This window comes from Hemitrygon akajei, unplaced genomic scaffold (assembly GCF_048418815.1).
Source record: "Hemitrygon akajei unplaced genomic scaffold, sHemAka1.3 Scf000063, whole genome shotgun sequence".
Lineage (NCBI taxonomy): Eukaryota > Metazoa > Chordata > Chondrichthyes > Myliobatiformes > Dasyatidae > Hemitrygon > Hemitrygon akajei.
In genome coordinates this window covers 1,274,651-1,415,000 of record NW_027331949.1, presented here as the reverse complement: position 1 = coordinate 1,415,000, position 140,350 = coordinate 1,274,651, and the positions used below count along the sequence as shown (strand labels likewise).

Here is a 140,350-nt window from a genome sequence, read left to right as displayed (position 1 = left end):
CTGTTCTAAAAAGCCATCTCTCAGGCATGGAACAAATTCCATCATTTGCAATCCAACACCAACCTGATTTTCCTAATCCCCTTGCACATTGAAGTCCACCATTACAATTGTGTCATTACCCGTATTACATGCCTTTTCCCAGCTCCCTTTGCAATCTCAACCCCACACCTTGGCTACTATTTATGATTTCCCTATGAGACCTATATATGATTTCCCATTATGTTTTTTTTCACCCTTGCAATTTCTTAACTCCACCCACAAAGATTCAACATTCTCTGACCCCTTGACTCCTCTTCCTCAAGATGTAATTCCATCTCTTACTAACAGAGCCACATCACCACCTATGTACTCCTTCCTGCCTGTCCTTTCGATACAATGTACATCCTTTGATGCTAAGCTCCCAACTATGGCCTTCTTTCGGCCACGACTCATTGATGCCCACAAGGTCAAACCGACCAATCTGTAATCGTGCCACGAGTCCGTCCACCTTATTCCAAATGCTACACACATTTGAATACAGCACTCGGCTCCATCGTACTGGTTCCCAACCCCTACCATAGTAGTTTACACACTCCCAACAGCTCTAGCAAACCTGCCCTCAAGAATCTCGGATTCAAGTGCAACCTGTTTCTTTTGTAGAGCTCCCAGCAGAAGAGGTCACAATTATCCAGAAATCTGAATCTCTGCCCCTGCTCTAATTCTTCATCCACGCATTTATCTGCCACCTCAATCTGTTCCTCTCCTCACTGTCAGACGAAAGTGGTGAGAGGTGGGATGAGGGGATGGGGGGGAGAGAGAGAGGAGAGAGGGGCTGTGGGAGAGAATGGGAGGGGGAAATGGCTTTGTGTATTTATAAAACGGGGAGAGGAGACAGGTGGGGAATGAGAGGCAGATTGAGAGAAATAGCTGGGGAATTGGGAAGTGGGACACGGGGGGGGGGGCAGAGCTCGAGAGGATAAACATGGGCTCATTGCAAAGATGGGGTGGTCAATGTTAAGCAAGGGAAGTCACGCTCCAAGTAGGCTGAGACCTGCTCGCTTCTCTTTGCCTCTCCCTCCCACACACACAATGCCAACACTGCGAGCACAGATGCCGAGCAGACCTACCTTTCCTCGCCTGAATCGCGTTTCAGGAGCTGGCCCCTTCACGTGCACCGGAGCATCGGTCCGACAGCAGCTATCTTCTGCCGGAGATCTCTCTCTGTGGAGGGGGGAGGAAGGCCGTAAGGATCTGTAAGCCCATGCATGGTCACACCTCCGACGGCACGGTCGCACACCAATGGCCCGTGATCTCTGGGAGAAGCTGCTTGATCTGGTGCAGAGTTTCGGGAGGATATGACGAGGGCAGTTGTGGATTTGGGTTTCAGTACAAACGCTGATTGGGGCATGCTTGTGAAAGGTAGCAAGCAGCTCTGCTCACCACAAGACAGGAACAGTGCACAAGTGGTTTCAGAGGAAGTCCCACAGACGGTTCAGCATTAAATTCATGCGGAAATCACGAATTGCAGACAGACCAAAGTTTGGTGCACTTGCAGAGTGCCAGGCCCAAAATGCAATATTCTTTTTAATTTGAGTAGGTACATGTTACTCTGGAAATTGCAGGAATTTACAGGAAAGGAGAAAGATCAAGGAGATTCGAGGGGAGAGAAATGAAGCAGACATTTTGCACGTGTTGTGGCATGCAGCTGCAGCTTAGCAATTCGCCAGAGAGGCTGATCTTGTTTGAATCTGCTCAATTGTTAAATTGGAAACAGCGCAGAACAGAAATGTTTCACCAAGATGCTGTCTGCACTCACGCGACAGTGACAAAGAGAGGCTGAACGGGCTCGGAGTGTATCCACTGCAGGAGAATGAGGCGTGATCTCATGAGGGCCTCAGATAGGTGGAAGCACACAGTCTTTGTGGAAGTCAGGAACTTGGACACCTGTTTAATGTGAGAGAGAGAGAGAGAGAGAGAGAGAGATAGAGAGAGAGAGAGAGAGAGAGAGAGAGAGAGAGAGAGAGAGAGAGAGAGAGAGAGAGAGAGAGAGAGAGAGAGAGGAGAGAGAGAGAGAGAGAGAGAGAGAGAGAGAGAAAAAGATGCATCAGGACCTTGTGGGGCGCACACAAAGTACCAGAGGAACTCAAGGGGCCAGGCAGCATCGATGGGAAAGAGTACAGAGGATGTTTTGGGCGGAGACCATTCAGCAGGACTGGGGGAAGGAAAGATGAGAAGTAGATTTAAAAGAGTGTCGGGGGGGTGGGGGGAGAAGTGAGAGAGAAACTCAAGGTGATAGAGGAAACCGGGAGGGGGGAAGGGTGAAGTAAAGAGCTGGGAAGTTGATCGGGGAGAGAGATACAGGGCTGGAGAAAGTGGAACATAATAGGAGCGGACAGAAGGCCATGGAAGACAGAACGGGGGAAGGAGCACCTGAAGAAGGTGATGCACAGGCAAGGAGACAAGGTGAGAGTGGGAAAAGGGGATGGGGAATGTTGAGGCTGAGAGGGGCATTACTGGGAGTTTGAGAAATCAATGCTCATGACATCAGGTTGGAGGCTACCCAGATGGAATGCTAGTCCTCCAGCCTGAGTGTGGCCTCATCGAGGAGGCCATGGAATGAACTGTCAGAACCCGAGGGACTCTCATCTGCACCCAGGGCGATGAGCTGCCAGAGGAAGATCTATCAACAGTATTTAGAAGACACTTGGACAGGACTCGGAGAGCAAAGGCAGAGAGTGGTGTGAGGCACATACAGGCAAACGGGTCTACCTTCGACAGGGCCGGGCCAGGTCTGCCAAAGGGCCTACTCCCACACTGAACCACTCTAGGACCTGTCGGGGATGTCGACTGGGACGATGTTACGCTACGGTCTGCTGGGGCAGCTGAGAAGCTCACGAGGAAGGCTGGTTCCGCTCTGGGGAGGGGATGGAACATGATACCCTGGTGGTTGTGTAGATGCTGCAGATGCTACAGAGCATTATGGAGGACCCCTCGCACTTTTAGTAGCAGACTGATTCCACTGAGGATGACCACTGAACGTCACAGGAGATCCTTTGTCCCTGTGGATGTCGGACTCTGCAACTCCTCTTCCTTCAGTATACAAGTTTCATTGTACCTCTGCATTTTTAACTATTACTTTTTAATACACATTTGGTCTCTTTCATACCTCAATGTTTGCATTTTTGCATTTTAGAGAACATGTATCTGACTGAGCAACCTTGCAACAATAACTTTCTTCAGGATAAATAAAATTTGATCTCATCTTATCTACAAGGAGAGGCTAGAAACGTTTGAACTCTTTCCTTGGCGGCATCAGAGGCTGAAGGGAGACGTCTTGGCCCCGGGCTCAGAAGACTGCATTGCTACGGTCAGAGTCCTGAATCAGATTTAACACATTCGACGGCCTCACACATCATAATAAAGAAAGCTAGAAATCACAATAGTACATCAAATCAGCTCCTCCCGGGCTCCAGGGCCGGGTAGAGAGAATGACTATAACCGGTGTTTCGGCGCCAGACTCTGCCATCTTCACCAGGGATGACGGCTGAGCTTGCCATTGAAATGCCGGCTGTGAATGATACCTGAACCCGGCTGGAAGCCTGACAGGAGTTTATCTATCAGCGTGTCTGATCGGTTATTGGTTTACGATTATATACCTATGGTTACACACACACACACACACACACACACACACACACACACACACACACACACACACACACACACACACACACACACACACACACACACACACACACACACATAAAATCTTTGGCCAATCAGAAACCTGATGGCAGAGGGGAAGCAGTTGTCCCTGAAACACTGAATGTGTGTCTTCAGGCTCCTGTCCCTCCTCTCTGATGGTGGTAATAGGAAGAGGGCATGTCCTGGGTGGTGGGGGTCCTGACTGATGGATACTGTCTTTGTTGAATTCTGTTGCACATTTGTTGCTTGTCAGAGTCTTTGTTTGTGTGTAGTTTTTCATTGATTCTATTGTATTTCTTTGTTCCACTCTGAATGCCGGGAAGAAAATGAATTGCAGGGTGTGATAGAGGGAAGGGGAGTGGGTGAAGTCAGATGGGTTGAAATGGTTAAGAGCTGGAGAAGAAAGAATCTGACAGGAGAGGAGAGTGGACAAATTGGAGAAAGGGAAGGTGTGTGTGTGTGTGTGTGTGTGTGTGTGGGAGGAATTTTGTATTTTATCGTTTTCCTCCGCTGCTCTTTACACATAATTCTGCATTGTCAGTGCTGTACCTCATGCCAGCTCAGACACTCTGATGGTTTGACCTGTACAAACAGTATGCCGGTCAAAGCTTTTCAGCACGTCTTGGAGCATGTGACAAGAATAAGCCAGGAGCAATAACTGACCAACACACGGAAAATGCCGGAGGAACTCAGCAGGCCGGGCAGCATCTGCGGCTCTGACGCCTCCTCCCTTTTCTTCCCCAGGGTCTTGGCCCGGAACGCCGGCTGTTTGCTCTTTTCCAGAGATGCTGCCTGGCCTGCTGGGTCCCTCCTGCATCTCATGTGTGTTGCTCGGATTTCCAGCGTCTGCAGATTTCCTCGTGTTGGTCTATAATTTGTTTTCTTTTGCCAGAGTTGAAAGACTTTTGCAATTTGCCAGCCTTCCGGGACAATGCCAGAATCAACTGATTCCTTAACGATCAAGGCCAATGCATCCATTATCATTCATTATGTAGACCATCTGGCCCAGATGACTTGTCCTTTTTAAGACATTTGAGTTTACCTTGCACTCTGTCCTTTGTTATAGCAATGATGCCCACTCCTGCTCCCTGACACTCACAGACCTCTGCCCCACTGCTAGTGTCTTCCACAGTGAAGACTGATGCAAAGTACCCATTATTTTCATCTGCCATTTCATTGACCGCCATTACTACCTCACCAGCATCATTTTCCAGTGGTCCAATCCCAACTCTCACCTCTCTTTTACTCTTTATAATGGGAAAAAACTTTTAGTTTCCTGCTTTATATTATTGGCTAGTCTGCCATCATATTTCACCTTTTCCCTTCTTACAGCTTTTTTAATGGCCTTTGCTAAATTTTAAAATCTTTCCAATCATCCAACTTCCCACTCGGTTTTGTTAGCTCATATGCCCTTTCCTTGGCTTTTATGCAGTCTTTAACTTAGTCAGCCCCTACGATTTGAGAGCTTCTTCCACTGTGGGACCCACCTATCCTGTGCCTTGTGGACTATTCCCAAAAACTTCAGTCATCTCTGTTCTGCAGTCATCCGTGTCAGTCTCCTCCTCCACCTGGGCAAGCTCCTCTCTAATACCTCTGAAATTCCCTGTATACCATTGTGATACTGATACATGTGACTTGTGCTTCTCCCTGTCAAACTGCAGTATGAATTTAACCATAATATGATTACTGCCTCCTAAGTACTGTACTCCTTACATAAAATGCCATATTAAGATCTGGATTAGTACAGAACACCCAATCTAAGATGCCCTTTCCTCAAGTAGGCTCAAGCACAAGCTGTTCTAAAAAGCCATCTCTCAGGCATGGAACAAATTCCATCATTTGCAATCCAAAACCAACCTGATTTTCCTAATCCCCTTGCATATTGAAGTCCACCATTACAATTGTGTCATTACCCGTATTACATGCCTTTTCCAGCTCCCTTTGCAATCTCAACCCCACACCTTGGCTACTATTTATGATTTCCCATATGAGACCTATATATGATTTCCCATTATGTTTTTTTTCACCCTTGCAATTTCTTAACTCCACCCACAAAGATTCAACATTCTCTGACCCCTTGACTCCTCTTCCTCAAGATGTAATTCCATCTCTTACTAACAGAGCCACATCACCACCTATGTACTCCTTCCTGCCTGTCCTTTCGATACAATGTACATCCTTTGATGCTAAGCTCCCAACTATGGCCTTCTTTCGGCCACGACTCATTGATGCCCACAAGGTCAAACCGACCAATCTGTAATCGTGCCACGAGTCCGTCCACCTTATTCTGAATGCTACACACATTTGAATACAGCACTCGGCTCCATCGTACTGGTTCCCAACCCCTACCATAGTAGTTTACACACTCCCAACAGCTCTAGCAAACCTGCCCTCAAGAATCTCGGATTCAAGTGCAACCTGTTTCTTTTGTAGAGCTCCCAGCAGAAGAGGTCACAATTATCCAGAAATCTGAATCTCTGCCCCTGCTCTAATTCTTCATCCACGCATTTATCTGCCACCTCATTCTGTTCCTCTCCTCACTGTCAGACGAAAGTGGTGAGAGGTGGGATGAGGGGACGGGGGAGAGAGAGGAGAGGGCTGTGGGAGAGAATGGGAGGGGAAATGGCTTTGTGTATTTATAAAATGGGGAGAGGAGACAGGTGGGGAATGAGAGGCAGAGTGAGAGAAATAGGTGGGGAATTGGGAAGTGGGACACGGGGGGGGGGTCAGAGCTCGAGAGGATAAACATGGGCTCATTGCAAGATGGGGTGGTCAATGTTAAGCAAGGAAGTCACGCTCCAAGTAGGCTGAGACCTGCTCGCTTCTCTTTGCCTGTCCCTCCCACACACACGATGCCAACACTGCGAGCACAGATGCCGAGCAGACCTACCTTTCCTCGCCTGGATCGCGTTTCAGGAGCTGGCCGCTTCACGTGCACTGGAGCATCGGTCTGACAGCAGCTATCTTCTGCCGGAGATCTCTCTCTGTGGAGGGGGGAGGAAGGCCGTAAGGATCTGTAAGCCCATGCATGGTCACACCTCCGACGGCACGGTCGCACACCAATGGCCGTGATCTCTGGGAGAAGCTGCTTGATCTGGGTGCAGAGTTTCGGGAGGATATGACGAGGGCAGTTGTGGATTTGGGTTTCAGTACAACGCTGATTGGGGCATGCTTGTGAAAGGTAGCAATGTTCAAGTGGTTCAAGGAACAGTGTTCAAGTGGTTTCAGAGCAAGTCCCACAGACGGTTCAGCATTAAATTCATGCGGAAATCACGAATTGCAGACAGACCAAAGTTTGGTGCACTTGCAGAGTGCCAGACCCAAAGTGCAATATTCTTTTTAATTTGAGTAGGTGCATGTTACTCTGGAAATTGCAGGAATTTACAGGAAAGGAGAAAGATCAAGGAGATTCGAGGGGAGAGAAATGAAGCAGACATTTTGCACGTGTTGTGGCATGCAGCTGCAGCTTAGCAATTCGCCAGAGAGGCTGATCTTGTTTGAATCTGCTCAATCGTTAAATTGGAAACAGCGCAGAACAGAAATGTTTCACCAAGATGCTGTCTGCACTCACGCGACAGTGACAAAGAGAGGCTGAACGGACTCGGAGTGTATCCACTGCAGGAGAATGAGACGTGATCTCATGAGGGCCTCAGATAGGGTGGAAGCACACAGTCTTTGTGGAAGTCAGGAACTTGGACACCTGTTTAACGTGAGAGAGAGAGAGAGAGAGAGAGAGAGAAAGAGAGAGAGAGACAGAGAAAAGATGCATCAGGACCCTGTGGGGCGCACACAAAATACCAGAGGAACTCAGGGGGCCAGGCAGCATCGATGGGAAAGAGTACAGAGGATGTTTTGGGCGGAGACCATTCAGCAGGACTGGGGGAAGGAAAGATGAGAAGTAGATTTAAAAGAGTGTCGGGGGGGGGGGGGGAGAAGTGAGAGAGAAACTCAAGGTGATAGAGGAAACCGGGAGGGGGAAGGGTGAAGTAAAGAGCTGGGAAGTTGATCGGGGAGAGAGATACAGGGCTGGAGAAAGTGGAACATAATAGGAGCGGACAGAAGGCCATGGAAGACAGAACGGGGGAAGGAGCACCTGAAGAAGGTGATGCACAGGCAAGGAGACAAGCTGAGAGTGGGAAAAGGGGATGGGGAATGTTGAGGCTGAGAGGGGCATTACTGGGAGTTTGAGAAATCAATGCTCATGACATCAGGTTGGTGGCTGGCCAGATGGAATGCTAGTCCTGCAGCCTGAGTGTGGCCTCATCGAGGAGACCATGGAATGACCTATCAGAACCCGAGGAACTCTCATCTGCACCCAGGGCGCAGTCCATTCATGCGATGAGCTGCCAGAGGAAGATCTATCAACAGTATTTAGAAGACACTTGGACAGGGACTCGGAGAGCAAAGGCAGAGAGTGGTGTGAGGCACATACAGGCAAACAGGTCTACCTTTGACAGGGCCGGGCCAGTCTGCCAAAGGGCCTACTCCCACACTGAACCACTCTAGGACCTGTCGGGGATGTCGACTGGGACGATGTTACGCTACGGTCTGCTGGGGCAGCTGAGCAGCTCACGAGGAAGGCTGGTTCCGCTCTGGGGAGGGGATGGAACATGATACCCTCGTGGTTGTGTAGATGCTGCAGATGCTACAGAGCATTATGGAGGACCCCTCGCACTTTTAGTAGCAGACTGATTCCACTGAGGATGACCACTGAACGTCACAGGAGATCCTTTGTCCCTGTGATGTCGGACTCTGCAACTCCTCTTCCTTCAGTATACAAGTTTCATTGTACCTCTGCATTTTTAACTATTACTTTTTAATACACATTTGGTCTCTTTCATACCTCAATGTTTGCATTTTGCATTTTAGAGAACATGTATCTGACTGAGCAACCTTGCAACAATAACTTTCTTCAGGATAAATAAAATTTGATCTCATCTTATCTACAAGGAGAGGCTAGAAACGTTTGAACTCTTTCCTTGGCGGCATCAGAGGCTGAAGGGAGACGTCTTGGCCCCGGGCTCAGAAGACTGCATTGCTACGGTCAGAGTCTGAATCAGATTTAACACATTCGACGGCCTCACACATCATAATAAAGAAACCTAGAAATCACAATAGTACATCAAATCAACTCCTCCCAGGCTCCAGGCCGGGTAGAGAGAATGACTATAACCGGTGTTTCGGCGCCAGACTCTGCCATCTTCACCAGGGATGACGGCTGAGCTTGCCATTGAAATGCCGGCTGTGAATGATACCTGAACCCGGCTGGAAGCCTGACAGGAGTTTATCTATCAGCGTGTCTGATCGGTTATTGGTTTACGATTATATACCTGTGGTTACACACACACACACACACACACACACACACACACACACACACACACACACACACACACACACACACACACACACACACACACACACACACACACACACACACACACACACACACACACACACACACAGAAAATCTAAAATCTTTGGCCAATCAGAAACCTGATGTCAGAGGGGAAGCAGTTGTCCCTGAAACACTGAATGTGTGTCTTCAGGCTCCTGTCCCTCCTCTCTGATGGTGGTAATAGGAAGAGGGCATGTCCTGGGTGGTGGGGGTCCTGACTGATGGATACTGTCTTTGTTGAATTCTGTTGCACATTTGTTGCTTGTCAGTCTTTGTTTGTGTGTAGTTTTTCATTGATTCTATTGTATTTCTTTGTTCCACTCTGAATGCCGGGAAGAAAATGAATTGCAGGCTGTGATATAGTAATATGTAGCAAAACACGCACAATGCTGCAGGAACTCGACAGTTCAGGCAGTATTGAGTAAACAGTCCACGATTTGGGCTGAGAACCTTCGTCAGGACTGAGAGGGAAGGGGAGTGGGTGAAGTCAGTTGGGTTGGAATGGTCAAGAGCTGGAGAAGAAAGAATCTGACAGGAGAGGAGAGTGGACAATTGGAGAAAGGGAAGGTGTGTGTGTGTGTGTGTGTGTGTGTGTGTGGGAGGAATTTTGTACTTTATCGTTTCCCTACGCTGCTCTTTTCTCAGTAGTTTTTACACATAATTCTGCATTTTCAGTGCTGTACCTCATGCCAGCTCAGACACTCTGATGGTTTGACCTGTACAAACAGTATGCCGGTCAAAGCTTTTCAGCACGTCTTGGAGCATGTGACAAGAATAAGCCAGGAGCAATAACTGACCAACACACGGAAAATGCCGGAGGAACTCAGCAGGCCGGGCAGCATCTGCGGCTCTGACGCCTCCTCCCTTTTCTTCCCCAGGGTCTTGGCCCGGAACGCCGGCCGTTTGCTCTTTTCCAGAGATGCTGCCTGGCCTGCTGGGTCCCTCCTGCATCTCATGTGTGTTGCTCGGATTTCCAGAATCTGCAGAGTGTCCCTTGTTTGTGCTGGCACTGGAGAAGGATCACAAGGATGATTCCAGGATTGTTTAATGACTTTGGGTCTGTACTCACTGGAATTTAGAAGGATGGTGGGGAAGCGGGAAATCACATTGAAGACTACCAAATGTTGAAAGACCTGGACAGAGTAGATGTGCAAAGGAAGTCTCCCATCGTGGGGCGAGTCTAGGACAAGATGGCACAGCCTCAGGACAGAGGGGCGTCCATTTAAAACAGAGAGTCGGAGAATTTTCATCAGGCAGAGGATGGTGAATGTGTGGAATTTTTTACCACAGTCAGCTGTGGGGGCCAGGTTGTTGGGTGTATTTAAGGCAGAGATCGATAGGTTCTTGATTCGACACAGCACCAAGGGTTATGGGGAGAAGGCCGGGGAGTGTGGCTGAGAAGAGGGTAAGAGAAAAGGGATCAGCCATGACGGAGTAGACTTGATGGGCTGAATGGCCTAATTATGCTCCAGTGTCTTATGGTCCCTCCTTTTACTGCACATTAATAAGTCCACTTAACAGCCTCTTGAACCATGATATTTACCTCCAGCACTGCCACTGGCAGCTCATTACCGGCAGCCATGACACTCTGTGAAAAAGAAACTAGCCGCACTCATCTCCTTTAAACTTCCTCCCCCCACCTGAAAACACAGCCTCTACTATTTGACCTTCCTACCCTGGGGACGGGAAGATTCTGACCGCCAATGTTATCATTTCTACCAGGTCTCCCCTAAGCCTCCAACACTCCAGAGAAAACCACCCAAGTTTTTCCAAACTCTCCTTTCTACTTCACAAACTTTCATGTAGGCCGCACCTGGTGAAAGTCTTCTGCCCCCTCTCCGAGGTCTGTGCATCCTTCCTGTAAACCCTCTGCAATATCTTAGACATATGGAGCCCAGCACTGTTCACAATACTCAATCAGTATGGAGGGGCTACTGCACAGGACCAAAAGAAGCTGCAGGTGGTTATAAATCTAGTCGGCTCCATCTTAGGCACTAGCCTACGAAGTACTCAGGACATTTTCAAGAAGCGGTGTCTCAGAAAGGCAGCGTCCATTATTAAGGACCCCCAGCACCCAGGGCATGCCCTTTTCTCACTGTTACCATCAGGTAGGAGGTACGGAAGTCTGAAAGTCTGAAGGCACACACTCAGCGATTCAGGAACAGCTTCTTCCCCTCTGCCATCCGATTCCTAAATGGACATTGAATCTTTGGACACTACCTCACTTAAAAAAAAATACAGTATTTCTGTTTTCACACATTTTTTAACAAATCTATTCAATATACGTAATTGATTTACTTGCTTATTTATTATTATATTTATTTTATTGATTATAATTTTTTTCCAGCTAGATTATGTACTGCATTGAACTGCTGCTGCTAAGTTAACAAATTTCACGTCACATGCCGGTGACAACAAACCTGATTCTGATTCAGTATTGGGCAGACAGAAGACACCTGATTTCTCTAGTGCCTTCAGTACAATCCAACCGCTTCCTCTGAGCGAGAAGCTGCAAAGACAAACCTCTTGGATTACTGACTACCTGACAGATAGACCCCAGTTTGTATGGCTGGTAGTTCTGTCTGAGATGGTGGCGGGTGGCACTGGAGCACCACAAGGCACTGTCCTGTCTCCATCTCTGTTCGCACTGTACACCTCTGACCTTCTGTACCACTCTGGGTCTTGATATTTGCAAAAGTTCGCCCACACGGTGGTGGGTGTATCAGAGATTGGCAGGAGTCAGAGTACAGAGGACTGGCGGACAGGTTTGTGGAGTGGAGCGGGGGGAATCACCTGCTCCTGAATGAGGCCAAAACCAGGGAGATGCTGATTGATTTTATAGGAAGAGGACTGTGACGAGTCCTGTGCATTCTGGGAGAAGACGTTGCGGTGGTGGAGGAGGACAAATACTTGGGCGTTCACCTCGACAACAAACATAATTGGAAAACCAACACCAAGGCTGTTTGCAAGAAGGGGATGAACATAATCTATTTTCTAAAGAAGCTGAGATCCTTCAGTGAGAGCAGCAGGATGCTGGAGATCTTCTACCAGTCTGTTGTTTGTTGAGTGCAGCCTTCTTTGCTGCTTCATGTTGGGGGAGCAGCATCGGTGCTGGTGATGCAGAAATACTCAATAAACTCATCTAAAAGGCTGGATCTGTCCTTGGCTACAAGCCGGACTCTTGTGAGTGAGTGGTGGAGAGGAACGTCACCAAACAAACTGTTGTACATTCCCCCTCTCCTCCCACTGCCGCTGTCCGACTCTGCTCTCATACCCCCCTCACTTATCCACCCTTCCCTCTCCCGTTCACGCTCACTCGTTCCGCCTCCCACTTCCTCTCTGCATTCTTCTCATCGTTACTCCCTTTCCCCATTGCCCTCGCTCTCTCCACAATCTTCCCACTCTGCTCCCTCACCCCGCACCCCTCTCTCCATTCCCCGCTGCTCACCCTCCATTCGTTTACCACCCTCCCTCCCCATTTACTGCTTACTTCCCAAAACCCCCTTCTCCTCCCACTTTCTGCTCTGTTACCCCCATTCTCACACCCTTTCCCCACTATCCACACCATCATCCCCATCTCCTCTCACCCTCCAAATACCCATGCCCCTCTCCGAACAACCACCCTCAGCCGCACAATGCCCCACTCCTAGTACTCCCGCCCCCTTCTCACTCCCACTCGAAGTTTGACCGCCATTTCATTCATTTCCTAGTACTCTCGACCCTTCCCACCCCTTCTCGAACTCTGACTGCCACTCATCTCTATTCTCTTTCTCCTTGTGTCTCACTCCGCATCTCCCACCACTACCGCTGAACCCGCCACATCTCCTCCCCCTTCATCTCTCTCCCTCTCTGCTTCTATCCCCTGCGGCCTTACTTCCTATTTTAGGCCTCCCCTCGAATTCCCCTTCGCCATCTACTACTCCCTGCATCTTCTCCTTGATGCCCCTCCCACAACGCCCTGCTGCAGATTCCTCTCGACTTCCCTCCCTCTCTCCTTATCCTCCTCTACCCCTTTTCTAAACCTCCCACTCCCCTGTGCACACACTCCCTCCGAACCCTCAAATTCATCGACACCTCTCACTTCAGTGCCCCTCACCTCCCACTTCCCTTCCTGTTCTCTCTCCCGCTACAACCCTTCTCTCCATTTCCTCACCCTAACCCATCCTGCACCATTCCACTCCAATCTGCTTCTCCCCTACTCCTACCCACCTCCTCCCTCCCTCATCTCATCCACGCGACACACCCACAACCCCGCTGCACATCCCCTCACCCCTTCCTACTAACACCTTGCCGAACTCCCCCGATCCAACCTCGCTTCCCCATCTGCCCAGTCTCCCTCTCCACCGGTCCACGCCCTCTCGCTCACACAACCTCCCGCTCCCTTTACCCTCATCCTCCTCTCTCTTCACACATTACACTGCTGCATCGACTTCCCTCCCCATCCCCTATGCTTCCTCTGGCCTCTTGCGTCCCCTACGGATGCCCGGTCCTCACCATACCCCATCGCCCTCCCCGGCCGTTCCCTCCCGCCACCGTTCCATCCCTTTCATCTAGTACCCTAGACCTCCCCCCATATTGTGGCCCTCATTTCACATCACTCCTGTTCTCATTTCCCTCTCTCATTCCAATCTCCGATCCCACTCTCCTCCCTCACCCATCTCGCCATCCTACACCACCCCAAACCTCACACTACCCTGCTATTCCGTACCCTCTACCCTCTCCGCCCTCGATCAGCCTGGCCATTCCCAGGACATGTTCACCAGGACATTTGGTCCCCGAGTGCGGAGTGAGATCTCTTACAGGACTTGCTCCTGGGAATGACTGCCTCGCAGTCCTCCGCCGGAGAAAGTAGATCGTCCGGTCATGCCACCTGGGAGCCAGTGGAGCATTAAGAAAATGCTGCAGCATCCTGAACATCCGGAAGGTGGCGCAGGAGAGCCGCCACTTGTACAGGTAGGCATACCAAACACTGCCTGACCCCGGATGTAAGGACCCAGTTTTTATCCTATTGTCTCGGGTGTCCCCGACTGCCTCCGAATTCTGGTTGCAAAAACAGCGGGTGGGGACAAGATGACTACCAAACACGCTGGAGGAACTCAGCAGGTCGGGCAGCATCCATGGAAACGAACAGTCAACGTTTCGGGCCGAGACCCTTCGTCAGGACGGATGCTGCCCTCCAGCGTGTTGTGCGTGTTGCTTTGACCCCAGCATCTGCAGAGTCTTTTGTGTTTAAGATGACTACCCAGTTACACAAGATGGATGTCACAAGCTGTTTTATATCCACTGCTATCAACCACTCCACCGTTTAAAAAAAAATAAAAATCAGTTTACCTCAGGTGGCTATAACACTACAGTCACCACAAATCACAAAAAACAAATAAGGAACTACAGGACATCAAAATATTCGTATCTCCATTCATAATTTAATTGTATTGTCTGCTGCACCCAGTTGCCCCAGGACACATTCAGAGCGCCGCAGACATATAGTGACAGGCACGAAGGATTGCGAGGCAGTAAGCCCCGGCGGAGATCTCAGCTAGCTGGGTCCATGACTGGGCAGGACATCATTCTCGTTCCCCGTCCCCTCCGGAATTGGTGACCAATAGCGAAGAGAATAGGTGCTGATGTGTAGGCAGAAGGCCAGGAGGATTTACCCCTTCAGATATACCAATGAATTTAATTCAATTGACTTGACTTTATTACTTACGCCCTTCATATACACGAGGAGTAAAAATCTTAACGTTACGTCTCCGTATACGTGTGCAATTTATAGTCATTTATAATAAGTATTATGTACAACAGGACAGTAAGTCTAACATAGAAATACAGTTGCGTCAGCATGAATGAATCAGTCTGATGGCCTGGTGGAGGAAACTGTCCTGGAGCCTGCTGGTATCACCCGATGCGGATATAGCCCACGTGCGGAGAGAGAGGGACACTGAAGCGGATCGATAGTTCACAGACTTTAATGCGAACAGTGTTAAAGGGGGAAAGGAAACAATAAACGCTAGGCCAAACAGGGCCGTTAACTAAAACTCTCAAATGCGAAGCCCACACTGCGGCTGAAAAGAAGAACAAAGAATTAAACGAATAGCCTTCAGAGTCCAACTTCTCAGGTAAGGCGGAATGCAGGCAGCGAAGCGTTGCTGTGCCTAAATCTCGACAGACACTCCGACGGAATGTATGGAGTTACATACCGTCACAATGAGATATTAATCAGCTGTCGCGAGCGCAATTGCCGAATCTGCTGCGCCGGCCAAATCCCTGGGTGTGACTGTCGGTCCTGCTGCGGTACCGCTTCCCGGATGGCAGCAGCTGGGACCGTTTGTGGTTGGGGTGATTCGGGTCCCCAGTGAACCTTCGGGCTCTTTTTACGCACCTGTCTTTGCAAGTGTCCTGAATAGTGCGAAGTTCACATCTACAATGCGCTGCAGGTGGGAGCCATCTACATGCGGTGCCCGCAGCAGCGACGCGCGGTTGGGATATCTGGGCGCATACTTCAAAGACAAACCTGACTGCGGGCGATGCTCTGTGGAGAACACTTCACCCAGGTCCCTAATGGAAAAGGCAAGGACACCAGTATAAAGCGTCCGCCATTGGGTAAGCTCCCACCCCGCCTCCGGGACCGGGGGCAACCATTTTCTGAGCTTTTGGCAGGTTCCAGTACAAGATGAGCATTGCTGGCACGTCCCGTCACGAAGTTAGCAGTGAGTGCTTCGCCAGCACACGCCACCCGCCTGGGAGCTCAGCACAGCCGAATCCTTGCAGGATCCTGTCGTGGGACGGGGAGCCCGCCACCGCAGCACGGAAGCATACGAGCGACTGCAACAGCGCTCTGCGACCGTGCCTCTACAGAGACCAGGTGCTTCCTGCTGCTCCCGAACATCCTCATTTTACCCTGGATTCCCCCGGCAAAGATAACGGTCGGGGTCAAGGTAACCAGCCGATACCCCACAGCCCACCAGTTGGACTATGAACACCACCAGTCCCCTCTCCTTTTTGTTTACAAAAATTGCTATCTTGAAATATTCTACAATAATGCAGCAACACGATAAACTATAAAAATAACTAACAGCAATTAAGTTAAACTATCCTCTTCCTCATCCAGGATGATTCCTTATCCTTCCTTGAGGTGCTGATGGCTCCGTGTCCCGCCGAGAGCGAGTTCGGTCAACTCCATGATCAAATTTACCAGGGCATCCCCCTTCCACTACGCCCCCTTCCGCACGGTGGCCAAATATGGAAAGGCCAGGGGCTGCGTCAGGCATGTACAGAACACGGTCAATTCAGACCCGCAAAACCACAGACCCATAGGCAAGCGCAAGCGCGAAACCCCGTTGCCCACCGCATCAGCTCAAAGACCCATTTTTTTAAAAAAAGCTGCAGGAACCTGAGGCGGAGAGCTGCTGCCACCTCTCAACGTTGATACGCCAGGCGCAATCACCCCCTCCGATCTCCGAGGCCCAGAAGAGGTGCATCAACTTCCCCTGGACTCTCGTGCAAAAGGAAGAGGGTAGGGTCGCAAAGTGGCCGCCGGTACCACAAGATGGAGGCCACCAGTTGGTTTACGACCCGCCCCCAACTGCGCTCGGCCGGATTGGAGGAGGCCCAGTCAGCGTCCCAGCCCGAGCGGCTCAGGTAGACTGCCAGTGTGAGGTGCTGACCTGCACCGACGGGAAGCTGCCACTGATGCACCAGTTCTACTGACTTACAGCGCGGAATCGGACTGCGGGAGGAAACTGGAGCGCCCGGATGGAACCCAGGCGGCCACGGGGAGAAGTTACAGGCAATGGCGACACAGGAGAGCGTTGTGCCAACTGTAAGATTCAAAATTAAGATATGCGTTTCTGAAAGAGGTCTGGGTTAAGGTCAAAGGACAAAGGTGATTTAATTATGTCCGGGGACAAATGTGATTTAATTATGTCTGGGTTAAAGTCTGTAAACAAATGTGATTTAATTATGAATGCAGAAGCCCTGACAAGATTAACTGTTTGTGGAATCATTGAAGTCCTGAAATATGGACTATTGTTTTATAGAAACGTGTAAAAAAACAACTCCAAATATGGAATGGGATAAGACTATGTACCTCCCGAGTCAGGGAGGGGGGTGGTAAGGAAGAAGGATAAAACCTGCTGCCCTGTAAGGTTCAGGGTTCCCTTCTCTGAGGGGGCCCAGCTCTGCAGAACTGTTAATAAACTTTGTTTCCTTGAATTTGTCTTGAAGCCATTATTCGGGAGCGTGGCTCGTTTCTGACACCTACCGCGCCGCCCGGACATTTTGCCCAGTTATTTCTGTCTGTCTGTCACACGATGCAACCGGGAAGACCCGCCGGCACTGGCGCAACATCAACATAAGCCGAGAGGACAGCCTGGTTCTCCGAGGACCAGGCCTACCAACCTCCTGGATATACACTAATACGCTCTACCTAGTTGGTGTACAATTTACCAAACCTGGGAATTCCCTGATGGGATTCCCTCCTGGAAGGAAATGGGGCAATGATAAAGCTCTGCCAGAAAGTAGAAGAGCTTACGACGCTTTGCAAGCGCGGTCACAGACGGAACATCCACAGAAAACAGCGGTTTACGTAGCCGGGCGCTTTCTTGTGATCAAGAGAGAGAAACCCGGCCGAGAGACCTCACCCGGACCAGATGGGGACTGGCCTCGGACGGTGCATGATTTGCGACGGATGATTACCTGCCCTAGAGCAGGGCCACGACGGGCAAAGGCCTTGTTCTCTCTGTACGTTTCTACAACAGACGGTGGTCTCCCTTGCTCGAAAGCAGGACCACGACAGTTACCGCCGCCGGGCTCTCCCGTAGTGCGTGCAGTCCATTCGGCCGGACCCACCCAACTCGACAGTAAGGACATCCAGGCTCGGGGACTCTCCCCTCCAGAGTAAGTGAAGGGACATGCGCAGTTCTGCCAGCGTGAGGGGACCGCCCAGTTCCTCCGCAGCCTCAAAGCAAACACCATCAGGGACCACACAAGGAATACCGGACCCACCCTTAATGGGCGGAGCTGGCGAATCCAAGGCCCGTAAGAGCCCGGGTTCAGTTCCCACGCCGTCTGTAAGGAGTTCGCTTTCTCCCCGGTGAGCGTGTGGATTTCCTTCGGGTGCCTCGGTTTCCTCCAAAGACCTACGGGCTAATAGCTTAATCGGTCACGTGGGTATATTGATCACGAGGCGTGAGCTCGTTGGTCTGGAGAGTTCTATTGCCGCGCTGTATAAAGCAAGCTGGAGATCCCTCAGCGCTCCAATCTCCTGATTATCCCAGCGCAGGAAGGGACAGACCGAGACGGGACTCCCCGACTCTCTCTCTTAAGGTAAAATCAGTGTCAGATTTCCGCCACCCAGTCAAACTTCTAGTATACTCCTGACATGGGAAACAGACTGGGCCTTCTCCGCACCACGGAGACAGAAGTCCTCCCGTTTCTTACGTGAAGCGGAAGAATCACAGGATCGGCCGCCCTCAATCAGTCGAATCCAGGCTGTACAGGGAGTGAAGTGCGGCAAAGCAAAGTGGTGGTCCAAGCACAGCAGAGGGCGCATGGAGATAGCTGACAATGTCTGAGGAACGCAACAAAATATCTGTCTTTGAAGTCCCATGGTATTTAGCTATTTATTGAAATGACTTTTAAAACACTGAAAATTAAATGAATAAAATACAGCTTTTTTAAAATTGTAACAGTTATTATTTTAAAGCACTGAAAATTCTGTTATCCTTCAAGATATTATCATCATCACTCTCCTGACTGTCTTTATTTCAAAAACGGTAGGAGATGCAGGTCTACTTGTCCTGCTCCTTCTTATTCAATTGTCCCCTGTGCCAAAACTCAACAACGACCAGCACAAGGACAGAACAGTGACAGCGCGCCAGTATGCGGAGCGCGTTATTTGATCTGGAGCGCATTTTTTATTTTGAGAACGTACGTGCGCCTGCGGACTACTCATGTCCATCACTTAACAGAAATAACATGTAACGTGTAAGGCTTATTGAAAAAAATATTTTCAAATGCATTTTTTACATAGCACAACGAAGAAACTTATTTTTAATTTCAGTGGGAACAGTGTTGTTGGTCTCCCTTTTTAGCCAGCGCATCAAAGTCTGGATTTAGTTTTGTTGTGGCGATTCTCAGGATGGATCTGAGGTATTGGTCAGTTAACTTGGATCTGTGGCTGGCTTTGTTGATGTTCATGACGCTGAACGCCTGTTCACACAAATAGGTCGAGCTGAACAACGCCAGCATCTTCTGTGCCGTCCTCCGGTGGTTTGGAAACACCTTTTTACCAAGTGAAGCATAAAAGTCATTCAGTTTAAGAGAGTTGAACTTCTCTTTTAAGATGGGGTCAGACTGAAGGTCGATCAGTTCCAGCTGTAGCTCCTCTGGTGCTGTTTCAGGATCTTGTGACAGGGGACAGGCCACCAACTGAAGTGACTTGTCAATTTTTTCCAAAATCAGAAAAGCGACGGCAGAATTCTCTGTGCAGCGCATCCAGTGACTCGCTGTATTTTTTCACATTTGCGCCGGCCTCTTCCAGCGTGGCGAGTGTGGGAAAATGAGTGAATAACTTATTCAAAATTTGCCTGGAGAAAAAAGCCAGCTTGGATTTAAAGGCTTTCACGTTTGTGTACATGTCATGCACAAACTGATCCTTCCCCTGTAGCTTCACGTTCAGTTCATTCATGTGTGAAAATATATCCACAGCAAACGCAAAGTCACAAAGCCAGCTCTTGTTGCTCAGCTCAGGAAATTCGCCGGCCTTCCTCAGTAACTCCAAAAATGCACCGATCTCCTCTTTGAGCTCCCATACTCGTTGAAACACTTTGCCCAAACTTAACCAGCGGACACGGGAGTGATAAAGTAGGTCCTGGTGATCCGCATCAGTTTCCTCCAGGAACGTGATGAACTGACGGTGCTGAAGTCCCCTTGCACGTATAAAGTTGACAAGTTTTATGACAGGATTCACAACATGATTCAGCTGTAATACCGATTTACATAGAGATTCCTGGTGGATGATGCAGTGAAGGAAAATAACATCCTGGTCAGGATTTTCATCTTTCACTTTATTCTGTATTCTCCTCAGCAGGCCGACATTTTTCCCTGTCAAATTAGGAGATCCATCTGTGGTGACGTTGATAAGTTTACTCCAAGGGAGCTTCATATTTTCGATGACAGCAGACACCCGGTCATACAAGTCCTCTCCCCGTGTTTTTCCTTTCAGAGACTCCATTGTCAAAAACTCCTCCGTTATTTCAAAAGTATTGTTAATTCCTCGGATAAAAATGAGGAGCTGAGCAGTGTCTTTTACATCGTTGCTTTCATCCAGTGCTAATGAATATAACGTGAACGACTCTGCCTTTTTATTTAAGTCGCTGGTTATATCTTCATCTATCAGTTCCACACGGCGAGTCACTGTCCTGCGTGATAAACTGATTTTTTCAAATTTGTCTTTGCTCTCCGGACACAATACACCTGCTGTCTCCACCATACATTCTTTTAAAAACTCGCCTTCAGACAGAGGCTTGCTGACCTTTGCTAATTTGAATGACAGCATAAAACTTGCCTTGGTACTTGACTCATGAATGGCAGTTTGACGGTGAAAAAAATTTTGTTGAGCCTGTAAATTAGCTGCCAACCTCTGAGCATTAGCTTCCCGTTCTTTTGTTGACTGGTTGCTAGCATAGTTGGCATGTTTTGTGGCAAAGTGACGGCTGATATTATATTCTTTAAAAACCGCCACAGTCTCTTGGCATATCAGGCATAGAGCAGTTGATCGGTGTTCGGTAAAAAGATATTTAGTTGTCCACTCCTTATTAAACACCCGACATTCTCTATCCACTTTTCTTTTCTTAGCTCCTCTCATCTTTACAGAAGGGGTGAGAGGTCAGAGTAAAGCGCAAATGTGGAATAATACGCTGCACCTCAACAAAGGTCAATGTATATAGAGTGAGTCATCTATTGGGAAAACGCCAGAATTGCGGGGAAAAAACGTTAACAAGGTTTATTAATATAATTTCATCAAGTTCTGCGGGCCAGATTAAAAAGTTTAACGGGCCGCATATGGCCCCCGGGCCGTAGTTTGCCCATGCCTGGCCGAGTCCCACTGACCTGGACCTGGACCATATCCCTCCATAGACCTCTCATCCAAGTTTTTCTTAAATGTTAAAAGTGAGCCCGCATTTACCACTTCATCTGGCCGCTCATTCCACACCCCCACCACTCTCTGTGTGAGGAAGCCCCCCCCATGTTCCCTTTAAACTTTTCCCCCTTCACTCTTAACCCATGCCATGTCCTCTGTTTTTTTTTTCCTCCGCTAGCCTCAGTGGAAAAAGCCTACTTGCATTCACTCTGCCTATACCGATCATAATTTTATACACCTCTATCAAATCACTCCTCATTCTCCTACGCTTCAGGGAATAAAGTCCTAACCTATTCAAACTTTCTCTGTAACTCAGTTTCTCAAGTCCCGGCAACATCCTTGTAAACCTTCTCTGCAATCTTTCAACCTTATTAATATCCTTCCTGTAATTAGGTGACCAAAACTGCACACAGTACTCCAAATTCGGCCTCACCAATGTCTTATACAACCTCACCATAACATTCCAACTCTTATACCCAATACTTTGATTTATAAAGGCCAACGTACCAAAGGGTCTCTTTATGACCCTATCTACTTGTGATGCCACTTTTAGGGAATTATGTAACTGTATTCCCAGATCCCTCTGTTCTACTGCACTCCTCAGTGTCCTACCATTTACCTTGTATGTTCTACCTTGGTTTGTCCTTCCAAACTCCATTACCTTGCATCTGCCATTTTTCAGCCCGTTTTTCCAGCTGGTCCAAATCCCTCTGCAAGCTTTGAAAACCTTCCTCACTGTCCACTACACCTCCAATCTTTGTATCACCAGCAAATTTGCTGATCCAGTTTACCACATTAGATTACAAATAACAATGGACCCAGCACTGATCCCTGTGGCACACCACTAGTCACAGGCCTCCACTCAGAGAAGCAAACCTCCACTACCACTCTCTGGCTTCTCCCACTGAGCCAATGTCTAATCCAATTTACTACCTCACCATGTATACCTAGCTACTGAATCTTCGGAACTAACCTCCCATGCGGGACCTGTCAAAGGCCTTGCTGAAGTCCGTGTAGATAACATCCACTGCCTTCCCTTCATCCACTTTCCTGGTAACCTCCTCGAAACACTCTAATATATTGGTTAAACAAGACCCACCATGCACAAAGCCATGTTGACTCTCCCTAATAAGTCCCCGTCTATCCAAATACTTGTAGATCCTATCTCTTAGTACTTCTTCCAATAATCTACCTACTGCTGATGTCAAATTTACCAGCCTATAATTTCCCAGATTACTTTTGGAGCCTTTTTTAAACAACAGAACAACATGAGATATCCTCCAATCCTCTGGCACCTCACCCGTTGATAATGATACTTCAAATATATCTGCCAGGGCCCCTGCAATTTCAATGCTAGTCTCCAAGGGAATACCATGTCAGGTCCTGGGGATTTATCTACTCTGACTTGCCTCAAGACAGCAAGCACCTCCTCTTCTTCAATCTGTATAGGTTCCATAAGCTCACTATCTGTTTGCCTAATTTCCATTGACTCCATGCCAGTTTCCTTAGTAAATACAGACACAAAAAACCCATTTAAGATCTCCCCCATTTCTTTTGGTTCCATACATAACTGACCACTCTGATCTTCAAGAGTACCAATTTTATCCCTTACTATCCTTTTGCTCTGAATATACCTGTAGAAGCTCATAGGATTATCCTTCACCTTGACTGCCAAAGCAACCTCATGTCTTCTTTTAAATGAACCATAAATGTTTCTTTTGTCTATGTACAATATGAAAACATGTATTTAGATTGAAGACTGAAAAATCACGTACTTTGAATTTATTTACCGATTGAAGAGTATAACCACATAGGAAGAAACTTTAACGTTTTGTAAACTTTCTTTCTCATCTGTCTTTATTCTACTGATCGGCAAGAAAGGCTCTGCGCACGGAATCATTTTAGACACTGCACGGCCACAGCTTAGAGGGAAGAATGCTAGCAAGGTCTGCACCGATGCCTGTTCCTGTTGAAGACTGGGGCAGTTTTCATCCTCGTAGATAAAAATGAGATCTCTCCCCAAAGACGACAGTCACCATAATCCATGGAGCTCAGACGTGCGAGCTTCTGATGTAGCAAGCAGCACATTGGGCCCAGAGGCGTACGTTTCTGGAAAGTGTGCCAGCGTGCCATTCAGGCGCACAGCGAAAGGGAGCAGACAGCCGGGGAGGCGGGGGGGAATACCATCTTGGATTTTTCCAATTTCCGGCTGGGAATATCGTGACTAGCAAAAGAACCAGTGGAGCTGAAGTAACTCATTAGATTGCTCTCTGCCATCCTGTGGCCGAGTGCATTTGTGCCTGGACTGTTATGGGTAGCAGGGTACATCCCCCCCCCATCCCTCACCGTCCTTGTTAATAAACCCGCAGAGAGACCTGTGGTGTTGTTGACGTTAAGACTTGCCTAGTGTGGAATATGTTATCTTCCTTTAGATATTCCTTTAGATAAGTTATCTTACTCAAGCATACCATCGCATCTGAGGATAATGCTGGGACCTTAGGAAAGTGGGCATGCTCGACCAGGTATGCGTCCCGGCTCCGAATTCTCGAAGGTGGCTAAGATGAGAAATCAGAATCAGGTTTAATTCACCGGCATGTGTGAAATTTGTTCCATCTGTCTGTCTGTCTGCCTCAGTGATAAGTGGGGCGGGAGGGGAAGGGGTATGTGGAGGGAAGTGGGAATTGAGTCAGACAGACAGTGGGACAGGCAGAGAGAGAGAGACAGACAGACAGAAAAAGAAAAATGGGGGGGAGAGGGACAGAGATGGACAAAGATAATCGGAGTCCACAGATCGGGGGGCGGGGTGGGGTGGGGAGACACCGATAGGCAGACAGAGCCAGACAAGCAGGGAGACAGACAGCAGGCAGATAGAGAGGGACAGATAGACAGAGATAGACAAACGGAGAGAATGAGAGAGAGAGAGAAAGAGAATTGTGTGTGTGAGTGAGAGAGGGATCATTCTTTCAGCTGATGTTTGATGTCTTGGGTTCCATTCACCTCTTTCAAAAACTGTCACAGAATTGGCTTGGAAAGAGAGAGTTGTGTGAGGCGGGTGAGGGCAGAAAGAGGTTTGACAGAACCTGGTCAATTGTTTTGGTCCTATTCTCTCTTTCACATCCCCACGAGTCTGGCCTCTGCGCCCCGGGAATGCGTTGGCCATTTGCAGCCTTGGCTTCGTCCCCTCCTGGCCAAGATCTGGAGAACTTGAGCCATGCCTTCCTCTGGGCTTCCACTGCATTCAAGGATCTCCTGCCACATCATTTGGCCCTAGTAGTCGGGGCTCTTCTCATAGAAACATAGAAAACCTACAGCACAGTACAGGCCCTTCGACCCACAAAGTTGTGCCGAACATGTCCCCACCATAGAAATTACTAGGCTTTTATCTACATTATTTTTTGTCTTTCCATTCAATCTCTGTGGTGCCTCTACTCAGGTGCCTGAAACCTTCAGATCCTCAGGAGTGGAGTCTCTACTCCTTATGGCTTCCCTGCCCCTAGTTACCCTGAAATTCCCTGTTCACACAGTCCTGGTCCTTGCCCCATGAGGACCCTGCATGCGCTACATTCTTCCATTTGCTATACACTACCTACGATACTCAACCCTACGCTCCTGACCCAAATTATTACTGGGGTCTGGTCCACATGCATCAGCATGTCCTTGGCTCGCCAGAGCCACTCTGCACCCCCGCTCCCCCAATCCAAGCACACACGCACTTAATTGCCCATCAGCCAGTCACCTTCTGGCATAAACTGAGTGTATTCACATTTGCTGGAGCTGCAACACTCGTTTGCACAGGGCTCATCAAAGTGTGGGCAACTCAACCTGTTTCTGGTGACATTTCCCATTGCCATAGTCCCACCTTGCATTCCCAGTGGCACTCCTCACAACCAATGAACCGACCCTTTTCCCCATTGTCAATTCCCATTCCCAGTCCCACCTCCATATTCCCAATGACCCCTGGCCATCCCCATTAACCCCTTATTGTATTCCCATCGACCCACTTTTGCCATTTTTACAATAACCCTGGTTATAACCATATTCAGTGATTATACCCCTTTGCTTACGGCCCTCTCCCACTCCCAAAGACTGCACTCTCATTCCAAGGGAACTCATCCCCAGTTGTCCACAATGAAATTTAGAGCTTTATAGAGGCTCATCTACTAGAATCATATCCACAGCTAGCAATATGGCAACACAAACGACACTACAGAAAATTCCTGACATTTGGTAGAACAAAGGACCCTCTGGAAAATCGGGGCAATTCCAGACAATGTTTCTCACCCTCTGCATGCCACCTCGGCTGAACAGAGGGTGCACTTTTAGTAATAGACTGAGATAACTGTGCTGCTCCAAAGAGCGCTGTATGAGGACAGTCTTACCCTCAGCCATTAGGCTCTATAATGAGTCAACCTCTCGCTGGGGAAGTGATGACCCCCTCCTGTTAGACTGTTTGAGGTAACTTATTTATTTATTGTTTTTTACTGCTATTCTATTATTTGTATATCTGTGCACTTGTAATGTGACTGTGACACTATAATTTCCTTTGGGATCAATAAAGTATCCTTTGGGATCTTTCTGTATTAAAACTACATTAGTAATATTAACTGTTATCTTTATTTATTAATAATGTTTCCTTTGGGATGTATCCATATTAGTACCAACCGCAAGTTAATCAAGAAACAATCACGAGGATTGTGTTGATATTCCAGTGCAGATCATAGCACATCAGATGCTGAGAACAAGCAACAAAAATACACAACTGATAAGTTTTAAACACTGGGGATTCTTGCAGCTGCTGAAAATCCAGAGCAAAGCACAGTAAATGCTGGAGGATCTCAGGTCAGACATCGTCTGTGGAAAGGGATAGCGAGTCGGCATGTTGTGTTGAGACATTTCATCAGGCCTGAAAAAGAAGGTGGGAAAGGCCAGAATAAAGGTGTGGTGGGAGAGGAAACCGTACAAGCTGGAAAGTGATAGGTGAAGCCAATAAATCAGCTAACAATTCATAACATACTACAATAAAAGCGGGAGTACGCTGAAGTGCCCGACTAGCTGCAGTGCTACTATCTCAATGAACGGAATGCAGTTCAGCGCTGTAGTGGCATTAGAAACATAGAAACACAGAAAACCTACAGCATAATACATGCCCTTTGGCCCTCAATGCTGAGCTGAACATGTCCTTACTTTAGAAATTACTTAGTGTTACCCAAAGCCCTCAATTTTTTCTAAGCTCCATGTACCTGTCCAGGAGTCTCTTAAAAGACCGTATTGTATCTGCCCCCACCACTGCCGCCAGCAGCCCATTCCACACACTCACCACTCTCTGCGTATAAAACTTGCCCCTGACATCTCCTCTGTACCTACTTCCAAATACCTTAAAACTGTGCACCCTCGTGCTAGCAATTTCAGCTCTGGGAAAAAGCCTCTGACTATCCACATGATCAATGCCTCTCATCATCTTATACACTCTCATCCTCCATTGCTCCAAGGAGAAAAGGTAAGTTCACTCAACCTGTTCTCTTAAGGCATGCTCCCCAATCCAGGCAACATCCTTATAAATCTCCTCTGCAGCCTTTCCATGGTTTCCACATCCTTCCTCTAGTGAGGTGACCAGAACTGAGCACAGTACTCCAAGTGGGGTCTGACAACCCTCCACACTATCCACAACACCCCAACCATTGTGTCTTCATCAAATTTACTAACCCATCCCTCCACTTCCTCATCCAGGTCATTTATAAAAATCACAAAGAGTAAGGGTACCAGAGCAGATCCGTGAGGCACACCACTGGTGACCGACCTCCATGCAGAATATGACCCATGTACACTTTTCATTCTGTGGGCATCAATTCTGGATCCATAAAGCAATGTCCCCTTGGATCCCATGCCTCCTTACTTTCTCAATAAGGGTACCTTGTAAATGCCTTTCTAAAATCCATCTACTGCTGATGAGTTATTAACTTCAAACTTTCTGCAAAATCACTCAAAGAGTTGACCTGTATTTGCATGTAACGAGAGCTGTGTAACTCATCTCCTTCTACCTTAGGCCACAAGCCTATCAATCACCCCTGCTGTGGATACTTTCTGGAGGTCCAAGATCCATATGCTTCACAACCACTGGACTAAGTGTGTAAATGTAGGATGGGACTATGCAGAAAAATAAATTTGCTAGGTTTTCTAAAATTGACTCCGTCTATCTTAGGCCACAAACTTATAAATCACCCCTCGTATATAACCCCCAGGTTCGGATGGCTGTGTTAGTCTAGGGGAAGACAATCGCCACCCCCGCCAAACAGACGAAACCTTGTTTGTGTGGGTGCTGTATGATGTGTTCCCCTGTTACAACTCTGTACCACGAAAGATAAGATGGTACACCATATTCAATTAAATAACTGAGCTTTATAATTCTTAATTTGACTAGTGTTAGTACAGAAAACAAAAAGAAAAAGGGCCTATTTTAATGAAACAGTTTATTGTGCACATGGGAGCTCATTGTTTTCCATTGATTTCGTCCGAGCACCGTCGACTCCCGGACCCTCACTCCAAGTCCACTCGTCCTGCGGTGTACCAGCTCGCTCCTCTCGTGTCTTCTCTCTTCATCTTCCGCTGACAAAAGACCACAAATTCCTCCTCTCAGGCACACAAGAAAGAAATAACACTCCTCTTATTGGGTGGTGCACATTCCAAAGCCCCTAACCCTAATCATAATCCAAATACTGCTGCTACAGAGAAACCATTACATTAGCACTGAAACCTACAGAGTGTAACATACCTAATGCAAGGCTTACAGCGAGAGTAAGGAGGCATGGGATCCAAGGGGACATTGCTTTGTGGATCCAGAACTGGCTTGCCCACAGAAGGCAATGAGTGGCTGTAGACTGGTCATATTCTGCATGGAGGCTGGTGACCTCAGAGATCTGTTCTGGGACCCTTGCTCTTCGTGATTTGTATAAATGACCTGGATGAGGAAATGGAGGGATAGGTTTGGTAAGCTTGCTGATGACACTAAGGCTGAAGGTGGTATGGATAGTGTGGAGGGCTGTCAGACGTTACAGCGGGATATTGATAGGATGCAAAACTGGGCTGAGAAGTGGCAGATGAAGTTCAACCCAGATGAGTGTGAAGTGGTTCAATTGGTAGGACAAATATGATGGCAGAATATAGCATTAATGGTAAGACTCTGGGCAGCGTGGAGGATCAGAGGGATCTTGGGGTTCGAGTCCATAGGACACTTAAAGCTGCTACGCAGGTTGACACTGTGGTTAGGAAGGCATACGGTGCATTGGTCTTCATCAATTGTGCAATTGAGTTTAAGAGCCGAGAGGTAATGTTGCAGCTATATAGGATGCTGGTCAGACCCCATTTGGAGTACTGTGCTCAGTTCTGGTCGCCTCACTACAGGAGGGATGTGGAAACCATAGAAAGGTTGCAGAGGAGAATTACAAGGATGTTGCCTGGATTGGAGAGCATGCCTTATGAGAATAGGTTGAGTGAACTCGGCCTTCTCTCCTTGGAGCGACGGAGGATGAGAGGTGACTTGATAAAAGTGTACAAGATAATGACAGGCATTGATCGTGTGGCTAGTCAAAGGCTTTTCCCTTGGGCTGAAATGTCTAGCACCAGAGGGCATAGTTTTAAGGTGCTGGGGAGTAGGTACAGAGGAGATGTCAGGGGTAAGTTTTTTTCTCAGAGAGTGGTGAGTGCGTGGAATGGGCTGCCGGCGACGGTGGTGGAGGCGGAAATGATAGGATCTTTTAAGAGACTCCTGGATGGATACATAGAAAAGTGGAGGGCTATGGGTAAAACCTAGGTTGTGTTAAGGTAGGGATATGTTTGGCACAGCTTTGTGGGCGGAGCAGCCTGCATTGTGTTGTATGTTTTCTATGTTCCTATGTGGTGGTGGCTTCCGTCGGTCTCGAGAGACCATGGATCTGCACAGGCCTGGGCAGGGTTGTATGGGAGACCGGCCGTTGCCCAAGCTGCAGGCCTTCCCCTCTCCACGCCACCCATGTTGTCCAAGGGAAGGGCACTAGGACCCATACAGCTTGGCACCAGTGACGTCGCAGAGCAATGTGTTGTTAAGGGCCCTTGCTCAAGGGCACAACATGCTGCCTCAGCTGAGGCTCGAACCAGTGACCTTCAGGTTACTAGTCTGATGCCTTGCCCACTAGGCAATGTGCCAACACATGTTCCTATGTATATATAATATAAATCCACACCTGCTCTGGGATAGTCAATCAAATCTGCTGGTGCCCGCAGTTGAAAAACAACTATTGAAAGTGCATCATTTTACTGCCCCGGGTGGACTTGAAATGCTTGAGGTACAACTTCTTCCAGTGCAAATTTTCCTTTTTCATGTTTAATAATGCCCTGCCCCTCCTCCTCACACCTGCACCTGATGGTTTAACTGGTTCTTTCACTAATGACTGAGACTCTGCACAGACGTTGTAAATGAATGGGATCATTCTGTGTGGGGCACTGCCAGCGAGATTCACTTTGTTTGCTGCAATACTCAGTTCCCTAGTCTGAGTTGTTAACGTTTCTCTTCAGAGTTCAAAGTTCACTGTCAGTTTATTATCAAAGTACATTTTTTGTCACCATATACAGTCCTGAGACTTATTTTCTTGTGGGCATACTTGCAATGGGTGAGTCCAGGACAAGAGGCCAGAGTCTTAGAATTAGAGGGTACCCATTTAAAACAGAGATGACGAGAATTTATTTTTAGCCAGAGGGTCGAGGAATTATGGAATTCGTTGCCACATACAGCTGTGGAGGCCCGATCATTGAGGGTGTTTAAGGAGATTGATAGGTATATAATTAGCCATGGTGTCAAGGGATGTGGGGAAAAAGCCGGAAATTGGAACTAGATCAGAGAATAGTTTAGCTCATGGTGGAGTGGCGAGCAGACTTGATGGGCCGAATAGCCTACTTCTGCTCCTTTGTCTTGTGATACTCATAAATCTACTATAGAATCTATGAGAGACTGCACCAACTTGAGCATTTAATCAGTGTGCAGAAGGCATCAGCCTGCAAACGCAGCAAGAAATAGTCCCGGCCACTGCCTCCTAAATTCTCCCCGCACTTTTTCCATATTTCCGTTGGCATGGTGATCAAACGGCAAAACCTCAGAAACGTTTCATTATCGTGATATAACCTTCCAGCTCCTTGTCTCAGTGCCTCAACTCATGGGAGCCAGGGCTCTAACACCATCTTCACCCCCCACCCCCCGGTATTGAGCAGAGAACTTGGGATGTCACCTTGCAATTGTGTAAGATGTTGGTGAGCATCGTCAGCAGTCCGGGTCACCTGAGACTTGAGACCTCAGTGACAGGGAAAATTTGAATAAGTGAGAATTTTGCCTTTCTGGAGCACAGGAGAGTGAGGCAGGATCTTACAGAAGGGAACAGAACAAACTTTAAAGGAGATGTGTGAGACAGGATTTTTTTTTGACAGGCAAACCCTCTGGAATGGGCTGCAAGTTGGTATGGTGGAAACAGATGTGACAAGTGTACTTGAGACTATTGAATAGTCACATTAATATGCAGGGAACGGATCATGTACAGGGAAGACCAGAAGACACAGGTGCAGAATTAGGCCATTCAGCCCATCGAGCTCTGCTCCGCCATTCCATCCTGGAAGGTCCTGGATCCCACTCAACCCCATACACTTGCCTTCTCGCCTTATCCTTTGATTCCCTGACCAATCAGGAAATTATCAACTTCCACCTTTAATATACACATGGTCTTGGCAGTCTGTGGCAGATAATTCCACAAATTCACTACTCTAGAGCCAAAAAAATTTCCTCCTTCCCTCTGTTCTAAAAGGTCACCTCAACTTTGAGGTGGCACCCTCTAGTTTTGGATGCCCCACCATAGGAAACAACCTCTCCCCATCCACCTTATCTATAAGAATACAGATTCCCGGATTGAACGGCTTGTTGTATGAAAAGTGTTTGATGGCTCCGGGCCTCTGTTCGCGAAATTTCAGAAGAATGAGGGGTGACCTCATTGAAACCTATTGAATGGTGAATGGCCTTGATATGGTGGATGTGGAGGGGCTGTTTCCTATGGTGGGAGAGTCCAAGACCAGAGGACACAACCTCAGACTGGTGGGGCACCCTCTTAGAATGGAGATGAGGAGGAATTCCTTCTATGGCCACTGGGAGATCCTGCTTTCTCTGGCGGACACACATTTTAATTCCATGTCCCATTCCCATTCTGATATGTCTATCCATGGCCTCCTCTACTGTCAAGATGAATCCAAACTCAGGTTGGAGGAACAACACCTTATATACTGGCTGGGTAGCCTGCAACCTGATGGCATGAACATTGACTTCTCTATAACTTCCATTAATGCCCCTCCTCCCCTTCTTACCCCATCCGTGACATGGTTTTTTTTTCTCTCTTTCTGCACATCAATCTGCCTGTTCTCCATCTCCCTCTGGTGCTTCCCCCCCCAACTTTCTTTCTCCCGAGGACTCCCGTCCCATGATCCTTTCCCTTCTCCAGCTCTGTATCACTTTCGCCAATCACCTTTCAAGCTCTTAGCTTCATCCCACCCCCTCCGGTCTTCTCATATCATTTCGCATTTCCCCCTCCCCCCACTGCTTTCAAATCTCTTAGTATCTTTCCTTTCAGTTAGTCCTGACGAAGGGTCTCGGCCTGAAACATCGACAGTGCTTCTCCTTATAGATGCTGCCTGGCCTGCTGTGTTCCACCAGCATTTTGTGTGCGTTGTTCGAATTTCCAACATCTGCAGATTTCCTCGTGTTTGCTCTGATCTCTGATGTTTGGACATACCTGCTGGCACCTGGATTGTTTCAAACTGTCCCGCGGACGATCACTCGAGGTTATCCTCGTGAGCGCTGATTCTCTGCGCGTGAGGAGAACCCAAATATTCAGTGACAGCAAAAGTGACAAATCACAATGTGGTAAGTGTCAGAATCAGTCTGGCCCAGTCTTGAAGTTCAACTTTATTGTTGCAATCATAGGCATACATTGTTAAACTCCACATAATATAGAAAAGTAGTGCAGGAACAGGACTCCCAGCCCCACAGTGTTGCACCAGACTAGTTATGCTAATGACACTTAATCTCTTTTGAGAAAAAACACAGAACTCGTCACCATCATTGTGTGCTGTGTTACAGGACAGACAATCATGGTCTGTCTACGGCCACGATTGCTCTTGGCAAATTTTCCCCTCAGAAGTGTCCTGCTAATGCCTTCCTCTGGGCAATGCCTTTACAAGGCAGGTGACCCTGCCCCCCCCCCCTCTACCCACTCCCCAGCCATTATCAACCCTGTTCAGAGATTGTCACTGGCATCAGCGGTCGTGTACCCAGGACCTATGTAATGCACCATTTGCTGATATGACCATCCAGTACCTGCTCTCGTGGCGGGGGTGGGGAGGGAGCGGTGAAGTGCGGGTGGGGGGGTCTAAGCAGGTGCGACACCTTGCCCAAGGGTGAACTGCAGGCTAGAGGAGGGAAGTAGCACCTCACACCTCCTTTGGTGGAGACGTGTCCCCACCCCACCAACTGATTTAGCGTAACTACAAACTTTTATTTACTCACAAAATGACGAAAGATACCAGGGTTTTACAAAGCTGACATTTCAAATTAAAACGTGGTTATTATTATCTACAAAACACTCTGGTCTGGAGTGCAGGGCTGGGCACATGGTCCATATCCCTCCATTCTCTTCACCACATCCACAGTTCCTGCTTCCTCCACTGCATCCGGCAGCCCATTCCAGACGTGCACTGCCCTCTCTGTGAAAAAAAAACGTGCCTCGCAGATCGCATTTTCCCTCCTCTGTTTGGCATTTCTACCTTGGGGAAAATATAGCAATGATGCTGGCTAACAGCTCGACACTTGCCCCTAATAATCTTATGAGGAATAGGAGCAGAATTAGGCCATTTGGCCCATCGAGTCTGCTCCGTCATTCTATCATGGCTAGTCCCTTTTCTCCCACCAACAACCTCCCCCCAGCCCACAGCTCCATTCCCTGGCCTTCTCTCTGTAACTTTTGATGCCATATCAAGAACCAATCAATCACTGCATAAAATACACCCAACGACTTGGCCTCCACAGCTGCCTGTGGCAACAAATTCCACAAATTCACCAGAAGAAATTTCCCTGCATGACTGTTTTGAAAGGGCGCCCCTCTATCCTGAGTTTGTGCCCTGTTGTCCTAGACTCCCCCACCACGGGAAACATCCTTTCCACATCTACTCTGTCTGGGCCATTCAACATTTGAAAGGCTTGGATGAGATTACCCCCCCTCACCTTTCTAAATTTCCAGCGAGTACGGACACAGAGCCATCAAACGCTCCTCGTATGATAACCCTCTCATTCCCAGAATCATCCTTGTGAACCTCCTTCAGACCCTCTCCAATGCCAGCACAACTTTCCCTAGATAACTGTTCATGATACCCAAGGGGGCGGCCTCACCAGAGTCTTATAAAGCCTCATCATCCACCAGGACTTCAGCCAATTCTCCAAGTATGGCCAGACCAGAGTAGTTGATGGCTGCATCATGATATCCCAAGTCTCATACTCTATGCCCCCAGCAATGAATGTAATTATGCTACTTGCAGGCTTTTCCACTCGGAATACCCGTGATGCAACTTCTAGGGAGCTTTTGGCCCACACCCATTACTCGTATATCACTGTTCCTGGCAGCAATGCCGTACGCTGTACATCTTTCCCTTACTGTCCAGCTCACAAAGTACAGCACCTGACCGCTGCCAAGATTTTGACTGTATGCTCAACACAGAAGCAAGATTTTCAGTCCAGGTGGCAAGTGCAGTGTTGGCACGCATTTCAAGTGTTACAGAATATAAAAGCAGAGAGTTAATGCTGAGCCTTTACAAGACACTGGTCAGGCTGCACTTGGGGTATTGTCAACAGGTTTGGGCCCCTTATTTCAGGAAGGATGTATTGTAGCCTCCTGTAATCCTATAATGTTAGAGCATACGACCATAAGACACAGGGACAGAATTAGTCCATTCAGCCCATCGAGGTTGCTCTGCAATTCTATCATGGCTGATTCTGGATACCCCTAAACCCCATACACCTTCCTTCTCACTATAACCTTTGATGCCCTGACCGATCAGGAAGCTATCAACTTCCGCCGTAGATATATGCAGACTTGTCCTCCACCGCAGTCTGTGCCAGAGCATTCCACAGATTCCCTGCTCTCTGGCTAAAAAAACACCTCCTTGCCTTTGTTCTGAAAGGTCACTCCTCAATTCTGAGGCTGTGCCCTCCAGTTCTGGATACCCCCACCATAGGAAACATCCTTACAACGTCCACCCCATCTCATCCTTTCAACATTCAATAGGTTTCAATGAGATCCCCCCACATTCTTCTAAATTCCAGTGAGTACAGACCCACAGCTGCCAAACGCGCCTCAGATGTTAACCCCGTCATTTGCTGAATCATCCTTGTGAACCTCGTCTGGACTCTCTCCAATGACAACACATCCTTTCTGAGGGATGGGCCCAAAACTGTTGACACTATTCCAAGTGCAGCCTGACTGGTGTCTTATAAAGCCTCAGCATTATCATTTTGCTCTTATATTCATTTGAAGTGAATGCCAACATTGCATTTTCCTTCTTTACCACAGACTCAACCTTTAAATTAACCTTCTGGGAGTCTTGCATGTCAACTCCTAAGTCCCCCTGTAACTCTGATGTTTGAATATCCTTCCCATTTAGATAACAATCTGCACTATTGTTCCTTATACCAAAATGCATTATTGTACATTTCCCAACACTGTATTCCATTTTCTATCCTGCTCTTACATGTCTCTCCTCAGCCTCCAAAAATCCACACAAAAAAACAATCCAAGTTTGTCCCATCTTTCCTTATAGCTGATAATACCTGAAATCAATTGGACCACATCCAAATGAAAAGTCTCAGAAGTATTTGATGTGATTGCAGACACTGGAAACTATATTGACTTGCCTATTTTTTATCTCTGTTTTTGTCTCACGCACTTTGAGACCAGTCCAGCTAAGTGAATGCATGTTGCACCCCTACCGTCAGACTCTGAGTGATTTCGATCTGCAGTCAACACAGTGTCTGTTGGGTCATCGGTAGTGGGCAGGAAGCGTTCGGAGTGCCTGTGGTCGTGGAAAGGGTTGGACTCTTTACGAGCATGGGTGGTGGAGTGCACAGAAAGGGCTGCTGTGTATTGTGAGTGGGGGATATATTGGGAGTGCAGACTGATAGGGTAGGCTGGGTCATTGGGAGTGTGTGCAATTGGAGTGATTAGGGGTTGTTGGGCTCCTTTAAGAGCAGAGGGGCGGGGTGAAGTCAAGATGGTGCTAAACTGTGACTCCTTTGCTTGTCTCTTTGGAAACAGCTCTACTTCTATCTTTGAAATCTCCTTTTTCCCTTTTCCGGAGTTGCACCCTGTCTTCAGTTCTTTGCGGGAATGGGACCCGCTCTCAAGGCCTTAGGACCAGCTGCTTTTTGATATCCCGAGGAAGACTAGCACGCCTTCAGACTGCCAGAATTTTGTGGTTCTGGTCCGGAGCACCTGACTGAAGTACCGTGGCAGAACATCGGGAGCAGCGGTCAGCTGCCGGGGTGGGGTCTGTGTGTCTGGAGACCTGCACCTTGCTGGGCCTGACTGTCAGGGAGCAGAGCTCGGAAAAAGCGACGCAACAGACTTCTAACATCGTGAATCAGTGTGATGTTTGTTCTGACTCCCTTCTCTCTGTGAAACAGGGGACCCCTCTTTTTTTCCCTTATTAAGGAGAATAATATGGTATGTCGAACTACCACTGGCCTTTGGAGTACTGCACATCTGTCTTTATTGATGCTTTGCTGCACCCCCTTGAATGTTCGATGGAAGGAGCTGATGCTTTTTTGCTCATGGGAGTGGGGGTGTGGTGAGGGCTGTTGCTTGTGCATAGGAGGGGGCTTTGGGGTTCAAAGGTTTAACTGTCATTCATTGTTTGAGGTACACCTCTGTTTCTGTGGGTGTTTGCGAAGGAAATGAATTTCAGGATGTATGTTGTATACATTTTTCTGACGGTAAAGGTACCTGCCTGTTGAGAGCGGACAGTGGGAGTGAATTTGAAGAATTGGAGGGCATTCTTTGGGAGTGTGGACAAGGGAAGGGAGTGGGAAGGAGTGAATGGTGGAGGGTGGTTCTTTGGGGGTGTGGACAAGAGGAGTGAGTGGGAAAGAGTGGGACTCATTGGGAGAGTAAGATTGAACAGTAATGGCTGGCTCAAAAAGGATCGTGGGATCAAAGGGTCACCCACCCACACAGTCTACAAGCACTCCTCCCGTCTCCTCTTTAACCTCCCCGTTCTCCAGCCCCTCGTTCTTGCTCACAACTTGGACTTGCACAGGGGGCGATCCGGGGATTGAGGACCTGGCCCGGTCATGCCATTTCCTGGACGGTAGCAGGAGTGTCCATCGCCCCTGGCCCGGAGTCCTGGAAAAGGTCGGGCCGAGGGACTTGCGCCGGAAGGTAGCCCGGAAGCCCTCTGTGCTAAAATAATAGACCAACGGGTCTAGGCAGCAGTTGGAGCTCGACAAGAGCATGGTGATCTGGAGGACGTAGCGGAGTCTGGACCTCAACACTGTGTTGCCTGCGTCCTTGGCCCTCAGCCCCGCGTAGCTCGCCAGCAGCAGGTTGTAGGGCAGGAAGCACAGGACAAAGATGGCGGCGTTGGCCAGCAGGAGCAGGCGCACTTTCTTCCTCCGGACCTCGCCCTCCCCCTGCCTGCCTCCCCCCCGCCTGCGGCTCAGGGCGTGCAGGATGCGGACAGAGCCGTACAGGACGACTGACAGGGGCAGCAGGAAGCCCAGGATCTCCGCCAGCACGACGAGGGGCAGCAGCTCCATCTTCCAGGCCCGCTTGGAGAAACTCTCGAAGCAGCGCACCTCCACGGTGGAGTTGGCGCTCTGGCAGCAGCTGGTGTCGTGGGCCAGGGCCACGGGGATGGACCCCAGGACGATGAGCGCCCAGACCACCCCGCACACCTTCCAGGCCACCCGGCGCCGGCGCAGGGGTTGACAGTGGAGGGGGTGCACCAGCGCCAGGAAGCGGTCGACGTTGATGGCCGCCAGGAAGAGGCAGCTGCCGTACATGTTGAGCTGGAAGAGCGAGCCCCCCAGCTGGCACAGCGCATTGCCCAGTGGCCAGAGGTCAGTGGTGAAGTAGTAGATCCGCAGGGGCAGCGCCAGGGTGAAGAGCAGGTCGCAAGCGGCCAGGTTGACCAGGTACACCGTCACCACCGTCCGCAGGCCCAGGAGGCAGATGAAGACCCAGAGAGCCACGGCGTTGAGCGGGAGGCCGATGCCCAGTTGTACGCTGTGCCAGGCCAGCTGCAGTCGGTGGATCTGATCGTGGTCGCTGCAGTTGGGCAGTTCCGTTATGTTGTCATAGTCCCGGCAGACGTCTGGCAACTGGGTGCCGTTCAGCTGCATCTGGGGAGAGTCAGGATAAGGGAACAGTTGACGTCGGTGAGGAAATTGCTAAGGAAAGCCCCATTCCCAATCGCCCCATCCCTTTCCCAATGGGACCTGCTCCGACCTTCGGTGAGCACTCGCCCATTCGCAACCACTCTGTCCCATTCCCATTCAGAGCCCTGTCCTAATGACCCCTTTCATATTCCGAGTCGCACCTGTCACACGTCCGGTTAACTTCCGCCCTACTCCCCACTGTCACAGCCGCGGACCAGGCAGCGCTTCAGTGTCTCTCTCTCGCCGCACTTGGGCCATATCCAAACGAACTGACAGCAAAAGAAGGGAGGTAAATACAGTACTGTCGTGAAATAATGTGTATATTCAGGAGAGCACAAATGCTGAATCTGGTGTGCAGCATCGTCTGTGGCTGTGACACCCGTTGCCCCTCACACTCACATTGTCTGTCTTGAACTACTCCATTCAGAATGTCCCTGCCCCATTCCCGATAAACCCCGCCCCCACTCCCAAAGTCCCCGAAACACATTCTCAATGACCATCTACAATTCCTCGTGACTGCCCCATCACCAGTGACTCCTGCCCACCCCCACTGCATCCTCCTTCCCATTCCCATGGACTTCTCCCTAAATCCCATGACTGTGCCGAATCTGAGTGGCCCCGTCCCATTCCCAGTCAATCCAACTCCAATCCCGGCGGTGGCTGTCAGTTCACAATTACAGCCCCATTCGTAATGGCACCTCCCATTCTGAATTTCCTCCACTCCATTCCCAGTGTCCCCTGTGCAACTCTTGACAATCCCATCTCAGTCCGAACGGCGTTCCGATCCTAATGGCTCGCATGTAACTCCTGGGTCGCCTCAGGCATCGCTCAAACTTGTTCTAGTCTAGGGGGAGCAGCCTTCGGCCCCGCCAAACTGGGTAATCAGCTGGTGTGGATGCTGTGTGATGTCCCCACCTCGCCCAAAAAACAGACAGTACACCTTATGCGATTAAATGAGTACAATTTATAAAGATTACTATAACTAAGAGATTATTAACGATACAGTATATATGAAGAAGAAAAAAAAAGAAAAGGCGCCAAACTTATCAAAGTCCAAACCACTTCGTGCACAACCGTTGGAGCTCAATTACTGAAGTCTTCTGGCCACCATTCGATCACCTCCGAACTCCTCGACCCGCCTCTGTCTCCGTCTCCTCTCCTCACCGAAAACCTTGGGCCGGGGACCCCCACTCGGGGTCCGTTCCATCGCCCAGCTTCCAGCATCCCGTCCTCTCTCTCACTCCATCGCGCCGACTCCCCAAAATCCCCGCCAACAATCAGTTTACAGTCCCAAACAAGCTTCCAGCACTTATCATAACAAAGACGCCAGCATTCCTACTTTTAACAAAGGTGCCAGCATTCCTACTTCTAACAAAACAAAGACGCCATTTTGATTACATACACAGTAACAAAGAAAAAGAAGAAACCCCCTTTACAGGCACTATTCCCAAAAGCGGCAGCAGGTCTGATTCTCCAGTATCATTGATCTGTCGGTCTTTCCCAATAACCCACTCGGCATGCCAATGGCCCCTCCCATTTCCCAGTGACCCCCTTCCCCATCCCCAATAACCACAATAAGACCATTAGACACAGGAGCAGAATGAGGCTATTCAGTCCATCCAGTCCACTCCGCCATTCCGTCATTGCTGATCCCGGATCCCACTCGAACCACATACACTTCCCTTCTCACCATATCCTTGGATGCCCTGACCAATCAGGAAACGATCAATTCCCATATTAAATATACCCCTGGACTTGTCCTCCTCTGCAGTCTGTGGCAGAGCATTCCACAGATTCACTACTCTCTGGCTAAAAAAATTCCTTCTTACCTCTGTTCTAGTAGGTCACCCCTCAGTTTAGAGGTTGTGCCCTCTAGTTCTGGATACCCCCACCACAGGAAACATCCTCTCCACATCCACCCTATCTAGTCCTCTCAACATTCAGTACGATCAAAGATCCCCCCACCCCCACATAATTCTAAATTCCAGTGAGTTTAAAGCAGCCAAGCACTCCTCATATGATAACCCCTTCATTCCTGGAATCATCCTCATGAACCTCCTCTGGAATCTCTCAAATAACAACACATCCTTCCTGAGAAATGGGGTCAAATCTGTTGACAGATTTGTCTCAAACCGAATGACAATGGCAGTGTCCCAGAGCACCAGTGCAACAGGACATGGGGAAGCTGCTAGCTCATGTTTGGCCATGAACTTGAAGCTCTCACCTATCTCTGCAATAGCTTGATCAATGAGGGGAGGATGAGACAGAAAGCAGGCAGGGAATCTGCTGGAAAGCTGGGATGACAAGAAGCTCCCTTGGGAGCTTCAAGTTCCTGGGTCTAAATGGCACCGTCAATTTGTCCTGGTCCAACCATAAGTATGCTGTGATTGAAACAGCACCTCTGCTTGCAGAAAATGTTGAGAAAATCCAAAATGCTCCCCAAAGATCATCACCAATCATTTCATCAACCCTCCACAAAAAAACGTCCAATCCAGATGCGACAAGGCTTGAAATAGCAAGTGCTCTGCACAAGGCAATCAGGAAAATGAGCTTCCCCTTCCACTGGCTCCTCCTGCACTTCCTGCTGCAGTTAATTTCAATCCAGCACCTCTTCCTCTCTGCCATTGGACAAAAAAAAAAAATTGGCTCCTCCTGCACTTCCTGCTTCAGTTAATATCATCCAGCACCTCTTCCTCTCTGCCATTGGACAGAAAATGTAGGTACCCGACTCTTAAATGGACCTTGTTTGCTGAGGTCAACTTCATCCCCAGTCAATGACATTATGACCCGTCCATCACAACACATTCTCTGCAATTGTACCACTGCATTCTACATTCTGATTTCCTTTTGGATTCTGGATGCACCTGCTTCAGCGGGCACAACCTGCCTGGATGGCATGCAACAGAATTAAAGCTTCCCACTGTAAAGCCGACAAAAATCAATGGGAGCCGATTGCAGGTGCAATTTGGACAAGGGGGTGACGAAGGCCTTTCAGCAAGCTTGCCTTCATCAGGGAGAACAAATGGCAGGAGGCCATGTACACCTGCACAAAACGGTACTGAGAGTCGTTGAGTTCCTCCCAGTTTTACTGGGCGGATTAGCTGAGCGCTCAAAGACGACCCAGCACAATGCCACTAGGATCATAACTGCCTAATATCAGAAGGCATGCAATTATGTTCAGAGGAGGTAAGTTCAAAGGAGATTTACGGGACAAGATTATTTTTTCAAACAGGGTGTGGCTGGGTGCTTGGGATGGTAGAAAGGCAAAAACAAAAGGGGCACGAATGTGCAGGAAATCGATAGATATGAACTGGGTGTAGGCAGAAGGAATTAGTTTAGCTGGGCATTTGATATCTAATTTAATTATGAGGGCTGAGAAAGGAAGTTAAGGACTGCATATAAGCCAAGGAAAGGGCATAAGGCAGCAAAAGTGAGTGGGGAGTTGGATGACTGGGAAGCTTTTAAAATCCAACTACAGAAGCTAAGAGAAGGGAAAATGTGAAATATGAGGACAAACAAGCCACAAATATAAAGCAGGATACCAGAAGTTCTTTTCAGTTGTATAAAGGGTAAAAGGGAGGTGAGAGTTGGGATTGGACCACTGGAAAATGATGCTGGTGAGGTAGTAATGGGGGACAAAGAAATGGCAGATGTACTTAATGGGTACTTTGCATCATCTTCACTGTGGAAGACATCAGCAGTGGGGCAGAGGTCCGTGAGTGTCAGGGAGCAGGTGTGAGGGCCATTGCTATTACAAAGGAAAAAATGTGAGGGAAACTCAAAGGTCTTAAGGTGGATAAGTCCCCTGGGCCAGATGGACCACATCCCAGAGTCCTGAGAGATGTTGCTGAAGAGATAACGGATGCATTGGTCATGATCTTTCAAGAATCACTTGATTCTGGCATGGTGCCAGAGGACTGGAAATTTGCAAATGTCACTCCACTGCAAGAAGGGAGGAAGGCAAAAGAAAGGAAATGAGAAGCCAGTTAGCCTCACCTCAGAGGTTGCAAAAGTGTTGGAGTCTGTTATTAAAGATAAGACTTCAAGGTACTTGGAGACTAATGATAAATCAGTCAAACTCAGCATGGTTCAGTGAAGGGAAATCTTTCCTGACAAATCTGTTAAGAGTTCTTGGAAGAAGTATCAAGCAGGGTGGGAAAAAAAGGAGAGGCAGTGAATGTCATTTAGTTGGATTTTCAGATGGTGTTTGATAAGGTGCTGCACATGAGGCTGCATAACAAGACAAAATCCTATGGCATTGCTGGAAGGATACTGGCATGGATAGCAGAATGGCTGACAGGGAGGACACAGTGAAGGAGAATAAAGGGGGTCTTTTCTGGTTGTCTGCCGGTGACCAGTGGTGTTCTTCAGGGGTCAGATTTGGAACCGCTGCTTTTCACATTGTTATTCAAAGATTCAGAAAATAAAATTGAGGGCTTGGTGATAAAATCTGCAGATGATACAAAAATAGCTGAAGGGGTAGATTGTGCTGAGGAAGCAATGCTATTGCTGCAGGACTTAGACGAATTGGATGAATGGGCAAAAAAGTGGCAGGTGGAATACAGTGTTGGAAAATGTCTGATGATGCATTTTGGTAAAAGGAACAATAGTGCAGACTATTATCTAAATGAGGAAATGGAGGCATTAAAATATGAGGCGTGTTTGGCAACATTGAGCTGAATTTAGAAGAATGTGGGGGGTTCCCATTGAAACCTACTGAACGTTGAAAGGACTCGATAGGGTGGATGTGGAGAGGATGTTTCCTATGGTGGAGTATCCTGAACAAGAGGGCACAGCCTCTAAATTGAGGGGCGACGTTTTAGAACAGAGGGAAAAGGGGACTTTTCTTTTAGTCAGAGAGAAATGAGTCTGTGGAATATTCTGTCTCAGACTGTGGTGCGGACGAAGTGTGTGGGGATGATTAAAGTGGAAGTTGATAGCTTTCAGAATGGTCAGGGCATCAAAGGATATGCGGAGGAGGGGAATGGTGTGAGGGAGATCAGGAGTTGTGCGTGTGGGAGGACAGAAGGTGCATAGGGGTATGGAGGGTCGTGTGAGGGGGAGGGAGGGGTAGGTGGGGGAAGGAGAGAGGCATGCAGGGGTGAGACGGAGGTGCATGGGGTGGAGAGGGAGAAGTGTGGAGAGGAAGAGAGGTGTATGGGGGGAGAAGGCGGAGTGTGAGGTGGTGGGTGGTGTGCGGGGGAGGGAGGTGAACATGGGAGGGAGAGGGGGTGTGTATAGGGCCAAGGGGTGTGTCTAGGGGAGAGAGAGGTGTGTAGGAGAGAGTGGTGTGTAGGGGAGAGTGTGTGGTGTAGAGGGAGGCGTGCAAGTGGGGAGGGGGTTGTGTGTGTGTGGGAGTGAAGTGAAGTGTGGGGGTGTGAAGAGGGAGGGGCCTGTGTAGTGTGAGGGTGGTGCTTTGAGGGGAACAGTAGCTTGGGCATGGGGAGGAGTATAGGTAATAGAGGGATGTGTGCAGGGGAGAGTGAGGATAGTTGGGGGAGAGGGGGTGGTGTGTGGAGTAAGGGAGATGTGTGGAATGAGAGGGAGGAGAGCTAGGTGAGAGGGGAGAGTAGCAGGAGCGGGGGAGACTAGGGGAGAGTAGCGGGAGGAGGAGAGAAGCGGGAGTAGGTGGAGTGGGGAGGGGAGACGGGAGGAGAGGGAGAGTGGGGTAGAGTGGTGGAGAGTGGGGGGAGGAGGAGATTAGGGGAGAAGGATGAGAGGAGGAGAGGGAGGAAAGTAGGGGAGAGGGTGGAGAGTAGGGGAGAGGGTGGTGTGGGGGAGAGGTCGGACAATTGGTGGGAGAGGGGCGGTGTGTGGGTGGAGAGGGTGGTGTATTGCGGAGAAGGATGTGTGAGGCGAGAGGGAGGTGTGAAGGGAGAGGGAGAGAGTTGTGGGGTGACAGTGAGGAGCGTGGCAGGGCGAGTGGGAGGTGTGGGGAGGAGATGGAATGGGGGAAAAGGAGGAAAGGAGGTTAGAACATCTGACCATTAATCATAGGAGCAGAACAAGGCCATTCAGCTCATCGAGATTGCTCTGCCATTCCATCATGGCTGATACAAGATCCCATTCAACTCCCTACTTCTACCTCCTTGCCATATCCATTAATGGCCTGACCGATGAGAAAACTATCAACTTCTGACTGAAATATATGCACGGACTTGGACTCCGTCACAGTCTGTGGCAGAGCATTCCACAGATTTACTACTCTCTGGCTTACAAAATTCCTCCTTACTTCTGTACTGAAATGTTGCCCCTCAATGTTGAGGCTGTGCCGTTGAATTCTGGATACAACCACCACAGGAAACATCCTCTCCACATCCACCCTATCCACTCCTTTCAACATTCAGTAGGTTTCAATGAGATCCCCCAGCATCCTTCTGAAATTCCAGTAAGTACAGGCTCAAAGCTGCCAAACAAAACCTCAGATGTTAACCCCTTCATTCCTGGAATCATCCGCACGAGCGTCCTCTGAACTCTCAAATGACAACACATCCTTTCTGAGATATGGGCCCAAAGCTGTTGACAGTAGTCCGTGTGGCCTGATTACTGTCTTATAAAGGCTCAGCATTATCTCCTTAATTTTATGTTCTGTTCTCCTTGAAATAAATACCAACATTGCATTAACCTTCTTTACCACAGACTCAGCCTGTAAAGTAAGCTTCTGGGAGTTTTGCACGAGGAGTAAAGTCCCTTTGTATCTCTGATGTTTGAAACTTCTCCCCAATTTAGATAATAGTCTGCACTACCAAAATGCATTGTCATACATTTCCCAACACTGTATTCCATCTGCCACATTTTTGCCCATTCTTCCAATTTGTCAAAGTCCTCTGCAATCGCATTGCTTCCTCAGCACTACCACTCCAGCTTTGTACCATCTTCAAACTTTGCCAGAAAGCCATTAATTCCATTATCTAAATCACTGACAAACAAGGTGAAAAGTAACGTTCCCAAAACAGCCATGAGGAATATCACTAGTCACTGGCAGGCAACCAGAAAAGACCCCTTTTATTCCCACTCACTGCCTCCTGCCTGTCAGTCATTCCACTATCCATGCCAGTATCTTTCCTGTAACGCCAAAGGATTTTATATTGTTAAGCAGCCTCATATGGCACCTGATCAAATGTCTTCTGAAAATCCGAGTAAATGACATCCACTGCCCCTCCTTTATCCACCCTGCTTGTTACCTCCTTGAAGAAATCTAACATATTTATCACGCAAGATTTACCTTCACAGAAACCATGCCGACTTTGACTGATCTTATCATTAGTCTCTTAGTACCCACCAAAACCTCATCCTTAATAATAGACTCTAACACTTTCCCAATCACTGAGGTTAAGCTAACTGGCCTATAATTCTCAGCCCGAAATGTTGACAGTGCTTCTCCCTATAGATGCTGCCTGGCCTGCAGTGTTCCACCAGCATTTTGTGTGTGTTGCTTGAATTTCCAGCATCTGCAGATTTCCTCGTGTTGGTCTATAATTTGTTTTCTTTTGCCAGAGTTGAAAGACTTTTGCAATTTGCCAGCCCTCCGGGACCATGCCAGAATCAATTGATTCCTTAAAGATCAAGGCTAATGCATCCATTATCATTCATTATGTAGACCATCTGGCCCAGATGACTTGTCCTTTTTAAGACCTTTGAGTTTACCTTGCACTCTGTCCTTTGTTATAGCAATGATGCCCACTCCTGCTCCCTGACACTCAGAGACCTCTGCCCCACTGCTAGTGTCTTCCACAGTGAAGACTGATGCAAAGTACCCATTATTTTCATCTGCCATTTCATTGTCCGCCATTACTACCTCGCCAGCATCATTTTCCAGTGGTCCAATCACAACTCTCACCTCTCTTTTACTCTTTATAATGGGAAAAAACTTTTAGTTTCCTGCTTTATATTATTGGCTGGTCTGCCATCATATTTCATCTTTTCCCTTCTTACAGCTTTTTTTAATGACCTTTGCTGAATTTTAAAATCTTTCCAATCATCCAACTTCCCACACAGTTTTGTTAGCTCATATGCCCTTTCCTTGGCTTTTATGCAGTCTTTAACTTAGTCAGCCCCTACGATTTGAGAGCTTCTTCCACTGTGGGACCCACTTATCCTGTGCCTTGTGGACTATTCCCAAAAACTTCAGTCATCTCTGTTCTGCAGTCATCCGTGTCAGTCTCCTCCTCCACCTGGGCAAGCTCCTCTCTAATACCTCTGAAATTCCCTGTATACCATTGTGATACTGATACATGTGACTTGTGCTTCTCCCTGTCAAACTGCAGTATGAATTTAACCATAATATGATTACTGCCTCCTAAGTACTGTACTCCTTACATAAAATGCCATATTAAGATCTGGATTAGTACAGAACACCCAATCTAAGATGCCCTTTCCCCAAGTAGGCTCAAGCACAAGCTGTTCTAAAAAGCCATCTCTCAGGCATGGAACAAATTCTATCATTTGCGATCCAACACCAACCTGATTTTCCTAATCCCCTTGCATATTGACGTCCACCATTACAATTGTGTCATTACCCGTATTACATGCCTTTTCCAGCTCCCTTTGCAATCTCAACCCCACACCTTGGCTACTATTTATGATTTCCCATATGAGACCTATATATGATTTCCCATTATGTTTTTTTCCACCCTTGCAATTTCTTAACTCCACCCACAAAGATTCAACATTCTCTGACCCCTTGACTCCTCTTCCTCAAGATGTAATTCCATCTCTTACTAACAGAGCCACATCACCACCTATGTACTCCTTCCTGCCTGTCCTTTCGATACAATGTACATCCTTTGATGCGAAGCTCCCAACTATGGCCTTCTTTCGGCCACGACTCATTGATGCCCACAAGGTCAAACCGACCAATCTGTAATCGTGCCACGAGTCCGTCCACCTTATTCCAAATGCTACACACATTTGAATACAGCACTCGGCTCCATCGTACTGGTTCCCAACCCCTACCATAGTAGTTTACACACTCCCAACAGCTCTAGCAAACCTGACCTCAAGAATCTCGGATTCAAGTGCAACCTGTTTCTTTTGTACAGCTCCCAGCAGAAGAGGCCACAATTATCCAGAAATCTGAATCTCTGCCCCTGCTCTAATTCTTCATCCACGCATTTATCTGCCACCTCAATCTGTTCCTCTCCTCACTGTCAGGTGAAAGTGGTGAGAGGTGGGATGAGGGGATGGGGGAGAGAGAGAGGAGAGGGCTGTGGGAGAGAATGGGAGGGGAAATGGCTTTGTGTATTTATAAAACGGGGAGAGGAGACAGGTGGGGAATGAGAGGCAGAGTGAGAGAAACAGGTGGGGAATTGGGAAGTGGGACACGGGGGGGGGGGGGCAGAGCTCGAGAGGATAAACATGGGCTCATTGCAAGATGGGGTGGTCAATGTTAAGCAAGGAAGTCACGCTCCAAGTAGGCTGAGACCTGCTCGCTTCTCTTTGCCTGTCCCTCCCACACACACGATGCCAACACTGCGAGCACAGATGCCGAGCAGAACTACCTTTCCTCGCCTGGATCGCGTTTCAGGAGCTGGCCCCTTCACGTGCACCGGAGCATCGGTCTGACAGCAGCTATCTTCTGCCGGAGATCTCTCTCTGTGGAGGGGGGAGGAAGGCCGTAAGGATCTGTAAGCCCATGCATGGTCACGCCTCCGACGACACGGTCGCACACCAATGGCCGTGATCTCTGGGAGAAGCTGCTTGATCTGAGTGCAGAGTTTCGGGAGGATATGACGAGGGCAGTTGTGGATTTGGGTTTAGTACAACGCTGATTGGGGCATGCTTGTGAAAGGTAGCAAGCAGCTCTGCTCACCACAAGACAGGAACAGTGCTCAAGTGGTTTCAGAGCAAGTCCCACAGACGGTTCAGCATTAAATTCATGCAGAAATCACGAATTGCAGACAGACCAAAGTTTGGTGCACTTGCAGAGTGCCAGGCCCAAAATGCAATATTCTTTTTAATTTGAGTAGGTACATGTTACTCTGGAAATTGCAGGAATTTACAGGAAAGGAGAAAGATCAAGGAGATTCGAGGGGAGAGAAATGAAGCAGACATTTTGCACGTGTTGTGGCCCGCAGCTGCAGCTTAGCAATTCGCCAGAGAGGCTGATCTTGTTTGAATCTGCTCAATGGGGAAGTGTTAAATTGGAAACAGCGCAGAACAGAAATGTTTCACCAAGATGCTGTCTGCACTCACGCGACAGTGACAAAGAGAGGCTGAACGGACTCGGAGTGTATCCACTGCAGGAGAATGAGGCGTGATCTCATGAGGGCCTCAGATAGGGTGGAAGCAGACAGTCTTTGTGGAAGTCAGGAACTTGGACACCTGTTTAACGTGAGAGAGAGAGAGAGAGAGAGAGAGAGAGAGAGAGAGAGAGAGAGAGAGAGAGAGAGAGAGAGAGAGAGAGAGAGAGAGAGAGAGAGAGAGAGAGAGAGAGAGAGAGAGAGAGAGAGAAAAGATGCATCAGGACCCTGTGGGGCGCACACAAAATACCAGAGGAACTCAGGGGGCCAGGCAGCATCGATGGGAAAGAGTACAGAGGATGTTTTGGGTGGAGACCATTCAGCAGGACTGGGGGAAGGAAAGATGAGGTTGATTTAAAAGAGTGTCGGGGGGGGGGGGGGGGAGAAGTGAGAGAGAAACTCAAGGTGATAGGTGAAACCGGGAGGGGGGAAGGGTGAAGTAAAGAGCTGGGAAGTTGATCGGGGAGAGAGATACAGGGCTGGAGAAAGTGGAACATAATAGGAGCGGACAGAAGGCCATGGAAGACAAAATGGGGGAAGGAGCACCTGAACGAGGTGATGCACAGTCAAGTAGACAAGGTGAGAGAGGGAAAAGGGGATGGGGAATGTTGAAGGGGAGAGGGGCATTACTGGGAGTTTGAGAAATCAATGCTCATGACATCAGGTTGGAGGCTACCCAGATGGAATGCCTAGTCCTCCAGCCTGAGTGTGGCCTCATCGAGGAGGCCATGGAATGAACTGTCAGAACCCGAGGGACTCTCATCTGCACCCAGGGCGATGAGCTGCCAGAGGAAGATCCATCAACAGTATTTAGAAGTCACTTGGACAGGGACTCGGAGAGCAAAGGCAGAGAGTGGTGTGAGGCACATACAGGCAAACGGGTCTACCTTCGACAGGGCCGGGCCAGTCCTGCCAAAGGGCCTACTCCCACACTGAACCACTCTAGGACCTGTCGGGGATGTCGACTGGGACGATGTTACGCTACGGTCTGCTGGGGCAGCTGAGAAGCTCAGGAGGAAGGCTGGTTCGCTCTGGGGAGGGGATGGAACATGATACCCCTGGTGGTTGTGTAGACGCTGCAGATGCTACAGAGCATTATGGAGGACCCCTCGCACTTTTAGTAGCAGACTGATTCCACTGAGGATGACCACTGAACGTCACAGGAGATCCTTTGTCCCTGTGGCTGTCGGACTCTGCAACTCCTCTTCCTTCAGTATACAAGTTTCATTGTACCTCTGCATTTTTAACGATTACTTTTTAATACACATTTGGTCTCTTTCATACCTCAATGTTTGCATTTTGCATTTTAGAGAACATGTATCTGACTGAGCAACCTTGCAACAATAACTTCCTTCAGGAAAAATAAAATTTGATCTCATCTTATCTACAAGGAGAGGCTAGAAACGTTTGAACTCTTTCCTCGGCTGCATCAGAGGCTGAAGGGAGACGTCTTGGCCCCGGGCTCAGAAGACTGCATTGCTACGGTCAGAGTCTGAATCAGATTTAACACATTCGACGGCCTCACACATTATAATAAAGAAAGCTAGAAATCACAATAGTACATCAAATCAGCTCCTCCCCGGGCTCCAGGCCGGGTAGAGAGAATGACTATAACCGGTGTTTCGGCGCCAGACTCTGCCATCTTCACCAGGATGACGGCTGAGCTTGCCATTGAAATGCCGGCTGTGAATGATACCTGAACCCGGCTGGAAGCCTGACAGGAGTTTATCTATCAGCATGTCTGATCGGTTATTGGTTTACGATTATATACCTGTGGTTACACACACACACACACACACACCACACACACACACACACACACACACACACACACACACACACACACACACACACACACACACACACACACACACACACACACACACACACACAAATAAAATCTTTGGCCAATCAGAAACCTGATGGCAGAGGGGAAGCACTTGTCCCTGAAACACTGAATGTGTGTCTTCAGGCTCCTGTCCCCTCCTCTCTGATGGTGGTAATAGGAAGAGGGGCATGTCCTTGGTGGTGGGGTCCCTGACTGATGGATACTGTCTTTGTTGATTTCTGTTGCACATTTGTTGCTTGTCAGTCTTTGTTTGTGTGTAGTTTTTTCATTGAATCTATTGTATTTCTTTTTTCCACTCTGAATGCCGGGAAGAAAATGAATTGCAGGCTGTGATATAGTAATATGTAGCAAAACACGCACAATGCTGCAGGAACTCGACAGTTTCAGGCAGTATTGAGTAAACAGTCCAGGATTTGGGCTGAGAACCTTCGTCAGGACTGAGAGGGAAGGGGAGTGGGTGAAGTCAGTTGGGTTGGAATGGTCAAGAGCTGGAGAAGAAAGAATCTGACAGGAGAGGAGAGTGGACAATTGGAGAAAGGGAAGGTGTGTGTGTGTGTGTGGGAGGAATTTTGTACTTTATCGTTTCCCTACGCTGCTCTTTTCTCAGTAGTTTTTACACATAATTCTGCATTGTCAGTGCTGTACCTCATGCCAGCTCAGACACTCTGATGGTTTGACCTGTACAAACAGTATGCCGGACAAAAGCTTTTCAGCACGTCTTGGAGCATGTGACAAGAATAAGCCAGGAGCAATAACTGACCAACACACGCAAAATGCCGGAGGAACTCAGCAGGCCGGGCAGCATCTGCGGCCCTGACTCCTCCTCCCTTTTCTCCCCCAGGGTCTTGGCCCGGAACGTCGGCTGTTTGCTCTTTTCCAGAGATGCTGCCTGGCCTGCTGGGTCCCTCCTGCATCTCATGTGTGTTGTTCGGATTTCCAGCGTCTGCAGATTGTCCCTTGTTTGTGCTGGCACTGGAGAAGGATCACAAGGAATATTTCCAGGAATGTGAAATGATTTCGGGTCTGTACTCACTGGAATTTAGAAGGATGGTGGGGAAGGGGGAAATCACATTGAAACCTACCAAATGTTGAAAGACCTGGACAGAGTAGATGTGCAAAGGAAGTTTCCCATCGTGGGGCGAGTCTAGGACAAGATGGCACAGCCTCAGGATAGAGGGGCGTCCATTTAAAACAGAGAGTCGGAGAATTTCATCAGGCATAGGATGGTGAACGTGTGGAATTTTTTACCACAGTCAGCTGTGGGGGCCAGGTTGTTGGGTGTATTTAAGGCAGAGATCGATAGGTTCTTGATTCGACACAGCACCAAGGGTTATGGGGAGAAGGCCGGGGAGTGTGGCTGAGAAGAGGGTAAGAGAAAAGGGATCAGCCATGACGGAGTAGACTTGATGGGCTGAATGGCCTAATTATGCTCCAGTGTCTTATGGTCCCTCCTTTTACTGCACGTTAATAAGTCCACTTAACAGCCTCTTGAACCATGATATTTACCTCCAGCACTGCCACTGGCAGCTCATTACCGGCAGCCATGACACTCTGTGAAAAAGAAACTAGCCGCACTCATCTCCTTTAAACTTCCTCCCCACACCTGAAAACACAGCCTCTACTATTTGACATTCCTACCCTGGGGACGGGAAGATTCTGACCACCAATGTTATCATTTCTACCAGGTCTCCCCTGAGGCTCCAACGCTCCAGAGAAAACCACCCAAGTTTTTCCAAACTCTCCTTTCTACTTCACAAACTTTCATGTAGGCCGCACCTGGTGAAAATCTTCTGCCCCCTCTCCGAGGTCTGTGCATCCTTCCTGTAAACCCTCTGCATTGTCTTAGACATATGGAGCCCAACACTGTTCACAATACTCAATCAGTATGGAGGGGCTACTGCACAGGACCAAAAGAAGCTGCAGGTGGTTATAAATCTAGTCGGCTCCATCTTAGGCACTAGCCTACGAAGTACTCAGGACATTTTCAAGAAGCGGTGTCTCAGAAAGGCAGCGTCCATTATTAAGGACCCCCAGCACCCAGGGCATGCCCTTTTCTCACTGTTACCATCAGGTAGGAGGTACAGAAGCCTGAAGGCACACACTCAGCGATTCAGGAACAGCTTCTTCCCCTCTGCCCTCCGATTCCTAAATGGACATTGAATCTTTGGACACTACCTGACTTTAAAAAAAAAATACAGTATTTCTGTTTTCACACATTTTTAAACAAATCTATTCAATATACGTAATTGATTTATTTGCTTATTTATTATTATATTTATTTTATTGATTATAATTTTTTTCCAGCTAGATTATGTACTGCATTGAACTGCTGCTGCTAAGTTAACAAATTTCACGTCACATGCCGGTGACAACAAACCTGATTCTGATTCAGTATTGGGCAGACAGAAGACACCTGATTTCTCTACTGCCTTCAGTACAATCCAACCTCTTCTTCTGAGCGAGAAGCTGCAAAGACAAACCTACTACCTCTTGGATTACTGACTACCTGACAGATAGACCCCAGTTTGTACGGCTGGTAGTTCTGTCTGAGATGGTGGCGGGTGGCACTGGAGCACCACAAGGCACTGTCCTGTCTCCATCTCTGTTCGCACTGTACACCTCTGACCTTCTGTACCACTCTGGGTCTTGATATTTGCAAAAGTTCGCTCACACGGTGGTTGGGTGTATCAGAGATTGGCAGGAGTCAGAGTACAGAGGACTGGCGGACAGGTTTCTGGAGTGGAGCGGGGGAATCACCTGCTCCTGAATGAGGCCAAAACCAGGGAGATGCTGATTGATTTTATAGGAAGAGGACTGTGACGAGTTCTGTGCATTCTGGGAGAAGACGTTGCGGTGGTGGAGGAGGACAAATACTTGGGCGTTCACCTCGACAACAAACATAATTGGAAAACCAACACCAAGGCTGTTTGCAAGAAGGGGATGAACATAATCTATTTTCTAAAGAAGCTGAGATCCTTCAGTGAGAGCAGCAGGATGCTGGAGATCTTCTACCAGTCTGTTGTTTGTTGAGTGCAGCCTTCTTTGCTGCTTTATGTTGGGGGAGCAGCATCGGTGCTGGTGATGCAGAAATACTCAATAAACTCATCTAAAAGGCTGGATCTGTCCTTGGCTACAAGCCGGACTCTTGTGAGTGAGTGGTGGAGAGGAACGTCACCAAACAAACTGTTGTACATTATGGACAATTCAATCTGACCCATCCTCTCCATAAGCTACTGAATAAACAGCTGAGCATCTTTACAAACAGACTCATTCATCTGCACTGTTACAAGGATCGCTACAGGAAATCTTTCCTACCAATTTTAAGAAGCACGGACAACAGTTCATCTTTGTGTGACAGGAGAACACACATCATAGTGTTTGTCTTATTATTTTGCGCATTATTATTGCACATTGGTAAATTATTATTGTGTATACAGTCGGCCCTCCTTATCCGTGGGGGATTGGTTCCGGGACCCCTCGCGGATACCAAAATTCGCGGATGCTCAAGTCCCTTATTCAACCTGTCTGAATCTGGTGGATCTTAGGACTCAGCGGAACCTCAGACATTATTTAACTTGTCTCAGTGCCGTGGACATTAGGACCCAGCGGCAGAGCTCTGAATGCGCAGTGTTTCTGATCACGAAAATAATCATGATCACGATTGAAAATAAAGTGGAAATAATAAAGCGATCGGAAAGAGGTCAAATGCCATCGGTCATTGTAAAAGTGTTAGGCTACATCGGTCAATGATCGGAACAATTACTGGGTTTTGGGTTTTTGATCCTCCACGTCAACCCGGCACGGTGGAGAGTGCATCATAGCAATCTGCCACTAGATCGAGCTCGGGAACTTCCCGAGCCCAGCACTGAAACATAACGTTCTTAAGTGTTTTATATGCATAGAAAGGTAAAATATATACTATATACTAAGAGAAATGTTTGACTAACTGACGCTAAATAATACCGGACGTACCTGTTCCAACCTACTTAGTGAGAATTTCCGATTTTTTTCGATTCCGATGCACGATAACCCATGCACACCCTCCCGTATACTTTAAATCATCTCTAGATTACTTATAATACCTAATACAATGTAAATGCTATATAAAATGGTGGTTATACTGCATTGTTTAGGGAAATAATGACAAGAAAAAATGTCTGTACATGCTCGATCAACTAGTGCTGGTAGAGCACTTCCGGGTTTTCGCTAAGCGCGGTTGGTTCAATTTGCGCATGCGGAATCCGTGGATAAGGAGGGCCAACTGTAATATTATTCAGTACTTTACTATTAGTTAAGTCTGCACACTACTAAGTGTGAATTTAAATGTTGCTGCTGTAAAGAAAGAATTTCCCATTCGAGATCAATGAAGTACTTATTATTAATGGGGAGATCAGAATAGTCGAAGGCGGCCTCAACTTGCTAACTGACCTATCTCCATTCTCATTGGTCTCACAAAACCATCGGGGCCCAGGGCTGAACCCTCAGGACCTGAGTTAAGTGGAAAATTTGAGTGCGTTGGGACGAGCATAGGAGGGTGAAGGGAGATGCCATATCTGCCTCCAGCTCTGAAAATGGCAGAGTTGTATACCTCGATACAGAACTGAGAGGGCTAATGCACACAGGCCTCTTACACTGAGATGAGAATTAGAGGTCAGGGGTTGGGGGCAAAAGGTGAGATATTAAAGGGGTACAGGAGAGGGAGCTTCTTCACACCGAGGTGGGTGCAGATGTGATAGATGCAGGTTCCATTGCAATACCTGATAGAGGTGTGTAAGATGATTGAGAGGCATTGATTGTGTGGATATTCAGAGGCTTTTTCCCAGGGCTGAAATAGCTAGCACGAGAGGGCACAGTTTTAAGGTGCTTTGGAAGTGGGTACAGAGGAGATGTCAGGGGTAAGTTGTTCTTACTCAGAGAGTGGTGAGTGCATGGAATGGGCTGCTGGTGGAGGTGCTGGAGGCAGATACGATAGGGTATTTTAGGAGACTCCAGGATAGATTCATGGAGCTCAGAAAAATAGCGGGCTATGGGTAACCGTAGGTAATTTCTAAGGTAAGGACATCTTTGGCACAGCTTTGTGGGCTGAAGGGCCTGTATCAGTACTGCAGTGCCCCATGACTCTAGCCCTCCATTTTACCTCACTCCCCAGTGCACTAGCATGCTCTGTGCACGTCCCACCCTGATTTGTTCTCCCGAAGTGCAATGCCTTACAGTTCTCCGCACTAAACTGCACCTGCCATTTCTCGGCCCGTCCTCTTTAGGGTGTTCTTCAAAAACCTATCAAGTCCCTTTGCATCTCAGAATTTTGGATTTTCTTTACCATTAGAAATTCGTCTGCATATTTATTTCTACTACCGAAGTGCATGATCATGTATTTTCCAACATTGTATTTCATTTGCCATTTTCTTGCCCATTCTCCTAATTTAGGTTCTTCTGCAGTCTACCTGTTTCCACAACACTACTTTCCCCTCCATCAGTCTTTGTATCATCTGCAAACTTGGCAACAAAGCCATCTATTCCATCATCTAAATCATTGATATGCTGCATAAAAAGAAGCGGACCGAACACTGACCCCAGGTCGAGGCTTTTCATTCCAGAATGGAGATGACTTCCTTTTTCAGAGAAAGGTGCTTCCCTTCCTCCACCTCCACTGCCATCAACCGCATCGCCACCATTTCACGCACGTCTGATCTTACCCCACCTTCCGCCACCATAACAGAGATATGGTTCCTCTTGTCCTCACCTACCATCACTCCAGCCTCCGCGTTCTGCACATAATTCTCCGGAACTTCCGCAATCCCCAATGGGATCCCAACGCCATACACATCTTTCACTCCCTCCGCTTTCTGCTTTCTCCAGGGATCGCTTTCTTGTCCTTTCGCCCCTCCACACTAATCTCCCTCCGGGCTCTTATCCTTGCAAGTGGAACAAGTGCTACACCCACCCCTACACTTCCTCCCTCACTACAATTCAGGGCCCCAAACAGTCATTCCAGGTGAGGCGACACTTCTCCTGTGAGTCTGTTGGCGTCATACACTGTCCAGTGCTCCAGGTGTGGCTTGCTGTATATCAGTGAGACCCGATTGTAGATTGGGTGACCGCTTCGGCGAGCAACCATTGCAATGAATCCACATTCATGTTGGAGGAACAATACCTTATATTCCGTTTCGGTAGCCTCCAACCTAATGGCATAAATATCGATTTCTTGAACTTATGGTAATGGCCCCCTTCTCTTTCACAATTCCCCATCCCCCTCTACCTCTCTCACCTTCTCTCCTTCCCTGCCCATTGCCTCCCTCTGATGCTCCTCCCCTTTTCTTTATTTTTATGATTTAAATTTCATTGAATTCTTTTACAAATTTTCCCCTAACCCTCGAATCAGTGTTGAATTTATGTAAATCATAGTTTAGAAAACATAAAATTATCCATAAAATAAAAACAAACATGGCAGAAATAAATATCAATATTATAATCATGTGTGTCTATTTAGAACTGTATTGTTACGAAGGATGAACAGCTCTGATGTGCAGAAGGGTGCAGGGTTGCCCATGTCCCCCTCCCCTGGGAGAATTACAAACCGTTACTGTTGCCAGGTTGCTAATGAGAGAGAAAGAGATGGAACAAAAACATATTGGGACTGGAACATTTGCTTCAGACAAGGGAGAGATAACACCGGGGGGAGAGAGACCATATTATGACTCCTATAAGACTTACGGCTCCGGAGAGGGATGTTCACTTGGTACTATTATGTTCATTAAAATTCCTCATTGGACAGCCGGAGTGGGCTGGTTTGATGGGCTAAGCCATTCAAAACTGATTGACGCCTGAGACCCCGTGAGTAGGGATAAAAGTGAGGTCTGGGGAGACACCCCTCAGACGCACCAAGAGACACACTAGTGAGCACTGCTTAAGTGTTGGAACCCAAGAGAAAAGTGTGGGGCATCGGAGACCGATCGAAGGATTGGTCAATTTTAACTCACAGTGTTTATAGCGAGGCCGGTGGGGGCTTGTGTGTGTATCCACCCTTGCCTGGGTGACGAGCCCACCATAGAAGAACGGTCTAGCAAAAGGACAGGGGGGTCATACCTGAATGGCCACAACAACACATCGACGGATCAAGAACGTAAAGGAAGGTTTGACGGGCTGTCACTGTTTGATCTCTCTCTCTCTCTCTCTCTCTCTCTCTCTGTCTCTCTCTCTCTCTCTCTCTCTCTCTCTCTCTCTCTCTCTCTCTCTCTCTCTCTCTCTCCAACAATTACAACACATCGAGCAACAACTACCTCAGCCTGTATGAACTGAACTGAACTTTATATTTACATATGACAATTCATTATCCCCTAGACATCGATAGAGCTTGTTTATTATTGATTATTATTATACCCACACTTTTAGATTTAGTATTGCTAACGTGTATTATCTGTATATTTGCATTGCTGATATTGATTTGTATATTTTACTAATAAACACTGTTTTGAAAATAGTACCAGACTCCAACGGACTCTTCTATCTTTGTTGGTAAGCCACCCAGTTACGGGGTACGTGACAAATTGGGGGGCTCGTCCGGGATTTTATACCTCATTGCGGGGGGGGGGGGGGCCAGTGAATCTGGGTATAAGTCCATTATTTGTTCTGGTTGCGTGGGTAACTAGATGGGAAACCAGCAAAGATGGATGTAGACGAATTTATAGAAAACTCGACTTTGAATGCGCTGAAGCGTGCCAAAAAGATGGACTTGGTGAATATTGCGAAAAGTTTAAATCTCACAGAGGTGAAGTCGTCAATGAAAAAGTGGGAGATACAGAGGGCAATAGCCCAGTATTATATATCCGAGGATGTGTTCACGCCGGGGGTATTGGAACTTATCCCAGAAAAGAAACCAGTTGTTGGGGTGGTTCAGTTAGAGTTGGAAAAATTAAGGTTGGACGCGGAACAGAAGAAAAGGGAGTATGAGCTCCAGCTAAAGGAGAAAGAGAAACAGAGGGAGCATGAACTTAGGTTAAAACAGCTGGATGCAGAGGAGGAAGAAAGGGAAGCTGAAAGGAGGAAAGAGGAAGCTCAAAGGCAGATGAAGGAAAGGGAGAAAGAGAGGCAACGTGCTGGAAATAGAGAGGTTAAAGCACCAGGGAAAAGACCGAGGGGAAGGCTCAAGAGAGGAGAAGTTTAATGTTAGTAGGGAGTTTAGGTTAGTACCTCCGTTCGAGGAGACGGATGTTGATAGTTACTTCTTGCATTTTGAAAAGGTGGCAGAGAATCAGAAGTGGCCCAGAGATCAGTGGGTGGCGTTGTTACAAAGTGCATTAAAAAGTAAGGCTCAACGGGCATATGCGGCATTGTCCATGGACGAGTCTGAGGATTATGAGGAAGTAAAAGAGGCTATCCTTCAGGCCTATGAGTTGGTACCTGAAGCGTATAGACAAAAGTTCAGAGATTTAAAGAAACTGTGGAATCAGACGTATGCAGAGTATTCCTATGAAAAGGGTGTGCTCTTGGATCGCTGGTGTGCTGCAGAAAAGGTGGAGGAGGATTTCCATCGTTTCAGAGAGTTAATTCTGATTGAGGAATTTAAAGGTTGTGTTTTGGATAATATCAGGATGTATCTGAACGAGAAGCCGAATAAGTCTATATCGGAATTTGCCAGGTTCGCAGATGAATATGCCCTAACCCACAAGACAAAGTTTTCCTCAAATAAGAGTTACCAGAAAGGCAGTAGGGATGTTAAAGAAAGTCCACCGGCTAAGGTAGAGAATAAGCCGGGAGCTAGTGGTAAAGGTAAGGAGGACAAGCAGGCTGGCAGGAAATTTCCTGGCTTGACCTGTTATAATTGTGGAAAGGTTGGTCATATTGCATCTAAGTGTTTTGGTCCGAAGAAGGAGACAGGAAAAGGGAAAACGGCGGTCCCTACAGGGTGTATTGAGTCGATTAGCAAATCGACGAGGAAGGCAAAGGTAGATAGAGTACGAGAGGGGCGTGAGAAATTTATTTCAGAAGGGACGGTGTCTGTGAAAGAGGGAGAGACCCCAGTTCCAGTGAGAATCTGGAGAGATACTGGGGCTGATCAGTCATTGATCCTAAGTAAGGTGCTAGATTTTGGTCCTGAGACGGGAGAGGTAGTTTTATGAGGTATAGGAAAAGGGACAGAGGCTATGCCTTTGCATGGGATCATTTTAAAATGTGACCTGGTATCTGGACCAGTCGAAGTAGGGGTGCGGTCAGAATTACCGAGAGACGGCGTGGACGTCCTTCTTGGTAATGATTGAGCAGGTGGTGACGTGTGTTCAGCAGTGAAATTAACCAGCAAGCCTGTGAGTGCTGAGGACCCGCCCCTGGATTCTAAGATCTACCCCGCATGCGCAATCACTCGCAGCATGTCGAGAAAGGCGGCTGAGAAAGAGGACAGTTTAAATGAGTCCAGTGTTGATTTGGCTGAGACGTTTTTACCGACCCTGTACCAGGAGGGGTTAGGGGATGGTAAAGCGGAGAATAGGGAGGTGAAAGAGAATAAAGGAGAGGAGGTAGACCTACCCTTAGTAAGAAAAGAATTTATAAAGGAGCAAGGACGTGACGAGGAGCTTGTGGCATTGAGAGAGTCAGTTCTTTCTGAGACAGAACTGGATAAAGAACCAAAGGGCTACTACCTGAAGGACAGAGTGTTGATGAGGAAGTGGAAGCTGACCACGGTGCCAGTCGATGATGACTGGGTGGTAGAACATCAGGTGGTAGTACCGAAGGTGTATCGGGATGAAATTTTGAACTTAGCTCACAAGGGACCTCCAGGTGGACATTTGGGAGTAAGGAAGTCTTCTCACAAGATTTCTATTGGCCAAAAATGAGGAAGGATATAGCTGATTATTGTAAAAGGTGCCATACGTGTCAGGATGCTTTTGACAAGTTAAAAACCATACTGTGCCATCACCCTGTGTTAAAGGCACCTGATTTGTTAGAACATTTCTCCCTGGCGACTGGATGTAAGTGATGAAGCTACAGGGGCAGTCCTACCGCAGAAAGCAGGGGATGGGGTAGAACACCCGGTAGCGTATTTCTCTCAGAAGTTCAATGTGCACCAGAGGAATTACTCTACCGTAGAAAAAGAATTGTTGGCACTTGTTTTGGCAATACAACACTTTGAAGTGTATATTTGTTCAGCACAAAGACCCTTAATTGTTTATACAGATCACAACCCTTTGGTATTCCTGGCTAACATGAAAAATAAAAACAGGAGATTATTAAATTGGAGTCTGATGCTACAAGAGTTTGATATTCAGATACAACATATTAAAGGAAGTGACAATGTAATCGCTGACTGTTTATCTAGATGCTAAGTGAAGGTATATCTGTATTGTTTTATAGTTAAGAACACTTCTGTATTTTTTTTTGCTAAACTCTGTAATCCTGTAAAACGCTGTACTAGTTAATTTTCCCCTATGGTGAAAATTACTAGAAGGATGGGGGTGTTACGAAGGATGAACAGCTCTGATGGGCAGAAGGTTGCAGGGTTGCCCATGTCCCCCTCCCCTGGGAGAATTACAAACCGTTACTGTTGCCAGGCTGCTAATGAGAGAGAAAGAGATGGAACAAAAACATATTGGGACTGGAACATTTGCTTCAGACAAGGGAGAGATAACACCGGGGGGAGAGAGACCATATTACGTCTCCTGTAAGACTTACGGCTCCGGAGAGGGCTGTTTACTTGGTACCATTCTGTTCATTAAAATTCCTCATTGGACAGCCGGAGTGGGCTGGTTTGATGGGCTAAGCCATTCAAAACTGATTGACGCCTGAGACCCCGTGAGTAGGGATAAAAGTGAGGTCTGGGGAGACACCCCTCAGACACACCAAGAGACACACTAGTGAGCACTGCTTAAGTGTTGGAACCCACGAGAAAAGTGTGGGGCATCGGAGACCGATCGAAGGATTGGTCAATTTTAACTCACAGTGTTTATAGCGAGGCCGGTGGGGGCTTGTGTGTGTGTCCACCCTTGCCTGGGTGACGAGCCCACCATAGAAGAACGGTCTAGCAAAAGGACAGGGGGGTCATACCTGAATGGCCACAACAACACATCGACGGATCAAGAACGTAAAGGTAGGGTTGACGGGCTGTCACTGTTTGATCTCTCTCTTTCTCTCTCTCTCTCTCTCTCTCTCTCTCTCTCTCTCTCTCTCTCTCTCTCTCTCTCTCTCTCTCTCTCTCTCTCTCTCTCCAACAATTACAACACATCGAGCAACAACTACCTCAGCCTATATGAACAGAACTGAACTTTATATTCACATATGACAATTCATTATCCCCTAGACATCGATAGAGCTTGTTTATTATTGATTATTATTATACCCACAGTATTAGGTTTTATATTAGCACCACACATTGCTCCAGTCCACCCAGCTGAAAATGGGTACCGGCAAAAATGCTGGGGGTTAACCTCGCGATAGACTGGCGTCCCATCCGGGGGAGAGTCTCGTACTCTCAGTCGCGTCACGCCACGGAAACCGGAAATAAGCACCGGCCTGATGAGCCTACATGGCTCAGGACAGACTTTAATTGCTAACGTGTATTATCTGTATATTTGCATTGCTGATATTGATTTCTATATTTTACTAATAAACACTGTTTGGAAAATAGTACCAGACTCCAACGGACACTTCTATCTTTGCTGCTAAGACACCCAGTTACAGGGTACGTAACACTATTAACATATAAGAAAACTGCCATTCGGAAATATGCTTCACCACTATTTACCCTCCCTCGGAAGCCTAAATGCTTGCCCCATCTTTGTGTATAGATGTCCAATCTATCAAACTGTTTGTAAGACATGAGTTCAAAAGCTGCCACGTTGGCTATTTCTGTGGCCCACTCCTGAAATGATGGTCCCCCCCAAGTTCCACCAACCTCTAAGTATAATTTGTCTTCCTACCACTATACTTGTCTGGATCCAGTTTTGCGAGTGTTTATCCCTGACTAACCCAAGCGTGTCTCTCAAGACAAAAAAGTCTGGGGCAGAATGGGAGTTGAATACCCGAAACTTCACTGATATACTTACGTATCATAATCCAAAATTCTTGAATTTTGGGATTGGACCAGAGCGCATGTACTAAGTCCCCATTATCCACCTCACAGCACCAGCCTAATCTATGTAACCTTGCTGGAGTCCAATAAAAACGGTGTAGAAACTTAAACTGCATAAGGTGCACCCTTAGGTCTCTTGACATTGTTTTGACATTTTTGCAAAGTACGTCCCACTCCCATGTCTCAAAAGTCACACACAGGTCTTTTTCCCATGCTCCTTTAAGACCCAACAGAAATTTGTCCCCGGAGATTTGTGTTAAAGATGAATAGTAAGCTGAGGCTTCGTGACCTTTACCATATGCAGCCGGTACAGTAGACAGTTTCGGAGCAACTTGTGGGGGTTGCTGTGTAGAACCAAAAGTTGTATGTAGCAAATGATGCAGTTGAAGATATCTCCAAAATTGTGACCTAGAGATATCATACTGTTGGGTTAATTGATTAAAAGATTTTAAACTATCACCATTATAAAGGTCTCCCAATGTAATTGTGCCTTTCCCTTGCCATTCCCTCCGGAAGAAAGGGGACTCCCCTTTTCTTTCTTCCATGGCCTTCTGTTCTCTCCTACCAGATTCCCCTTTCTTCAGCCCTGTAATGGCATCTTCTAACCTCCCTACTCTCTCTCTCTCTCTCTTTCTTTCTTTCTCCCAGCCCCTTCTGTCACTTCACATAACTGTCCTCCGCCTGGCTTGGGGCGGAACAAAATGATCAATGTCCCCTTCGATGTGCACCACCACCATTGCCTCAGCTCCACCCGTCGTTGCTCCCTGAGGTTCCACAGTTACTTCCAACTGTGGGTCTGGAAGAAGATTTGGGTGGAGGCGGGGGTGGTGTAAAATCGTTTCAAAATACTATCGACATCATAAACACAAGAGGCTCTGCAGATGCTTGAAATCCAGACCAACGCATGGAAAACTCTGGAGGAAATCAGTCGGTTGGGCAGCATCTTTGGAGAAGAACGTTCCATAGAAAACCTACAGCACAGTGCAGGCCCTTCGGCCCACAAAGTTGTGCCGGACATGTCCCTCCCTTAGAAATTACTAGACTTACCTATAGCCCTCTATTTCACTAAGCTTCATGTACCTATTTAAAAGTCTCTTAAAAATCCACCTCCACCACGGTTGCCGGCAGCCCATTCCACCCACTCACCACTCTCTGAGTAAAAAAACTTACTCCTGACATCTCCTCTGTACCTACTTCCCAGCACGTTAAACCTCTGTCCTCTTGTGGCAACCATTTCAACCCTGGGAAAAAACCTCTGACTAGCCACACGATCAACGCCTCCCATCATCTTATACACCTCTATCAGGTCACCTCTCACCCTCCGTCTCCCCAAGAAGAAAAGGCTGAGTTCTCATAAGGATCCAGGCAACATCCTTGTAAATCTCCTCTGCACCCTTTCTATGGTTTCCACATCCTTCCTCCACCGAACACTGCTTGGCTGTACCCCTTCACCCACCCCCACCTTCGTACTCTGGCGTCTGCACCTTCCTTTGCAGACCCGCTGAAGGGTTTCCTCCCGGAAAGCCGATTGTTTACTGCTCTCCACGGAGGTGAGCCGACCTGCTGAATTCCTCCAGCATTTCCTGTGAACATCTCTGACAAGCACGGGTGTCAAACCCACGCGGGCGTCACAACCCCGTGACGGCACGAGTAAGCGCCAGGTAGCTGAGCGGGGCAAACCTCTTGAGCCTAACATAGGCCCACACGCGTCGGCCGCGACCCACGTCACACTCCCTTCTTTCATCGCGCCTCACTCCTCAGGGCCTGAGTATGTATTATTTCTCCCAGCCACTCCGATCCACACCCTTCTGCTTCCCCATTCGCCCTCTTGGCCTTTCACGTGTCCACTCCTCTGCGGGCCATCCCATCCCTAACCCGCCCTGCCCCCACTCCTCGCTCTGCTTCCCCCTCTTTCCACACTCCCCTCCCATCTGAAATTCCCAATTTTACTCACACTTACCCTTCCTTCTCTCTCCCTCTCTGCTTCTATCCCCTGCGGCCTTACTCCCTATTTTAGGCCTCCCCTCGAATTCCCCTTCGCCATCTACTACTCCCTGCATCTTCTCCTTGATGCCCCTCCCACAACGCCCTGCTGCAGATTCCTCTCGACTTCCCTCCCTCTCTCCTTATCCTCCTCTACCCCTTTTCTAAACCTCCCACTCCCCTCTGTGCACACACTCCCTCCGAACCCTCAAATTCATCGACACCTCTCACTTCAGTGCCCCTCACCTCCCACTTCCCTTCCTGTTCTCTCTCCCGCTACAACCCTTCTCTCCATTTCCACACCCTAACCTATCCTGCACCATTCTACTCCAATCTGCTTCTCCCCTACTCCTACCCACCTCCTCCCTCCCTCATCTCATCCACGCGACACACCCACAACCCCGCTGCACATCCCCTCACCCCTTCCTACTAACACCTTGCCGAACTCCCCCGATCCAACCTCGCTTCCCCATCCGCCCATTCTCCCTCTCCATCAGTCCACGCCCTCTCGCTCACACAACCTCCCGCTCCCTTTACCCTCATCCTCCTCTCTCTTCACACATTACACTGCTGCATCGACTTCCCTCCCCATCCCCTATGCTTCCTCTGGCCTCTTGCGTCCCCTACGGATGCCCGGCCCTCACCATACTCCATCGCCCTCCCCGGCCGCTCCCTCCCGCCACCGTTCCATCCCTTTCATCTAGTACCCTAGACCTCCCCCCATATTGTGGCCCTCATTTCACATCACTCCTGTTCTCATTTCCCTCTCTCATTCCAATCTCCGATCCCACTCTCCTCCCTCACCCATCTCGCCATCCTACACCACCCCAAACCTCACACTACCCTGCTATTCCGTACCCTCTACCCTCTCCGCCCTCGATCAGCCTGGCCATTCCCAGGACATGTTCACCAGGACATTTGGTCCCCGAGTGCGGAGTGAGATCTCTTACAGGACTTGCTCCTGGGAATGACTGCCTCGCAGTCCTCCGCCGGAGAAAGTAGATCGTCCGGTCATGCCACCTGGGAGCCAGTGGAGGCATTAAGAAATTGCTGCAGCATCCTGAATATCCGGAAGGTGGCGCAGGAGAGCCGCCACTTGTACAGGTAGGCATACCAAACACTGCCTGCCCCCGGCTGTAAGGACCCAGTTTTTATCCTATTGTCTCGGGTGTCCCCGACTGCCTCTGAATTCTGGTTGCAAAAACAGCGGGTGGGGACAAGATGACTACCAAACACGCTGGAGGAACTCAGCAGGTCGGGCAGCATCCATGGAAACGAACAGTCAACGTTTCGGGCCGTGACCCTTCGTCAGGACGGATGCTGCCCTCCAGCGTGTTGTGCGTGTTGCTTTGACCCCAGCATCTGCAGAGTCTTTTGTGTTTAAGATGACTACCCAGTTACACAAGATGGATGTCACAAGCTGTTTTATATCCACTGCTATCAACAACCCCACCGTTTAAAAAAAAATAAAAATCAGTTTACCTCAGGTGGCTATAACACTACAGTCACCACAAATCACAAAAAACAAATAAGGAACTACAGGACATCAAAATATTCGTATCTCCATTCATAATTTAATTGTATTGTCTGCTGCACCCAGTTGCCCCAGGACACATTCAGAGCGCCGCAGACATATAGTGACAGGCACGAAGGATTGCGAGGCAGTAAGCCCCGGCGGAGATCTCAGCTAGCTGGGTCCATGACTGGGCAGGACATCTTTCTGGTTCCCCGTCCCCTCCGGAATTGGTGACCAATAGCGAAGAGAATAGGGGCTGAAGTGTAGGCAGAAGGCCAGGAGGATTTGCCCCTTCAGATATACCAATGAATTTAATTCAATTGACTTGACTTTATTACTTACGCCCTTCATATACACGAGGAGTAAAAATATTAACGTTACGTCTCCGTATACGTGTGCAATTTATAGTCATTTATAATAAGTATTATGTACAACAGGACAGTCAGTCTAACATAGAAATACAGTTGCGTCAGCATGAATGAATCAGTCTGATGGCCTGGTGGAGGAAACTGTCCTGGAGCCTGTTAGTATCACCCGATGCGGATATAGCCCACGTGCGGAGAGAGAGGGACACTGAAGCGGATCGATAGTTCACAGACTTTAATGCGAACAGTGTTAAAGGGGGAAAGGAAACAATAAACGCTAGGCCAAACAGGGCCGTTAACTAAAACTCTCAAATGCGAAGCCCACACTGCGGCTGAAAAGAAGAACAAAGAATTAAACGAATAGCCTTCAGAGTCCAACTTCTCAGGTAAGGCGGAATGCAGGCAGCGAAGCGTTGCTTGCCTAAATCTCGACAGACACTCCGACGGAATGCATGGAGTTACATACCGTCACAATGAGACATTAATCAGCTGACGCGAGCGCAATTGCCGAATCTGCTGCGCTGGCCAAATCCCTGGGTGTGACTGTCGGTCCTGCTGCGGTACCGCTTCCCGGATGGCAGCAGCTGGGACCGTTTGTGGTTGGGGTGATTCGGGTCCCCAGTGAACCTTCGGGCTCTTTTTACGCACCTGTCTTTGCAAGTGTTCTGAATAGTGGGAAGTTCACATCTACAATGCGCTGCAGGTGGGAGCCATCTACATGCGGTGCCCACAGCAGCGACGCGCGGTTGGGATATCTGGGCGCATACTTCAAAGACAAACCTGACTGCGGGCGATGCTCTGTGGAGAACACTTCACCCAGGTCCCTAATGGAAAAGGCAAGGACACCAGTATAAAGCGACCGCCATTGGGTAAGCTCCCACACCGCCTCCGGGACCGGGGGCAACCATTTTCTGAGCTTTTGGCAGGTTCCAGTACAAGATGAGCATTGCTGGCACGTCCCGTCACGAAGTTAGCAGTGAGTGCTTCGCCAGCACACGCCACCCGCCTGGGAGCTCAGCACAGCCGAATCCTTGCAGGATCCTGTCGTGGGACGGGGAGCCCGCCACCGCAGCACGGAAGCATACAAGCGACTGCAACAGCGCTCTGCGACCGTGCCTCTACAGAGACCAGGTGCTTCCTGCTGCTCCCGAACATCCTCATTTTACCCTGGATTCCCCCGGCAAAGATAACGGGTGGGGTCAAGGTAACCAGCCGATACCCCACAGCCCACCAGTTGGACTATGAACACCACCCGTCCCCTCTCCTTTTTGTTTACAAAATTTGCTATCTTGAAATATTCTACAATAATGCAGCAACACGATAAACTATAAAAATAACTAACAGCAATTAAGTTAAACTATCCTCTTCCTCATCCAGGATGATTCCTTATCCTTCCTTGAGGTGCTGATGGCTCCGTGTCCCGCCGAGAGCGAGTTCGGTCAACTCCATGATCAAATTTACCAGGGCATCCCCCTTCCACAACGCCCCCTTCCGCACGGTGGCCAAATATGGAAAGGCCAGGGGCTGCGTCAGGCATGTACAGAACACGGTCAATTCAGACCCGCAAAACCACAGACCCATAGGCAAGCGCAAGCGCGAAACCCCGTTGCCCACCGCATCAGCTCAAAGACCCATTTTTTAAAAAAAGCTGCAGGAACCTGAGGCGGAAAGCTGCTGCTACCTCTCAACGTTGATACGCCAGGCGCAATCATCCCCTCCGATCGCCGAGGCCCAGAAGAGGTGCATCAACTTCCCCTGGACTCTCGTGCAAAAGGAAGAGGGTAGGGTCGCAAAGTGGCCGCCGGTACCACAAGATGGAGGCCACCAGTTGGTTTACGACCCGGCCCCCCCACCCCCCGCCCCCAACTGCGCTCGGCCGGATTGGAGGAGGCCCAGTCAGCGTCCCAGCCCGAGCGGCTCAGGTAGACTGCCAGTGTGAGGTGCTGACCTGCACCGACGGGAAGCTGCCACTGATGCACCAGTTCTACTGACTTACAGCGCGGAATCGGACTGCGGGAGGAAACTGGAGCGCCCGGATGGAACCCAGGCGGCCACGGGGAGAAGTTACATGCAATGGCGACACAGGAGAGCGTTGTGCCAACCACCGCGCTACCGCGCCGCCCGGACATTTTGCCCAGTTATTTCTGTCTGTCTGTCTGTCACACGATGCAACCGGGAAGACCCGCCGGCACTGGCGCAACATCAACATAAGCCGAGAGGACAGCCTGGTTCTCCGAGGACCAGGCCTACCAACCTCCTGGATATACACTAATACGCTCTACCTAGTTGGTGTACAATTTACCAAACCTGGGAATTCCCTGATGGGATTCCCTCCTGGAAGGAAATGGGGCAATGATAAAGCTCTGCCAGAAAGTAGAAGAGCTTACGACGCTTTGCAAGCGCGGTCACAGACGGAACATCCATAGAAAACAGCGGTTTACGTAGCCGGGCGCTTTCTTGTGATCAAGAGAGAGAAACCCGGCCGAGAGACCTCACCCGGACCAGATGGGGACTGGCCTCGGACGGTGCATGATTTGCGACGGATGATTACCTGCCCTAGAGCAGGGCCACGACGGGCAAAGGCCTTGCTCTCTCTGTACGTTTCTACAACAGACGGTGGTCTCCCTTCCTCGAAAGCAGGACCACGACAGTTACCGTCGCCGGGCTCTCCCGTAGTGCGTGCAGTCCATTCGGCCGGACCCACCCAACTCGACAGTAAGGACATCCAGGCTCGGGGACTCTCCCCTCCAGAGTAAGTGAAGGGACATGCGCAGTTCTGCCAGCGTGAGGGGACCGCCCAGTTCCTCCGCAGCCTCAAAGCAAACACCATCAGGGACCACACAAGGAATACCGGACCCACCCTTAATGGGCGGAGCTGGCGAATCCAAGGCCCGTAAAAGCCCGGGTTCAGTTCCCACGCCGTCTGTAAGGAGTTCGCTTTCTCCCCGGTGAGCGTGTGGATTTCCTTCGGGTGCCTCGGTTTCCTCCAAAGACCTACGGGCTAATAGCTTAATCGGTCACGTGGGTATATTGATCACGAGGCGTGAGCTCGTTGGTCTGGAGAGTTCTATTGCCGCGCTGTATAAAGCAAGCTGGAGATCCCTCAGCGCTCCAATCTCCTGATTATCCCAGCACAGGAAGGGACAGACCGAGACGGGACTCCCCGACTCTCTCTCTTAAGGTAAAATCAATGTCAGATTTCCGCCACCCAGTCAAACTTCTAGTATACTCCTGACATGGGAAACAGACTGGGCCTTCTCCGCACCACGGAGACAGAAGTCCTCCCGTTTCTTACGTGAAGCGGAAGAATCACAGGATCGGCCGCCCTCAATCAGTCGAATCCAGGCTGTACAGGGAGTGAAGTGCGGCAAAGCAAAGTGGTGGTCCAAGCACAGCAGAGGGCGCATGGAGATAGCTGACAATGTCTGAGGAACGCCCTGCCGCTCTAAGCGGCGGTCTCCGTCACTCCGTCTCCCTGAGAAGACACCGGAGTCAGGGAAGGAAATACGCCAGGTGCTCACTACATCAGTACTGACTTTCAGCAGCGTTCCTTTTACAGATGCACAGACCGATGTGAGCAGGAAGTTTTCACAAGGCCTCAAAAATGTGTGGAACCATAGAACATTGCAGCACAGAAACTGGCCCTTCGCCCGTTCTTGGCTGTGCCAAACCATTTTTCTGCCTAGTCCCACTGACCTGGACCTGGACCATATCCCTCCATAGACCTCTCATCCAAGTTTTTCTTAAATGTTAAAAGTGAGCCCACATTTACCACTTCATCTGGCCGCTCATTCCACACCCCCACCACTCTCTGTGTGAAGAAGCCCCCCCATGTTCCCTTTAAACTTTTCCCCCTTCACTCTTAACCCATGCCATGTCCTCTGTTTTTTTTTCCTCCGCTAGCCTCAGTGGAAAAAGCCTGCTTGCATTCCCTCTGCCTATACCGATCATAATTTTATACACCTCTATCAAATCACTCCTCATTCTCCTATGCTCCAGGGAATAAAGTCCTAACCTATTCAACCTTTCTCTGTAACTCAGTTTCTCAAGTCCCAGCAACATCCCTGTAAACCTTCTCTGCAATCTTTCAACCTTATTAATATCCTTCCTTCCTGTAATTAGGTGACCAAAACTGCACACAGTACTCCAAATTCAGCCTCACCAATGTCTTATACAACCTCACCATAACATTCCAACTCTTATACCCAATACTTTGATTTATAAAGGCCAACGTACCAAAGGGTCTCTTTATGACCCTATCTACTTGTGATGCCACTTTTAGGGAATTATGTAACTGTATTCCCAGATCCCTCTGTTCTACTGCACTCCTCAGTGTCCTACCATTTACCTTGTATGTTCTACCTTGGTTTGTCCTTCCAAACTCCATTACCTTGCATCTGCCATTTTTCAGCCCGTTTTTCCAGCTGGTCCAAATCCCTCTGCAAGCTTTGAAAACCTTCCTCACTGTCCACTACACCTCCAATCTTTGTATCATCAGCAAATTTGCTGATCCAGTTTACCACATTAGATTACAAATAACAATGGACCCAGCACTGATCCCTGTGGCACACCACTAGTCACAGGCCTCCACTCAGAGAAGCAAACCTCCACTACCACTCTCTGGCTTCTCCCACTGAGCCAATGTCTAATCCAATTTACTACCTCACCATGTATACCTAGCTACTGAATCTTCGGAACTAACCTCCCATGCGGGACCTGTCAAAGGCCTTGCTGAAGTCAGTGTAGATAACATCCACTGCCTTCCCTTCATCCACTTTCCTGGTAACCTCCTCGAAACACTCTAATATATTGGTTAAACAAGACCCACCATGCACAAAGCCATGTTGACTCTCCCTAATAAGTCCCTGTCTATCCAAATACTTGTAGATCCTATCTCTTAGTACTTCTTCCAATAATCTACCTACTGCTGACATCAAATTTACCAGTCTATAATTTCCCAGATTACTTTTGGAGCCTTTTTTTAAACAACAGAACAACATGAGATATCCTCCAATCCTCTGGCACCTCACCCGTTGATAATGATATTTCAAATATATCTGCCAGGGCCCCTGCAATTTCAATGCTAGTCTCCAAGGGAATACTATGTCAGGTCCTGGGGATTTATCTACTCTGATTTGCCTCAAGACAGCAAGCACCTCCTCCTCTTCAATCTGTATAGGTTCCATAAGCTCACTATCTGTTTGCCTAATTTCCATTGACTCCATGCCAGTTTCCTTAGTAAATACAGACACAAAAAACCCATTTAAGATCTCCCCCATTTCTTTTGGTTCCATACATAACTGACCACTCTGATCTTCAAGAGGACCAATTTTATCCCTTACTATCCTTTTGCTCTGAATATACCTGTAGAAGCTCGTAGGATTATCCTTCAGCTTGACTGCCAAAGCAACCTCATGTCTTCTTTTAAATGAACCATAAATGTTTCTTTTGTCTATGTACAATATGAAAACATGTATTTAGATTGAAGACTGAAAAATCACATACTTTGAATTTATTTACCGATTGAAGAGTATAACCACATAGAAAGAAACTTTAACGTTTTGTAAACTTTCTTTCTCATCTGTCTTTATTCTACTGAGCGGCAAGAAAGGCTATGCGCACGGAAGCATTTTAGACACTGCGCGGCCACAGCTTAGAGGGAAGAATGCTAGCAAGGTCTGCACCGATGCCTGTTCCTGTTGAAGACTGGGGCAGTTTTCATCCTCGTAGATAAAAATGAGATCTCTCCCCAAAGACGACAGTCACCATAGTCCATGGAGCTCAGACGTGCGAGCGTCTGATGTAGCAAGCAGCACATTGGGCCCAGAGGCATACGCTTCTGGAAAGTGTGCCAGCGTGCCATTCAGGAGCACAGCGAAAGGGAGCAGACAGCCGGGGAGGCGGGGGGGAATACCGTCTTGGATTTTTCCAATTTCCGGCTGGGAATATCGTGACTAGCAAAAGAACCAGTGGAGCTGAAGTAACTCATTAGATTGCTCTCTGCCATCCTGTGGCCGAGTGCATTTGTGCCTGGACTGTTATGGGTAGCAGGGTACATCCCCCCCCATCCCTCACCGTCCTTGATAATAAACCCGCAGAGAGACCTGTGGTGTTGTTGAAGTTAAGACTTGCCTAGTGTGGAATATGTTATCTTCCTTTAGATATTCCTTTAGATAAGTTATCTTACTCAAGCATACCATCGCATCTGAGGATAATGCTGGGACCTTAGGAAAGTGGGCATGCTCGACCAGGTATGCGTCCCGGCTCCGAATTCTCGAAGGTGGCTAAGATGAGAAATCAGAATCAGGTTTAATTCACCGGCATGTGTGAAATTTGTTCCATCTGTCTGTCTGTCTGCCACAGTGATAAGTGGGGCATGGGGGGGAGGGAATTGAGTCAGATAGACAGTGGGACAGGCAGAGAGAGAGAGACAGACAGACAGAAAAAGAAAAATGGGGGGGAGAGGGACAGAGATGGACAAAGATAATCGGAGTCCACAGATCGGGGGGCGGGGTGGGGTGGGGAGACACCGATAGGCAGACAGAGCCAGACAAGCAGGGAGACAGACAGCAGGCAGATAGACAGAGATAGGCAAACGGAGAGAATGAGAGAGAGAGAGAAAGAGAATTGTGTGTCTGAGAGAGAGAGTGATCATTCTTTCAGCTGATGTTTGATGTCTTGGGTTCCATTCACCTCTTTCAAAAACTGTCACAGAATTGGCTTGGAAAGAGAGAGTTGTGTGAGGTGGGTGAGGGCAGAAAGAGGTTTGAGAGAACCTGGTCAATTGCTTTGGTCCTGTTCTCTCTTTCACATCCCCACGAGTCTGGCCTCTGCACCCCGGGAATGCGTTGACCATTTGCAGCCTTGGCTTCGTCCCCTCCTGACCAAGATCTGGAGAACTTGAGCCATGCCTTCCTCTGGGCTTCCACTGCATTCAAGGATCTCCTGCCACATCATTTGGCCCTAGTAGTCGGGGCTCTTCTCATAGAAACATAGAAAACCTACAGCACAGTACAGGCCCTTCGACCCACAAAGTTGTGCCGAACATGTCCCCACCATAGAAATTACTAGGCTTATATCTACGTTATTTTTTGTCTTTCCACTCAATCTCTGTGGTGCCTCTACTCAGGTGCCTGAAACCTTCAGATCCTCAGGAGTGGAGTCTCTACTCCTTATGGCTTCCCTGCCCCTAGTTACCCTGAAATTCCCTGTTCACACAGTCCTGGTCCTTGCCCCATGAGGACCCTGCATGCGCTACATTCTTCCATTTGCTATACACTACCTACGATACTCAACCCTACGCTCCGGACCCAAATTATTAATGGGGCCTGGTCCACATGCATCAGCATGTCCTTGGCTCGCCAGAGCCACTCTGCACCCCCGCTCCCCCAATCCAAGCACACACGCACTTAATTGCCCATCAGCCAGTCGCCTTCTGGCATAAACTGAGTGTATTCACATTTGCTGGAGCTGCAACACTCGTTTGCACAGGGCTCATCAAAGTGTGGGCAACTCAACCTGTTTCTGGTGACATTTCCCATTGCCATAGTCCCACCTTGCATTCCCAGTGGCACTCCTCACAACCAATGAACCGACCCTTTTCCCCATTGTCAATTCCCATTCCCAGTCCCACCTCCATATTCCCAATGACCCCTGGCCACCCCCATTAACCCCTTATTGTATTCCCATCGACCCACTTTTGCCATTTTTACAATAACCCTGGTTATAACCATATTCAGTGATTATACCCCTTTGCTTACGGCCCTCTCCCACTCCCAAAGACTGCACTCTCATTCCAAGGGAACTCATCCCCAGTTGTCCACAATGAAATTTAGAGCTTTATAGAGGCTCATCTACTAGAATCATATCCACAGCTAGCAATATGGCAACACAAACGACACTACAGAAAATTCCTGACATTTGGTAGAACAAAGGACCCTCTGGAAAATCCGGGCAATTCCAGACAATGTTTCTCACCCTCTGCATGCCGCCTCGGCTGAACAGAGGGTGCACTTTTAGTAATAGACTGAGACAACTGTGCTGCTCAAAAGAGCGCTGTATGAGGTCAGTCTTACCCTCAGCCATTAGGCTCTATAATGAGTCAACCTCTCGCTGGGGAAGTGATGACCCCCTCCTGTTAGACTGTTTGAGGTAACTTATTTATTTATTGTTTTTTACTACTATTCTATTATTTGTATACCTGTGCACTTGTAATGTGACTGTGACACTATAATTTCCTTTGGGATCAATAAAGTATCCTTTGGGATCTTTCTGTATTAAAACTACATTAGTAATATTAACTGTTATCTTTATTTATTAATAATGTTTCCTTTGGGATGTATCCATATTAGTACCAACCGCAAGTTAATCAAGAAACAATCACGAGGATTGTGTTGATATTCCAGTGCAGATCATAGCACATCAGATGCTGAGAACAAGCAACAAAAATACACAACTGATAAGTTTTAAACACTGGGGATTCTTGCAGCTGCTGAAAATCCAGAGCAAAGCACAGTAAATGCTGGAGGATCTTAGGTCAGACATCGTCTGTGGAAAGGGATAGCGAGTCGGCATGTTGTGTTGAGACATTTCATCCGGCCTGAAAAAGAAGGTGGGAAAGGCCAGAATAAAGGTGTGGTGGGAGAGGAAACCGTACAAGCTGGAAAGTGATAGGTGAAGCCAATAAATCAACTAACAATTCATAACATACTACAATAAAAGCGGGAGTACGCTGAAGTGTCCGACTAGCTGCAGTGCTACTATCTCAATGAATGGAATGCAGTTCAGTGCTGTAGTGGCATTAGAAACATAGAAACACAGAAACCCTACAGCATAATACATGCCCTTTGGCCCTCAATGCTGAGCTGAACATGTCCTTACTTTAGAAATTACTTAGTGTTACTCAAAGCCCTCAATTTTTTCTAAGCTCCATGTACCTGTCCAGGAGTCTCTTAAAAGACCGTATTGTATCTGCCCCCACCACCGCTGCCAGCAGCCCATTCCACACACTCACCACTCTCTGCATATAAAACTTGCCCCTGACATCTCCTCTGTACCTACTTCCAAATACCTTAAAACTGTGCACTCTCGTGCTAGCAATTTCAGCTCTGGGAAAAAGCCTCTGACTATCCACATGATCAATGCCTCTCATCATCTTATACACTCTCATCCTCCGTTGCTCCAAGGAGAAAAGGCAAGTTCACTCAACCTGTTCTCTTAAGGCATGCTCCCCAATCCAGGCAACATCCTTATAAATCTCCTCTGCAGCCTTTCCATGGTTTCCACATCCTTCCTCTAGTGAGGTGACCAGAACTGAGCACAGTACTCCAAGTGGGGTCTGACAACCCTCCACACTATCCACAACACCCCCAACCATTGTGTCTTCATCAAATTTACTAACCCATCCCTCCACTTCCTCATCCAGGTCATTTATAAAAATCACAAAGAGTAAGGGTCCCAGAACAGATCCGTGAGGCACACCACTGGTGACCGACCTCCATGCAGAATATGACCCATGTACACTTTTCATTCTGTGGGCATCAATTCTGGATCCATAAAGCAATGTCCCCTTGGATCCCATGCCTCCTTACTTTCTCAATAAGGGTACCTTGTAAATGCCTTTCTAAAATCCATCTACTGTTATTAACTTCAAACTTTCTGCAAAATCACTCAAAGAGTTGACCTGTATTTGCATGTAACGAGAGCTGTGTAACTCATCTCCTTCTACCTTAGGCTACAAACCTATCAATCACCCCTGCTGTGGATACTTTCTGGAGGTCCAAGATCCATATGCTCCACAACCACTGGACTAAGTGTGTAAATGTAGGATGGGACTATGCAGAAAAATAAATTTGCTAGGTTTTCTAAAATTGACTCCGTCTATCTTAGGCCACAAACTTATAAATCACCCCTCGTATATAACCCCCAGGTTCGGATGGCTGTGTTAGTCTAGAGGAAGACAATCGCCAACCCCGCCAAACAGACGAAACCTTGTTTGTGTGGGTGCTGTATGATGTGTTCCCCATTACAACTCTGTACCACGAAAGATAAGATGGTACACCATATTCTATTAAATAACTGAGCTTTATAATTCTTAATTTGACTAGTGTTAGTACAGAAAACAAAAAGAAAAAGGGCCTATTTTAACGAAACAGTTTATTGTTCACATGGGAGCTCACTGTTTTCCATTGATTTCGTCCGAGCACCGTCGACTCCCGGACCCTCACTCCAAGTCCACTCGTCCTGCGGTGTACCAGCTCGCTCCTCTCTTCATCTTCCACTGACAAAAGACCACAAATTCCTCCTCTCAGGCACACAAGAAAGAAATAACACTCCTCTTATTGGGTGGTGCACATTCCAAAGCCCCTAACCCTAATCATAATCCAAATACTGCTGCTACAGAGAAACCATTACATTAGCACTGAAACCTACAGAGTGTTACATACCTAATGCAAGGCTTACAGCGAGAGTAAGGAGGCATGGGATCCAAGGGGACTTTGCTTTGTGGATCCAGAACTGGCTTGCCCACAGAAGGCAATGAGTGGCTGTAGACTGGTCATATTCTGCATGGAGGCTGGTGACCTCAGAGATCTGTTCTGGGACCCTTGCTCTTCGTGATTTGTATAAATGACCCGGATGAGGAAATGGAGGGATAGGTTTGGTAAGCTTGCTGATGACACTAAGGCTGAAGGTGGTATGGATAGTGTGGAGGGCTGTCAGACGTTACAGCGGGATATTGATAGGATGCATAACTGGGCTGAGAAGTGGCAGATGAAGTTCAACCCAGATGAGTGTGAAGTGGTTCAATTGGTAGGACAAATATGATGGCAGAATATAGCATTAATGGTAAGACTCTGGGCAGCGTGGAGGATCAGAGGGATCTTGGGGTTCGAGTCCATAGGACACTTAAAGCTGCTACGCAGGTTGACACTGTGGTTAAGAAGGCATACGGTGCATTGGCCTTCATCTATTGTGCAATTGAGTTTAAGAGCCGAGAGGTAATGTTGCAGCTATATAGGACGCTGGTCAGACCCCATTTGGAGTACTGTGCTCAGTTCTGGTCACCTCACTACAGGAGGGATGTGGAAACCATAGAAAGGTTGCAGAGGAGAATTACAAGGATGTTGCCTGGATTGGAGAGCATGCCTTATGAGAATAGGTTGAGTGAACTCGGCCTTCTCTCCTTGGAGCGACGGAGGATGAGAGGTGACTTGATAAAAGTGTACAAGATAATGACAGGCATTGATCGTGTGGCTAGTCAAAGGCTTTTCCCTTGGGCTGAAATGTCTAGCACCAGAGGGCATAGTTTTAAGGTGCTGGGGAGTAGGTACAGAGGAGATGTCAGGGGTAAGTTTTTTTCTCAGAGAGTGGTGAGTGCGTGGAATGGGCTGCCAGTGATGGTGGTGGAGGCGGAAATGATAGGATCTTTTAAGAGACTCCTGGATGGATACATAGAAAAGTGGAGGGCTATGGGTAAAACCTAGGTTGTGTTAAGGTAGGGATATGTTTGGCACAGCTTTGTGGGCGGAGCAGCCTGCATTGTGTTGTATGTTTTCTATGTTCCTATGTGGTGGTGGCTTCTGTCGGTCTCGAGAGACCATGGATCTGCACAGGCCTGGGCAGGGTTGTATGGGAGACCGGCAGTTGCCCAAGCTGCAGGCTTTTCCCTCTCCACACCACCCATGTTGTCCAAGGGAAGGGCACTAGGACCCATACAGCTTGGCACCAGTGACGTCGCAGAGCAATGTGTTGTTAAGGGCCCTTGCTCAAGGACACAACATGCTGCCTCAGTTGAGGCTCGAACCAGCGACCTTCAGGTTACTAGTCTGATGCCTTGCCCACTAGGCAATGTGCCAACACATGTTCCTATGTATATATAATATAAATCCACACCTGCTCTGGGATAGTCAATCAAATCTGCTGGTGCCCGCAGTTGAAAAACAACTATTGAAAGTGCATCATTTTACTGCCCCGGGTGGACTTGAAATGCTTGAGGTACAACTTCTTCCAGTGCAAATTTTCCTTTTTCATGTTTAATAATGCCCTGCCCCTCCTCCTCACACCTGCACCTGATGGTTTAACTGGTTCTTCCACTAATGACTGAGACTCTGCACAGACGTTGTAAATGAATGGAATCAGCCCGGGGCATTCTGTGTGGGGCACTGCCAGCGAGATTCACTTTGTTTGCTGCAATACTCAGTTCCCTAGTCTGAGTTGTTAACGTTTCCCTTCAGAGTTCAAAGTTCACTGTCAGTTTATTATCAAAGTACATTTTTTGTCACGATATACAGTCCTGAGACTTATTTTCTTGCGGGCATACTTGCAATGGGTGAGTCCAGGACAAGAGGCCAGAGTCTTAGAATTAGAGGGTACCCATTTAAAACAGAGATGACGAGAATTTATTTTTAGCCAGAGGGTCGAGGAATTATGGAATTCGTTGCCACATACAGCTGTGGAGGCCAGATCATTGAGGGTGTTTAAGGAGATTGATAGGTATATAATTAGCCATGGTATCAAGGGATGTGGGGAAAAAGCCAGAAATTGGAACTAGATCAGAGAATAGTTTAGCTCATGGTGGAGTGGCGAGCAGACTTGATGGGCCGAATAGCCTACTTCTGCTCCTTTGTCTTGTGATACTCATAAATCTACTATAGAATCTATGAGAGACTGCACCAACTTGAGCATTTAACCAGTGTGCAGAAGGCATCAGCCTGCAAACGCAGCAAGAAATAGTCCTGGCCACTGCCTCCTAAATTCTCCCCGCACTTTTTCCATATTTCCGATGGCATGGTGATCAAACGGCAAAACCTCAGAAACGTTTCATTACCGTGATATAACCTTCCAGCTCCTTGTCTCAGTGCCTTAACTCATGGGGGCCAGGGCTCTAACACATCTTCACCCCCCACCCCCCGGTATTGAGCAGAGAACTTGGGATGTCACCTTGCAATTGTGTAAGATGTTGGTGAGCATCGTCAGCAGTCCGGGTCACCTGAGACTTGAGACCTCAGTGACAGGGAAAATTTGAATAAGTGAGAATTTTGCCTTTCTGGAGCGCAGGAGAGTGAGGCGGGATCTTACAGAAGGGAACAGAACAAACTTTAAAGGAGATGTGTGAGACAGGATTTTTTTTTGACAGGCAAACCCTCTGGAATGGAATTGGTATGGTGGAGACAGATGTGACAAGTGTACTTGAGAGTATTGAATAGTCACATTAATATACAGGGAACGGATCATGTACAGGGAAGACCAGAAGACATAGGTGCAGAATTAGGCAATTCAGCCCATCGAGCTCTGCTCCTCCATTCCATCCTGGAAGGTCCTGGATCCCACTCAACCCCATACACTTGCCACCTCGCCTTATCCTTTGATTCCCTGACCAATCAGGAAATTATCAAATTCCACCTTTAATATACACATGGTCTTGGCAGTCTGTGGCAGATAATTCCACAAATTCACTACTCTAGAGCCAAAAAAATTTCCTCCTTCCCTCTGTTCTAAAAGGTCACCCCTCAACTTTGAGGTGGCACCCTCTAGTTTTGGATGCCCCACCATAGGAAACAACCTCTCCCCATCCACCTTATCTATAAGAATAGAGATTCCGGGATTGAACGGCTTGTTGTATGAAAAGTGTTTGATGGCTCTGGGCCTCTGTTCGCGAAATTTCAGAAGAATGAGGGGTGACCTCATTGAAACCTATTGAACGGTGAATGGCCTTGATATGGTGGATGTGGAGGGGCTGTTTCCTATGGTGGGAGAGTCCAAGACCAGAGGACACAACCTCAGACTGGTGGGGCACCCTCTTAGAATGGAGATGAGGAGGAATTCCTTCTGTGGCCACTGGGAGATCCTGCTTTCTCTGGCGGACACACATTTTAATTCCATGTCCCATTCCCATTCTGATATGTCTATCCATGGCCTCCTCTACTGTCAAGATGAATCCACACTCAGGTCGGAGGAACACCACCTTATATACCGGCTGGGTAGCCTGCAACCTGATGGCGTGAACATTGATTTCTCTATAACTTCCGTTAATGCCCCTCCTCCCCTTCTTACCCCATCCCTGACATGTTTCTTTTTCTCTCTTTCTGCCCATCAATCTGCCTGTTCTCCATCTCCCTCTGGTGCTTCCCCCGCCAACTTTCTTTCTCCCGAGGACTCCCGTCCCATGATCCTTTCCCTTCTCCAGCTCTGTATCACTTTCGCCAATCACCTTTCCAGCTCTTAGCTTCATCCCACCCCCTCCAGTCTTCTCCTATCATTTCGCATTTCCCCCTCCCCCACTACTTTCAAATCTCTTAGTATCTTTCCTTTCAGTTAGTCCTGACGAAGGGTCTCGGCCTGAAACATAGACAGAGCTTCTCCTTATAGATGCTGCCTGGCCTGCTGTGTTCCACCAGCATTTTGTGTGTGTTGTTCGAATTTCCAACATCTGCAGATTTCCTCGTGTCTGCTCTGACCTCTGATGTTTGGACATACCTGCTGGCACCTGGATTGTTTCAAACTGTCCCGCGGACGATCACTCGAGGTTATCCTCGTGAGCGCTGATTCTCTGCGCGTGAGGAGAACCCAAATATTCAGTGACAGCAAAAGTGACAAATCACAATGTGGTAAGTGTCAGAATCAGTCTGGCCCAGTCTTGAAGTTCAACTTTATTGTTGCACTCATAGGCATACATTGTTAAACTCCACATAATATAGAAAAGTAGTGCAGGAACAGGACTCCCAGCCCCACAGTGTTGCACCAGACTAGTTATGCTAATGACACTTAATCTCTTTTGAGAAAAAACACAGAACTTGTCACCATCATTGTGTGCCATGTTACAGGACAGACAATCATGGTCTGTCTACGGCCACGATTGCTCTTGGCAAATTTTCCCCTCAGAAGTGTCCTGCTAATGCCTTCCTCTGGGCAATGCCTTTACAAGGCAGGTGACCCTGCCCCCCCCCCTCTACCCACTCCCCAGCCATTATCAACCCTGTTCAGAGATTGTCACTGGCATCAGCGGTCGTGTACCCAGGACCTATGCAATGCACCATTTGCTGATATGACCATCCAGTACCTGCTCTCGTGGCGGGGGTGGGGAGGGAGCGGTGAAGTGCGGGTGGGGGGTCTAAGCAGGTGCGACACCTTGCCCAAGGGTGAACTGCAGGCTAGAGGAGGGAAGTAGCACCTCACACCTCCTTTGGTGGAGACGTGTCCCCACCCCACCAACCGATTTAGCGTAACTACTAACTTTTATTTACTCACAAAATGACGAAAGATACCAGGGTTTTACAAAGCTGACATTTCAAATTAAAACGTGGTTATTATTATCTACAAAACACTCTGGTCTGGAGTGCAGGGCTGGGCACATGGTCCATATCCCTCCATTCTCTTCACCACATCCACAGTTCCTGCTTCCTCCACTGCATCCGGCAGCCCATTCCAGACGTGCACTGCCCTCTCTGTGAAAAAAAAACGTGCCTCGCAGATCGCATTTTCCCTCCTCTGTTTGGCATTTCTACCTTGGGGAAAATATAGCAATGATGCTGGCTAACAGCTCGACACTTGCCCCTAATAATCTTATGAGGCTTAGGAGCAGAATTAGGTCATTTGGCCCATCGAGTCTGCTCCGTCATATTATCATGGCTAGTCCCTTTTCTCCCACCAACAACCTCCCCCCAGCCCACAGCTCCATTCCCTGGCCTTCTCTCTGTAACTTTTGATGACATATCAAGAACCAATCAATCACTGCATAAAATACACCCAACGACTTGGCCTCCACAGCTGCCTGTGGCAACAAATTCCACAAATTCACCAGAAGAAATTTCCCTGCATGACTGTTTTGAAAGGGCGCCCCTCTATCCTGAGTTTGTGCCCTGTTGTCCTAGACTCCCCCACCACGGGAAACATCCTTTCCACATCTACTCTGTCTGGGCCATTCAACATTTGAAAGGCTTGAATGAGATTACCCCCCCCCCTCACCTTTCTAAATTCCAGCGAGTTCGGACACAGAGCCATCAAAAGCTCCTCGTATGATAACCCTCTCATTCCCGGAATCATCCTTGTGAACCTCCTTCAGACCCTCTCCAATGCCAGCACAACTTTCCCTAGATAACTGTTCATGATACCCAAGGGGGCGGCCTCACCAGAGCCTTATAAAGCCTCATCATCCACCAGGACTTCAGCCAATTCTCCAAGTATGGCCAGACCAGAGTAGTTGATGGCTGCATCATGATATCCCAAGTCTCATACTCTAAGCCCCCAGCAATGAATGTAATTATGCTACTTGCAGGCTTTTCCACTCGGAATACCCGTGATGCAACTTCTAGGGAGCTTTTGGCCCACACCCATTACTCGTATATCACTGTTCCTGGCAGCAATGCCGTATGCTGTACATCTTTCCCTTACTGTCCAGCTCACAAAGTACAGCACCTGACCGCTGCCAAGATTTTGACTGTATGCTCAACACAGAAGCAAGATTTTCAGTCCAGGTGGCAAGTGCAGTGTTGGCACGCATTTCAAGTGTTACAGAATATAAAAGCAGAGAGTTAATGCTGAGCCTTTACAAGACACTGGTCAGACCGCACTTGGGGTATTGTCAACAGGTTTGGGCCCCTTATTTCAGAAAGGATGCATTGTAGCCTCCTGTAATCTTATAATGTTAGAGCATACAACCATAAGACACAGGGACAGAATTAGTCCATTCAGCCCATCGAGTTTGCTCCGCAATTCTATCATGACTGATTCTGGATACCCCTAAACCCCATACACCTTCCTTCTCACTATAACCTTTGATGCCCTGACCGATCAGGAAGCTATCAACTTCCGCCGTAGATATATGCAGACTTGTCCTTCACCGCAGTCTGTGCCAGAGCATTCCACAGATTCCCTGCTCTCTGGCTAAAAAAACACCTCCTTGCCTTTGTTCTGAAAGGTCACTCCTCAATTCTGAGGCTGTGCCCTCCAGTTCTGGATACCCCCACCATAGGAAACATCCCATCTCATCCTTTCAACATTCAATAGGTTTCAATGAGATCCCCCCACATTCTTCTAAATTCCAGTGAGTACAGACCCACAGCTGCCAAACGCTCCTCAGATGTTAACCCCGTCATTTGCTGAATCATCCTTGTGAACCTTGTCTGGACTCTCTCCAATGACAACACATCCTTTCTGAGAGATGGGCCCAAAACTGTTGACACTATTCCAAGTGCAGCCTGACTGGTGTCTTATAAAGGCTCAGCATTATCATTTTGCTCTTATATTCATTTGAAGTGAATGCCAACATTGCATTTTCCTTCTTTACCACAGACTCAACCTTTAAATTAACCTTCTGGGAGTCTTGCACGTCGACTCCCAAGTCCCCCTGTAACTCTGATGTTTGAATATCCTTCCCATTTAGATAACAATCTGCACTATTGTTCCTTTTACCAAAATGCATTATTGTACATTTCCCAACACTGTATTCCATTTGTCTATCCTGCTCTTACATGTCTCTCCTCAGCCTCCAAAAATCCACACAAAAAAACAATCCAAGTTTGTCCCATCTTTCCTTATAGCTGCTAATTCCTGAAATCAATTGGACCACGTCCAAATGAAAAGTCTCAGAAGTATTTGATGTGATTGCAGATACTGGAAACTATATTGACTTGCCTATTTTTTATCTCTGTTTTTGTCTCACGCACTTTGAGACCAGTCCAGATAAGTGAATGCATGTTGCACCCCTACCGTCAGACTCTGAGTGATTTCGATCTACAGTCAACGCAGTGTCTGTTGGGTCATCGGTAGTGGGCAGGAAGCGTTCGGAGTGCCTGTGGTCGTGGAAAGGGTTGGACTCTTTACGAGCATGGGTGGTGGAGTGCACAGAAAGGGCTGCTGTGTATTGTGAGTGGGGGATATATTGGGAGTGCAGACTGATAGGGTAGGCTGGGTCATTGGGAGTGTGTGCAATTGGAGTGATTAGGGGTTGTTGGGCTCCATTAGAAGCAGAGGGGCGGGGTGAAGTCAAGATGGTGCTAAACTGTGACTCCTTTGCTTGCCTCTTTGGAAACAGCTCTACTTCTATCTTTGAAATCTCCTTTTTCCCTTTTCCGGAGTTGCACCCTGTCTTCAGTTCTTTGCGGGAATGGGACCCGCTCTCAAGGCCTTAGGACCAGCTGCTTTTTGATATCCCGAGGAAGACTAGCACGCCTTCAGACTGCCAGAATTTTGTGGTTCTGGTCCGGAGCACCTGACTGAAGTACCGTGGAAGAACATCAAGAGCTGCGGTCAGCTGCCAGGGTGGGGTCTGTGTGTCTGGAGACCTGCACCTTGCTGGGCCTGACTGTCAGGGAGCAGAGCTCGGAAAAAGCGATGCAACAGACTTCTAACATCGTGAATCAGTGTGATGTTTGTTCTGTCTCCCTTCTCTCTGTGAAACAGGGGACCCCTCTTTTTTTCCCTTATTAAGGAGAATAATATGGTATGTCGAACTACCACTGGCCTTTGGAGTACTGCACATCTGTCTTTATTGATGCTTTGCTGCACCCCCTTGAATGTTCGATGGAAGGAGCTGATGCTTTTTTGCTCATGGGAGTGGGGGTGTGGTGAGGGCTGTTGCTTGTGCATAGGAGGGGGCTTTGGGGTTCAAAGGTTTAACTATCATTCATTCTTTGAGGTACACCTCTGTTTCTGTGGATGTTTGCGAAGGAAATGAATTTCAGGATGTATGTTGTATACATTTTTCTGACGGTAAAGGTACCTGCCTATTGAGAGCGGACAGTGGGAGTGAATTGGAAGAATTGGAGGGCATTCTTTGGGAGTGTGGACAAGGGAAGGGAGTGGGAAGGAGGGAATGGTGGAGGGTGGTTCTTTGGGGGTGTGGACAAGAGGAGTGAGTGGGAAAGAGTGGGACTCATTGGGAGAGTAAGATTGAACAGTAATGGCTGGCTCAAAAAGTATCGTGGGATCAAAGGGTCACCCACCCACACAGTCTACAAGCACTCCTCCCCTGTCTCCTCTTTAACCTCCCCGTTCTCCAGCCCCTCGTTCTTGCTCACAACTTGGAACTGCACAGGGGGTGATCCGGGGATTGAGGACCTGGCCCGGTCACGCCATTTCCTGGACGGTAGCAGGAGTGTCCATCGCCCCTGGCCCGGAGCCCTGGAAAAGGTCGGGCCGAGGGGCTTGCGCCGGAAGGTAGCCCGGAAGCCCTCTGTGCTAAAATAGTAGACCAGCGGGTCTAGGCAGCAGTTGGAGCTCGACAAGAGCATTGTGATCTGGAGGACAAATCGGAGTCTGGACCTCAACACTGTGTTGCCTGCGTCCTTGGCCCTCAGCCCCGCGTAGCTCGCCAGCAGCAGGTTGTAGGGCAGGAAGCACAGGACGAAGATGGCGGCGTTGGCCAGCAGGAGCAGGCGCACTTTCTTCCTCCGGACCTCGCCCTCCCCCTGCCCGCCGCCCCCCCTGCGGCTCAGGGCGTGCAGGATGCGGACAGAGCAGTACAGGACGACTGACAGGGGCAGCAGGAAGCCCAGGATCTCCGCCAGCACGACGAGGGGCAGCAGCTCCATCTTCCAGGCCCGCTTGGAGAAGCTCTCGAAGCAGCGCACCTCCACAGTGGAGTTGGCGCTCTGGCAGCAGCTGGTGTCGTGGGCCAGGGCCACCGGGATGGACCCCAGGATGATGAGCGCCCAGACCACCCCGCACACCTTCCAGGCCACCCGGCGCCGGCGCATTGGCCGGGAGTAGAGTGGGTGCACCAGCGCCAGGAAGCGGTCGACGTTGACGGCCGCCAGGAAGAGGCAGCTGCCGTACATGTTGAGCTGGAAGAGCGAGCCCCCCAGCTGGCACAGCGCATTGCCCAGTGGCCAGAGGTCAGTGGTGAAGTAGTAGATCCGCAGGGGCAGCGCCAGGGTGAAGAGCAGGTCGCAAGCGGCCAGGTTGACCAGGTACACCGTCACCACCGACCGCAGGCCCAGGAGGCAGATGAAGACCCAGAGAGCCACGGCGTTGAGCGGGAGGCCGATGCCCAGTTGTACGCTGTGCCAGGCCAGCTGCAGTCTGTGGATCTGATCGTGGTCGCTGCAGTTGGGCAGTTCCATTATGTTGTCATAGTCCCGGCAGTCGTCTGGCAACTGGGTGCCGTTCAGCTGCATCTGGGGAGAGTCAGGATGAGGGAACAGTTGACGTCGGTGAGGAAATTGCTAAGGAATGCCCCATTCCCAATCGCCCCATCCCTTTCCCAATGGGACCTGCTCCGACCTTCGGTGAGCACTCGCCCATTCGCAACTGCTCTGTCCCATTCCCATTCAGAGCCCTGTCCTAATGACCCCTTTCATATTCCGAGTCCACCTGTCACACGTCCGGCTAACTTCCGCCCTACTCCCCACTGTCACAGCCGCGGACCAGGCAGCGCAGCAGAATCGGCAACGGCGCTGACGAATACACACGCGTCAGACAGTTGTCATCCCACGATGGCTGTACTTAACTCCCTTCTTTCCATTGTAGCGCTTGTCGTGACCCGAGCATCGTTTTTCCACCAACTCACGTTTGGCCTCGCTGAGCCAACTGGCTCTGAAGACCAGCAGTGTCCGTTTTATATTTAGACATTCTTTTCAGCAGCAAGTGTTGGCATCTAGTTTTATGCTTGAGAGTGCTAGTTAACGGCCCCGTTTGGCCTAGCGTTAATTGTCCTCTTTTCCATTAAAATACTGTTGGCATGAACGTCTGTGAGCTATCGACCCGCTTAAGTGTGTCTCTCTCTCGCCGCACTTGGGCCATATCCAAACGAACTGACAGCAAAAGAAGGGAGGTAAATACAGTACTGTCGTGAAATAATGTGTATATTCAGGAGAGCACAAATGCTGAATCTGCTGTGCAGCATCGTCTGTGGCTGTGACACCCGTTGCCCCTCACACTCACATTGTCTGTCTTGAACTACTCCATTCAGAATGTCCCTGCCCTCACTCCCGATAAACCCCGCCCCCACTCCCAAAGTCCCCGAAACACATTCTCAATGACCATCTACAATTCCTCGTGACTGCCCCATCACCAGTGACGCCTGCCCACCCCCACTGCATCCTCCTTCCCATTCCCGTGGACTTCTCCCTAAATCCCATGACTGTGCCGAATCTGAGTGGCCCCGTCCCATTCCCAGTCAATCCAACTCCAATCCCGGCGGTGGCTGTCAGTTCACAATTACAGCCTCATTCCTAATGGCACCTCCCATTCTGAATTTCCTCCACCCCTTTCCCAGTGTCCCCTGTGCAACTCTTGACGATCCCATCTCAGTCCGAACGGCGTTCCGATCCTAATGGCTCGCACTATTCCCAAAAGCGGTAGCAGGACTGATTCTCCAGTATCATTGATCTGTTGGTCTTTCCCAATAACCCACTCGGCATCCCAATGGCCCCTCCCATTTCCCAGTGACCCCCTTCCCCATCCCCAATAACCACAATAAGACCATTAGACACAGGAGCAGAATGAGGCTATTCAGTCCATCCAGTCCACTCCGCCATTCCGTCATTGCTGATCCCGGATCCCACTCGAACCACATACACTTCCCTTCTCACCATATCCTTGGATGCCCTGACCAATCAGGAAACGATCAATTCCCGTCTTAAATATACCCCCGGACTTGTCCTCCTCTGCAGTCTGTGGCAGAGCATTCCACAGATTCACTACTCTCTTGCTAAAAAAAATTCCTCTTTACCTCTGTTCTAATAGGTCACCCCTCAGTTTAGAGGCTATGCCCTCTAGTTCTGGATACCCCCACCACAGGAAACATCCTCTCCACATCCACCCTATCTCATCCTCTCAACATTCAGTACGATCAAAGATCCCCCCACGCACACATAATTCTAAATTCCAGTGAGTACAGGCCCAAAGCAGGCAAGCACTCCTCCTATGATAACCCCTTCATTCCTGGAATCATGAACCTCCTCTGGAATCTCTCAAATAACAACACATCCTTCCTGAGAAATGGGGCCAGATCTGTTGACAGATTTGTCTCAAACCGAATGACAATGGCAGTGTCCCAGAGCACCATTGCAGCAGGACATGGGGAAGCTGCTAGCTCATGTTTGGCCATGAACTTGAAGCTCTTACCTAGCTCTGCAATAGCTTGATCAATGAGGGGAGGATGAGACAGAAAGCAGGCAGGGAATCTGCTGGAAAGCTGGGATGACAAGAAGCTCCCTTGGGAGCTTCAAGTTCTTGGGTCTAAATGTCAATTTGTCCTGGTCCTACCATAAGTACGCTGTGATTGAAACAGCAGCTCTGCTTGCAGAAAATGTTGAGCAAATCCAAAATGCTCCCCAAAGATCATTATCAATCATGTCATCGACCCTCCACAAAAAAAATCTTATCCCGACGCGTCAAGGCTTGAAATAGCAAGTGCTCAGCACAAGCCCATCAGGAAAACGAGCTTCCCCTTCCACTGGCTCCTCCTGCACTTCCTGCTGCAGTTAATATCATCCAGCACCTCTTCCTCTCTGCCATTGGACAAAAAATGTAGGTACCCGACTCTTAAATGGACCTTGTTTGCTGAGGTCAGCTTCATCCCAAGTCAATGACATTATGACCCATCCATCACAACACATTCTCTGCAATTGTACCACTGCATTCTACATTCTGATTTCCTTTTGGATTCTGGATGCACCTGCTTCAGCGGACACAACATGCCTGGATGGCATGCAACAGAATTAAAGCTTCCCACTGTAAAGCCGACAAAAATCAATGGGAGCCGATTGCAGGTGCAATTTGGACAAGGGGGTGACGAAGGCCTTTCAGCAAGCTTGCCTTCATCAGGGAGAACAAATGGCAGGAGGCCATGTACACCTGCACAAAACGGTACTGCGAGTCGTTGAGTTCCTCCCAGTTTTACTGGGCGGATTAGCTGAGCGCTCAAAGACGACCCAGCACAATGCCACTAGGATCATAACTGCCTAATATCAGAAGGCATGCAATTATGTTCAGAGGAGGTAAGTTCAAAGGAGATTTACGGGGCAAGATTATTTTTTCAAACAGGGTGTGGCTGGGTGCTTGGGATGGTAGAAAGGCAAAAACAAAAGGGGCACGAATGTGCAGGAAATCGATAGATATGAACTGGGTGTAGGCAGAAGGAATTAGTTTAGCTGGGCATTTGATATCTAATTTAATTATGAGGGCTGAGAAAGGAAGTTAAGGACTGCATATAAGCCAAGGAAAGGGCATAAGGCAGCAAAAGTGAGTGGGGAGTTGGATGACTGGGAAGCTTTTAAAATCCAACTACAGAAGCTAAGAGAAGGGAAAATGTGAAATATGAGGACAAACAAGCCACAAATATAAAGCAGGATACCAGAAGTTTTTTCAGTTGTATAAAGGGTAAAAGGGAGGTGAGAGTTGATTTTGGACCACTGGAAAATGATACTGGTGGGGTAGTAATGGGGGACAAAGAAATGGCAGATGTACTTAATGGGTACTTTGCATCATCTTCACTGTGGAAGACATCAGCAGTGGGGCAGAGGTCCGTGAGTGTCAGGGAGCAGGTGTGAGGGCCATTGCTATTACAAAGGAAAAAATGTGAGGGAAACTCAAAGGTCTTAAGGTGGATAAGTCTCCTGGGCCAGATGGACCACATCCCAGAGTCCTGAGAGATGTTGCTGAAGAGATAACGGATGCATTGGTCATGATCTTTCAAGAATCACTTGATTCTGGCATGGTGCCAGAGGACTGGAAATTTGCAAATGTCACTCCACTCCAAGAAGGGAGGAAGGCAAAAGAAAGGAAATGAGAAGCCAGTTAGCCTCACCTCAGAGGTTGCAAAAGTGTTGGAGTCTGTTATTAAAGATAAGGCTTCAAGGTACTTGGAGACTAATGATAAATCAGTCAAACTCAGCATGGTTCAGTGAAGGGAAATCTTTCCTGACAAATCTGTTAAGAGATCTTGGAAGAAGTATCAAGCAGGGTGGGAAAAAAGGAGAGGCAGTGAATGTCATTTAGTTGGATTTTCAGATGGTGTTTGATAAGGTGCTGCACATGAGGCTGCATAACAAGACAAAATCAAAGAAGACAAAAGTTGATAGCTTGCAGAATGGTCAGGGCATCAAATGATATGCGGATTTGGGGGAGAGAGTGGTGTGTGGAGTAAGGGAGATGAGTGGAATGAGAGGGAAGAGAGCTGGGTGAGAGGGGAGAGTGGCAGGAGAGGGGGAGACTAGGGGAGAGTAGCGGGAGGAAGAGGAGAGAAGTGGGAGTAGGTGGAGGGGAGAGAGGGGAGATGGAAGGAGAGGGAGATTGGGAGAGAAGGAGGAGAGTAGGGGACAGGGATGAGAGGAGGAGAGTAGGGGAGAGCGTGCAGAGTATGGAGAGTAGGAGGAGAGGGTGGCGTGGGGGAGAGGGAGGAGAATTGGTGGGAGAGGGGAGGTCTGTGGAGTAAGGGAGATGTGTGGAATGAAAGGGAGGAGAGCTAGGTGAGAGGCGAGAGTAGCAGGAGGGAAGACTAGGGGAGAGTAGCGGGAGGAGGAGAGAAGCGGGAGTAGGTGGAGTGGGGAGGGGAGATGGGAGGAGAGGAAGAGTGGTGGAGAGTGCGGGAGAAGGAGGAGATTAGGGGAGAGGGATGAGAGGAGGAGAGGGAGGAAAGTAGGGGAGAGGGTGGATAGTTGGGGGAGAGGGTGGTGTGGGGGAGAGGTAGGAGAATTGGTGGGAGAGGGGCGGTGTGTGGATGGAGAGGGAGGTGTATTGCGGAGAGGGATGTGTGAGGTGAGAGGGAAGTGTGAAGGGAGAGGGAGAGAGTTGTGGGGTGACAGTGAGGAGCGTGGCAGGGTGAGAGGGAGGCGTGGGGAGGAGATGGAATGGGGGAAAAGGAGGTTAAAACATCTGACCATTAATCATAGGAGCAGAACAAGGCCATTCAGCTCATCGAGATTGCTCTGCCATTCCATCATGGCTGATACAAGATCCCATTCAACCCCCTACTTCTACCTCCTTGCCATATCCATTAATGGCCTGACCGATCAGAAAACGATCAACTTCTGACTGAAATATATGCACGGACTTGGCCTCCGTCACAGTCTGTGGCAGAGCATTCCACAGATTTAATACTCTCTGGCTAACAAAATTCCTCCTTACTTCTGTACTGAAATGTTGCCCCTCAATGTTGAGGCTGTGCCCTTGAATTCTGGATACCACCACCACAGGAAACATCCTCTCCACATCCAGCCTATCCACTCCTTTCAACATTCAGTAGGTTTCAATGAGATCCCCCAGCATCCTTCTGAAATTCCAGTAAGTACAGGCTCAAAGCTGCCGAACAAAACCTCAGATGTTAACCCCTTCATTCCTGGAATCATCCTCATGAGCGTCCTCTGAACTCTCAAATGACAACACATCCTTTCTGAGATATGGGCCCAAAGCTGTTGACAGTAGTCCATGTGGCCTGATTACTGTCTTATAAAGGCTCAGCATTATCTCTTTAATTTTATGTTCTGTTCTCCTTGAAATAAATACCAACATTGCATTAACCTTCTTTACCACAGACTCAGCCTGTAAAGTAAGCTTCTGGGAGTCTTGCTCGAGGAGTCTTAAGTCCCTTTGTATCTCTGATGTTTGAAACTTCTCCCCAATTTAGATAATAGACTGCACTACCAAAATGCATTATCATACATTTCCCAACACTGTATTCCACCTGCCACATTTTTGCCCATTCCTCCAATTTGTCAAAGTCCTCTGCAATCGCATTGCTTCCTCAGCACAACCTATCCCCCCCAGCTTTGTACCATCTTCAAACTTTGCCAGAAAGCCATTAATTCCATTATCTAAATCACTGACAAACAAGGTGAAAAGTAACGTTCCCAAAACTGACCACTGGGGAACATCACTAGTCACTGGCAGCCAACCAGAAAAGGCCCCTTTTATTCCCACTCACTGCCTCCTGCCTGTCAGTCATTCCACTATCCATGCCAGTATCTTTCCTGTAACGCCAAAGGATTTTATCTTGTTAAGCAGCCTCATATGGCACCTGATGAAATGTCTTCTGAAAATCCGAGTAAATGACATCCACTGCCCCTCCTTTATCCACCCTGCTTGTTACTTGCTTGAAGAAATCTAACATATTTATCAGGCAAGATTTACCTTCACAGAAACCATGCCGACTTTGACTGATCTTATCATTAGTCTCTTAGTACCCCAAAACCTCATCCTTAATAATAGACTCTAACACTTTCCCAATCACTGAGGTTAAGCTAACTGGCCTATAATTCTCAGCCCGAAATGTTGACAGTGCTTTTCCCTATAGATGCTGCCTGGCCTGCAGTGTTCCACCAGCAGTTTGTGTGTGTTGCTTGAATTTCCAGCATCTGCAGATTTCCTCATGTTGGTCTATAATTTGTTTTCTTTTGCCAGAGTTGAAAGACTTTGCAATTTGCCAGCCCTCCGGGACCATGCCAGAATCAATTGATTCCTTAAAGATTATGGCTAATGCATCCGTTATCATTCATTATGTAGACCATCTGGCCCAGATGACTTGTCCTTTTTAAGACCTTTGAGTTTACCTTGCACTCTGTCCTTTGTTATAGCAATGATGCCCACTCCTGCTCCCTGACACTCACAGACCTCTGCCCCACTGCTAGTGTCTTCCACAGTGAAGACTGATGCAAAGTACCCATTATTTTCATCTGCCATTTCATTGTCCACCATTACTACCTCGCCAGCATCATTTTCCAGTGGTCCAATCACAACTCTCACCTCTCTTTTACTCTTTATAATGTGAAAAAACTTTTAGTTTCCTGCCTTATATTATTGGCTAGTCTGCCCTCATATTTCATCTTTTCCCTTCTTACAGCTTTTTTAATGGTCTTCGGTTGAATTTTAAAATCTTTCCAATCATCCAACTTCCCACTCAGTTTTGTTAGTTCATATGCCCTTTCCTTGGCTTTTATGCAGTCTTTAACCTAGTCAGCCCCTACGATTTGAGAGCTTCTTCAACTGTGGGACCCACCTATCCTGTGCCTTGTGGACTATTCCCAAAAACTTCAGTCATCTCTGTTCTGCAGACATCCGTGCCAGACTCCTCCTCCACCTGGGCAAGCTCCTCTCTAATACCTCTGAAATTCCCTGTATACCATTGTGATACTGATACAAGTGACTTGTGCTTCTCCCTGTCAAACTGCAGTATGAATTTAACCATAATATGATTACTGCCTCCTAAGTACTGTACTCCTTACATAAAATGCCATATTAAGATCTGGATTATTACAGAACACCCAATCTAAGATGCCCTTTCCCCAACTAGGCTGAAGCACAAGCTGTGCTAAAAAGCCATCTCTCAGGCATGGAACAAATTCCATCATTTGCGATCCAACACCAACCTGATTTTCCTAATCCCCTTGCATATTGAAGTCCACCATTACAATTGTGTCATTACCCGTATTACATGCCTTTTCCAGCTCCCTTTGCAATCTCAACCGCACACCTTGGCTACTATTTATGATTTCCCATATGAGACCTATATATGATTTCCCAATATGTTTTTTTTCACCCTTGCAATTTCTTAACTCCACCCACAAAGATTCAACATTCTCTGACCCCTTGACTCCTCTTCCTCAAGATGTAATTCCATCTCTTACTAACAGAGCCACATCACCACCTATGTACTCCTTCCTGCCTGTCCTCTCGATACAATGTACATCCTTTGATGCGAAGCTCCCAACTATGGCCTTCTTTCGGCCACGACTCATTGATGCCCACAAGGTCAAACCGACCAATCTGTAATCGTGCCACGAGTCCGTCCACCTTATTCCAAATGCTACACACATTTGAATACAGCACTCGGCTCCATCGTACTGGTTCCCAACCCCTACCATAGTAGTTTACACACTCTCAACAGCTCTAGCAAACCTGCCCTCAAGAATCTCGGATTCAAGTGCAACCTGTTTCTTTTGTAGAGCTCCCAGCAGAAGAGGTCACAATTATCCAGAAATCTGAATCTCTGCCCCTGCTCTAATTCTTCATCCACGCATTTATCTGCCACCTCAATCTGTTGCTCTCCTCACTGTCAGACGAAAGTGGTGAGAGGTGGGATGAGGGGACGGGGGAGAGAGAGAGGAGAGGGCTGTGGGAGAGAATGGGAGGGGAAATGGCTTTGTGTATTTATAAAATGGGGAGAGGAGACAGGTGGGGAATGAGAGGCAGATTGAGAGAAATAGGTGGGGAATTGGGAAGTGGGACACGGGGGGGGGGGGACAGAGCTCGAGAGGATAAACATGGGCTCATTGCAAGATGGGGTGGTCAATGTTAAGCAAGGAAGTCACGCTCCAAGTAGGCTGAGACCTGCTCGCTTCTCTTTTCCTGTCCCTCCCACACACACGATGCCAACACTGCGAGCACAGATGCCGAGCAGACCTACCTTTCCTCGCCTGGATCGCGTTTCAGGAGCTGGCCCGTTCACGTGCACCAGAGCATCGGTCTGACAGCAGCTATCTTCTGCCGGAGATCTCTCTCTGTGGAGGGGGGAGGAAGGCCGTAAAGATCTGTAAGCCCATGCATGGTCACACCTCCGACGGCACGGTCGCACACCAATGGCCGTGATCTCTGGCATGCTTGTGAAAGGTAGCAAGCATCTGCTCACCACAAGACAGGAACAGTGCTCAAGTGGTTTCAGAGGAAGTCCCACAGATGGTTCATAAATAAATTCACGCGGAAACCACGAATTGCAGACAGACCAAAGTTTGGTGCACTAGCAGAGTGCCAGGCCCAAAATGCAATATTATTTTTAATTCGAGTAGGCACATGTTACTCTGGAAATTGCAGGAATTTACAGGAAAGGAGAAAGATCAAGGAGATTCGAGGGGAGAGAAATGAAGCAGACATTTTGCACGTGTTGTGGCATGCAGCTGCAGCTTAGCAATTCGCCAGAGAGGCTGATCTTGTTTGAATCTGCTCAATTGTTAAATTGGAAACAGCGCAGAACAAAAATGTTTCACCAAGATGCTGTCTGCACTCACGCGACAGTGACAAAGAGAGGCTGAACGGGCTCGGAGTGTATCCACTGCAGGAGAATGAGGCGTGATCTCATGAGGACCTCAGATAGGGTGGAAGCACACAGTCTTTGTGGAAGTCAGGAACTTGCACACCTTTTTTGTGTGTGTGTGTGTGTGTGTGTGTGTGTGTGTGTGTGTGTGTGTGTGTGTGTGTGTGTGTGTGTGTGTGTGTGTGTGTGTGTGTGTGTGTGTGTGTGTGTGTGTGTGTGTGTGTGTGTGTGTGTGGGAGAGGGAGAGGGAGAGAGGGGGAGGGGAGAGGGAGAGAGAGAGAGAGGGAGAGAGAGGGAGAGAAGAGAGAGAGAGAGAGAGAGAGAGAGAGAGAGAGAGAAGAGAGAGAGGGAGAGAGGAAAGATCCATCAGGACCCTGTGGGGCGCACACAAAATACCAGAGGAACTCAGGGGGCCAGGCAGCATCGATGGGAAAGAGTACAGAGGATGTTTTGGGCGGAGACCATTCAGCAGGACTGGGGGAATGAAAGATGAGAAGTAGATTTAAAAGAGTGTCGGGGGTGGGGGGAGAAGTGAGAGAGAAACTCAAGGTGATAGAGGAAACCGGGAGGGGGAAGGGTGAAGTAAAGAGCTGGGAAGTTGATCGGGGAGAGAGATACAGGGCTGGAGAAAGTGGAACATAATAGGAGCGGACAGGAGGCCATGGAAGACAGAACGGGGGAAGGAGCACCTGAACGAGGTGATGCACAGGCAAGGAGACAAGGTGAGAGTGGGAAAAGGGGATGGGGAATGTTGAAGGGGAGAGGGGCATTACTGGGAGTTTGAGAAATCAATGCTGATGACATCAGGTTGGAGGCTACCCAGATGGAACGCTAGTCCTCCAGCCTGAGTGTGGCCTCATCGAGGAGGCCATGGAATGAACTGTCAGAACCCGAGGGACTCTCATCTGCACCCAGGGTGATGAGCTGCCAGAGGAAGATCCATCAACAGTATTTAGAAGACACTTGGACAGGGACTCGGAGAGCAAAGGCAGAGAGTTGTGTGAGGCACATACAGGCAAACAGGTCTACCTTCAACAGGGCCGGGCCAGTCTGCCAAAGGGCCTACTCCCACACTGAACCACTCTAGGACTTGTCGGGGATGTCGACTGGGACGATGTTACGCTACGGTCTGCTGGGGCAGCTGAGAAGCTCACGAGGAAGGCCGGTTCCGCTCTGGGGAGGGGATGGAACATGATACCCTGGTGGTTGTGTAGATGCTGCAGATGCTACAGAGCATTATGGAGGACCCCTCGCACTTTTAGTAGCAGACTGATTCCACTGAGGATGACCACTGAACGTCACAGGAGATCCTTTGTCCCTGTGGCTGTCGGACTCTGCAACTCCTCTTCCTTCAGTATACAAGTTTCATTGTACCTCTGCATTTTGAACTATTACTTTTTAATACACATTTGGACTCTTTCATACCTCAATATTTGCATTTTGCATTTTAGAGAACATGTATCTGACTGAGCAACCTTGCAACAATAACTTCCTTCAGGATAAATAAAATTTGATCTCATCTTATCTACAAGGAGAGGCTAGAAACATTTGAACTCTTTCCTCGGCTGCATCAGAGGCTGAAGGGAGACGTCTTGGCCCCGGGCTCAGAAAACTGCATTGCTACGGTCAGAGTCTGAATCAGATTTAACACATTCGACGGCCTCACACATTATAATAAAGAAAGCTAGAAATCACAATAGTACATCAAATCAGCTCCTCCCGGGCTCCAGGCCGGGTAGAGAGAATGACTATAACCGGTGTTTCGGTGCCAGACTCTGCCATCTTCACCAGGGATGACGGCTGAGCTTGCCATTGAAATGCCGGCTGTGAATGATACCTGAACCCGGCTGGAAGCCTGACAGGAGTTTATCTATCAGCGTGTCTGATCGGTTATTGGTTTACGATTATATACCTGTGGTTACACACACACACACACACAAATAAAATCTTTGGCCAATCAGAAACCTGATGTCAGAGGGGAAGCAGTTGTCCCTGAAACACTGAATGTGTGTTTTCAGGCTCCTGTCCCTCCTCTCTGATGGTGGTAATAGGAAGAGGGCATGTCCTGGGTGGTGGGGTCCTGACTGATGGATACTGTCTTTGTTGAATTCTGTTGCACATTTGTTGCTTGTCAGTCTTTGTTTGTGTGTAGTTTTTCATTGATTCTATTGTATTTCTTTGTTCCACTCTGAATGCCGGGAAGAAAATGAATTGCAGGGTGTGATATAGTAATATGTAGCAAAACACGCACAATGCTGCAGGAACTCGACAGTTCAGGCAGTATTGAGTAAGCAGTCCACGATTTGGGCTGAGAACCTTCGTCAGGACTGAGAGGGAAGGGGTGTGGGTGAAGTCAGTTGGGTTGGAATGGTCAAGAGCTGGAGAAGAAAGAATCTGACAGGAGAGGAGAGTGGACAATTGGAGAAAGGGAAGGTGTGTGTGTGTGTGGGAGGAACTTTGTACTTTATCGTTTCCCTACGCTGCTCTTTTCTCAGTAGTTTTTACACATAATTCTGCATTGTCAGTGCTGTACCTCATGCCAGCTCAGCTACTCAGATGGTTTGACCTGTACAAACAGTATGCCGGACAAAGCTTTTCAGCACGTCTTGGAGCATGTGACAAGAATAAGCCAGGAGCAATAACTGACCAACACACGCAAAATGCCGGAGGAACTCAGCAGGCCGGGCAGCATCTGTGGCCCTGACTCCTCCTCCCTTTTCTCCCCCAGGGTCTTGGCCCGGAACGTCGGCTGTTTGCTCTTTTCCAGAGATGCTGCCCGGCCTGCTGGGTCCCTCCTGCATCTCATGTGTGTTGTTCGGATTTCCAGCGTCTGCAGATTGTCCCTTGTTTGTGCTGGCACTGGAGAAGGATCACAAGGATGATTCCAGGAATGTGAAATGACTTTGGGTCTGTACTCACTGGAATTTAGAAGGATGGTGGGGAAGGGGGAAATCACATTGAAACCTACCTAATGTTGAAAGACCTGGACAGAGTAGATGTGCAAAGGAAGTTTCCCATCGTGGGGCGAGTCTAGGACAAGATGGCACAGCCTCAGGATAGAGGGGTGTCCATTTAAAACAGAGAGTCAGAGAATTTTCATCAGGCAGAGGATGGTGAATGTGTGGAATTTTTTACCACAGTCAGCTGTGGGGGCCAGGTTGTTGGGTGTATTTAAGGCAGAGATCGATAGGTTCTTGATTCGACACAGCACCAAGGGTTATGGGGAGAAGGCCGGGGAGTGTGGCTGAGAAGAGTGTAAGAGAAAAGGGATCAGCCATGACGGAGCAGACTTGATGGGCTGAATGGCCTAATTATGCTCCAGTGTCTTATGGTCCCTCCTTTTACTGCATGTTAATAAGTCCACTTAACAGCCTCTTGAACCATGATATTTACCTCCAGCACTGCCACTGGCAGCTCATTACCGGCAGCCATGACACTCTGTGAAAAAGAAACTAGCCGCACTCATCTCCTTTAAACTTCCTCCCCCCACCTGAAAACACAGCCTTTACTATTTGACATTCCTACCCTGGGGACGGGAAGATTCTGACTGCCAATGTTATCCTTTCTACCAGGTCTCCCCTGAGCGTCCAACGCTCCAGAGAAAACCACCCAAGTTTTTTCCAAACTCTCCTTTGTACTTCACAAACTTTCATGTAGGCCGCACCTGGTGAAAGTCTTCTGCCCCCTCTCCGAGGTCTGTGCATCCTTCCTGTAAACCCTCTGCAATATCTTAGACATATGGAGCCCAGCACTGTTCACAATACTCAATCAGTATGGAGGGGCTACTGCACAGGACCAAAAGAAGCTGCAGGTGGTTATAAATCTAGTCGGCTCCATCTTAGGCACTAGCCTACAAAATACTCAGGACATTTTCAAGAAACGGTGTCTCAGAAAGGCAGCGTCCATTATTAAGGACCCCCAGCACCCAGGACATGCCCTTTTCTCACTGTTACCATCAGGTAGGAGGTACGGAAGCCTGAAGGCACACACTCAGCGATTCAGGAACAGCTTCTTCCCCTCTGCCCTCCGATTCCTAAATGGACATTGAATCTACCTCACTTTTTAAAAAAAATACAGTACCGGTATTTTTGTTTTCACACATCATTTAACAAATCTATTCAATATACGTAATTGATTTACTTGCTTATTTATTATTATATTTATTTTATTGATTATAATTTTTTTCCAGGTAGATTATGTACTGCATTGAACTGCTGCTGCTAAGTTAACAAATCTCACGTCATATGCCGGTGACAACAAACCTGATTCTGATTCAGTATTGGGCAGACAGAAGACACCTGATTTCTCTAGTGCCTTCAGTACAATCCAACCGCTTCCTCTGAGCGAGAAGCTGCAAAGACAAACCTCTTGGATTACTGACTACCTGACAGATAGACCCCAGTTTGTACGGCTGGTAGTTCTGTCTGAGATGGTGGCGGGTGGCACTGGAGCACCACAAGGCACTGTCCTGTCTCCATCTCTGTTCGCACTGTACACCTCTGACCTTCTGTACCACTCTGGGTCTTGATATTTGCAAAAGTTCGCTCACACGGTGGTTGGGTGTATCAGAGATTGGCAGGAGTCAGAGTACAGAAGACTGGCGGACAGGTTTGTGGAGTGGAGCGGGGGGAATCACCTGCTCCTGAATGAGGCCAAAACCAGGGAGATGCTGATTGATTTTATAGGAAGAGGACTGTGACGAGTCCTGTGCATTCTGGGAGAAGACGTTGCGGTGGTGGAGGAGGACAAATACTTGGGCGTTCACCTCGACAACAAACATAACTGGAAAACCAACACCAAGGCTGTTTGCAAGAAGGGGATGAACATAATCCATTTTCTAAAGAAGCTGAGATCCTTCAGTGAGAGCAGCAGGATGCTGGAGATCTTCTACCAGTCTGTTGTTTGTTGAGTGCAGCCTTCTTTGCTGCTTTATGTTGGGGGAGCAGCATCGGTGCTGGTGATGCAGAAATACTCAATAAACTCATCTAAAAGGCTGGATCTGTCCTTGGCTAAAAGCCGGACTCTTGTGAGTGAGTGGGTGAGAGGAACGTCACCAAACAAACTGTTGTACATTATGGACAATTCAATCTGACCCATCCTCTCCATGAGCTACTGAATAAACAGCCGAGCATCTTTACAAAGAGACTCATTCGTCTCCACTGTCACAAGGATCGCTACAGGAAATCTTTCCTACCAATTGCAAGAAGCACGGACAACAGTTCATCTCTGTGTGACGGGAGAACACACATCATATTGTTTGTCTAATTATTTTGCGCATTATTGTTGCACATTGGTAAATTATTATTGTGTGTACAGTTGGCCCTCCTTATCTGTGGGGATTGGTTCCAGGACCCCTCGCGGATACCAAAAATTCGCGGATGCTCAAGTCCCTTATTCAACCTGTCTGAATCTGGTGGATCTTGGGACTCAGCGGAACCTCAGACATTATTTAACTTGTCTCAGTGCCGTGGACATTAGGACCCAGCGGCAGAGCTCTGAATGCGCAGTGTTTCTGATCACGAAAATAATCACGATCACGATTGAAAATGAAGTGGAAATAATAAAGCACTCGGAAAGAGGTAAAACGCCATCGGTCATTGTAAAAGTGTTAGGCTACATCGGTCAATGATCGGAACAATTACTGGGTTTTGGGTTTTTGATCCTCCACGTCAACCCGGCACGGTGGAGAGTGCATCATAGCAATCTGCCACTAGATCGAGCTCGGGAACGTCCCGAGCCCGGCGCTGAAACATAACGTTCTTAAGTGTTTTATATGCATAGAAAGGTAAAATATATACTACATAGTAAGACAAATGTTTGACTAACTGACGCTAAATAATACCGGACGTACCTGTTCCAACCTATTTAGTAAGAGAATTTCCGATTTTTTTCGATTCCGATGCACGATAACCCATGCACACCCTCCCGTATACTTTAAATCATCTCTAGATTACTTATAATACCTAATACAATGTAAATGCTATATAAAATGGTGGTTATATTGCATTGTTTAGGGAAATAATGACAAGAAAAAAAGTCTGTACATGCTCGAACAACTAGTGCTGGAAGAGCACTTCCGGGTTTTCGCGAAGCGCGGTTGGTTCAATTTGCGCATGCGGAATCCGTGGATAAGGAGGGCCAACTGTAATATTATTCAGTACTTTACTATTAGTTAAGTCTGCACACTACTAAGTGTGATTTTAAATGTTGCTGCTGTAAAGAAAGAATTTCCCATTCGAGATCAATGAATTATTATTATTAATGGGGAGATCAGAATAGTCGAAGGCGGCCTCATTGAGTTGTGGTACGACTGTCTTGCCTTTTGCACACACTTCCCTGATAGATGGAGGCAATGAAGCCACAAGCCTGGTTCATCACTCCATCGTCTTGTGTTGCCACTTCGAGGGAAGCACGGCCTGCAACCCTGAAGCACCTCTGCGTGTCGTTGCTCTCGTAAGGTCTGCCATTGATCGCATCCCTTCCCCGTATGCTTGTCACCTCAGTCTTGCCCGGGCTGATTTTTGTCTGCCATTTCTCCACCCACTCTCATCGTTGGTTAGATTCTGGTGTGTCTTGTGTTATAACTGTCCTTAGTGTCCGTGCGTACACCAAGACTTGAGCTGCGCCCCAACTTGCTAACTGACCTATCTACATTCTCATTGGTCTCACAAAACCATCGGGGCCCAGGGCTGAACCCTCAGGACCTGAGTTAAGTGGAAAATTTGTGTGCGTTGGGACGAGCATAGGAGGGTGAAGGGAGATGCCATATCTGCCTCCAGCTCTGAAAATGGCAGAGTTGTATACCTCGATACAGAACTGAGAGGGCTAATGCACACAGGCCTCTTACACTGAGATGAGAATTAGAGGTCAGGCGTTGAGGGCAAAAGGTGAGATATTAAAGGGGTACAGGAGAGGGAGCTTCTTCACACAGAGGTGGGTGCAGATGTGATAGATGCAGGTTCCATTGCAATACCTGATAGAGGTGTGTAAGATGGTGAGAGGCATTGATTGTGTGGATAGTCAGAGGCTTTTTCCCAGGGCTGAAATAGCTAGCACGAGAGGGCACAGTTTTAAGGTGCTTTGGAAGTGGGTACAGAGGAGATGTCAGGGGTAAGTTGTTCTTACTCAGAGAGTGGTGAGTGCATGGAATGGGCTGCTGGTGGAGGTGCTGGAGGCAGATACGATAGGGTATTTTAGGAGACTCCAGGATAGATTCATGGAGCTCAGAAAAATAGCGGGCTATGGGTAACCGTAGGTAATTTCTAAGGTAAGGACATCTTTGGCACAGCTTTGTGGGCTGAAGGGCCTGTATCAGTACTGCAGTGCCCCATGACTCTAGCCCTCCATTTTACCTCACTCCCCAGTGCACTAGCATGCTCTGTGCACGTCCCACCCTGATTTGTTCTCCCGAAGTGCAATGCCTCACAGCTCTCCGCACTAAACTGCACCTGCCATTTCTCAGCCCGTCTTCACAGCCGATCCAGACGCCGCCATAAGCCTTGGTGGCCTTCCCCGCTGCTCATTACGCTGCCAATGTCTGGCCTCGTTTGCTGATCACACCATCATCCAGATCATTGATACATCACGAGTCACAGGCCTCCAGTTAGAGAGGGTCTGCTACCACTCTCTGCCTTCTCCCATGAAGACAGTGTCTGATCCATTTTACATCCTTGTCCTGAAGGGCAGACAGCTGAAACTTCTTAACCAGCCTCTGGCATTACAATTGGCACCCTACCCCTGTCCATGCCCCTCATGCCTTCACGTCAAAAGTCTTGCTAAAGTCCATGTAGACTACATCCACTGTCTCAACATCCCTGGTAACTTCCCCGATAAGTTCTAAACGGTTGGTTCGATGCAACCTACCAGGCACAAAGCCAGGCTGACAATCCTTTCTCAATCCCTGTCTGTCCATATGCTTATAGATCTGGTCCCTTAAAATATCTTTACCCACCGCTGACATCAGGCCTATAATTTCCCAGCTCAGAGCCTTTCTTCAACAATAGACCAACATGAGCTATCCACCCTCCGGCAACTCACCTGTGTCTAAGGACATTTTTAATACCTCTGCTAGGACCCCTGCAGTCTCTGAACTAGTCTCCGGCAAGGCCCCGTTCATCTATCCACCCTGATCTGTCCTACGACAGTGAGCACCTCCTCCTCTGAAATCCATGACCTCACTGCTGCTTTGCCTCATTTCGATGGACTCTGTGTCCATCTCCCGGTTAAATACAGATTCAAAAACAAAACCCACTAAGATCTCCCCCATCTTTTGCAGCTCAATGTGTAGGTGACCATGCTGATCATCAAGAGGGCCAGGTCTATCCCTTGCATTCTTTTTCAATATACCTGTAGAAGCCCTTGGGATTCTCCTTCACCTTGTCTGCTACAACTTCAAGCCTTCTTATTTTATTTTTGCCCTCCCATTTTCCCTCCTAAATGACTCCTTCTGCTCCAAAATGACCACGTTTCTTCCTGGCTGGCTTTTGCTGTTATGCACCTCCTCCTCCTCCTTCTTAACCAGGACCTCATCATCTCTCAGAAATTCAAGGCTAGCTTTGCCTTTTATTCTGACAGGAACTCTGCTGCTCTCAAAGTTTCACCCCTGAAAGGCTTCCGCTAACCAAGCATCCCTTTCCCAGAGACAACCTCTCTCAACTCCCCCACTTGCCAGATCCTTTCCGGTGCCATCAAAACTAGCTTTTCTCCGATGTAGAACCTCAACCCATCCGCCTCCAGAATTATTTTGAAACTAATAGATTTCAGATCATTATATCTAAAGCATTCCCCTGACACACAGTTCTGTTACCTCGCCTGTCTCGTTCCCTGGTTGGAAATCCTGAATCACACTGTCTGCTTATGGCTTCTACATATTGATTAAGGAAACCTTGCTGAACACTTTTGACATGTTGCAAATGTGTCTCCACTTCTGAAAGCAGCATCTAACACAATGCCATGTTAGGTTTCTTGCAACTTCTGATATCGCCCTACAAATTTGCTCAGCTAAAGCACACCAGAAGACATGGGAGCAGAATTAGGCCATTCAGCCCATCGAGTATGCTCTGTCATTCCATCATGGCTGATCCCGGATCCCACTCAACCTCATACACCTGCCTTCTCACCATATCCTTGTGGGAAGGTCTATAATAGAACCCCATTAGCTATCATCCGTTTCTTATTCCTGAGTTTCACCAGCATATCCTCAGTGCGAGTGACGAGTAATACCATCCCTCCCTCTCAATCAATTCAGAGCCATAGAATCTCGGAACATTGAGCTGCACGTCCTGCTCCTCCTGCAACCCACTCTCACCAATGGCTACGTAGAAACATAGAAAACCTACAGCACAATACAGGCCCTTTGTCCCACAAAGCTGTGCTAAGCATGTCCTTACTTTAGAACTACCTAGGCTTACCCATAGCCCACTATTTTTCTAAGCTCCATGTACCTATCTAGGAGTCTCTTAAAAGACCCTATCATTTCCGCTTCCACCACTGTTGCTGGCAGCCCATTCCGTGCACTCACCACTCTCTGAGACAAAAACTTACCCCTGACATCTCCTCTGAACCTGCATCCAAGCACCTTAAAACTATGCCCTCTCATGTTAGTCATTTCAGCCCTGGGGAAAAAGCCTCTGACTATCCACACGATCAATGCCTCTCATCATCTTGTACACCTCTATCAGGTCACCTCTCATCCTCCGTCACTCCAAGGAGAAAAGGCCGAGTTCACTCAACCTATTCTCATAAGGCATGCTCCCTAATCCAGTCAACATCCCTGTAAATCTCCTCTGCATCCTTTCTATGGTTTCCACATCCTTCCTGTAGTGAGGCAACCAGAACTGAGCACAGTACTCCAAGTGGGGTCTAACCAGGGTCCTATATAGCTGCCTCTCAGCGGAGATTGAAAATCAGAGTTTTCCTCCTCCTAGACGGGCTGCCGTTCAAGGCTGACAAGCCCCACCAGCCCGAAGGGGTGGTAAAGACGTTCTTGATCCTAGGCGCAAAGTCAGGATCCTGAATTGACTCTCAGCTCCTAAATTCAATTCCATGATTGAGGAAGGCCAATACACCATACATACGCCTTCTTAACCACAGAGTCAACCTGCGCAGCAGCTTTGAGTGTCCTATGGACTCAGACCCCAAGATCCCTCTGATCCTCCACACTGCCAAGAGTCTTACCATTAATACTATATTCTGCCATCATATTTAACACTGTCACAATTCCACGTGCTGATCCATGCTCAGTTCATCCATCTCACCTACAACACCAGCAATGCAATACACATAATTTGGAATATTATTTCCCATTAAGCTCAGGCTTTCAATTCCTGACTTTGCACCTAGGATCAAGAACATCTTTACCACCCCTTCGGGCTGGTGGGGCTTGTCAGCCTTGGATGGTAGCCCGTCTAGGAGGAGGAAAACTCTGACTTTCAATCTCTGCAGCCTTGCGGCCATGCTCGCCCATCTATGGGAACGACTTCGGGAGTAAACCCTGGGGAAGAAATCCGGAGCCGGGGTCCCTATAGCAGTTTGATGTCGTTTCCAACTTCACTCCGGCAACCGCTGCGGCGACACTGGTGCCAGGCTGTATCGACGCTTGCCCTTCCCGTGGAATACATCAGTGATGTGGAGAGGGGGAGCCCACTGCAGGGGCAACAGCCGGTTCTTCAAAGGAGACAGACCACCAGAGGCACCAACACGTGATCCCCTGGGATCAATGGCTGCCTGCAACTAGCTACCCCAAAACTCCAGTATTACATTTCTGGATCATTGGGATCTCTTCTGGTCAAGGGATGACCTGTACGAAAAGGGAGTGTGACACCTGAACTCAAGGTGGACCAATATCCTTGCTAGAGTTGTCGGGGAGAGTTTAAAGTAATTTGACAGGGGCGGTTGGAACCAAGGTGATAGGGCTTGGGATGCATCAGTTGCTATCCAAATAAATGCTTTCTGCAGTGGCATTGCGAAGGATAGTCGATGATAGGGGAAAGTAGGGTCAGTTGAAACATGGGGGCAAAAATCGAAAAGGGTGATGAATACAGGACTGAAGGTCTGAGATGTAAATGAACACAGTTGGTAACCTTGCAGCACATTTACAAATTGGCAGGCATAACATTGAGTTGTGGCTGAAAGAAGATGATAGCTGGGAGCTTAAATCAAAGGATGCCCATTGAATCAGAAGGACAGGCAGGAAGGATGTTAACAATAATCCTGTGAATGAAAGTTTTAATGTATGAGCAGTGTTTGTTGGCTCTGGGCTTGTAGTCGCTGAAGTTTAGAAGAATGTTTAGGAGAATCTCACTAAACGTGCTGAATATTGTAAGGCCTTCATAGAATGGATGTGGAGAGGATGATTCCTATAGTCAGTGGGAAAAGGATCTAGTACAGGAGGGCACAACCTCAGAATAGAAGGACGTCCCTTTAGAACAGAAATAAGGAGGAATTTGTTTAGCCAGAAGATGGCACCACAGATAGCTCTGGTGGCCCAGTCATTGGGTATAATTAAAGCAGAGGCTTTTGATTCGTAAAGGTTACAGGTAGAAGGCAAGAGGAGGGAGCTGTGAGGTAGTAAATACACCATGATGGAATGCCAGAATAGTCTTAATGGGCTGAAGGGTGGGAGAGAGAGAGAGAGTTAGATGGAGTGGGGCCAGTGAGGGGAAGGAGAGTGAAAGAAAGCAGAAGGAGGGGACGAGGAGAATGGCTGAGGGGAACTAGACGGAGAGGGTAGGAATGGTTGGGCAGGAAAGAAAGAGGGTAGAAATGGAAGGGGCTGAAGAGAGTAGGGGGAGTGAATGGGAAGACAATGGAGAGTGGAGAGAGGGTGAAGAGAATTGAGATAGTGAGGAGGCACGGAAAGGGTGAGAAAAGGAAAATGGACAGAAAGAAAGGAAGACAAAGGGTGTTAGAGAGAGAGAGAGGGAGTGAAAGACATGAAAATGATGGTGTTGGGAAGAGGGGGTAATTACAGGAGAGAGAAGGGGAAATTGCAAGAAGGGGAGATGGAAGGAAAGAGGGGTTGGAGGGCACACAAAAGAGAGTGAGGAAGAGCAAGAGAGAAGCATCAAAATTGGTGTAGAGGAGAGGGGTTGAGGGATAGAGAGAGGGTGATGGGGTGGGAAGATGGAGAGACAGGGGCAGGGGTCAGGAGAGAAAGTGAGGAAAGGGACGAGGGAGAGACAGAGGAAGGGGATGAGGGATAGAATAGATCAACAGGCACTGGGAAAACAGAAAGTGAAAGAAAGCGATAGGGTAGCAGAGGAGGTGAGGAGGAGGAGAGGGTCGAGAGGGAAGTGGGGAGAGAGGGAAGAGAGCGGAATGAGAGAGTAGGAGGGAGGTAACCCACACAAAATGCCGGAGGCGATCAGCGGGCCAGGCAGCATCCACGGAAAAGAGAACAGTCGGTGTTTCGGGCAAAACCCTCCGTCAGGACTGGAGAAAAAAGGAGAGAGGGGGCAGGAGGAGAGAGAGAGAGCAGGAGAGAGCGGGAGAGAAAGGGTAGAAGGAGAGAGAAAGAGAGAGAATGAAATGAAAGATGAAAGAGAAAGGGAAAAAGAGTGGATAGAGGACGAACGAGAGGGTTTAGTTACAGAAAGAGAGAATGTGCACTTGAGTTCCCGGGGCGCTGCCTCCTCACCCACCCTCCCGCGGCTCCGACCTCTTGTTCTCCCTCTCCCGACGCTCCTTTCCGTATTTTCGGCCTCACCTTACACCCGTCCATGAATCCGAGCCGGTATGATCGATTCGTTCCTTTGTATTTCCCTTAAACCAAGATGTGCCTGGATCTGTCCCTGAGACGGATCGCTCAGACGTATCCCGAACCGCCTTCGACGGGCAACAGGAAGGGGATTCAGCCCTTCCTTGCGATCGGGCCTCCACAGCCTTCCGGTGTAACCTGAGAAGAAGTTTACCGGGTTTGCGAAGGGCAGGTCTTCATACGTCTGTTGTCTGCTGCAGTATGACGCGCTAATTGCTGGGGTGCCTCACAGTCTCGATTACTCAACAAGAATTACAGACGAAAGTTCAGCGCCTTACGCCATACCCAGAAACACTGGGAATCTGATTTACTGTGTTGGCGCGACATGCAAAAAAAAACACAAGCGCAACAACGTTCAACGATTATAAAGAATAAATAAGTACGTATAAAATCCTGGAGTTAGAGGTTAAAGTATGGATATGGCGTGACAAAAGGCGCATATTTACATGAACAGCAGCATGTATCTACAATGTAAACACACAATCTCTGACCACCCCTCCCTCCCTTTCCGCTTTTCGCAGGCTTCACTCCCTACACGCGACTTCTTTGTCCATCTCTCAGTCTATCACTAAAAGGTTAACACAAAGTGCACTGCAGATGCTGCGGTCACTAAAAGTGTTCCTCTGTTCAGCCGAGGCGGCGTGCAGAGGGTGAGAAACATTGTCCGGAGAGTCCTTTGCACAGTTTGACTCCGATAACAGAGCCAGCCTTTCTCATCAGTTTACTGAGTCTGAATATCGTTTACATTTCCTGGTGTTTACAGTTTGCAATTCCTGTCTACTGTTACTTCCCTACAGATTTGCCCAGTATGAACGCAGAAAAATAAGCTCAGGGTTGAACGTGGTGACTCGTGTGTACTCTGTTAATTCTCTACTTTGAACTTTGAGAGCGGAACAAGTGCCGCTTCTCCCTCACCACCATCCAGGATCCCAAACACTTCACCTGTCAGTCTGTGGGGTCATCTGCTGACTGAGTCCGGTACCCCCGGTGCTGCCTCCCGTTTATCGGTGAGACCCAGTGTAGATTGTGGGGGAGGGGGCACATCGCCGACTCCGCCAGAGAATGCCTGATTTCCCGGTGCCCGCCTATTTCACTTCCGCATCCCATTCCCATTCCAACTCTCAGTCCACGGGCGCCTCTTCTGCCGGGATGAGGCCACACACCAGCTGGAGGAACAATGCTTTATATTCCATTTGGGTAGCCCCCAACCTGATTCCATTTTCTCGAAATTCCGGTGATTCCCCCCCCTCCCCCACCTCAACCCTCCCTTCTCCACTACCATTCCCATTTCGCTCTGTCACCTCATCTCCTTACCTGTCTTTGTTTCGTGATCTCAAGGTTGTATAAAGTATACAGTACATACTTTGATAATAAATGTACTTCGTACTTTGGTCATCTATCCCCTCCTACTTGATACTATTGGAGTATAAAAGTTGCATTGTTTGCTGTGTAACCAAAGCTATGTAGTCAGCTTTGAGTTTGCTATCTGCTATGCATGTATCCAATTTAGTAGAATGAAATCTTAAGAATGTAGAAGACAATGGGGTGTTAATGAGAGCTAGCTAAGAGATGTAGATTAGAACATGATTAAGTCAATGGGTAGAAACAATAATGGCGGATGTACTTGTCATACGCAACTGTAGACCGATTGGATATGCTAATGCAACTAAACCAGGAGATTGCTATAAAAAATGCTATAAACAAGGATCGGTGGGCAATCAGCGACTAGCTCAATGACTGTCTCAGCTTTGATTTGCAAATTAAGGTTTAACCCTTCCTGAAGAATCTTTTGCGTCTCCTGGTCGTTTGTGGGGCACGAGAAACCACGACGATATACAAATATTAGAAGAGAAGTAAAAAAGAATTAAAAAAAGTAAGTTACCTCAAACAGTCTCATGGGAGGGAGGGAGGGGGTGGCAACACTTCCCCGGCGATGGATTGACATTGTAGAGCCCAATGGCCGAGGGTAAGAACGACTTCATATAGCGCACTCTGGAGCACCGCGGTTGTCTCAGTCTATCACTAAAAGGTTAACACAAAGTGCACTGCAGATGCTGCGGTCACTAAATGTGTTCCTCTGTTCAGCCGAGGCGGCGTGCAGAGGGTGAGAAACATTTCCCGGAGAGTCCTTTGCACAGTTTGACTCCGATAACAGAGCCAGCCTTTCTCATCAGTTTACTGAGTCTGAATATCGTTTATATTTCCTGGTGTTTACAGTTTGCAATTCCTGTCTACTGTTACTTCCCTACAGATTTGCCCAGTATGAACGCAGAAAAATAAGCTCAGGGTTGAACGTGGTGACTCGTGTGTACTCTGTTAATACTCTACTTTGAACTTTGAGAGCGGAACAAGTACCGCTTCTCCCTCATCCAGGATCCCAAACACTTCACCTGTCAGTCTGTGGGGTCATCTGCTGACTGAGTCCGGTACCCCCGGTGCTGCCTCCCGTTTATCGGTGAGACCCGGTGTAGATTGTGGGGGAGGGGGCACATCGCCGACTCCGCCAGAGAATGCCTGATTTCCCGGTGCCCGCCTATTTCACTTCCGCATCCCATTCCCATTCCAACTCTCAGTCCACGGGCGCCTCTTCTGCCGGGATGAGGCCACACACCAGCTGGAGGAACAATGCTTTATAGTCCATTTGGGTAGCCCCCAACCTGATGCCATTTTCTCGAAATTCCGGTGATTCTCCCCCACCCACCTCAACCCTCCCTTCTCCACCACCATTCCCATTTCCCTCTCTCACCTCATCTCCTTACCTGTCTTTGTTTCGTGATCTCAAGGTTGTATAAAGTATACAGTACATACTTTGATAATAAATGTACTTCGTACTTTGGTCATCTATCCCCTCCTAATGATACACCCTTCTCCAGCCATATACACCTTTCACCAATCAACTTCCCAACTTGTTCCTTCACCTCTCCCCTACTCCCCATTTCACCAATAACCCACCGCCTTATACTTCTTCCAACCCTCCCTCCGACCTCCTTAACCTGACTTATCACCTTTCTCTACCCACAGTACTGCTGAAGGGTCTCAGCGAGAGATGACGACTGCTCTCTCCTTTCCACAGATACTGCCTGTCCTGCTGCCTTGCTCCAGCATTTTGTGTGGCTTGCCTTGGACATCCAGCATCTGCAGCTAACTCTGCCCTCAGAGGGAGAGCAGCAAGCAGACGAGTGTCACTCAATCCCTCTCCAAGGGGAAAGTTTGCACAATGAACAGTGCCTCTCTGTCCCTCTCCCTCAGTGGGATATATCTTCCTTGACCAGTGTCGATCCATCCTTCTTCTCTCAGGTATATCTGAACACTGAGCAGCTCCTCACAATCACGACCTGACCTACTGGGATCATCCAAATTTTTATGTGTGTTGTTCTGGATTTCCAGGGAAGTACAGAATCCCTGTGACTCACAGACCCTCTGCCTCAGGACGAATACAGTGACAGGGGTCCCTCAGTACCCACTCTCTGCACTGATACAGTGTCAGGGGTCCATCAGTACCCACTCTCTGTACTGATAGAGTGACAGGGGTCCCTCAGTACCCACTCTCTGCACTGATACAGTGACAGGGTTCCCTCAGTACCCACTCTCTGCACTGATACAGTGACAGGTGATCCTCAGTACCCACTCTCTGCACTGATACAGTGACAGGGGTCCCGCAGTACCCACTCTCTCTACAGATACAGTGACAGGGGTTCCTCAGTACCCACTCTCTCTACTGATACAGTGACACGGGTCCCGCAGTACCCACTCTCTCTACTGATACAGTGACAGGGGTTCCTCAGTACCCACTCTCTGCAGTGATACAGTGTCAGGGGTCCCTCAGTCCTCACACTCTGTACTGATACAGTTTCAGGGGTCCCTCAGTACCCACTCTCTTTACTGAACGGTGACAGTCGACCCTCAGTACCCACTCTCTCTCTACTGATACAGTGTCAGGGGTCCCTCAGTACCCACTCTCTCTACTGATACAATGACAGGTGTTCCTCAGTACCCACTCTCTCTACTGATACAGTTTCAGGGGTCCCTCAGTACCAACTCTCTGTACTGAACAGTGACAGTCGACCCTCAGTACCCACTCTCTGCACTGATACAGTGACAGGTGATCCTCAGTACCCACTCTCTGCACTGATACAGTGACAGGGGTCCCGCAGTACCCACTCTCTCTACTGATACAGTGACAGGTGTTCCTCAGTACCCACTCTCTGCAGTGATACAGTGTCAGGGGTCCCTCAGTCCTCACACTTTGTACTGATACAGTTTCAGGGGTCCCTCAGTATCCACTCTCTTTACTGAACGGTGACAGTCGACCCTCAGTACCCACTCTCTCTCTACTGATACAGTGTCAGGGGTCCCTCAGTACCCACTTTCTGCAGTTATACAGTGTCAGGGGTCCCTCAGTACCCACTCTCTCTACTGATACAATGACAGGTGTTCCTCAGTACCTACTCTCTCTACTGATACAGTTTCAGGGGTCCCTCAGTACCAACTCTCTGGACTGAACAGTGACTGTCGACCCTCAGTACCCACTCTCTCTACTGATACAGTGTCAGGGGTCCCTCAGTACCCACTCTCTTTACTGAATGGTGACAGTCGACCCTCAGTACCCACTCTCTCTCTACTGATACAGTGTCAGGGGTCCCTCAGTACCCACTCTCTCTGCTGATACAGTGACAGGGGTCCCTCAGTACCCACTCTCTCTACTGATACAGTGATGGGGTCCCTCAGTACCAACTCTCTGTACTGAACAGTGACAGTCGACCCACAGTACCCACTCTCTCTACTGATACAGTGACAGGGTTCCCTCAGTACCCACTCTCTGCACTGATACAGTGACAGGTGATCCTCAGTACCCACTCTCTGCACTGATACAGTGACAGGGGTCACGCAGTACCCACTCTCTCTACAGATACAGTGACAGGGGTTCCTCAGTACCCACTCTCTCTACTGATACAGTGACACGGGTCCCGCAGTACCCACTCTCTCTACAGATACAGTGTCAGGGGTCCCTCAGTCCTCACACTCTGTACTGATACAGTTTCAGGGGTCCCTCAGTACCCACTCTCTTAACTGAACGGTGACAGTCGACCCTCAGTACCCACTCTCTCTACTGATACAGTGTCAGGGGTCCCTCAGTACCCACTTTCTGCAGTTATACAGTGTCAGGGGTCCCTCAGTACCCACTCTCTCTACTGATACAATGACAGGTGTTCCTCAGTACCCACTCTCTCTACTGATACAGTGACAGTGGTCCCACAGTACCCACTCTCTCTACTGATACAGTGTCAGGGGTCCCTCAGTCCTCACACTCTCTGAGAAAAAAACTTACCCCTGACATCTCCTCTGAACCTGCATCCAAGCACCTTAAAACTAAGCCCTCTCATGCTAGACATTTCAGCCCTGGGAAAAGGCCTCACACTATCCACACGATCAAATCCTCTCATCATCTTGTACACCTCTATCAGGTCACCTCTCATCCTCCGTCACTCCAAGGAGAAAAGGCTGAGTTCACTCAACCTATTCTCATAAGGCATGCTCCCCAATCCAGGCAGCATCCTTGTAAATCTCCTCTGCACCCTTTCTATGGTTTCCACATCCTTCCTGTAGTGAGGCGACCAGAACTGAGCACAGTACTCAAAGTGGGGTCTAACCAGGGTCCTATATAGCTGCAACATTACCTTTTGTCTCTTAAACTCAATCCCACGCTTGATGAAGGCCATTGCACCGTATGCCTTCTTAACCACATTGATGTTTCTCTCAGGGTGCTGACTGGTGTCTGTCCAGTACCCCCACACTCTTTCTCTCAGGGCCTGCCCTTTGCAGTGTTGCTTGGGTCCCACTGCAGCAGCGTAGATATTGGACTGGGCTTCAAAATGCTCAGGCTTCTGGATTGTGACCAGCCCACACATGGGAAGTGGAATTTCGGCTGGCATGTTCTTGTCAGATGTACCGAGATATCATGAAAAAGCTTGTCTCACAATCCGTTTACAGAGATCCGATCATCGCTTTGTGCTTTGAAGTCGAACAAGGGGAAAATAAGCAGTAATCAAATGCAGAAAATAATTCAACAGCTGGAGGGAAAGTACAGTGCAGATAAGCGAGAGGTTAAAGGTCATAATGAGGTAGACTATTTCATGATATCATACTGGGGATCCACTCATTGGGCTTAGAACAGCCCAATAGAGCCTGGTTTTATCGTTTGCTGCAAGCTGCGCTGGAGAGCAGGCTCTTGTGTTTTGCTTCACACTTGAAATCCTGCATCACTATCGTACACCCGTGACTGTGTCGCCACCCACAGCTCCAATCTGATCATTAAATCTGCTGACGACACTACACTGACTGGCCTAATCTCAAATAATAACGAGACAGCCTACAGAGAAGAAGTCATCACCCTGACACGGTGGTGTCAAGAAAACAACCTCTCCTTCAATGTCACAAAAATGAAGGAGCTGGTTATGGACTACAGGGGGAATAGAGACAGGCTCGCCCCTATTGACATCAATGGATCTGCGGATAAGAGGGTGAACAGCTTTAAATTCCTCGGTATAAACATCACAGAGGACCTCATGTGGTCTGTACATACCAGCTGTGTGGTGAAAAAGGAACCTCTTTCACCTCGGACGGTTGAAGAAGTTTGGATTGGGCCCCCAAATCCCAAGAACTTTCTACAGGGGCACAATTGAGAGTATCCTGACTGGCTGCATCACTGCCTGGTATGGGAACTGTACCTCCCTTAATCGCTGGACTCTGCAGAGAGTGGTGTGGACAGCCCAGCGCATCTGCAGATGTGAACTTCCCACTATTCAGGACATTTACAGTGACAGGTGTGTGAAAAGGGCCCGGAGGATCACTGGGGACACAAGTCACCTCAACCACAAACTATTCAACCTGCTACCATCCGGGAAACGGTACCGTAGCATAGAAGCCAGGACCAACAGGCTCTGGGACAGCTTCTTCCACCAGGCCATCAGACTGATTAATTCACGCTGATACAACTGTATTTCTACATTATATTGACTGTCCTGTTGTATAATATTTATTACAGATTACTATATATTTCACATTGCACATTTAGATGGAGAAGTAATGTAAAGATTTCTACTCCTCATATGAAGGACGTGAGGAGTAAAGTCAATTCAATTCGATCACCACATCCAACTTCAATCACACATTCCATCCTGAAAATCTCACATGCTCATCCCACATCACGATCATAATCTGACCTTTACAGCTCCTACACCCAGAGCCTGGTCTCACACACGCCACCCCAGATGACCCAACACATAGTGTTCAGCCCTACCCATAGCTCTCACACATCCCTGGTAACTTAGCATTCCAATCCCCACCAATCACAGACCGCGTCCCACAAGGTACCCTCACACACACCATCCCACGTCACTCTCATACACCATCCGATATGACGCATGGCCACAATCCTATGTCACAGACACACCCTTTCTCTAATCGCTCTCTCAAATCGTCCCCAACTCTCAGTCATCCCATCCCGCTCCTCTGCTCCCCTCCCACAACAATGACACCAGACACACACCCCTACCACATCAGAATTTGGTTTATGATTTCCGACATGTGGCGTGACATTTGTTAACTTAGCTGTAGCAGTTCAATGGGAAAATAGAAATAAAAGTAAATAAGTAAATCAATTACAGTAAGTACATATATGTAGATTAAATAGTTAGATTGAAAATAGTGTGAAGACAAAAATATATATAAATATATATATATATAAATATATATATATATATATATATATATATATAAGTGATGTAGTGTTCATGGGATCAAAGTCCATTTAGGAATCGGATGGCAGAGGGGAAGAAGTTGTTCCTGAATCACTGAGTGTGTGCCTTCAGGCTTCTGTACCGCCTACTGATGGTAACAGTGAGAAAAGGGCATGTCCTGGGTGCTGGGGGTCCTTAATAATGGACGTTGGCTTTCTGAGGCACTGCTCCCTGAAGATGCCCTGGATACTATGGAGGCTGGTACTCAAGATGGAGCTGCAACTTTCTGCAGCTTCATTCTGTCCTGTGCAGTTACTTCTCCCCCCCCATACCAGACAGAGATGCAACCTGTCAAAATGCACTCCATGGTACACCTCTAGAAATTCTTGAGTGTTTTTTGTGACAAATCCAATCTTTTCAAACTCCTAATAAAGTACAGCCACTGTCTTGCCTTATAACCATATAACAATTACAGCACGGAAACAGGCCATCTCCGCCCTTCTAGTCCGTGCCGAACGCTTACTCTCACCTAGCCCCACTGGCCCTCACTCAGCCCATAACCTTTCCTGTCCATATACCTATCCAATTTTACTTTAAATGACAATACCGAACCTGCCTCTACCACTTCTACTGCAAGCTCATTCCACATACTACCACTCTCTGAGTAAAGAAATTCCCCCTCATGTTACCCTTAAACTTTTGCCCCCTAACTCTCAACTCATGTCTTGTTTGAATCTCCCCTACTCTCAATGGAAAATATCTATCCACGTCAACCCTATCTATCCCCCTAATAATTTTAAATACCTCTATCAAGTCCCCCGTCAACCTTCTATGCTCCAAAGAATAAAGACATAACTTGTTCACCCTTTCCCAGTAACTTAGGTGCTGAAACCCAGGTAACATTCTAATAAATCTCTGTACTCTCTCTATTTTGTTGACATGTTTCCTATAATTTGGTGACCAGAACTGTACACAATACTCCAAATTCGGCCTTACCAATGCCTTGTACAATTTTAACATTACATCCCAACTCCTATACTCAATGCTCTGATTTATAAAGGCCAACATACCAAAAGTTTTCTTCACCACCCTATCCACATGAGATTCCACCTTCAGGGAACAATGCACCATTATTCCCAGATCACTCTGTTCTACTGCATTCTTCAATGCCCTACCATTTATCATGTATGTCCTATTTGGATTATTCCTACCAAAATGTAGCACCTCACACTTATCAGCATTAAACTCCATCTGCCATCGTTCAGCCCACTCTTCTAACTAGCTTAAATCTGTCTGCAAGCTTTGAAAACCTACTTCATTATCCACAATGCCACCTACCTTAGTATCATCTGCATACTTACTAATCCAATTTACCACCCCATCATCCAGATCATTAATGTATATGACAAACAACGTTGGACCCAATACAGATCCCTGAGGCACACCACTAGTCACCGGCCTCCAACCTGACAAACAGTTATCACCACTACTCTCTGGCATCTCCCATCCAGCCACTGTTGAATTCATTTTATTACTTCAATATTAATACCTAATGATTGAACCTTCAAAACTAACCTTCCGTGCGGAATCTTGTCAAAGGCCTAAGCAAAGGTCTTCTTTATAACTGCATCAATATGTTGGGATCAGGTTAGATCCTCAGAGATCTTGACATCCAGGAACTTGAATCTGCCCACTCTTTCCACTTCTGATCCCTCTGTGAGGATTGGTATGTGTTCCTTTATCTAACCCCTCCTGAAATTCACAATCAGCTCTTTCATCTTACTGACATTGAGTGCCAGGTTGTTGCTGGCACAAACTTCACAAACTGGCATATCTCTCTCCTGTACACCTTCTCATCTCCATCTTTGGTTCTGCCAACAATGGTTATATCTTCAGCAAATTTATAGATGGTATTTCAGCTATGTCTAGCCACACAGTCATGTGTATAGAGGGAGCAGAGCAGTGGGCTAAGCACACACCCCTGTGTTGAGGAGGATATATTATCACCAATCCACACTGATTGTGATCTTCATGCAAAACCACTCACACAACCCATCACACCGCATCCCACACCACGCTCACACACTTACCACATCATTCACACACCACTCGCGCTGCTCACCCATACTCTTAGCCTCCCGAACGCTTAGCACATGTACTTTGCAAGACCCCTCACTCACCCCAATACATTGCATCCCGCAGACAGCCCCACGACCCTCACTCACATCACACATCACAAACGCCCACAACCCCTGTACATTGAATTACACACCTCACACACCCCCATCCCTCACTATTCACACCTCGTATCACTCACCCAGTCCACTCACGCACCCTCTCCTTCACCATTTCCCACTCCCATTTCCCTCTCCTACCTTATCTCCTTGCCCACTGGTCACCTCTCCCTTTTCAGTCAACCATGGCCTTCTGTCCTCTCCTGTCATATTCCCCCTTCTCCAGCCGTGTACCTCTTTCAACAATCTACTTCCCAGTTCTTTCCTTCACCCCTTGCCCCAACACCCTGTTGTGACCTATATCCTAGTGTTTCAGCCCTCCCTCCCCAAACCCTCGAACTTTGACTCCTCATTTATTTTCCCAGTCCTGATGAAGGATCGGCCCATACCAATCACACACCCTGTCCCACATCAATCACACTCCCTGTCCCATATCAATCACACACCCCATCCCACATCAATCACACACCCCATCCCACATCAATCACACACCCCATCCTACACCAATCGCACTCCCCGTCCCACATCAATCACACTCCCCATCCCACATCAATCACACACCCCATCCCACATCAATCACACACCCCATCCCACACCAATTGCACTCCCCATCCTACATCAATCACACACCCTATCCCACACCAATCACACTCCCCATCCCACATCAATCACACAGCCCATCCCACATCAATCACACACCCCATCCTACACCAATCGCACTCCCCATCCTACATCAATCACACACCCTATCCCACACCAATCACACTCCCCATCCCACATCAATCACACTCCCCATCCCACACTAATCACACACCCCATCCCACATCAATCACACACTAGTTCCACATAAACCATTTATCCCTATCCACACCGATCATCCCATCCCACATTCCATTCCAACTCCACCAACCAACACATTCTGCATGTCTCTCATACCCCATCCCAGTCCTTTACCCATTCTATCCAGGACAATTCACACAACCATTCTAGTTCCATGCCGCCAGTGATCCTAAACAGCCAATCCCACATCATTCATACTCATGACCATAAAACATAGGAGCAGAATTAGGCCATTTGGCCCATCGAGTCTGCTCCACCATTCAATCGTGGCTGATCCTACTTTCCCCTCCTCACCCCACTCCATGGCGTTCTCCCTGTAACCTTTGATGCCGCGTCCAATCAAGGAACTCTCAATCTCTGCCTTAAATACGGCCATCCACCTGGCCTCCACAACTGTCAGTAGTAAGAAATTCCTCAAATTCACCACCCTCTCTCTAAAGAGAGTTTTCCGCACCTCTGTTTTAAATGGACACCCCTCTACCCCAGATCATCCTCCCACTCTATCACACAGCTCTCATTTGCCCATCCCACACCACTCAAGCACCCAATCCGGACACTTTCACACCCCAGCCCTCTCCATTCCAGCACTCAGTCCAACAGCATCTACGCGCCATGTCGCACACCACTTTCAAACTTCACCCCACATCACTCACATGCATCAGTCGTACACCCCATCCTGCATCTCTGAGACCGCTTCTCCCGCCACTTTCCCCACTGCCTCTCCATGTACTTCATCCAATGCTCCACCTCTGTTCCATCTCTCCTACCTCCAATGTCAACCCAACTCAAAGCTCTATTCATTTGCCTCAGACCCTCATCGTACTTCCCTCTTACCTGTAGTCGCCCTCCCCCTCACGGAATCCAGCCTTGCCTATGTGGATTCTGTCTATACTCTTTGCTGCCTTGGGAAATGACATTCTAGCATCTCTCATTGGTAGAAAGATATAAAAGGCTGAAAACACATCCCATAAGGCTCAAGAGCAGCTTCCTGCTCACTGTCATAAAGGTTCTGTAGTACGACAAGATGGACTCTTGTCCTCACCATCGTTTTGACAACGTACCTTATTGTCTGCGGGCACTGAACTTTCTTCTGTCGCTGTCACACTTATTCTGACGTAATGATTTTATTTATTTTTATCTCAGTGCTTTGCATGTTGATTTGATCTGTATGAACAAATATGCAAGGCAGGATTTTTCACTGTGCCTTGGTGGTGGTGGTGGCATCCGTCTGTCTGGAAGGACAATGGGTGATCACAAGCCTGGGTGGAAGGTACGGTGATCCTGAGATGCCCAGTCATCAAGATCCCCCTCTCGGCCTCACCAGTGTAGTCCAAAGGAAAGCTTATGAAGCAATATGTTTGTCACCAGCTCGGCCCAGTCATATAAACCACCACACTAGATATGTCACAACAAGCACTTTGACACCATTCAATAATAAATTAATTCCAATGCCTAAACAAAAAATTCTTTGCTACGGATTTAAATTCATTTTGGATACTCGAGTTTCCCTGTGAACAAATGGGACAGAATTCTGAAGGAAGAAAATCCTTTTGTTTTCCAAGGTTTATTGGGAAGGTGAGGAAGACTTTGTTAAGTATCCTACATTTTAAATGCAACTGGCCCCGCAAGTTATTGAGTCATGGAAAGGGACGAAACCACATGAAACCATCTGATCAGCAGCTGTGGGCAGCAGGGATTGGCAGCCATGGAAAGCCAACATTGGCAGCAGAGATTGGCAACATGGGCAGCCTGGACTGGCAAATGGGCAGCCCAGACTGGCAACATGCGCAGCCTGGATTGGCAGCTGTGGGCAGCCCAGATTGGCAAATGGGCAGCCTGGATTGGTAGCCGCAGGCTGCCCAGATTGGCAAATGGGCAACCCAGACTGGCAACATGCACAGCCCGGATTGGCAGTTGGGCAGCCCAGATTGGCAGCTGCTGGCAGCCCAGACTTGGCAGCCCTGGCTCAGTCAGTGTCGAGCATGTCATTGGACCTGTGATGGGACAGGTATATTGGATACACCAGACTGCTGCCCATTCTCAACTTCAGCAGTGGCCTCTTTGTTGACGTGGTTGGTGACATGGGCATGAATATTCATGCTGCAGCTCGGCCAGTGAAATACACAACATCTGCAATGCAACCCTGCAAACCGTTCTAAAGACGACGTGCGGGGCAGGCGGTTTTCTGCACAAGGGGTGTTGTGAGCCTGGGTTGGTGGTGGAGGCCGTTCATGAGGCTATTGCATAGCCACACAAATGTGCAGGGTGTGAGAGGGTATTGGCATTGCTTGGCAGAAAGGAATGGCTCCGTTGGGCAGTTACTTACTAATTTAATCAGCTCAGCACAACATTATGGCCACAGCTCCTGCTGCTGTGCTGTACGCTGGTATTGGCAGAGAAGAGGACAGCTGCTTAAGGTGAGTGGACAAAATTTCAGTAGGTTGCAGAGGTATTTATTTTTAAACACAGAATGGTGGGTGGTGGGTGCCTGGAACATACTGCCAAGTAGAAGCTAATACAAAATGGACATTCATGAGACACTTAATTAAGAGCAAGGAAGAAAAAACGCAGGATTAAGCACTATGTAAGTAGGACCATAGGACGTAGGTGCAGAATTAGGCCATTAGGCCCATCGAGTCTGCTCCGCCATTTCATCATGGCTGATCCCAGATTCCACTCAACCTCATACACCTCCTGTCTCACCATATCCCTGGATGCCCTGACCAGTCAGGAAATGATCAACTTCCGCTTTGAATACACCCACGGACTTGGCCTCCACCTGCAGTCTGGTGCAGTCCACAGATTCTCCACCTTGGCTGAAAAAAATCCTCCTTCCTGCTGTTATAAAATGTCACCTCCTCAATTCTGAGGCAGAGGCCTCTAGTTCTTGACACCCTCACTGGAGGAAACATCTTCTCCACATCCATCCTTTTTTGGTCTTTTCAACATTTGGTAGGTTTCAATGAGATTCTCCCCCTCCCCCTGCATTCTGAATCCCATTGAGTACAGGCCCAAAGCTGCCAAAATGCTCCTCACATGTTAACCCCCATTTCCAGAATCATCCTTGTGAACTCTCTCCAATGACAATAACTACATCCTTTCTGACATATGGGACCCAAAAATGTTGACGAGATTCTAAGTGCGGCCTGACTTGTGTCTCATAAAGCTCCAGCATTATCTCCTTGCTTTTGTATTATATTCTCCTTGAAATAAGTGCCAATACTGCATTTGCCTTCTTTCCCACAGATTCAACCTACAAATTACCCTTCTGGGAGTCCCAAGATTTAAATTGGTCATCAATCAATTTTATGTAGGTCGGTATCACATTGTGGGCCAAAGAGCCTGCACTGCGCTGTATTGCCTCGTGCTCTGAGGTAGGGCAGCACTATCAGGTTGACACAGTTTGCAATCCGAGGATACACCCTCTTGCTTCTTGGTTATTTCCCAGTTTATGCAGCAGGGTGAGAGGAATACAACAACGTATTGCTGTGCCTGTCCCGCTCCCCCTCACCATACGGACAATGCTACAAGGAATAGGAGCAGAAGTGACCCATTAAACCCATTGAGTCTGCTCCACCATTTTATCATGTCTGATCCACTTCCCTCTCAAAGCCACTTTCCTGCATTCTCCTGGTAACCTTTCACTTCCTGACTAATCAAGAAACCGTCAACCTCCGCCTTACATATCTGGCCTCCACATCTGACTGTTTCACTGACTCACCATCGTCTGGCTAAAGAGGTTCCTCTTCATCTCGGTGCTGAGTTGAAGTTCCTCCTTTCTCAGGCTGTGCACTCTTCTCCTGGACCCTCCCACCATTGGAAACATCCTCTCCACATCCACGCTAATTTGGCCTTTCAACATTTGACAGATCCCACCCCCATTTTCATTTATGTCCAAGCAAGTACAGGCCCAGAGCTATCAAACTCTCCTCACACAGTATAATCCCTCAACCATTTTCATCAAACCTGTCCAATGTCAGCACATTCTTTTTCACATTTCTTTTACGTCCTTGCTTTTGTATCCTCATCCTCCTGGAATGAATGCTAACATTGCAGTTGCCTTCCTCACCTCTGACTCATTGTGCAAAATAAACCTCCAGGGAATCCTGCGCGAGGGCTCCTGGTCACTAGCGTGCATCCCGACACAAGCCTTGTGGCACTGCACCGCACCACGCCTGATGCTGAATCTGTCACAACTTCCCTCCTGTTGTTGTCACCCCTGGACCCAATCTTCCATCTCAACATTGACTGGCCTCCCTCTTTCTTCCAAGTGCACTACTCTCCCCTACACCCATTGCCAGTTGTTCCCAGTCATTTTGCTAGTTATTTTGTTGTCAGACTGCCTGCTTCTTAGTTCAGTTATGTCCTCCAGTCATCCAACACTGCCTGTAATTCCAGACTGTGAGAACATAGTCATTCCATCTATGATTGTGCTTTCTTTCCCCCGAAGTATAACACTCCAGAGTTCTCAGTCAAACATGTACTGACATGCTGTCACCTTCCTCCCTTTATTGCTGCTTGCCTGGCCAAGTGTTTAATCATCTTTTCTTACATATGAAGCATTGCCCCGTGCAACATTTTCACTGAGAATACTTTTAAAAAATCTTTTATATTAATCCTCACACTTCAAAGCACTGAATAAACCCAAAACAATAGCTCCTCTATGCAGAAGTCAATGCAAACTAATTTAGAGAAGCCAAGGTCAGCAGCAGACTCCTCCTTACATTAGGTGATATTCTGCAAGGGAAAGGACCAAGTTACCTTCAGAGAGGAGCTAGTCAGATACAACAATCCTTCACTGGAGTGAACAGGCTGAGATGATTTCGCCTCCTCCCTCTCTCGTTCTTTCTCCCACATTATCACTTTTTCATTCTCTCCCTCTCTCTCTTCCTCAACGAGGAGAAAATCCAAAAATCTGAGATGCAAAGGGACTTTGGAGTCCTTGTCCAGAATACCCTAAAGGTTAACTTGCAGGTTGAGTCGGGTGTGAGGGAGGCAAGTGCAATGTCAGCATTCATTTCAAGAGGTCTGGAATACCAGAGCAGGGATGTGATGTTCAGGCTTTATAAGGCACTGGTGAGGCGTCACCTTGAGTACTCTGAACAGTTTTGGGCTCAATCTGAGAAAAGATGTGCTGACATTGGAGAGGGTTCACAGGAGGCTGGCAAGGATGATTGTGGGAATGAAAGGATTATCATACCAGGAATGTTTGACGGATCTGGGTCTGTACTCACTGGAATTTAAAAGGATGGTGGGGGGGGGAGGGGGAGTCTCATTGAAACCTTTTGAATGTTGTAAGGCCTAGATTGAGTAGCTGCGGAAAGGATGTTTCCATTGGTGAGGGAGTCTAGGACAAAGACCCCAGCCAAAAAATAGAGGGGCGTTCATTTAAAACAGGGATGCAGCAAATTATCTTTAGCCAGAGGGTGGTGAACTTGTGGAAATTGTTACCACAGGCAGCTGTGGAGGCCAGGTATTTGGGTGTACTTAAGGCATAGCTTGATAGGTTCTTGATTGGCCGTGACATCAAAAGTTATGGGGAGGAGGTTGGGGACTGGGGGAGGTGTTGAGGTAGTGGAAAAAAATGATCAGTCATGATTGAATAGCGGAGCAGGATCTAATTCTGCACCTATATCTTATGGTCTTATGGCCTGTGGTCTCTTTTTCTGTCTCCCTCTTTGTGTTTCTCTCTCTGTCTTTCCCTCTCACACTATGTCTTTGTCTTTCTCTCTCTCTCCTATTTTGCCTATCTCTTTCTGGCTCACTGTCTGTTTCTCTCACACCCCCTCTCACTGTCACAGTTTCTTTGTCCATTTCTCTTTCTGCATGTGTGGCTCTCTGTCTTTTTCTTTCACTGTCTATCTTCTCCCCGTCCTTCCCCGTGCTCCCTCTCTCTGTCTCACACTTATGCTTTCTTCCTCTCTTGTGCTTTCTCTCTTTTCTGGGTGCTAACGTATTTGCTGACTGAGGTTCACTCCTGTTTTCAGAAGACCAGAATTATCCTTGTTCCTTTTGAAAAAAAAGTAAAGAAGCTGAGTTAAAGACGACCGCTGGTGGCTCTGATATCTACCCTCATGAAGTACTTTGAGAGATTGGCTATGAGTTGCATCAACTCATAGTGTGAGTGTAAGCGGCGGCACGGACTAGAAGGGCCAAGATGGCCTGTTTCTGTGCTGTAATTGTTATATGGTTATATGGTAACTCCAAACTTCCAGGTAACTCGAACCACAGCAATTCTTTTGCCACCAAAACAGGTCTATGATGGGTTATATACCCTGTCTGTTTCCTCATCTCTAGAGAATGTGGAGAATAAACACACTTATATTATCATTTATTGACTTTGGTTCTCGTTTCAATACTGTAATTTCATACTTTTAGGGAAATCAATTTTCCAAGGAAATTCAATTAAAGCTATTCACTACTAAATTGGACGCGGACTTTGAGTGACCTTTATTCATGAATAAGGGAGGAATGACTCACTAACAGTGCAATCGTCAAACCATCCAAAGTTCAATAGTCACAATTTATTTTGATACATACACGTAGACATCAGTCAAAGTTAACAAAAGTCAATTCTGGCACCACACTCAAAATGCTGGAGGAACTCAGCAGGCCAGGCAGCATCAATGGAAAAGAGTACAGTCAACGTTTCAGGCCTGGACCTTTCTGCAGATGTTAAAGGTGGGGGGAGGGGAGAGAGAAACACAAGGTGATAGGTGAAACCAAGAAGGGGAGGGAGAGGTGAAGTAAAGAGCTGGGAAGTTGATTGGTGAAAGAGATACATGACTGAAGAAGGGGGAGTCTAATAGGAGAGGACAGAAGATGGTGGCAGGCAAGGAGATAAGGTGAGAGAAGGATAATGGGATGGGGAATGGTGAAGGGGGGCATTACTGGAAGTTAAATAAATTGATGTTCATGCCATTAGGTTGGATGCTATCCAGATGAGTCTCTTTTCTGTGCACAGCACACAGAGATAGGCTGTGAAACATCCTTCAAACTATGCTTCAAAACATCCTTCAGCAAGCATGCTGAGTGCCCAGGCTGATTAGTGAATCTTTATTTATGGTGTGGAAGGCTAATTAAATCCACAGTTCCAGTAAGACATTAAAGTACAAAAGTATAATTTGGTTTACATGTTGGTACCTGACAGGTAAAGGGAGAAAACCAGGCACATGCTTTAATTGTTAGAAGCTTAACAACCCAAGGGTCCACCTTACAGTTCATGCCCTTCACTGTCTTCATCTTGTTTAAGGTGCTGTGTTATGCACTAAGGCCAGCACTAGACATATTGCCAAATAAAGGAACGTGCAGGGTGTTAACAACCCAGATATTTTAACCCTTTGTTCAGAATTTACTTCCAACCTGGATGCTTGGCAGAACCTCAGCATTGGTGTCCTGCAAGGCCGTATCATCAGAACCTACTCTGTCTATGACTGTGTGGCCGGTTCTATCTACGTTTGCCTATTATACCACTGTAATTGGCTGCATTTCAAATAATGACCAATGGCAGCAGTCGGGTGATGTGTGTCATGATGACTCTCCTTCCATCTGTCAGCAAAAGAAAAGCTCTGGTCAATGACTCCAGGGAGGGGGTGTGAGCACACTTCTGCTTACACCATCGTTCTGAGGTCGACAGCTGCAAGTTGCTGGGAATGGACAACAGCGAAGTCCTCACCTGGCCCAACCATGGCAAAGAATGCCCCCCAATGCCTCTACTTCACGTGTAGGATATGGAAATTTTACATCTCCTCATGGACTCACATCGGTTTTCATTGGTGCGTGGCTGCATCATGACTTGCTATTGGAATTGCTCTGCCTGTGACTCCCAATAGACTTGGCCTATACTTTTCGCTGCTTCAATGAACAGTCAGCATTCTCAATCTTAATTCAGATTAAGAACTGGAATTCAATTGTAAACAAGGTGGGACAGCGGGAACCTGATTAGGTGAGGACTAACAAGGGAAAATCTGAAGATGCCATTAAGTACCTGCCACCTTCATCAGAGATGATGCCTGGGCATATCTAGTCCAGTGGCAATTATACTCAAGTTGTCTGTTCCCTCAGATTGGTTAGTCCTCATCCAGCACACTCAAAGCACTCCCTCTTCTCACCTCTCCGATCATACAGAAGATGTAAAAGCCTGAAAACATGTACCACCAGGCTCAAGGACTACTTCCAGCATGCGGTTATATAGATCAATTGAACTCTTCCAAGAACTGTACGATCTAACTTAATATTATCTTGTACCCTGTTGACAACCAGCAGTGCACCATTTGTTTCAATACAACACTTCATTCTGCACTCTGTCATAGTTTCACCTTATGGTGCCTGGGTGAAACATAAAATGAACTGACTTGTACGCATAGCATTCAGAAAAACTGTTCACACCACCTCGGTAGCTGTCATTACTAATCCAACTGACCATTTCCCAGTTCACTGTCCGGAGTGCAACACATACAGTCAATCTTAACAAAAGCTCATCAGTATTATTACTTTCTTAGGAGTTCAGCTTATGACTGAGCGCTCTAATGAATAAAAAAATACACAAATATTGAATGAACTATTCTTGGACTTCCAGTATCAATTTTAATTGATGTTTTGATGACAAATTCTGCTATCTTCATCTGGGATGATGCATGGGCATGTTTAGGCCGGTGGTATTTCTACTTAGAAATGGTGGTATTTCCCTGCAAGTTGCTGGGAATGGATAACAGCGAAGTCCTCACCTGGCCCAACCATGGCTAAGAATGCCCCCCAATGCCTCTACTTCACCAGTAGGATATGGAAATTTTACATCTCCTCATGGACCCACGTCTACTTAGAAACAGTGGTATTTCTATTTCTACTGTTCTTACTTAGAGTGAGACCTTTGGCTTTGTTAAAATTCTTTTCTTCTTGTTTTATTTCAATGACTACCTTCATCAGGAGGTTCCAAAAGCCACTGGTGTGGCACAATAGTCTTAACAGTAGCACCACCTGCTGGCCAGATGTCCAAATATCTTCCGAATGACGTTACGGCCAGGTACGGATTTGTGTTGTTCCTGGTGACGACTCTCTGCGGAGGTACTCTCTGGCGGGTCACATGACTTCGTTTCCTCCTCCTCCTCCTCCTCCTCCTCCTCCTCCTCCTCCTCCTCCTCCTCCTCCCCCTCCTCCTCCCCCACCTTCCTATAGTCGTCCACTCGTTTTCTCTCTATATATCTATTTCTCTGATAAGTCAATTAAATCTCCGAGCGAGAGAGAGAATGAGAGAGGCAGAGGGCGTGAGAGAAGAAAGCCTTGTTTGAGTTAAGAGGACAGCATAACACTTCTTTCCTTAATTTAGCGTCAATGATATCTGTATTTTTACCTGAGTATCTAGAAGAAATCACTCTCGCTTTGATGGAGGGTAAAGAGTCCGCCTGCAGTTTTGTTCAGCTTCAGGCTCGCCGACAGCTCTGCGGCCGTTTCCGCGTTGGCTTGTCGGGCGAATGACAACAGTCCTCTATGACTCTGCCTTTGTTCTACGTTGAGGAAAATATGCAAAATAAACAAAGCAACTACCCGCAGCTTCCTGAAGCGTTCATTGTTCTCATGTTGCCAGGCATACCAAACACGCCACCGTGGGTGGGTCAGCTCTCAGCAGCCGGCTGTTGATGCATTGGTGGGGAAAGCTCACCTGCGTCCAGCACAAAACCACTTCAGCTTCACAGTGTGGACATCAAGTGGCCTACGCGACAGCCTGAAGGAACGGGAAAGTACAGTAGAAATAGACTAAAAAGTTAAGCAGCCAGCAGAGTCAGGGATACAGCTCCACGGCGGAATTCTCTTCCCCTCTCCCTCATTTCGGGCAAAGCACTGAAAGCACGTACCAGGATTATCAAGGGCAGCTTCTATAGCAACACGTACAACAAGCTGGAGGAACTCAGCAGGTCGGGCAGCATCCGTGGAAATGAGCAGTCAACGTTTCGGGCCGAGACCTTTCCCGAAACCTTGACTGTTCGTTTCCACGGATGCTGCCCGACCTGCTGAGTTCCACCAGCGTGTTGTACGTGTTACTTTGATCCCAGCATCTGAAGTGTACTTCGTGTTTAGGGCAGCTTCTATGCCGCCGGTTTACGACGAGTGAATGGTTCCCGAGTAAGGAGAATGGAACCCTGATCTCACAATTTACCGCATTATGACCTTGCACGGCAGTCTCTCTCTGTTGCTGTTATATTTTATTCTGCGTTCTGTTAGGGGGTTAACCTTTAATAAACGAACGAACTGCGTAATGAATTTATTTTCTATGAAAACTATACAAGCCAAGTTCTTCACTGTACATGTAACAAAAAGAAAAAAAACTCGAATTTCAATAGAACGGAGGAGTTACTTTCTCTGACACCAGGCCATGTAGAGAGTGTGGGTAATGAGAATGACTGATTATGGAATCCTGCACATCCATGTTCTCCCGAATAGCGTCAAACTTCTCCTTTGAATGGCAAAGAAGCCAGTTCAATGATTGTTGAATGCGCACAAGACACAGACCCCACGCAGGAAATGGTGGAATATCTCATATCAAGCAGTAGTAAATCAAGTCTACTAGACTTGTTGTGTTGTCTAGAAGACGTCTCGCCACTCATCCCAGAGGCTTCTTCAGTTCTGGTCCATGCTGGGCAGTTTTCCAGCTTATAAACGCTGAGTTGTTTTCAGGTGTGGTAATCACATGAGGGTCGTGACGAGTCGTGGAGGGGATGAGAGTGCCAGTAGTCTTATCTGGGCATGAATTGAGAGATTTTGGACAGGTGGTTTGAAAGAGGGGTTAAAGAAGCCACCTTTATCAATCTGGAGAACCCATCCCCAAACAGAAGAGGTGGGGATACGATACCACCCATCAGCTACTTACAATGCAGTTCTAACATCTCTACCCCGGCGGCTCCACAGCACCTCACACTTCCATTCGAACAAAAGATGAAACTAATGACCCTCTGATATCTGGGAATGAGGTTGTGCAGCTGGAAAGTCAGCTAATTCTCTTTGCGCAGATAATTGCCTGAGAGCCGCGGAGTCTTTGGAACAATCCAGTGCTCGAAGACGAGCTGCGTCCATGCCGTAGTACTGGGGACATTTCTTCTTCTTCTTCTCCTTCTTCCTATTATTATTATTATTATTATTATTATTATTATTATTATTATTATTATTATTCTACTTCTAGCAGTTTAGACGCATCTAGGCGTATTACTGCCCTCCACAGGATGTACAATAAATTACAGAATTTCAAGAAACTCAAATTCTTAAATATAAACCAGTTGCATATAGAAGCAGAATAATAAACTTTTCCATCAGATGGTGGTTCTCTTGGTGGCCAGACAAAGATTTAATAGAAAAACAAAATACATTTAAGTCAGACAGCCTCTTGAACAATATTCTTCTATCAATTTTATATTGATTATAACCCTGCAAAACATGCTGAACTGTCTCTGGACTCCCACAGTCACATAATCCAGTTGGATGTTTTCCTATTATCTTTAAGTAATAGTTTAGCCCACAATGCCCCAACCTAAGCCTTGTTAATTTCAACATATCTCTATGATTTAAAGAGTAACAGACTGAGAACCTTTTAACTAGAGGGTGACTAGAAAAGAAATGCCTTCCCTTTAATCCATTTTCCCAATCCAATTGCTATTTCTTCTCTATGCCTTTTTAAAATCCTACTTCTCAATTCTGCTCTGCCTAGGGGTATTCTAATTCCTACTTGCCCGCTCTGTAAGGAAGACTTTGCAATGCCATCCACAATTTCATTTCCCACCACCCCAGCATGCCCAGGTATCATGTAAATCTGACTTCACAACCCATCTTCCCTACCCTAAACAAAACTAAGAGAATCTCAATAACTATGTCAGGTTGAGCTTTTGATTTATTCCCTTTTATAGCCTCCAAGGCAGCAGCAGAATCCGAACAGATGATAACTCTTCAGAGGATTGCTAATAATTCTGTTGTAAAGACAGAAACACCATCTGAAACACGGTGACCAATCTCAACTCCAAGTTGAGACAGGTTCATCCCAAATCCAGCCCTACTGCTCTCTGGGTCCACCTTTGGGGACATTTAGTCGTGCGCCATTTTAATAACCAGCTCGCTGGCCAATGGAAAATGCAACTGGAGTTCCTCTCTGGCAATTCTCACCAGAATCTCGCTGCAGAGTCATTCACGTGGATAGTTCCTATATTGATTTTTAAGGCCTCTGAAGCAAACGGGGAGAGAGTGGACGAGCTGAGGCTCGGGCACGACACTTCGATAAAACTGAAGGCCAACATATAGAGGGGGCCACGTCCAGAGCACCGGACACAATAGAAGACCCCAATAGACGCGCAAGTGTAATGTTGCCTCACATGGACGGACTACTTGGGGCCTTGAATATAGGTGAGGGAGGAGCTGGATGGGCAGGTGTAGCGCTTTGGCCACTTGCTGGGATGTGCCTGGAAGGAGATTAGCGGGAAGGGACTCTCGGAGGGAGCGATCCTTGTGGAAAGCGGATAGGAGTGGGGGAGGAGAAATGTGTGTCTGCTGGAAGGATTAGTTTGGAGATGGCAGAAGTTGCAGAGAATGATGTATTGGATGCTGATGCGGTTGTCGGTAAGGATTGTTCTTTTTTTGTAAATTTTCCATTTCGGGTTCGAAGCAGGATGGTATCCCAAAAGAACACCTTAATATAGGTGCAGCAAAAGTGTTTATTCTTGCTATTGTGCTCTGTTTGGCCGATTTTCTTTGGCCTTGAAGTAAATTCTGTCTGAAGGTTCCCCCTTCATCGCGCTATAATTTATTTTCTTTGCTTGTTGCTGTTCCAGAGACTCATATGCTTCACGTTCCGCCATCGGCTTTGTTGTATCCTGCTGCACTGTATTATCTTTCAATCGATTTATTGCACTTGAATCTATCTAGGCGGAAGTTCATGATTAATCTTTACAAAATAGCTCAACTAATTGAAATGACTGTTCTCTCTTTACTGAGGAGGGAGCGTATAGTTTCCAGTCTTCGTTGTATCGAAGGCGTCTCGAGGTAGAGTTCGCTTGGTTGTTTCTGAATCGTTACGCTGTTTTCGTCCGATTCAGCGAACTAACGACCAGGCTTAAAGTTGGCCAAAACCACAGTGGGCTGAGAGAGTCACCCTGTAAAATGCTTCGGTTTTTTTTCTGGCAAAGGTGGTTGTTCTGTTTTGGTTAATAATAGTGATGTTGTGGGAACTTCACAGGTGTCGGGTGTAACTTGTATCTCTTAAGGCCTCCATGAGTGTAGAACAGAAACAAATGCTCTTCTGCAGTCAATATAACAACATGAAATTTTCAACCAGCCTTGATTTAGAGTTACAGCCAGGGCTGGTGACAGTTCAATGCGTCAAAATGAATTTCAATGTCCCTATATGAACAGCTTGCATTGTTTCGGACCTGATCATTCTGTTGCCTTCGTCAGGCGCATTTCGTGCATCGATTTAGTCTGGCTTTGAGGGCACCAAGCTGTTTTAGTGAATCTATAAATTCCATAATGCTTTTGTTAGGCTGGTCGTATCAGGAGGAGTAGAACCTGCCCTGGACTCGACACGTAAGTGTAATTACGAAGAAAGCACGGCAGCTCCCCTACTAGATTCGCCAGGATTTTGTAAACTTTTGACAAACATCTCTAGATTGACTGGCTGCATTATAATTTGGTATGGAAATTTCAATGTCCTTGAAGACTGCAAGAAGTAGTTGATACAGAGCAGTCCATTACAAGCAAAGATCTCGCTCCATTGAGCTCAACACGAACGTTTTCAGAGGAATGCAGCGCCATCATCAGGGACCCACAGCTTCCAGGATATATGCTCTCCTCGCTGTGGCCACGAGGAAGAAGTTACAGGAACCCTCAGAACTCACACCATCAGGTTCTGAAATAGTTATTGACCCTCAAACATTAGGCTGTTGAGACCTCACTCAGTTTCACTTGGTCCTTCCATAAATGAGATATTCCTAACAACTATGGACTCACTTTCAGGGACTCTTCATCTCAGGTTCTTGATGTGTATTGCTTTTTTTAAAATTATTTCTTTTTGCATTTACACAGTTTGATATCTTTTGCACACTGGCTGTACGCTTAAGCAGGCGTGGCCTTTCATGATTCGATGATGTTTATTATTCTGTTATGCATTTGAGTATGCCCGCAAAAAATGAATCTCAGGTTTGTATACATGCATGTGCTTTTGTAAGACATTTACTTTGAACTTTGATCTTGTATGGATCGTGTATTTCCTGAGTACTTCCTTAGCTTTTACCTGAAAGTTTTTGCTGGGTTATCCATTTTATGCTGTGTTAGGCAGGCTATTTCTGTTCGTAAGGTTTAAATTATGTTTCTTCTCTTCTGCCGCTTTGTTGTTCTCATTTCATTACTCAGTTTTGTGTTTTTATTAATGAGAGCTTCTATCTTGGTCATGTTGCACAGTATGTTATTGTGTGAGGTTCTTCAAATGTTGCAAGATTTCCTAAATATTGTGGTAATACAATATTGCTAAGGGAATTTTAATGATTTGTTTTGTTTTGATTTCATTTGTATGGTACTTTTTTGAGTCGGTGTAGATATATTCTGTTAGTGTGGTGTTAAATGTTAGAATAAATTTGTCTGTAAGCTCTACTTCGACATCAGCATTTTACAAAGGCTCTATATTTGTGTTTTTGCAATTACCATCAGTTGTGGAGCAGTTGTTGAAGGAATTCTATATGCATCAACAGTTCATTGGGAGTTGGTAGTGCGAATGGGGTTGACACTGTCCTTCAATATTTTTATTAATTTCTACATAGAAGAATACAGAGTTCAAGAAAATACATATTATAAATCAAAAGAAAGACATAATAATACCAAATACATTATATTTGACTCCCATAATCGAACTCCTTACCCTATATTCATGTAGATTAGATTAATTTGTATGTTGAGATATGAATAACTTTGTGTGTGTGTGTGTGTGTGTGTATATATATATATATATATATATATATACTGAATTTAAAGAAGAAATTGAAAGACTATAAAACTATTATATATACACAAAATCTATACCCACTACCAATGCCGAAGCTGTTTGGTAAATAAAAAAAAGGAGAAAAAAAAAAAACACCTTATCAGATAGTATTAACTAGCATCTATACTTTAACGGGAAATCAAAGGTTTTAAAAATAATTCAAAAACGATCTCCACAAATTTTGAAAATCTTGGTTAGATTCAGAAATTGAACAACGAGACATTGTCATGATTTTCTTCTACAGCTTTGTTGTGATCTTTAGGTTGGTGGCTTTCTAGCTCTTGTGCAACTTCATGTTGCATTTGGTTTGAGTTGTTTTGAAGAATTATACTATTTATAATAATGGTTGTCTTTGTGCTTTTATTTTTTTCTCTCTCAGCTGAAGCTGGTAAAACCTGTGCTGCAGACAGAGGTAAGCAGACTCATTCTTCAATGGTTTGGGACTATCGGACGTTTCTTTGGTGTTTAATATTTTGGCTTTCTGAAGATTTGTATCAATATTGCTATGTAGACCTAATTTTATAATGCAACATATAAGTTCTAAATATTACTATTGGGACACTGTATATTTTGTCCATGTTTCATTGTATTTCAAATTCCACTTTTAATTCGGCATGTTTCTGGTGTTTTTCACTTATTGATTTCTGTTTGTTATCTGTTTGGAATGAATATATCTAGTAAGTAACGCGCTTGCCTTTTTGTTCTTTAATATTGTTTCCACGCAGCTATTATGGATTACCGTGTCTGTAACAATGTATTGGGCATTAAAATAATTTGTAGGATTGTGACTCCAAAACTGAACCAGGCTTGTATTTATAGTAAGGCAAGGTTTCTTTTTTTCTTTTTAAATCTTTTTATTAATTTTAAACAAACATAAATGAAGCATGATTACAGAGAGTTTGAGAGTACATAATTAATAGGATAAAGTAAAAATACAAATAGATGATAATCCATATATAATAACCTCCCAAACTTATAGTAATTATGAAAAATGGAGTAAATAAGAAAAAAAAACCTAACCAACATGGGCCATTGCATTATGTCAAATATACACAGTAGCATCAATAACTCTGCACCTCCATCCAAATAATTGAGGATAATAAAAGTAATGTTTAGGAAAAGTCAGTTTAGCTCAGATGAAAATGTTGAATAAATGGTCTCCAAGTTTCTTCAAATTTAACCGAAGGGTCAAAGACAACACTTCTAGTTTTTTTCTAAACTCAAACAAGAAATAGTTTGAGAAAACCACTGAAATATAGTCGGAGGATTAATTTCTTTCCAGTTCAATAGGATAGATCTTCTCGTCATTGATGTAACAAATGGAATCATCCGCCGGGCTGAGGGGGATAAACAACTATTATCCACTATTGGTAAACCGAAAATTGCAGTAATAGGATGCGGTTGCAATTTGATATTCAGAACTGTTGAAATAGTACCGAAAATATCTTTCCAATAATTTTGCAAGCAAGCGCAAGACCAAAACATATGGGTCAATGAAGCTACTTCAGAATGACATCTGTCACAGGTTGAATTAACATAAGAATAAAATCGAGCGAGTTTGTCCTTGGACATGTGAGCCCTATGTACAACCTTAAATTGTATTAGGGCATGTTCAGCACAAATAGAAGAAGAATTGACTAATTGTAAAATTTTCTCCCACTGCTCAGTGGGTATAAGACAATGAAGTTCTTTTTCCCATTCCTTCTTAATGTTTTCTGATACTTCTGGCTGTATTTTCATGATCATATTATAAATGATGGCTACTAAACCTTTCTGGCAAGGATTCAGAGCTAAATTTTTTTCCGTAATTTCCGTTGGACATAATTTCGGAAAAGACTAACATATTATTCAAGAAATTTCTAATTTGCAAGTATATAAAAATGAGTTTTAGGCAAATTATATTTATTAGATAGCTGTTCAAAGGACTTAAAACTGTTATCTATAGATCATGAAATGTTATACCTTTTGTTTTCCATAATACAAAGGCTTGATCCATAAAAGAGGGCTGGAAAAAATGTTATATATAATAGGGCTTGATAAGATAAACTTATTCAAGCCAAAGAATTTACGAAATCGAAACCATATTCGCAATGTATGTTTAACTATAGGATTAGTTATTTGTTTATTCAATTTAGATAAAGCAAAAGGAAGCGAAGATTCTAAAATAGAAAACAATGAAAAGTCTTGTACAGATTTACATTCCAAATTTACCCATTGTGGGCAAGATGCTAAAATCGATTCTTGTGTCCAAAATATTAAATATCGAATATTAACTGCCCAATAGCAAAGCCAAACCACCCTCCTTCTTAGGCTTCTGTAAATATTCTTTACTTAATCTAGGATTTTTATTCTGCCACACATACGAGGATATTTTGTAGTCAATAATATCAAAAAAGATTTAGGGATAAAAATTGGTAATGCTTGGAATAAATATAAAAATTTGTGTAATACTATCATCTTAATTCGACCAACCAATGACAAAGATAATGGGAACCACCTGGTAACAAGTTGCTTGATTTGGTCAATTAAAGGTAAAAAAATTAACTTTAAATAAATCCTTATGTTTCCTAGTAATTTTAATACCCAAATAAGTAAAATGATCTGTGACAACTTTAAATGGTAAGTGTTTATTAATTGGAACTTGCATATTTAATGGAAATAATTCACTCTTATTAAAATTCAGTTTGTAACCAGAAAAGCAGCTAAACTGAGCTAGCAAGGTCGAAATAGCAGGAATAGATCTTTCAGGGTCAGATATGTATAGTAACAAATCATCAGCATATAATGAAAACTTATGTCCCTTCCCCGCGGGTAATACCAAAAATATTAGGTGATTCACGAATGGCAATGGCTAAAGGTTCCAAAGCAATGTCAAATATTAGAAGACTTAAAGGACAGCCTTGCCTCGTACCATGGGATAGCTGAAAAAAGGAGATCTCTGATTATTGGTAAGAACCGAAGCCAAAGGTTTATAATATACTAATTTAATCCATGATATAAATTTCAAACTAAAATTAAAATACTGCAACGTATTAAATAAGTATGGCCATTCAACTCTATCAAACGCTTTTTCAGCATCTAAGGAAATAACACATTCTGGTATTTTAGATGAAGGAGTATAAATTATATTAATTTTCTGATGTTAAAAGATGAATAACGGTTTTTAATAAAATATATTTTCTAAACTAGTGGCAATTTTTGGTAAAAATCCGTATTCAGCAAGGATATAGGCTGATAGGATGCACATTCAGTGGGGTCTTTATCTTTTTTAAGAATTAGAGAAATGAAGGCATCATAAAAAGATTGTGGTAATTTACCTACAGTTAACGCATCTTTAAAAATTTTACAAAACCAAGGAGAGAGTATAGAAGGAAAGGATTTAAAAAAATTCCGCAGTATAACCATCCGGACCAGGGGCTTTACCTGAATTCATTGAAAAATTAGCCTCTTTTATTTCGGTTTCCGTAATAGGTGCGTCTTGAAGTACAGTATCTTCTGCTGTTAATTTTGGGATATTCAATTTTCTTAAAAATTCATCCATTATGGAAGAATCCTCAACAAATTCTGATTGATACAAAAATTATAAAAATCTTGAAAGGCTTTATTTATCTCTTTATGATCAATCGTCAAAGTGCCATCTCGTTTACGAATCTTAATGATTTGTCGTTAAACTGAAGCAGTTTTCAATTGATTAGCCAATAATTTGTCAGATTTATCTCCATGTACATACAACTGGGTTCTAGATTTAATTAACTGATTTTCAATCGAAGAGGATATTAACAAACTATGCTCCATTTGAAATTCAACTCTCTTTTTTATAAAGTTCTTTACTGGGGGTCACTGAATAAATCTTATCAATTTCTTTAAATTTATCGACCAGTGTTAATATTTCAGTATTAGTTCGTTCCCTAACTCCAGCAGAGTATGAAATAATCTGTCAACGAATAAATGCTTTAAAAGTGTTCCATAATATTCCACTAGAGATCTCTTCTGTAGAATTTGTTGAAAAACAAATCAATTTGTTGTTTAATGAAGTTAAGAAAGTCTGAGCCCTGAAGTAAAGTGGAGTTGAACCTCCAAGATTTAGCATTAGAAGATGAATCCATTGTCTTAATAGATAGCTTCAAAGATGCATGGTCAGAAATGGTAATGGAATCATATTTACAATCAATAACATCTGTAAGTAAACGACGATCAATAAAGAAGTAGTCAATTCTTGAATAATTATGATAAACATGAGAAAAGTATGAAAATTCTTTATCGTTGGGGTGTAAGAATAGCCAAATTTCAGAAATTCCAGAATCAACCATAAAGGAATTAATAAATCCCCCAACATGTACTCATTTAAATTAGGAAAGGATGTAAATAAACACTTTAAAATATTCAGGACAGTCAGTGTTTGGAGCATAGACATTAACTAAAACAACTTTTTGATTTAAAAAGTGAACCAGTGATAAGCAAAAATCTACCTTGTGGGTCCGAAATTGTTTCATAGTGTATAAAAGAGGTTGAAGAATCAATAAAAATGGAAACGCCTCTTACTTTGGCTTGGGAATTCGAGTGATACTGTTGGTCTTCCCAAAACCTAAAAAAACGTTGACTATCCACCTTCCTCACATGAGTCTCCTGTACAAAGATAATATTAGCATTCATTCTGTGGAATACTTTGAATATTTTTTTCCGTTTGATCGGATGATTTAAACCATTAGTATTCCAAGAAACAAAATTAATAATCTTATCCATATTGCCAATATTTATCGCAGTTAACACATAAGTTTAAAAAAAAGATGAACTCATGAATCCGGAAGAGGGAAGTAAGTTCAAGGAGGAACCGGAAGTTACGACACTCCAACCATTGTTGTAGTTTCAAGTCAGCCCATGCAGTAGAACTAAGCAAGAAGCAAAGCAAAAAAGAATTCCCCTCCACCACCCTCAAAACCCTAGAAAAAAAGCCAGAAAGAGGCAAGCAGGCAAACTAATACTAACTTTACCCCCATGTCTCAAGACCACAACTCAAACGAAAAAGTAAAAAACCAGACAGAAACCACTCATATTTAAAAAATGTGTTAGTGTAACAAAGATTAAACTATAAAATTAGTGTTATATATATAAAACAAAAGGATTAAGAAAAAAAAGAAAAAAATGCTAAAGCGTTAAAACCCAAGAATGGATAATATTGTATTAATATTTTAAAAGAAAGTCCTTAATCTTGTTCAGACACATCCAAACGGATGTGACGTATCCAAGCACTAAGGTCTTATGGGAAAAAGAAACGACAACTTAGAATTGTTTTTAAAAAAACCTTATTATTTAAGGGTTAAAGATATAAAAAAGTGTATATAAACTTAAAAAAGAATCTGAGTTACTTTCAAAACTAACAGAATAATAATATAAAAAGAACGAACTCAGAAAAAACCAAAAAAAACGGACCTTTACTTAAGTGTGTGGAAAAAAAAACAAAAAAAAACACTATCAGCCATCACGTAAGAATCATCAAATTATAAAAGGTCTGAATCTATAGACTAATTGTTAGCATAAAGAAGAAAGTTAATACAAATAGTAAAAATACAATACATTAGTCAACTCGTAGTGAAAAAAGTACTATTCTTCGAGGAATCTTTGAGCATCTGCTGGAGATTTGAACAACTGATAAGTCTCATCTTTGAGAGTAACTCTCAATTGTGCTGGAAATAACAACGCTTGTTTGTAGCCTTTCTGATGAATTTCCGACATAACTGATTTAAAAGCCATTCTTGCCCTCAAAGCTTCGGGACTGTAGTCTTCCAGAATACGAAATTTGAAATTTTGCAAGCTGATCATACCCGTTTTCCGGGCAGCCTGAGACAGACGTTCTTTAGTATGAGGATAATGAATCCGGAGAATCACTGGTCGTGGTTTTGTACCTGGAGCTGGTTGAAAACGAGAAATGCGATGTGCACGGTCGATTATTGGAGGGGTATCCAGAACTTCTGAGCCAAAGATGTCCATTAAAAATTTAGAGAAAAATACAGTCAGATCACTGTACTCAAAATTTTCTAGAAGCCCAATTATCCGGAGATTTTGTCTTTGAGACCAGTTTTCAAGATCAGTGATTTTAGATTTATAACGATCCAGCATTTGAGAAGTCGAAGATTGCTGTTGTTCCAGAATTTCAATTTTGCGATCTCTCTTGTGAGCGGCATCTTCGAGAGCTAAAATTCTTGCTTGTTGTTGTTGAGAAGCCAGTGTGAATGATTGAAGTTTTGCGTTGACTGTCTTTAAAGTTTCATCGAGTGTAGAAAGCTTTGGGGTTAGTTTATTCTCCAGTTATTCAAGTCTCTCGTCAATAAGTTTCGCCATTGCTTCCAAAGTTAACGGTTCTTCCACCAGTTTCGATTCCTTAGGTTCTCGTGATTTAGACATTTTAGTGAGTTGAAAAATAATTCAAACAGTTGAAAAAAATTTCATAAGTAGAATAGGCATAGACAGGTCAATTAGGGGGTGATTGTAGGTAGAAAAAAGTAAAAGGGTTGGAGCGAAGCCTAAAACAGTCTCACTCCATAAGCGCCATCTTGAGACCTCAAGGTTTCTTTTGAGTTTGTATTTCAAAGCAAGATTTTGATGAATGATGTTTGCTTCTTGATTGTGTTTGTGTAAGTAATCAGATTGAGGTAAACCACTGCAGGCTCCTGTATTGGACTGTACCTGTTTTCTCTTGCCACTTTCTGCATTTATCGTCTTGAATTTGTTGGTGTTTCGTGGTGTATTTTTGATTTTTTTTCATAATGTATTTTTGTTAATGATTTTCAGCCAGCTGGATCCGTATTTCACAAGGAACCCTTCTGTTTCTGGGAAGAAATCTCCAACTGTGTGCTAGCCGCTCGGTTCCCTCTCGACATCTAATCTGCTCAGATCATAGGGAAGACTTATTTGGACTGTCAGCCTCTTCTATTTTAACCCTTTCTTCTACAGTAATAATTTCTGCATTTTCATCGGTTGTGCCTTCATTTAATTTACTTCCGTGTACTTCTCATAATTGCTTATGGCCACGTGAAGTTCGGAATCCTGCTTTAGTTGATGAAAATATATCCTTATAATTTTTA

At 47.0% G+C, this 140,350-nt stretch overlaps 2 protein-coding genes across 10 annotated transcripts; both read right to left on the bottom strand.

Annotated features, from left to right (window-relative positions):
* Positions 1-27,675: 27,675 nt before the first annotated feature.
* Positions 27,676-127,696, bottom strand: LOC140721874 (lysophosphatidic acid receptor 5-like). Of its 9 annotated transcripts, none has more exons than XR_012097495.1 (4): positions 107,398-107,500; positions 47,211-47,304; positions 32,021-32,093; positions 27,676-27,827 (listed from the first exon to the last, which is right to left on the bottom strand). XR_012097495.1 is itself a non-coding variant. In XM_073036698.1 (3 exons), exon 3 carries the CDS (start codon positions 37,672-37,674, stop codon positions 36,493-36,495), a length of 1,182 nt encoding a protein of 393 aa, XP_072892799.1. In that variant the 5' UTR covers positions 47,211-47,304; positions 127,611-127,696; the 3' UTR covers positions 32,179-36,492. The 9 variants fall into 9 exon arrangements, 4 of the variants coding, with proteins under 4 accessions (XP_072892799.1, XP_072892800.1, XP_072892798.1 ...); XR_012097492.1 differs by lacking the exons at positions 27,676-27,827; positions 32,021-32,093; positions 47,211-47,304 and adding exons at positions 74,037-74,324; positions 75,904-76,004; positions 94,068-94,161 and having other exon boundaries at positions 107,398-107,535; XR_012097493.1 differs by lacking the exons at positions 32,021-32,093; positions 47,211-47,304 and adding an exon at positions 94,068-94,161 and having other exon boundaries at positions 107,398-107,535.
* Positions 80,361-107,436, bottom strand: LOC140721875 (lysophosphatidic acid receptor 5-like). The gene is made up of 3 exons (XM_073036702.1): positions 107,398-107,436; positions 94,068-94,161; positions 80,361-85,839 (listed from the first exon to the last, which is right to left on the bottom strand). The coding sequence occupies exon 3, from the start codon at positions 85,837-85,839 to the stop codon at positions 84,676-84,678; it is 1,164 nt and encodes a 387-aa protein (XP_072892803.1). The 5' UTR covers positions 94,068-94,161; positions 107,398-107,436; the 3' UTR covers positions 80,361-84,675.
* Positions 127,697-140,350: the final 12,654 nt, after the last annotated feature.

What these genes read in the sequence shown, in the direction of transcription:
- LOC140721874 (XM_073036698.1), bottom strand. Translation starts at nt 37,674, where the DNA reads ATGCAGCTGAACGGCACCCAGTTGCCAGACGTCTGCCGGGACTATGAC.
- LOC140721875 (XM_073036702.1), bottom strand. Translation starts at nt 85,839, where the DNA reads ATGCAGCTGAACGGCACCCAGTTGCCAGACGACTGCCGGGACTATGAC.